This window comes from Pelophylax lessonae (genome assembly GCF_965119305.1).
Source record: "Pelophylax lessonae genome assembly, chromosome: 3".
Lineage (NCBI taxonomy): Eukaryota > Metazoa > Chordata > Amphibia > Anura > Ranidae > Pelophylax > Pelophylax lessonae.
The window spans coordinates 103,835,709-103,979,887 of NC_138770.1; the positions used below are offsets into that span (position 1 = coordinate 103,835,709).

Below are 144,179 nucleotides of genomic sequence, written 5' to 3' on the forward strand. Positions count from 1 at the left end.
TGTGGACCCATTTTACAGATGTGTGAATGGACCCTATATGTATTTGACATGTATTTACCGGCTGCTGACAGTTCTGGCTGTTTTATGAAAAAAAAAAAATTGTGCACAGCTAGTAAGTCTTTTGTGGCTGCAAATATGACCTAAAGGTTTTTAAAGTTTGCATCCCATTAAAGTCGATGGGGCCCGCCGAGAATTCGCGGTTCGCGGACTTTTGAGAACATTTGCGGCTGACGTTCGCGAACCGCCCCGGCCGATGTTCGTCCATCACTAGCTGCTGGTAATCCAGGACTGATTCATTTTGATAAATGTCAGCCGGTCCATGGAGTCTGTGGACAGATGCACTCTATTCTCAGTAACAAAACCTCTGGGAGCACTGAACGCCATTCAGAAAGCCACCTGGATGCAGGGAAGCCCAGCAGCTCAATTGCATACTGGGCACGTTCTGGCAAGTGGTCTATTCTCGTGACCCAGTGAATTGTCCACTGGAAAGCTCTCCATGTCTGTTTTGGCCCCTAGATAATCGTCCACTATATGATGCAGACTCTGCCAATGGGATGTTAAAGCTGAGAGCCCTGGGCAGTGAGGTGTCCCCTTCTCCACCGCTCTTCTCTTGACCAACAGAAGCCTCAAAACAAAGTTTTCCACCACACTGTAACCTACCAGAGTCGGGAAAAGTTTTAGATAGACTCCTCTTTAAGGTGTCTGCAAGAGATTTTTGTCAACGGGACTGTGGTAGTGAGCCCTTATAGATCCCCAGCTCAGAATTCCCCAGGGCGCGATTCTAAGCCCCAGCCTGCTTCTTCACCAGGGCCCCTGATGGTGGGGATGGACTTGCAGCAGACTGGAACCAGGTCGCGGCCCCCAGGTAGGCCCAGCTGAGAATGTGGAGACCGCAGGCGTGTGCAGGGTAAACAGGAGACTATAAGAAGATCCAAGAGACAAGCCGAGGTCAGGACAGGCAGAAGACAAACATAGACGGAGAAACATGTTGGAGATACAACAGCTTTTAGCTTATCAGGTAAACTGCAGTTCACAAATAGGACAGTAGATGTCGCTAATGCTAAATGATATGCTATGCATACTCTATGATGTGTTGTCATTTCCTGTACACTGTACTGAACTTGTTGGTTATCTCTTCCTGTCTGTGTTTTTCTCACCATGAGAAGGTAATCTGTGTTATGTTCTAATAAAGAAGCCAGTTCCTGTTTACTCCACAATGTCTGATCTGAATGGACTCTGCTGCACCCAGTGATCGCACTCTGCAACAAAACAATGCCGGGTCGGTACACAGGAGATCAGATACAATAGCCAAGGGATACACGGATGGGAGCTCAGAGAACAGCAAAGTTGCTCAAGCAAGGAACAGTGCACTGAGCATGTGTATATATAGGGAAGCAAACAGGGAGGTGACCCAGGAAGTAATTGACAGGAACAGGATATAACCCAGAGTGGAGCAGGCGACGCCCATAGGAAACAGAGAAGCCCAAACACCACATGTGAAGGGAGGCAAAATAGAAGCACTGCAGCCAGGAGGTAAGAATATACAGACAAAACTATAGGCTAACTTGTGACAGTACCCCCCTCTTAAGGGGCCTCCCCACTCGTTTGGGCCCAGCCTTGAGAGGAAACTTCTGATGAAAAAGTTTCACCAAACAAGGTGCAGAAACATCAGTGGAAGGAATCCAGCATCTCTCCTCAGGACCATATCCTTTCCAGTCCACTAGATACAAGAGCCTCCCCCAGGAGAATTTGGAATCAAGGATTTGCTTGATTTCATACTGATCCGAAGTACTGGCTATTGGAGAAGGACGATGAATAGGACGAGAAAACCTATTGATGATGTATGGTCTCAGGAGAGAAACATGGAAAACATTGGGGATTTTTAGATGTGACGGGAGACGGAGGTCATTGCTAAACCCGGAAACAGGAATACAGGCATTCGTAGCAGTGGCTGGGATGCACGCCGACCGCCGCAATACAAAGCAGGGAAAGGAGATACAGGAGGGTGCTGCAGATCCCCGGAGAATATCTTCCTAATACCCAAAACAATTTGTTCTGCCGAATTGCCCAGTGCCAGGAGGGCACAACAAATAATGTGGGGACTATATGGTCTATTTCGAGTAACATAGGAGCAGGATATTCAAGGAATCGAGGAGAGGTCTGATCCACCCAGTTAAAGGGATCACAGGCGTTGGGGGTCCTTGTGACCTGTTGGAAGCTGGTAAGAGGCCACGTGTGATACACCCCAGCACCTGGAGCACTGTGAAAAAGAAAAAACCAAAGATTTAAAAAGCACAATCTGGTTGCACGAATTGCCCGGATTTTAGAGACACTATTTTGAGCACTTATTATTATATGTGATTTAATTTATTGGTGGATACACCAGCTAGCACTTTGTTGATTTATTTATTATAATAAGCTTTTTATAAAAATCAAGGTCAGCACTTGCACTTTAAATAGATTATGCACCTGTAAGCACTTTTTTGCTTGTTGCACTAATTGGATAACAATATATGTACTAATAGAAGTCAGCACTTATAATTGTAGCACTAGTAAGCACCTTGATACATATGAATCACATTTTGCACTTTATATAAGCACGTATAATTTTATATTGTCATACTATTTTATTTTTATAATATTTATGAAATACGTGACATCTTAGTATCTACATCCAGCAAAAGATTACCAGCGCCTTTTTACCTATTATACATACCTATTTATTGTTTTAAACAATTAAAGGGGCAGCAGGTTATAATATCTTTTCTTAAAGGGCCAGGCGCCTTCGCCAATTTTCTGTTGATATCTTGGAAACATCTGCCCAGATAGAATTGAGAGACCGTTGCACCTCTGTGGCCGCCGGCACCTCAGCAGAGATCGGAACAGGAAATGGTACTGAAGGATGGCGGCCAAATACAGTGAAGAAGGGAGACTCACCAGTGCTGGCATTAGCATGGTTATTGAGGGCAAATTCTGCCCAGGGTAAAAGGCCTACCCAATCATCCTGATGGGCAGAAATGAAGGCACGATGATACCGTTCCACATTCTGGTTAACCCTTTCCGTTTGACCATTTGACTGCGGATTAAAAGCTGAATAGAAATCAAACTTGATTCCAAATTACGTGGCCAGGGCTCTCCAGAAGCGGGCCATAAACTGAACTCCTCTATCTGAGACAATGTGTGAGGGCATACCATGAAGACGAAAGATTTCCCTAATGAAGATGGAAGCCAAAGTGACAGCAGAGGGTAGGCCTGGAAGTGGAGTTAAGTGACACATTTTAGAAAACCTGTCCACCACCACCCAGATAACGGTGGAGCCCGCTGATGGGGGTAGTTCAGATATAAAGTCCATAGAGATGCAGCGCCACGGTACATCTGGAACAGGTAGAGGTAACAGGAGACCTGCTGGAGCTGAAGTAGAAGACTTAGACTGCACGCAAATGGAGCAAGCCTGGACATATTCCTCAACATCCTTCCGGAGTGAGGGCCACCAGTAGTAACGTAGCAGGAAGGCACAGGTGCCTTGCACACCAGGATGTCCAGAGAGTTTAGAGTCATGTGCCCATTTGAGAAGCTTGGGGCGAAGGGAGGGCCTCACAAAACTCTTTCCGGGAGGGATACGTGGAGACTGAAGGTGAGTGGAGGCCAGGAAACAATTGGCAGGAATAATGTGTTCAGGTTCAATATGACACTCTGAGTCAGCAACGTCAAATGATCTGGACAAGGCATCCGCACGAGCATTCTTGGAGCCGGGCCGGAAGGTGATGTCAAAATTAAACCTGGCAAAAAAGAGAGCCCATCGTGCTTGCCTGGGATTTAAACGTCGGGCGGACTGCAGATACTGGAGGTTCTTATGATCGGTATAGATCAGAATACGATGAGGAGACCCCTCCATTAGATGTCGCCATTCTTGCAGTGCCAGCTTGATAGCCAGAAGCTCCCGATCCCCGATGGTGTAATTTTTCTCTGCATCAGAAAACTTCTTAGCGAAAAAGGCACAGGGGCAGAGCTTACTGTCATGCCTTTGGAGAAGGACGGCCCCCACTCCCAAGGACGAAGCATCTACTTCCAAGAAGAAAGGCTGAAGAATGTCAGGACATTTGAGAATAGATGCCGATAGGAAGGCCGATTTGAGCTTGTGGAAAGCCTCGACAGCTTCAGGAGGCCAGGTTCTGGCATTGGCACCCTTCCGGGTCAAGGAGGTAATGGGTGCCACCAGAGGGGAGTAATCAGGGATGAACTGTCGATAGAAATTGGTGAATCCCAAGAACCGTTGCGTTGCTTTTAGACCAGAAGGCTGAGGCCAGTTGGAGATGGCCTGAAGTTTGGCAGGATCCATAAGCAGCCCTTTATCTGTGACTATTTAGCCTAGGAAAGGAACTTGGGTTTGCTCGAAGAGGCACTTCTCCAACTTCACATACAAGAGGTGGTCCCGAAGACGTTGAAGAACCGTACAAACATGCTGGCGATGAGTGTTCAAATCTGGAGAAAAGATGAGTATGTCATCCAGATACACGATGACACAAACATATAGCAGATCAGAAAAAATGTCATTAACAAAGTTCTGGAAGACAGCTGGGGCGTTACACAAGCCAAAAGGCATTACGAGATATTCATATTGCCCATCTCTGGTGTTAAAAGCAGTTTTCCATTCATCCCCCTCTCGAATCCTAATCAAATTGTATGCTCCACGGAGGTCCAACTTGGTGAAAATATGAGCATCTCGTAGCCTGTCAAAAAGTTCGGAAATCAAGGGTAATGGGTACCGATTCTTAATGGTGATGGCTAGGGATGATCGAACGGTTCGGGTCGACCATCGGTTCGACCCGAACATTGGGTGTTCGAGGTTCGGCCGAATTTAGAACTTTTTGCTGAAAAAGTTCGGAATTCGGCAACCAGAACCGACCAAAATGCAATGGTTCACGAAATGGGCTTTAAAAGCCCGTGATTGGACTAGAACCATTAGCAAAAGCCAATTGAGGGGGAAGGAGAATGCTAGGAATGTGATTGGAGTGACTAGGGGGTCCATAGTCCAATCATTAGTGAATACGCCCCCCAGTATATAAGATAGCCCCTGCCAAATTCCTAGCATTGTAATACAGAGACATGGAAGAGAGTAGAAGCAGTTCTGTTAATTTTACTTTAAAAGTGTAATTTAGCATTAATTACTGTGAGGAAAGGGATATCTAGTGTAGTTAGGGTGCTCTTTTACACTTTAGGTAGATGCAAAAATTTTGTTTCTGTAGGGAAAGTGTGAAGTGTCAGGGTGACCGTAATGTAGTGTAGGGTTAACTGACTGCTGTGGCAGGGTGACCAAACCCTTCCATATCAGGGTGACCGTAATGTAGTGTAGGGTGAACTGACAGTGACTACTATGGCAGGGTGACCAAACCCTTCCATATCAGGGTGAACGCTATAGAGAAAAGCTAGTTTCTCTGAAGTCACTTTCGGTGCAGTAATATGGCTTCTCCCCTGTCAGCTTGCTTTTTGGCTGCAGGCGTCTATAGTGATTTTTTGAGCACATGTTTGGAGTCAGGCATGACATCTGAACATGTGTATAGGGGGTATATATACACACCCATGTATGTATATATACACCTGCACATATATAGGTCTGAAAGGAGCAGAAAACACTACTTGTGCTAATGAAATAATTAACACCAATATAGTTACGCTCCTATCACACCTATATATGTCTAGGTGTATATATACATACAAGTATGTGTGTATATATACCACTATACACAATTTCAGATGTTTTGCCTGCCTCCAAAGAACCCAAGAAAATGCCCAAAAAAACGCTAGCGTCAAAAAAAAAACGCCCAGGTGTGTTGTTGCAGGCATTTTTGGGGGGTTTTTGGAGGCAGGCAAAACATCTGAACTTGTGTATAGTGGTATATATATACACACATACTTATATGTATTTTACACTTAGACATATATAGGTGTTATAGGAGCAGAGCCATATTAGTGTTAATTATTTCATTAGCGCAAGCATATATTTCTGCTACTATTACACCTATATATGTTTGGTGTATATATACATATAAGTATGTGTGTATATATACCCGTATACACAAGTTCAGATGTTTTGCCTGCCTCCAAAGAACCCAAAAAAATGCCCAAAAAAAACGCTAGCGCTAAAAAAAAACGCCCAGGTGTGTTTTTGCAGGCATTTTTTGGGGTTTTTGGAGGCAGGCAAAACATCTGAACTTGTGTATACGGGTATATATACACACATACTTATATGTATATATACACCTAGACATATATAGGTGTGATAGTAGCAGAAATATATGCTTGCGCTAATGAAATAATTTACACTAATATGGCTGCGCTCCTATAACACCTATATATGTCTAAGTGTAAAATACATTTAAGTATGTGTGTATATATACCACTATACACAAGTTCAGATATTTTGCCTACCTCCAAAAACCCCAAAAAAATGCCTGCAACAACACACCTGGGCATTTTTTTTTTTGGCGCTAGCGTTTTTATGGGCATTTTTTTGGGTTCTTTGGAGGCAGGCAAAACATCTGAACTTGTGTATAGTGGTATATATACACACATACTTATATGTATTTTACACTTAGACATATATAGGTGTGATAGGAGCGGAGCCATATTAGTGTAAATGATTTAATTAGCGCAAGCATATATTTCTGCTACTATCATACCTATATATGTCTAGGTGTATATATACATACATGGGTGTGTATATATACCCCTATACACATGTTCTGATGTTTTGCCTGCCTCAAAAGACCCCAAAAAATGCCCAAAAAAACGCTTGCTACTAAACCGGCAAGGTGTGAGAAGCCACTAACCTGTTCTATAAGTGACCTAATACAAACGATCTTTTTTTATGGTTCTGGACATGCTACAGAGCTGAAACTTCACAGGTACACTTTTTAGACCCCCCCAGATACTAAATCCTAAGAAATTTACATTTTTTTTAATTTGTTTTTTAATTTTTTCAATAATTGTCTCTCTATCAAAAATGACAATTTTTAAGAACTTTTTTTGTGTGATTAATAGTCCCTGGGGTATGACCCAGAACCCTAGGCACTTTTTAGGGGCATTTGTTGGGTTTTAGGGCTTCAAAATTGTGTTTTTTGATTACCGAAGTTTGGGTCCAATTGATTTCAATTGGGTTCTGAAATCCGGGTCGAACTTTCGGGAAGTTCGGATGTTCTGGCCAAACCAAACTTTTGAAAAGTTCGATCATCCCTAGTGATGGCATTGAGACCTCTATAATCAATGCCGGGCCGGAGTGTACCATCCTTTTTCTCCACAAAGAAGAACCCAGCCCCAGCAGGAGAATTGGATTTACGTATAAATCCTTTCTGCAGATTTTCCTGGATGTACTTGGACATGGCTTGGGTCTCCGGGATGGAGAGAGGGTAGACTCTACCTCGGGGTGGTGAAGCCTCGGGTGGAGGTCAATCGCACAGTCGTAGGGACGATGAGGAGGCAAACTGTCAGCAGCTTTTTTGCAAAAGACATCTCGGAAGGCCAGATACTGCCGAGGAAGAATTGGAGAGGTAGAGACCTCAGCCACAGGTACACGGAGAGAGGTGGAGACACCTTAGGGAGACAGGTCTGATGGCATTGCGACCCCCAAGATAACACTTGGTCAGAGTTCCAATCCAGATAAGGTGAGTGTTTCTTCAACCATGGAAGTCCAAGAATTATGGGACTAGAAGACTTGGAAAGTATCAGGAAGGAGACTTCCTCCCGAAGAAGGACACCGACATGCATGGTGATGGAGGCTGTTCTGAAGCGTAGGGGTCCGAAGGCCAAGGTCGAGCCATCCACTGCTGAAACAGCTAGGGGCATAGCCAGGGGAACTAGAGGAATGCCCAGTTCAGTGGCCAAAGACTGCTCAATTAAATTCCCGGCTGCTCCAGAGTCTACATATGCAGAAACTTGATATGAATTTAAGGCCCAATGAATAGAGACGGGTATAACAAATCGAGGGTAGGTGGCAGAGTTCAGATTCTGGTCTAGATCGCCTCCCTCTGAGCGACCTAGACCTGAGAGTTTCCCGGACAGACGGGGCAGGATTTTATCATATGACCACCAGCTCCGCAGTAAAGACACAGGCCGAGTCTCAGGCGACGGGACCTCTCTTGTGCAGCGAGGCGTGTCCGGCCTAATTGCATGGGTTTTTCAGAAGCCAATACTGTGGGAGGGATGGGTTGTTTTCCGGAATGTTCTGGACAACAGTAGCAAGGTGACCCAGTGGGGGGTGACGTTGCACAGTTCTTTCCAGATCTCGCTCCTGGAAGTGGACATCAATTTGGATGCTAAGGTAAATCAAGCCATCCAAGGTGGTGGGTATAGTTCTGCCAGCCAGTTCGTCCTTAATACGATCTGCAAGACCATGCCAAAATGTTGCAGTAAGAGCCTCGTTGTTCCATGCCAGTTCCGAAGCCAAGGTGCGAAACTGAACTGCATATTGACCAACAGTCATGTTTCCTTGATGAAGACGAAGAAGGGCTCCAGAAGCAGATGAGGCCCTGCCAGGCACATCAAAGGTATTACGGAAAGCTTGTAGGAAGGCAGAGAGACTGGAAATGGTAGGATCTTGACGCTCCCACAGCGGCGAGGCCCAAGCCAAAGCTGGTCCCGACAGGAGTGAAATCATGTACGCCACCTTGGAACGATCAGTAGGAAAGTAATGGCCTGCTAGCTCGAAGTGGATTGAGCACTGATTGATGAATCCCCGACAAGCTTTTGGGTCCCCAGAGAAGCGAGATGGCGTAGGCAGCTGGAGTTTTGCATGACTGAGCTCTGCTGGAGGGACTGCGGAAGCGGAAGCGACAGGGGCAGACACAGGAGCTGGAACGGAGGAAGCGGGAGTAGGAACATTCTGCAGCTGATCCAAACGGGAAGAAAGAGGCTGCAGACACTGCATAATCTGTTCTTGATAAGCCTGCTGAATGTTAACTCTCTGCTCCAAACTCTGAAGTTGATCCTGAAGTGGCTGCAGTGTCTCCGACGAGCTCATGGCTTGAGCAAACTGTCAACGGGTCTGTGGTAGTGAGCCCTTATAGATCCCCAGCTCAGGATTCCCCAGGGCGCGGAGTCTAAGCCCCAGCCTGCTTCTTCACCAGGGCCCCTGATGGTGGGGATGGACTTGCAGCAGACTGGAACCAGGTCGCGGCCCCCAGGTAGGCCCAGCTGAGAATGTGGAGACCGCTGGCGTGTGCAGGGTAAATAGGAGACTATAAGGAGATCCAAGAGACAAGCCGAGGTCAGGACAGGCAGCAGACAAACGTAGATGGAGAAACAAAGCCGGGTCAGTACACAGGAGATCAGATACAATAGCCAAGGGATACACGGATGGGAGCTCAGAGAACAGCGAAGTTGCTCAAGCAAGGAACAGTGCACTGAGCATGTGTATATATAGGGAAGCAAACAGGGAGGTGACCCAGGAAGTAATTGACAGGAACAGGATATAACCCAGAGTGGAGCAGGCGACGCCCATAGGAAACAGAGAAGCCCAAACACCACATGTGAAGGGAGGCAAAACAGAAGCACTGCAGCAAGGAGGTAAGAATATACAGACAAAACTATAGGCTAACTTGTGACAATTTTATCTTCTGCTCCCTCTGTAGGGACGGGATGAGTTCTGAGACTTTCACCTTGTAACAGTGGTCAAGGAGGGTTGCCAACCAATAGTGATCCTTCTCCTTGAAGCCACGTATTCTAGGGTCCTTTTGCAGGCTTTGAAGCATGAGGGGGCCCATGCACCAAAAGTTTGTGGAGGCATGAGAAGCAGACTCCTCGAGCTCACTGAGGATTACAGTGACTGTAACTGCTTCCTCCCAGCTGTGTACTACTCCCAAGGGTTCTGGGGACAAAAAAAAAAAATCTCTTAAGGTTTAAAGTATGCCTTCCTCTGATTCAAATCCTCAAAAGCTGCCAGAATACTCCTCCCTTTCCTCTTTTGTGTTCTGTGGCATGGCAAGAAAGGTGTCTGCATAAAGCGGGCCTTAAGAGGAAAGGAAGTCCTCATCTTCCTCCCACTGCTCTGCCTTGAGTGCCCTGTCCATAATGCCACGCAGAGTCTGCTCCAGCAGGAACACAACAGGGATTGTGCCATTGTCACAGCTCGCAATCCTTGTTGCCTCCTCAAATGGTGACAGTACAATACATGCATCCTTTATCACCAGCCAGGCCTGAGTGTGTAGTGGTGCCATACTCACACAGATACTCATTGACGGCCCTCTACTGCATGTGCAGCTTCTGCAGCATTGCCAAAGTCGAGTTCCACCTAGTAGGCATGTCACAAATCAGAGAGTTTACGGGCAGGTGAAATTCCAGCTGAATTTCAGCCAACCGAGCACTGGCTGTGTATGACCGCCTGAAATGGTTAAAGACTCTTCTGGCCTGCTTTAGCAGAACTTCCAACCCTGGGTACCTATTTAAGAAATTATGCACCACCAACTTAAGGAAATTTGGCAGGCATGGCACATGTGTCAACTTTCACTGTCTAAGGGTGGACAGGAGGTTTGTGCGATTATCGCGCACCACCATTCCTGACTCCAGCTGGCATGGTGTTAACCACCTCTGGGTCTGCCCCTGCAGAGCTGCAAGAATCTCTGCTCCGGTGTGGTTCCTGTCCCCTAGATACACCAGCTGAAGCACCGCATGGCACCTTTTAGCATGACTCATTGAATAGCCCCTTGAAGGCTTAGGGGGTACTTGTGGTTCATAGGACAATTCAGCAGAGGAGGGCATGGAGGAGGGGGTGGAGCTGACAATACTTGAATCATCACTACTAGCTGTATGGAGACTTGGCGGCACAACAAGCTGCAGCACTGAGCCCTGTCCTGCATCCTTCCAAGTTTCAAGCAGAGCTACCCAGTGTACTGTGAATGAAATATATCATCCCTGACCATGCTTGCTGGACCACGTGTCAGCAAAAACGTTGACTTTGTGGCTGCCTGCCTTGCTCAGCGATGCCACACATTGCCTTCCACGTGATGGTACAGAGCTGGAATGACCTTACATGAAAAGAAATAGCGACTGGGAATCTGCCATTGTGGTACAGCACATTCTGCAAATTCATGGAAGGGGGCAGAATCCACCAGAGGGAAAGGCAGGAGTTGTAAAGCCAGCAGCTTTGACAAGCTTGCATTTAGACACTGGGCATGTGCATGGCAGGGACTGTATAATTTTTTTTCACTGCAGCAGGTGGAGCAAAGAAATTTGCTGGCTATAGTCTACAGCTGGTGGTGTGCTACTGGCAGATGTGCTGCAAGGACCTGGGACATCCTGCATTATACCATCATCCCTGTCAGAGGAGGCTGCGGAGAGGTAATGAGTAGGGATGGGCTCTGTGTTCAAACTCGACTATCAGCTGTTCAAGTGTTTGCAGATGAGCCCCCCGATAATGCACTGCGCTGTTGCAGTGCATTGATTGCTGATGATTGGCCAAAGCATGCACCTGACCTGTATGCTTGGGCAAATCGCAGCACAGTAGGTATATAATAATAAAGCTGCGCTTATCCTAACATATTTAATATCTATAATCAATAAATATAAGTGAATAAACAATTAATAATGTGTTTGATCAATAATAAATGATTAATATATTCAAAGTGCTCCTAGTGCCATCCAATATGTAAAAATAAAATAAAATATATAATAGCATGAATAGTCCGTGAAGTGCAAACTGCTGTGACAAAGGTGCTAAGTGCAAGAAGATTATATATAAATCCAGGGACGTCAATACATATACACTCTTCGTCCCAGTGTGACGGCTAACTGTACCTCCAAAATATATATATTGAACAAAGTGCACAACAGCTGCGTAACAGTAGGATGATAATATGATGTATAAAACTAATAAACAATGAAATTTGTTTTATACAATGCTGCAACACTGAGGGTGCAGTTTATGCACTTGAATGTGACTGTGGTTTGCAGTATGTTGGCAGGACCAAGAGACCTCTCAGGTTAAGGATCAAAGAGCATGTGAAAAACATCATGAATGGATATGATAAGCACAGTGTTTCTAAACACTTTGCTCTGGTACATAACAAGGACCCCAAACATTTGAAATGTTTGGGGATTACACCATATCAAAAACACTGGAGAGGTAGTCACAAAGTTAGAACTCTTTTTAATAATACAGGATTTTAGAGACTCCCATCTTATTAGTATGTTCTTCCCCTCCTTCTTCTATGCGTTTTAATATTTAACTAATAGTTCTTGCATATTCATCTTGTTAGCTTCAAGTTTTGTAATGGTTCTTATAGAGATACGAATAATTATTTATGTATAAGCTGATGAGTTCAATATTTCCCATAGACACCAATGGTAAAGACGGGGAGCAGTACCTAGTCAAGCTTACCAATATTTCCCATAGACATCAATGGTAAAGATGGGGAGCAGTACCTTGTCAAGCTGACCAATATTTCCCATAGATGCCAATGAGCACAGAAAGCTGAAAATTGGTCTGGGCAGGAAGGGGGTGAAAGTATTTGCAGTATTTAAGTGGTTAAGATGAACCCTATGATAGAATTAACAAAAAAAAAAAAACAGCGTTGGGGTCCCCCCGAAATCTATACCAGGCCCTTTGGGTCTGGTATAGATTTTAAGGGGAACTCCACACCAAAATCCATACCAGGCCCTTAGGTTCTGGTACAGATAGAAAGGGGAACTCCACGACAACATTTTTAAAAATAAACAGCTTGGGGTCCCCCCCAAAATTCATAAAAGACCCTTATCCGAGCATGCAGCCTGGCAGGCCAGGGGGGATGAGCGAGCGCCCTCCCCTCCTGAACCATACCAGACCACTTGCCCTCAACATGGGGAGGGTGCTTTGTGGGTGTCGTCATGTGACATGTGACATCAGAAGGGGGCGGGTGAAGTAACTGGTTGGTACCACAAAAAAAGATAAAATCCGGGGAAAGAGGAGGATCTCAGAGTGTGTAGGAAATTGGTTTTCCTATTATGGGAAAAAAACACAATTAAATGGTAGTATGTACCAGGAACCACAGGCAACCGAAGAGAACTCTGCAAAAAGGTAGGGGGGTAGAGGGGATAAAGATCCTCTCTAGAAGGTTGCAATAACTAGGCTCACTAATTTATATAGTGCATAAATAATTTTATTAGGTGATATCAAGTAACATAGATAGACAAACAATTTCATGAAGCTGCCATTGCAGCAAATACAAGGTAAAATCGCAGGACCCTATAGACCAGGAAAGGTATACTGCTTGATAAGCAGTATCCCTACCATACCAAGTCCACCCTGTGGAAATAGTCTTAAAGTTGTAAGATTATAAAGAAGCTTGGGTGATCGATCTCTGTGGATCCTATTCACCTCTGCTGGAGTCTAATCTTAGAGTATGCAGATATGCCATTAAGAGTGCACTATACAGAATATGTTGATTCTTGCATAATTATACAGAGATAATCAAGTACATATTAACATCATGTGCATATAATCATAGGCATTGAGCTTCTTCCGACTTTGGAAAGATAAGAAATGTAACTGGTAAAGAACCCAGTATGTGGAAAAAATTATATATATATATATATATATATATAAAATTATAGAGTGGGGAATCAAAAATGTCCCTTGAAAAAGAGTGTGTGTTTGTATCTCTTGCGCGTGGGTTTAATCGTTGGAGCTCATGTAGTGGAGAAATATTTGGAATATTGTAATCCGGATTGGTTACATCCAGAGGTATGACACTATGCAGCGGCTTGGGGTACCATGGAGTACTTATGTTGTGGAAAAGTGGTATAGATCAAATATCTGTGGAGACTGAGGAGACTTCCTTTTTCTTTGCTGAGCAATGCATCAATGGCTTCTTATAGAGCTTTTTAGCTTGCTCGGCTGTACAGAGGGGCTTGTGGCACCCGGGACCAGGACACCTTTGTTTAGGGGAGTATATCCTTGTGAGTATGCATACAGAGGTCTCTGATTTGGGCTCAGGAGTGTAGTAATGTTTAGGGGATGGTGAGTGTTTGCATCCGCTCACCGTTACTCACCCATAGATGTCCGGTCAACCTGCCTCGGTGTCACTGAGCTACGTTACCTCGTTTCCTTCGGGGCACCTCTAGATCTGTGTCATCATGTGATGCAAACAGCCTTGATCGTATCTGATCTCCCGCTGCTTATCTCCAGATGCGGCTCCTTCGGTCACTGAAATGTAGGTAGTCTTCCGAGGTCCGGGGGATTAAGGTGGGAGGAGGGATTGAAGAGAGGGGTTGGAGTCGTGATCTCTTGCGTCTCTGGTACTCTTCTGGTTGCCGCGTGCATGTGCCGTACCTGTGTCTTTCATTCCATGAGCGGTCGGAGGTTCCTTGGTGGGGTGGGCGTGGCGCTGGCGTATGACGTTTACGCGTTTCGCGTGATGACGCACGCTTCTTCAGAACGTCGATGTACCGTTCAGCCGTTGTTTATATATCCATTGTCTTTCTCTGATTGGACGGTTTTGTGATAGTCTTAATTGCTTAGCTGAACTAGTGCCATCTAATGGATTTAAACAGTAATGCCCTGTTTATTTTGCTAGTTCCAGTCCGTAGTGATGTTAATGCAGGTCATCAATAAAAAATAAAATATGAAGCAAGAAGGCTGACAGTGATTATATGTGGACAGTGGTAAAAAACAACTCAGTTTTTGAACCATAATGGTAACTAGACATATAATATTGTAGCCTCATAGTGAATTTAAGAGAAATTAAGAATGATGGCATTTGTATGAGGAGACTGGGGGGAAGGGAGTCAAAAAGTTTTTTGGGTGAGTAACGGTGAGTGGATGCAAACACTCACCATCCCCTAAACATTACTACACTCCTGAGCCCAAATCAGAGACCTCTGTATGCATACTCACAAGGATATACTCCCCTAAACAAAGGTGTCCTGGTCCCGGGTGCCACAAGCCCCTCTGTACAGCTGAGCAAGCTAAAAAGCTCTATAAGAAGCCATTCATGCATTGCTCAGCAAAGAGAAAGGAAGTCTCCTCAGTCTCCACAGATATTTGATCTATACCACTTTTCCACAACATAAGTACTCCATGGTACCCCAAGCCGCTGCATAGTGTCATACCTCTGGATGTAACCAATCCGGATTACAATATTCCAAATATTTCTCCACTACATGAGCTCCAACGATTAAACCCACGCGCAAGAGATACATACACACACTCTTTTTCAAGGGACATTTTTGATTCCCCACTCTATAATTATATATATATATATATATATATATATATATATATATATAATTTTTTCCACATACTGGGTTCTTTACCAGTTACATTTCTTATCTTTCTAAGGTCGGAAGAAGCTCAATGCCTATGATTATATGCACATGATGTTAATATGTAAAGGCATATCTGCATACTCTAAGATTAGACTCCAGCAGAGGTGAATAGGATCCACAGAGATCGATCACCCAAGCTTCTTTATAATCTTACAACTTTAAGACTATTTCCAAAGGGTGGACCTGGTATGGTAGGGATACTGCTTATCAAGCAGTATACCTTTCCTGGTCTATAGGGTCCTGCGATTTTACCTTGTATTTGCTGCAATGGCAGCCTTATGAAATTGTTTGTCTATCTATGTTACTTGATATCACCTAATAAAATTATTTATGCACTATAGAAATTAGTGAGCCTAGTTATTGCAACCTTCTAGAGATGATCTTTATCCCCTCTACCACCCTAACTTTTTGCAGAGTTCTCTTCGGTTGCCTGTGGTTCCTGGTACATACTACCATTTAATTGTGTCCCATAATAGGAAAACCAATTTCCTACACACTCTGAGATCCTCCTCTTTCCCCGGATTTTATCTTTTTTTGTGATATAGACCCTTGATTCTCTATGAATCAATTGCTTTCCCGGGTTTTGAATAAGGTAGATCGGGCATAAATAGGTGAAAATACCCGACCAACAGACCCCAGTCTGGCGACAAAACTTCCAGTCTAAACAATTTTGATTTTATTGAAATATATTTCTTCTTTTTATCTGATACTGTTTAAGATAGATGGCATTTGTGTTAGGAGACACCTATGATGCTGAAATTAGAGCAACATTTGGAAGAGAAAATTCCTCTGAGGAAACTGAAGAGGAAAACCTAAAAATACAATTTAGGGAACATAAAAAACTGCTAGTAAAATCCCTAAACCGGAGATGGGATATCCTATCTCTGGAATCATACATCGAACAAGGGATCATCCCAAGAGGGTTGAGGGAAAGAGTAATCCCAGCATTACATCTACATACCACAAGATTCCTGGAAAAATGGAAGGCTACATGCATTGAACATGGTATAAATGTAATGAGATTGATAGTGGAAGAGGAGAAAATTCAACTGAATGAGCTCCAAGAACAAATCAAAATAACAGCTAATAAACTTGAACCCCTTAAGGATCTTGAAGAATTTGAACTTCAGAATGATTTACTAAAAAAAGAAATAGAGAGAGTCCAAAAATCACTCCGCCTGACCAAACAGTCTAAATTCCAGCGAGACCAAGGAGATTGGGCGACAGGAGAGATATTTGACCTTAACCCTCAAAATAGAAGAAATAGATCCAGAGGACGTGGAAGATCCTCAAGAAGTAGATCACAGAACCACTCTGATCTATCAGATAGTGAGGAAGAAATAAGATCTGTATCTTTTTCGGGGGAAGATCAGCTGGAGGACAATGTACCTCCAGCAACACCCAAAAGTATACTGAAAAAGGCCCCCAGAGGAAGAGGAAACAGACAAGGAAGAGGATGGGCAAGAGAAGGAGGAAGAATAGAAACGAGACAGCAGAAAACAAGGGCAAAAACTCAGAGATAAATCCAATGGATAATCTGGACCCCATAACCCCCTTAAACATACTACCTCAAAATTCTATCAATTTACATACCTCTCCATATGATATAACAAGAAGAGAAATCGAAGAAAATGACCAGAAAGTAATTAATTTATCAGACTTCCAACTAGAACCAAGACATGTCGAATTACTACAGAGAGGCCTATCCTTCTCTCCAACCGAAGGAATGGACCATTTCGAGGTATACAAAGATATTTGCCTTTACCTCAGAAAACTTTACCTAAAATTACTATATTCCACAGACAACACTAGGACGACAGAATCTGAAACTATCAACCCTGAAGATCAAGAGGCACTGGATATATTAAACTCACTCCTAGAAGAATCTGAATATGAACATGATCAAACTCAAGAAACAAACATGACACGTAGAAAAGCCAACATCACTATCAGATCTACCACGATGCCGAAATTCAACAGCAATAAATGGTTGAATATGTTTCTAACACTAATTGAAGAAGACCTAAAAAAAGTTAAATGGGACTGGTCACCTCCAGACAATTTATCAGGCCCTGAAAGAAAGGCACTCACAGAGCTTAAAAAGGCACCAAACTTAGTCATCAAAAGAAGCGACAAAGGCGGCAACGTTGTACTGATGTCAGAAAAAATCTATGAAAAAGAAACTATGAGACTTCTCTCAGATACTGAAACATATAAGAGAATTCAACAAAACCCCTTCCCGACTTTAATTAATAAACTGAATGAAAAATTAAACTTCGCAAGAGAGGCTAACCTTATTACAGAAAAAGAAAAACAATATCTTAAAATATTTGACTACAATACTCCTACATTCTATATCCTACCTAAAATACATAAAAACCCACTTTCACCACCTGGAAGGCCGATAGTCTCAGCAGTGGGAGGACCCCTGGAAAAAATAGGGAAATACCTAGACTCTCTCATAAAGGAATTAGTAATAGAATTACCTTCATACGTCCGAGACACAGGAGACGTACTAAACAAAATCTCCAATCTGCACTTTGAGGGAGAACTATTTCTGGTGGGTATAGATGTAGAATCCTTATATACATCTATACCCAACCAATGGGGTATACTAGCAGTACACCATTTCCTTGAAAAAAAGTTTCCACTACTCGGAGCACAAAATGAGTTCTTGGTGGAGATTCTGGACTTTGCATTATGCAATAATTTTTTTCAATTCACAGGCCATTACTTCCAACAGATAAGGGGAACAGCAATGGGAGCCCCTTGGGCACCCTCCTATGCCTGTCTGCACCTTGGGTTCTGGGAAGAGGAAAACGTGGTCACCTCGTCTATGTACCACAGCCATGCACTCACTTGGCTGAGGTACATAGACGATGTGCTCATGGTCTGGAATGGGACACTACAGGAACTAGAAAATTTCATGCTGGAACTAAATACGAATACCCAAAATATTCATCTAACATACACAGCCAGCAAGACTCAAATTGCGTTCCTGGATCTAAAAATTTGGCTTGAAGATGGAAAACTCAGAACTACTACCTTCAGAAAAAGTACAGCGGCAAACACCCTACTAAGGGCAGATAGTGCACACCCAGACCATCTAAAGAAGAACATACCTGTGGGACAATTTATAAGACTGAAGAGAAACTGTTCCAACTACAGCGATTATCTAATAGAGGCACAAGCACTATACAAAAGATTTAGAGAAAGAGGTTACTCCCACAGAACCCTACGAAAGGCAAAATGGAAAGCAGGCCTAAGAACTAGAAATCAACTACTTAGTCCGAATCTAAAACCTAAGGACGACAAAAACACCATATCCCCACCACGACTAATTGCCAAGTTTGGAAACCAATGGAAGGAAATAAAAGAAGTTCTAGACAGACATTGGCATATCCTGCAGATGACAGACAGGCTGAAAAATATAGTAGGCCCAAAGCCACTAATGGTGGCAAAAAGATCTAAGAACCTTGGAGATCACCTAATACACTCTGAATATACTAGGTCAAATTCACAGAGAAACTGGCTCACGGATTTACCAAAATTAAAAGGAATGTACCCATGTGGACACTGCCACATCTGTGAATTCACAAACTCCTCAGGCACTAAAAATTACAATATACAGTCATTCATTAACTGCAGCACTTCGCGCCTTCTTTATCAAATTACTTGCCCATGCAATAAAATATATGTGGGTAAAACCAAAAGAACACTACGGATCAGAATAGGAGAACATTTAAAAAGCATAAGACTAAAGGAAGAAACACCAATTGCACAACACTTTGTTGAAAAGCATGAAGGTAAGCCCACAGGACTAAAGGTTAAAGGATTTTGGGCACTAAATATCCCAGCACGACGTGGAGATTTTGACCAGGTCCTGCTACGCCACGAAAAAGCATGGATCTTTAGACTGGAGACTTTAGCGCCCAAGGGCCTCAACAATGAACTAAGTTTGAAAGTCTTCCTGGATCCCTGAAACAAACTCATATATTCAATCTCTCAAAACAATGCATTTATACTATTAATGACAATAAACATCAAATAAGCCATACCCCTTTCATATCCAGTATAAAAATTCAAAAAATTCAAATTATAGACTACCAAGAGATATAAACCAATCTCAGTATATATAAACCATATATAAACCTTACATTATGTTGATGTATGGTAATGTGTTTTTTTTTTACTCCGTTCCCCCCAGTCTCCTCATACAAATGCCATCATTCTTAATTTCTCTTAAATTCACTATGAGGCTACAATATTAAATGTCTAGTTACCATTATGGTTCAAAAACTGTGTTGTTTTTTACCACTGTCCACATATAATCACTGTCAGCCTTCTTGCTTTATATTTTATTTTTTATTGATGACCTGCATTAACATCAATACGGACTGGAACTAGCAAAATAAACAGGGCATTACTGTTTAAATCCATTAGATGGCACTAGTTCAGCTAAGCAATTAAGACTATCACAAAACCGTCCAATCAGAGAAAGACAATGGATATATAAACAACGGCTGAACGGTACATCGACGTTCTGAAGAAGCGTGCGTCATCACGCGAAAACGCGTAAACGTCATACGCCAGCGCCACGCCCACCCCACCAAGGAACCTCCGACCGCTCATGGAATGAAAGACACAGGTACGGCACATGCACGCGGCAACCAGAAGAGTACCAGAGACGCAAGAGATCATGACTCCAACCCCTCTCTTCAATCCCTCCTCCCACCTTAATCCCCCAGACCTCGGAAGACTACCTACATTTCAGTGACCGAAGGAGCCGCATCCGGAGATAAGCAGCGGGAGATCAGATACGATCAAGGCTGTTTGCATCACATGATGACACAGATCTAGAGGTGCCCCGAAGGAAATGAGGTAACGTAGCTCAGTGACACCGAGGCAGGTTGACCGGACATCTATGGGTGAGTAACGGTGAGCGGATGCAAACACTCACCATCCCCTAAACATTACTACACTCCTGAGCCCAAATCAGAGACCTCTGTATGCATACTCACAAGGATATACTCCCCTAAACAAAGGTGTCCTGGTCCCGGGTGCCACAAGCCCCTCTGTACAGCCGAGCAAGCTAAAAAGCTCTATAAGAAGCCATTCATGCATTGCTCAGCAAAGAGAAAGGAAGTCTCCTCAGTCTCCACAGATATTTGATCTATACCACTTTTCCACAACATAAGTACTCCATGGTACCCCAAGCCGCTGCATAGTGTCATACCTCTGGATGTAACCAATCCGGATTACAATATTCCAAATATTTCTCCACTACATGAGCTCCAACGATTAAACCCACGCGCAAGAGATACAAACACACACTCTTTTTCAAGGGACATTTTTGATTCCCCACTCTATAATTTTATATATATATATATAATTTTTTCCACATACTGGGTTCTTTACCAGTTACATTTCTTATCTTTCCAAGGTCGGAAGAAGCTCAATGCCTATGATTATATGCACATGATGTTAATATGTACTTGATTATCTCTGTATAATTATGCAAGAATCAACATATTCTGTATAGTGCACTCTTATAGGCATATCTGCATACTCTAAGATTAGACTCCAGCAGAGGTGAATAGGATCCACAGAGATCGATCACCCAAGCTTCTTTATAATCTTACAACTTTAAGACTATTTCCACAGGGTGGACTTGGTATGGTAGGGATACTGCTTATCAAGCAGTGTACTTTTCCTGGTCTATAGGGTCCTGCGATTTTACCTTGTATTTGCTGCAATGGCAGCTTCATGAAATTGTTTGTCTATCTATGTTACTTGATATCACCTAATAAAATTATTTATGCACTATATAAATTAGTGAGCCTAGTTATTGCAACCTTCTAGAGAGGATCTTTATCCCCTCTACCCCCCTACCTAACTGGTTGGTACCACCCCTTGCCTATAAAAGAACTGTCAAAGCTGAGCATCGGGCAGACAGTGGGTAGCCTTTTCGGAGACGGAAGAGTTTTTGAATTTTTTTCTATTTTTCAAGTCCGGCGGGCGTCGTGATTGATGATGGATTTACATCGAGGGACACTATTTTTTTTTCTTTTTAATAAAGGACTTGTCAAAAGCTGTGTTCTGTGGTTTTTAAATTTTTACACTTTTTTGGTGAGTGGGTAGATGTAAGATTTACCCGTTTCCCATTCACATGGGGGGGCGGGATCTGGGGGCCCCTTGTTAAAGGGGGCTTCTAGATTCTGATAAGCCCCCCACCAGCAGACCCCCACAACCACAGCCCAGGGTTGTCGGGAAGAGGCCCTTGTCAACATCAACAAGGGGACAAGGTGCTTGGGGGTGGGGGGGCAGATCTCCCCTGCCCCAAGGCACCCACCCCCACATGTTGAGGACATGTAGCCTGGTATGGTTCAGGTGGGGGGCGCTCACTCAATCCCCCCCCTTTCCTGAGCTGCCAGGCTGCATGCTTGGATAAGGGTCTGTTATAGATTTTGGGGGGGGGGGGACCCCACGCGTTTTTTATTTTGATGTGGAGTTCCCCTTAAAATCTGTACCAGACTGAAAGGGCTTGCTTAAAGGGGACTTCCAGATTCTGATAAGCCCCCCGACCGCAGACCCCGACAATCACAGCCCAGGGTTGTCGGGAAGAGGCCCTCGTCCACATCAACATTGGGACAAGGAGCTTTGGGGTGGGGGGGCAGGGACCACCTGCCCCAAAGCACCCCCCCATTTTGAGGGCATGTACCCTGGTAAGGTTTTCTGACCTGCCAGGCTGCATGCTGGGATAAGGGTCTGTTATGGATTTTGGGGGGGAGCAACCTACAAGTGCAACACATTTGTAGGAATTTCTGCAACAGTGTTGGGAAGAACTTTCCAAACAATATTTGATTTCCATTGTAGATAGATTGCCACATGTGTGTTCAGCTGTTATATCTGAAAATGGTGGCCACTTTGTCAAACATTTTGATTATATTAGTATACATTGGTAACCACTTGCCGACCGGTCACGTTGACCGTACTGCGGCAAAGTGGCTCGATTCCGTCCAGCGACATAGGCCTACATCGCTGGACTCCTCACCTTGTGGGCGGCGCTCGCGTGCCGCCGGAGGCTCGCTCCCGCTGTTTTCAGTCACAGCGGGAGTCAGGCAAGGGGAGGAGCAGCGGCGATCGCCGCTGCTCTTCCCCGATTGTCAGGGAATTGAGTTTGGAGATCCGCCCGCTTGTGTAAACAAAGCGGGCGGATCTCCTAAGTGACAAACAGTGACAGATTGCAGGGTTCAGCATAGCTGAACATGCGATCTGTCCCTGTGTCACTCAGTCACCTCCCCCCACACACGTTAGTAAGCACCAGGCATACATTAACCCCTCCCTCTCCAATAAAATTTAAAAAAAACACCAAAAATTACAGAAATCTTTCCCTTAGTTAGTAAACGCAATAACTTTTGCGCAAACCAATAAAAATACGCTTATTATGATTTTTTTTACCAAACATAGGTAGCAGAAAACAAATTGGCCAAAAATTAAAAAAAAATTCGATTTTTAAATTTTTTGGGGGGGGGGGGAATTTCATATAAAAAAATGTGAAAAATATTGATATTTTTTCAAAATTTACGCTCTTTTTTTTGTTTATAGCGCAAAAAGTAAAAATCGCACAGGTGATAAAATACCACCAAAAAAAAGCTCTATTTGTGGGAAAAAAAGGACGTAAATTGTGTTTGGATACAGCGTCGCACGACCGCGCAATTGTCAGTTAAAGTCGTACAGTGCCGAATCGCAAAAAGTGGCCTGGACGTAAGACAGCTAAATCCTCCGGTGGTAAAGTGGTTAAAGAAATTGATTCCATGATTTCTTTTTTATGTCCAATTGTTTATTTTTTCTATGCTTTATTTCTGGAGCACATTAAGACATAAACTGCAAAACTTTCAATGAAAACTAGTAAAATAGATATGTTCTAAAATTTATAACCGGCGGTGTATATAAATATATATAATTAAAAAAAAATATATATATTTATATATATATATATATATATATATATATATATATATATATATATATTGTGACAGGAAGTCAGGTAAATCTGTGGGTGTTGTCACAGATGGGAGATACATTTCTGCCTTGTTTATACAATTCACCAATTACTTTCAGGTGACGGCTGCGGAGGTAGCCAGGAAGGTTTAAGGACGTTGGAAAGCTTCAGCTATTCAGAATGAGGCAATTAAGGCCTCTATAAGTTATCCAGAGGATGACTACTGATTGCTCCATCCTGAGGCTTTGTGCGTTAAGGAGAGCAGTGAGCTGAGAGACTTCTGAAGGTGAGGTGGTGTGGACTTTTTCTGTGTGAAAAGAAAAACAACTAGACTATTGGTTTACTGCTGTATGACCAGCAGTATCTGCCCAGCAGTAGGTTGTGACAGACTCCATAGGTAGGTTCCTGTGTTGTGAAGGTAGACGCCCCAAGTGGCCAGGGTTTATTTTATGTTTTGTATGATTTATGCTGTTTGGATGCTTGCACTTGTTCCAGCAAATTGGAAGAATAAACCATAGATCGTTGTCTTCAACCACTCCTCGGCTGTCTCTCTGTGTAGCGAACGCACCCAGGGGGTCACCCACACCCGCTACCGAGCCAACCCCTTACACATGGTGGAGGATGCGGGCAGTTAAAGTAAACCCAAAATGGAGGAGATACTGAAACAACTGGCTATAGCAAATGCAAATCAACAGCAGGCAAATGCAAATCGACAGCAGACAAATGTGGGTTTTCAGCGGAGCCTTGCAGCTCAACAACAGGCTCACCAAGAGAGCATTGCAGGCCTTGAACAGAGACACCAGCAGCAAATGGAGGCCATCGTGAAACAGCTTCAGAGACAGCAGACCGAGGCTGGGAGTCAGGCCAGTAACATACCGACTTTTTGGGTAAGCCATTTATTGCCAAAGATGACTGCAGATGATGACCCTGAGATGTTTCTGACCACGTTTGAAAGAACAGCGGAGAAAGAGAGTTGGCCTAAAGAACAGTGGGCTGGACTAGTGGCTCCCCTATTATCTGGAGAAGCCCAAAAGGCATATTTTGATTTGGAGCTTGCAGATGCAAAAAACTATGATCGATTAAAAGAGGAAATATTGGCACGTTTTGGGGTAACCTTGGATGTCCGTGCTCAGCGGGTACACAATTGGAGTTATCAGCTGAGGAAGCCACCTCGGTCGCAGATGTATGACCTCATCCATTTGGCTAGGAAATGGCTGCAGCCAGAAATTCTGTCCGGACCAAAAATTTTGGAACGAGTAGTCATGGACAAATTTCTTAGGTCTCTTTCTAACACCCTGCAGAAATGGGTGAGCCATGGTGGTCCGGAAACCGCAGACAAACTAGTAGACCTGGTCGAAAGGTACCTAACAACAGAGAATTTGACCTCTTTCCCCAGAGACGCACAGACTTTTCACCCCAAGACCAGACCCTCCCCACCTATAGGTAAGACTGCATCAAGGGATGGGGGTGGAGAGATGTACCAAAGAGCAACTAGAGGTATTATCGGGACTACTGCTAATGTTTGGCGAGAACGGCCTGGAAGACCCATCCCACAGGAGAGGACCAGAAGGTTGATTTGTTACCGTTGCCGGGAAGAGGGACATGTAGCAGCTGTTTGCCCAGTGGGTGATGAACCCATGCAGTGTGACTTTCTGACAAAGAGACGACAGTCCCTTTTTGCAACCACATGCACTGCAGTAAAGGGGAATTAGAACCCTTTATATAGAATGTGCTTAGATGGTAAAGATGGTGGTATTGTTGGCTTCAGGTAGCCTGGTCACCTTAGTGAAAAGTGATCTAGTGGTGGGAAAAACCTTACATCCTAGGAAAATGGCTGTAGTTTGTGTACATGGGGACACTCGAGAATATCCGGTGACTACGGTTTCCTTTGAAACCTCCCTCGGTAACTTGTGTCACCAAGTGGGTTTAGTTCCCAAACTGCCACATGACGCCATTATGGGAAGGGATTTCCCAAAGTTCTGGGAACTCTGGGATTGCCCAGATTCCCCAGTAGGTGGTTCTTCTGAGCCTGAAACATCTACTCCAGAATCCTCTAACTGGGAGGATTTTCCTGAGTTTCCATTCTCAGTCTTAGCAGGGGAAACACCAGTCCCTAGTGAGGAGCCTGCTACCTCAGAAGAGGAAAAGCGGCCGATAGGGTTGGATGACCGGGTGCACCGAGAAAATTTTATCACTGAGCAATTGAGGGACCCCACATTGCTAAGAGCCCGGGAGAATGTAGTAAAGATAGATGGGGAGTTAGTTAACCCTGACGAGAGGATTGCCCTCCCTTACTTCATTATTGAAAGGGACGTGTTATATCGAGTGTCACAGAGGATAGAGGACACCCTTGAGCAACCGGTAGTGCCTAAACCGAACCGCAAGATGGTTTTGAAACTGGCCCATGGGCACATTCTTGGGGGACATTTGGGAGCAGAAAAAACCCAGGAGAGAATCACCCAGAGGTTTTATTGGCCTGGGATCACTAAGGAAGTGGAATTGTACTGCTCTTCCTGTCCAGTGTGTCAGATTACTGCACCCACGCCACATTTCCCCAGTCCGTTGGTACCCCTGCCCATTGTCGAGGTCCCTTTTGAGAGGATCGCCATGGACTTGGTTGGCCCCTTACTGAAGTCCACTAGAGGGCACCAGCACATCTTGGTAATAATGGACTATGCCACCCGTTACCCAGAAGCGATTCCTCTCCGAAATACCTCTGCTAAAACCACTGCCAAAGAGTTATTTCAGGTTTTCAGCCGTGTGGGTCTTCCTAAGGAAATCCTAACTGACCAGGGCACCCCGTTTATGTCTAGGGTGACCAGAGAACTTTGTAAACTCCTTAAAGTGACCCAATTACATACATCAGTATATCACCCTCAAACAGACAGGTAAGTGGAGAGGTTTAATAAAACTTTAAAACAAATGTTGAGGAAGGTGGTGGATAAAGACAGAAAGAATTTGGATTATCTGCTCCCTTATCTGATGTTTGCCATAAGAGAGGTTCCCCAATCATCCACAGGGTTCTCTCCGTTTGAGCTACTGTATGGGAGGCACCCCCGGGGCCTACTGAACATTGTCAGGGAAACATGGGAGATTGAGAGTTCCCCTCATCGAAGTGTGATTGAACATGTGGCACAAATGCAAGATAGAATTGCCCAAGTGATGCCGATTGTGAAGGTACATTTAGCCCAAGCCCAGTTGGCTCAACAAAGGATTTACAATCGTGGGGCCCAGGTCCGTTCTTTTGCACCTGGTGATAGGGTGTTGGTGCTGGTCCCCACGGTCAAAAGTAAATTCCTAGCCAAATGGCAGGGTCCCTATGAAGTGTTGGAGAGAATGGGGGTGGTGAATTATAAAATTAGCCAACCGGGAAGACGAAAACCTGAGCAGCTCTATCACGTGAACTTGTTAAAACCATGGAAGGATAGAGAGTCCTTGGTCGCTAAGACTACCCGATTTTCTGCTCCTTTTAACCTGGCTGTCCCTGAAGTAGGGATAGCGGAGACTCTGTCCAAAACTCAGCAACAGGAGGTTAAAGAATTTGTGCTCCGTAATAGGGAGACGTTTTCAGACCTGCCAGGTTGGGTCTCCGGAGTTAAACATGACATTATCACCGCACCAGGGAATAAGGTCAAGTTAAAGCCTTATAGAATTCCAGAAGCCCGGCGAGAGGCAATTCGCCAGGAAGTAAAAAAAATGCTTGAGTTGGGGGTGATAAAAGAGTCAAATAGTGATTGGTCCAGTCCCATTGTCTTAGTGCCCAAACCAGATGGAAGTTGGCGGTTTTGTAATGACTTTCGCCGCCTGAATAAAATCACTAAGTTTGACACCTATCCTATGCCCCGCATAGATGAACTGATTGATCGCCTAGGCACTGCCCGGTACATGACGACGTTAGACCTGACCAAGGGTTATTGGCAAATTCCTCTCTCGGGGTCGGCCAGGGAAAAAACAGCATTTGTAACTCCAGACAGATCTTTCCAATATCGGAGGATGCCTTTTGGGTTACAGAATGCTCCTGCCACATTTCAACGCACCATGGATAAGACCCTTCGGCCTCATCGAGCCTATGCTGCTGCATACCTCAGTGACGTGGTCATCCACAGTGAGGATTGGGACTCACACTTACCAAAAGTTCAGGCTGTGTTGGATTCCATCTGGAAAGCCGGTTTTACAGCCAATCCAAAAAAATGTACCCTTGGGCTAGAAGAGGCGAAGTATCTGGGTTATACCATTGGAAGAGGTCTAATCAAGCCCCAAATAAACAAAGTTGAGGCTATTCAGGATTGGCCACGTCCTACCAACAAGAAACAGATTTGTGCATTTTTGGGGATCGCAGGTTATTATCGCCGTTTTATTCCCCATTTTGCCTCACAGGCTGCTTCCCTGACCAATTTGACCAAAGGGAAGGAGTCTGTCATGATCAAATGGACTCCCGAAGCAGAAACAGCTTTTCAGGCTTTAAAACAGGCCTTATGTAGTCAGCCAGTTTTAAATTCGCCTGATTTTTCACGGGACTTTGTGGTTCAGACAGATGCCTCAAATGTGGGTTTAGGAGCTGTACTGTCTCAGATTATCAAGGGGGAAGAACACCCTGTTATGTACCTCAGCCGAAAGTTGAAGGCCCATGAGGAGAATTATGCCACCATTGAGAAAGAGTGTTTGGCGGTGAAATGGGCTTTGGATTCTCTCCGGTACTACCTCCTGGGTAGACAGTTTGAACTGGTGACGGATCATGCCCCATTGAAGTGGATGGCACAGAAAAAGGAGACCAATAGGAGAATAAATAGGTGGTTCCTGGCCCTTCAGGAATTTAGTTTTGTGGTAACGCATCGCCCGGTGTTAAAATGGGGAATGCAGATGGTTTGTCCCGAGTGCATGTGTGCCTGGCAACCTGTGTCCCAACCCTAGGGTTGAAACAAGAGGGGGGGTATGTGACAGGATTCAGGTAAATCTGTGGGTGTTGTCACAGACGGGAGATACATTTCTGCCTTGTTTAGACAATTCACCAATTACTTTCAGGTGTCGGCTGCAGAGGTAGCCAGAAAGGCTTAAGGACGTTGGAAAGCTTCAGCTATTCAGAATGAGGCAATTAAGGCCTCTATAAGTTATCCAGAAGATGACTACAGATTGCTGCATCCTGAGGCTTTGTGCGTTAAGGAGAGCAGTGAGCTGAGAGACTTCTGAAGGTGAGGTGGTGTGGACTTTTTCTGTGTGAAAAGAAAAACAAATAGACTATTGGTTTACTGCTGTATGACCAGCAGTGTCTGTCCAGCAGTAGGTTGTGACAGACTCTATAGGTAGGTTCCTGTTTTGTGAAGGTAGACGCCCCAAGTGGCCAGGGTTTATTTTATAAATCATAAATAATAGTAGCGCAAAATGGAAAAATGTATACCACTCGGATGTAGAAAGGTCATCAGTCAGTCCATCCTGTGGTGCCACATGCCACCGGAAACCCCTGCTGATGATCCCCTCAGAAATATATGCTTCCAAGGTGGCAATGTCCCACCAGGCCCTTACTTGTTTTTCTAAAGTGAGGGCTAAGGTTTTTAGTGTGATGTTAATATCCTCATCTACTAAGGGAACATTACTTGGTGCAAAAATATTTTTAATATCAAGTTGTCTGGTGCTCAGAAACTTAATGGCCTCCATAGCAGCAGAGTGAAAAATAGATAAATATAAATGGAGATCTGAGTCACACCCTGACTGTAGAAATACCTCTGCGCTTAGAAGGAGTCAGCTGATAGCTGTAATACAAATTGCCAATAGATGCAGCTACTTAGCCAAATAACGGAGATATTTGATACAAAGCATAAATCATAAATAATAGTAGCACAAGATCCGACATCTAATTGGATAATAAAGTGACCAGTGAGCAATATAAATATAAACATAAATCACTTAAAATAGTTCAGAACATCCCAAAAAGTCCTTAAAGGTGAATAACAGAAAGTCCCATAAGCAGCCAATGAAATCGTGCAATCTATCAGGGTCACCTCCTTATCTACCACCAAGTGCCAGGGTTAAAATCAGAAGAAGTGGTAACTCACCAGACCTCAATGCTCATTTGTTCTCACAAGTGAGCAAAAACGCATGGATAAAAAAATGGACCAGCAGGAAAACATAAACGATATGTATAGTCCAATCTGCTTCTGGTTCGTTATCCCCTCTTTCCAATAAAATCCTCATAAGCCGTACCACATGTAAAAATAAAATGCCTCCAATAGTGTAATAAGTCTCAACACCTTTATTAAATATGTACACCAAGTTGCACTTACATTTTGTAGCAAAAAGCTAGGCACATCATCATAATATGGCGATAAGGAAACAGCCGATGTTCGCTGTGAATTGGCTCCACGCCACCCCAGCTAGTTCCGGGATGCTCCTCCGCCACGTAACGTATTGCCGGATGCGTCGTCTGGTCAACCCTGATCAACTCCATCTTTATATCCTAAATCAACCAATGTTTTTAAATTCTCCACAAAAATCGCAGATGGATCACCCGATAATTTGGTATACGTAAGGTCATCACTTAACATGTCATGAATCTGATCATGATAAAATGATTTATTCATGATAACCACCCCGCCTCCCTTATCCGCAGGCCGAATGATAATATCTGTCCGTGATTCCAGGGAGTCCAAACCCACTTGTATGTGTCTATATTTTTTATTGACTTTATAACCTGGTTGGAGTGCCTGGAGATCCCGTATTACCAGACTCTTAAACACCTCAACACACTGGTTATTGCCAACTGGTGGGTTGAAAACAGATTTATTTCGCAAACCACTGTTTATCATACCTGCGTTGCCTCTATTACTTATTGATGAAATAGGGTTGTTTATGAAATATTTTTTCAAATTCAATTCCCGAATGTATTTGTGTGTGTCAATATACACATTGAATTTGTTCATAGGCCTCTTAGGTGCGCATTTGAGACCTTGGTCCAGGATGTGCAATTCACTTTTAGTGAGATTTACATCACTGGTGTTGAAAATTCCTTCATTTACCAGTCTCTCCTTCGTTTTTTTACGCTGTATCCTTCTCCCGACCCGTACTCCTCTTCGGGGAGCATGTTCTCTCTGTACTGTTGCCTGTCCGGTTGAGGATTCTTGTTGTAAGGGCGATGACGACCCCTCCCCCTGCCTCTGCCTCTCCCTAAAAAAGGCTGCCTTAAAGAGTTTTGGGGGGTTTTTGGTCCAGGGCCCTCAGTCTCACCATTGGACCTTTTAGCTAAAACCTGATATTGGTTCTGAGTAGGTATTCCTATCAACTGTGGGTTCCCTCGAGCAGTACCTCTCTTTGTTATATTACCCCTATTAGACCCTTTAATGGGTGGACCCGTCCATTCTGTGACAGATTTCACCATCACATGTGATACCCCTACTTTTGGGCAGACCACAGGGGTCAGCGGTTGAGTTACTGGCTGTGAGCCTCCAGTGCCTCCACTGCTCGTGGCCTCCATAGGCGCCTCTATTTCCAGGGCCTCTGTAGGAGGCATGGATGGTAAATTGGCTTGCCAGCAAAATACCTGTCCGTTTTTAAAGTCCTGTACATCCCTAGTGTATTTTTTTACTTTTTTAAGGTGAGTCTCTTTATTCACCTTGTCTAGTTTATTTTTAGTGTTAATATTAAATTCTCTGATCTCAGGAGAATCACCTTTTGTTTCAATCTTGGTCTGAAGGTCATGGATTTTTTTATTCAAAATATCCATTTTACGTTTTTTTCCTTTTCAGTACCAAAGACTGGAGGTCTAAACCTACTTGGTGGAAAAATTTATACCACTCGGATGTAGAAAGGTCATCAGTCAGTCCATCCTGTGGTGCCACATGCCACCGGAAACCCCTGCTGATGATCCCCTTAGAAATATATGCTTCCAAGGTGGCAATGTCCCACCAGGCCCTTACTTGTTTTTCTAAAGTGAGGGCTAAGGTTTTTAGTGTGATGTTAATATCCTCATCTACTAAGGGAACATTACTTGGTGCAAAAATATTTTTAATATCAAGTTGTCTGGTGCTCAGAAACGTAATGGCCTCCATAGCAGCAGAGTGAAAAATAGATTAATATAAATGGAGATCTGAGTCACACCCTGACTGTAGAAATACCTCTGCGCTTAGAAGGAGTCACTTGATAGCTGTAATACAAATTGCCAATAGATGCAGCTACTTAGCCAAATAACGGAGATATTTGATACAAAGCATAAATCATAAATAATAGTAGCACAAGATCCGACATCTAATTGGATAATAAAGTGACCAGTGAGCAATATAAATATAAACATAAATCACTTAAAATCACTTAAAATAGTTCAGAACGTCCCAAAAAGTCCTTAAAGGTTAATAACAGAAAGTCCCATAAGCAGCCGATGAAATTGTGCAATCTATCAGGGTCACCTCCTTATCCACCACCAAGTGCCAGGGGTAAAATCAGAAGAAGTGGTAACTCACCAGACCTCAATGCTCATTTGTTCTCACAAGTGAGCAAAAACGCATGAATAAAAAAATGGACCAGCAGGAAAACATAAACGATATGTATAGTCCAATCTGCTTCTGGTTCGTTATCCCCACTTTCCAATAAAATCCTCATAAGCCGTTGCTCCGTGAGAATTACCTACCCCGTGAGAATTACCTACCCCTCGTCACTTCCGGCCAGGAACAGCTGAGCAGCGCAGCAGTGCGCATGCTCACAGGGCCGGATACCTAAAGGGACAACAGAGGAGCAGACTAGTGCGCATGCGCACTAGTATGGAAATAGCACAGTGTACCCTTGAAAAAACCTACCCACGCGGCGGTTAAATAAAACAGCGGGGCTGCAATACGAATCATCTCCGCTCGTGTGCCTGTCACTTCCCTGATCTCGGCAAGTAAATATAAAAGCGGCTGGCGTCTCCGTGATTTATGTTTACATACACCCGCCGCCGCTTTTATATTTAGTTGCCGAGATCAGGGAAGTGACAGGCACACGAGCGGAGATGATTCGTATTGCAGCCCCGCTGTTTTAATGTAAGCGCTGCATTCCATACAGTGCCGTGAACCGGAAGTGACGAGGGGTAGGTTTTTCTCACGGGTAGGTAATTCTCACGGAACACCGTACCACATGTAAAAATAAAATGACTCCAATAGTGTAATATGTCCCAACACCTTTATTAAATATGTACACCAAGTTGAACTTACATTTTGTAGCAAAAAGCTAGGCACATCATCATAATAGGGCGATAAGGAAACAGCCGATGTTCGCTGTGAACTGGCTCCACGCCAGCCCAGCTAGTTCCGGGATGCTCCTCCGCCACGTAACGTATTGCCGGATGCGTCGTCTGGTCATGTTCCAACGCGTTTCATCATATCCGACATATCCGAAACAGGTTTATGCATTTTTGGGGATCGCAGGTTATTATCGCCGTTTTATTCCCCATTTTGCCTCACAGGCTGCTTCCCTGACCAATTTGACCAAAGGGAAGGAGTCTGTCATGATCAAATGGACTCCCGAAGCAGAAACAGCTTTTCAGGCTTTAAAACAGGCCTTATGTGGTCAGCCAGTTTTAAATTCGCCTGATTTTTCACGGGACTTTGTGGTTCAGACAGATGCGTCAAATGTGGGTTTAGGAGCTGTACTGTCCCAGATTATGAAGGGGGAAGAACACCCTGTTATGTACCTCAGCCGAAAGTTGAAGGCCCATGAGGAGAATTATGCCACCATTGAGAAAGAGTGTTTGGCGGTGAAATGGGCTTTGGATTCTCTCCGGTACTACCTCCTGGGTAAACAGTTTGAACTGGTGACGGATCATGCCCCATTGAAGTGGATGGCACAGAACAAGAGACCAATAGGAGAATAAATAGGTGGTTCCTGGCCCTTCAGGAATTTAGTTTTGTGGTAATGCATCGTCCCGGTGTTAAAATGGGGAATGTAGATGGTTTGTCCCGAGTGCATGCGTGCCTGGCAACCTGTGTCCCAACCCTAGGGTTGAAACAAGAGGGGGGGTATGTGACAGGATTCAGGTAAATCTGTGGGTGTTGTCACAGACGGGAGATACATTTCTGCCTTGTTTAGACAATTAACCAATTACTTTCAGGTGTCTGCTGCAGAGGTAGCCAGAAAGGTTTAAGGACGTTGGAAAGCTTCAGCTATTCAGAATGAGGCAATTAAGGCCTCTATAAGTTATCCAGAGGATGACTACTGATTGCTGCATCCTGAGGCTTTGTGCGTTAAGGAGAGCAGTGAGCTGAGAGACTTCTGAAGGTGAGGTGGTGTGGACTTTTTTTTTGTGTGAAAAGAAAAACAAATAGACTATTGGTTTACTGCTGTATGACCAGCAGTGTCTGCCCAGCAGTAGGTTGTGACAGACTCTATAGGTAGGTTCCTGTTTTGTGAAGGTAGACGCCCCAAGTGGCCAGGGTTTATTTTATGTTTTGTTTGATTTATGCTTTTTGGATGCTTGCACTTGTTCCAGCAAATTGGAAGAATAAACCATAGACCGTTGTTTTCAATGTGTAGCAAACCCACCCAGGGGGTCACCCACACCCGCTACCGAGTCAACCCCTCACAATATATATAGAAAACATTACAAAAAATATAAAAGGAATCAGTGTAATTTTTTTCACTCAAAAGTACCCCATTACTCTTCGTTAAACAAATTAAAAATAATTAATTTCTTTGATCACTATAATTTATACATAATTATACTGTACAAATAAGTGAAATCATTAATCAGTGTGTTTAAATGCATGAAATGTCCAGTACATTTAAACTATGATGTGTCACTCCAAACAATCTTCAAAGCAATCTTTATTTGTAATATTGTGCCAAACTTCCCTCCACAGTGCTTCATATCATTCTGTTTTGTGTTTCCTCTGCCAATACTCCCACCTACTCACCTGAAGACCAGACTCCCTAATATTGTGGGTCATATGTGCTTTTATAAACACTTTCCTTCTTTCTCTCCCGAATCCTCTATCAATATAAGCCACATTTAAAAGACAAAGCCAAGCTCTTGATTGCACAACACCTTTATTAAAATCTACTAAATTATGTTGTAAAAATAGTTTCATTACATGCACAGTATTTAGTCCCTATAATAGAACACTAAAATCCATATCTAGAAAACCCATTATACTCAGCTGCCTGTGAGTAGGTCTTGCCGTGTAAGAATACCCACAGTCTCCTGGGCCTCTCTGGGTGGATTGATTCTCTCTACTGCCTGGGAGCCACGGGGAAACATTATGTGTTGACAGTATGAAATACATTATGAAGTTTGAACCTGCCAGCAGGCTGGGGCCCTCTGTTAAAGGGATGTGGCCCGGGCCCACTACAGGAGGCATGGTTGCGTGGGCAACTGATGTCTATGTGAACTTTTAATTTTATATTTAAAAAAAGTGAGCAGCCATGCCATGATGCCACTAATCTCCCGAAATACAACAAAGTGTGTAGGTGTGTAGGCAGGTGCAGTCTACTTTCTCCACTGTAGGTGGTGCTCAACCTTAGTGGCATAGCAGGGGGACTGGAAGTCAAGAGGAACATGCTTCCTCTATGGTTTCCAGGGTCACTGGTGAAGCTATCCAATTGGATGCTGCCATCCCATGTGACACTAGCAGCCATCTTGGGTTAGGCAAGCCTATGTAAGGCCCTATCTCTCAGGTTTAGGGCACATTTATGTGTGGATAGTGTTGGGACAGGTTACCCCTCTTTCAGAGACAGTATTAGTGGTAGGGAAAGGTTCCAGATGAGAAGGGAAAGCATAGGACTCTCAATCTCCTTGGACATCTTATTTGGGTACAAGGCGGCCAGGCCACATTCTACCCCTTCAGACACACACTGTCAGCTCGGCTGATACCCGCTCCGCTACACGCTGTTGGCATTCGTGAGTGTTCTCGTTTGGGCCCTCTCCCACCAGGTTTGTTGTGAACTGCTTTTGCCTTTACTACAATACAAGTTCTACCAATTGCACTTGGACTGTGAGTGAGTTATTGCTGTCACACTGTGTTGCACCCACCCACAAGTGTACACTGCAAAATGTGTCTTCCTGATACATACTAAATGTTTTCAATTACAGTGATTGATTCAGCTGCAGTGAATATTTAGTGAATGTCACCTTCTTTGTTTTACAAATATGTCCCTAAAAATAGTTAAGGTGTAAAATGACTAACATACAAGTTAGTAGTATCAAATTTATTAAGAAAATTTAAAAAAGATCAAGTAACTCTTTTAAAGCAAATGTTTTAGCTAAGTATATACAATCTGGGAATATTTTGATCAGAATTTGGTATATCTCTTTTTAGGGTCAGGAAGGATTTTTTTTTTACTCAATAAGTGAACACTGGCTCCAGTGCCCAAGGAGATTTCCCCTGGAAAAAACAAAGTTTAAGAACAAATAAACTTGATAGACATACACTAACCTAAATCAATAATGTAATACGTTTGGTATTTATGTTTTGCAATTATAAAATCATTTAGTATCTTGGACACTCCCTTACGGAAAAATTCCAGAGCTGTCCTTTTAAATGCAAGCAGACTGGCAACATGGCCTCATTCTTCAAAGTACAGAGAGTATGATCTAAGAACATGCGGCAAACATGTTTTGCTATATATTTCCCATAATCACCCTTTCTACTTTCTTTGGATTTGCACTTTCATGTCATTCCCATGAACACGCTGTGGCTCGAAAACCCGGAGACATTATGCTTGGAGGGATTTTTCCCATTCACAATGGAGTTTACAATTTATTAGAACGTCCTTATGCAGATGAGTTCACCTGCACAGGGTAAGTGCTAAAGAAATTGAAAATGAAATGCAAGGAATTCAATTTTTCTTTTCTTTTTAATACAGAAAATTGTTTACTTGCCCTTTTTTTTTACTTGCCATTAACATGGGTAAAACATAATTATTTACGCTGATGTTATTCAGAAATTGGTTTTAATCCATGATTATTAACAGCTGTAGGAACTGTGACTTGCATACAGGTTTGGATGAGAGTTGTTTGCAAATTTACGATGATGATAAATTTGAAAAGGCTTAATGGATACAGATGGCTAAATGCCAGTCCAAATTTATATGTTAAGTTTTGCAGTTCAGGTTCCAAAAAGACCCCTGAGAGCAAGGGAGCAAAGGATGCTGCAAGGGCTGTTTCTGCCTTATATTTGCTTCTGTAATTCATTAAGCAACCATAAGCTAGCCATAGATGGGCAATTTTTTTAATGTAGCCTGGGCGCAAGGCTAGTGTTGTTCAGACTGTTTGTCTGTCATTAAAGTTTTGCAGAAGTGTGGACTTGTGAGGTATGGGAGATATAGTTCCGGGAGGAATAAGGACCATAGACTGCCTTGTAATAAGACTCTTCTCCCAGGGAGCAATGGCACTCACAGGGCCTGCTGAGAGTGTCTTTATAAAGGGGGGCGGGATCAACGCTCTCTCTCTTGCCTCGAGGACAGTGTGCTGTAAGGAAGGGGAAGAGCTGCTGCGGAGCGCAGACGAGTAGGCTGGAGGCCTGGCAGAGGACACCTGAGTCAGAGCGAGCGGTGTGTGGAAGGATCTTGGTAGTGTGACGGAGCAGAAGGATGCCCTGGGAGCCCATGAGAGTTGCCAGAGAGAGCGGGACCTTGCTAAAGGAAACCAGAGAATGGAGTTCGGGACGGTGGGTGTGAGAAATCCAGTCAAAGTTCTGATATTACGAATAGACTGAGCCAGGGCGGGACTGAAGAGCTGTTTAGCAGAGGGCCCTATTAAACATAACGGTTGCCACAGGACACTGTAGTTCCGCATAGTGCGTGGCAGGCAGAAAAGGCCTTAAGCCCTTCTCACAGTGTTAGGCTTACTGCCTATTGTGAAGTACCGGAATCTATTCTCCTCTTTCATCTGTTTGGATTACAATTGCTAGTTATTACCCGGGGGATTACAATTGATTAATAACCTTTACTGTGGATTACAAATACTTTTTTGGATTGGCTAAGGATCCCTTGCCGGTGAAGACTAGTGAGGCCTCACTCATCCTGGAGACTCTTGCAATTCAGTGTAAAGGGGCCCCCATTAGTATACAGAGTGCACTCTGATAGTTATTTAGTGTAGATATAATATTCTTACTAAACAGTTATTAATGGTAAAGTTATTCTTTAAGTATTGTCAACCTTGAATTGTGGTCACTCTCTTTCTTACATTAAAACACAGTGTATTTACAGCCTTAAAAGGTATCAATCCTCTCATATATATATATATATATATATATATATATATATATATATATATATATATATAAGGATTGTATATTTGATGCTGAGTGCTGAACCCTACTCAATTTATAGGTTAGGGATTCAGGATCTATAGCTTTCTTTTGGTGGTATTTGATCACCTCTGCAGTTTTTTTTTTGTGCTATAAGCAAAAAAAAGACCGACCCTTTTAAAAACAAACAATGTATCTTACTTTCTGCTATAAGTTATATCCAATAAAAAAAAGAAAAAAATCAAATTTCTTCATCAATTTAGGTCAATATGTATTCTGCTACATAATTTTGGTAAAAAAAAAATCCCAATAAGCTTATATTGATGGGTTTGCACAAAAATTATAGCGTCTACAAAACTATAGGATAGTTTTACGGATTTTTTTTTTTACTATTAATGGCAAAGATCAGCAACTTATAGCAGGACCGCAACATTGCGGCGAACAAATTGGACACTAAGTGGCACTTTTTTGGGGACCAGTGACACCAATACAGTGATCAGTGCTACAACTATGCACTGTCACTGTACTAATGACACTGGCAGGGAAGGGGTTAACATCAGGGGCAATCAAAGGGTTAAATGTTTCCCGCCCCAGACTCCGAAGTACAAAATCATGTACCTGTAGGTGATTCTGGCAGAGGAGCCACTGCCCCGCAGTAAATGTACATGGGGCGGTGGGCAAGAGGTTAAAGTGCCTCTAACAATTAAAGGAGAAGTCCAGTCTAACACTAAAATCGCTACATCTATAGACATCCATGATCTAACACTAACCTATCTAACCTTGTAAAGAAGAAATTGCTATACATACCTTTTTTGAAGTTGCCACGGTCCAGTTTTCAGAGGCGGAAGCTCTGCAGAGGACATGGCCGACAATGGCTGTGAAATGAATAGGAAGTGACATCACCCATAGAGTTACTATGGGGCTTCCGTTGTCGGCTGCCACCTCTGCACCTGCCTCCACAGAGAAGCCGGGGCTGACAGCTCAGCGTGGGATTGGACCAGATCGGCTTCAGAAAAGGTATGTATACTGATTTCTTCTTTATAGGGTTAGATACTGTAGGTTAGTGATAGATCGTGGATGTTTATAGATGTAGCGATTTTAGTGTTAGGCTGGACGTCTCCTTTAATGATATAGGGGGGTTAAAATGCACATAAATGTTTCACTGTGACATGCCTACTTTCCAAAAAATGAGTAATTTTGAAGGAGTTCATACTGTCGTGGCATTTTAATTTGATATGTTTTATTCTTAAAAGAAAGAAAAACAATTATTTTTTAAATGTTGAACTTTTTCCATTTATAGAGTAAAAATAAAGCCCTGGTGGATTTAAATATAACCCAAAGAAAGTTCTATATGTCTTGCAAATTGTTTAATAAAATTCATTTGGGTACAGTATTACATGACCAAGTAGTTGTCAAACTATTACAACACAAAAACAAAAAAATGGCCTGGACAAGAATGAGGTGTAATATACTGGTTCTGAAATGGTTAAAGGATGTGGCTCATTTCCAGATTTCAGCCTCTACTACATAGCCTGTCATCTGACCAGGATAGTGGAGTGGCACATTCAATAAGCAGTCAAAGAGTTTCGCTTGAACAAAGCTACACCAAAGGCACATTGAACATAGCCCCTTGGCTCATGCAGAATGACAACACACAATGATTAAACACGCATCCATTAATAGGACCGACTTTACACTGTTTCCATACAGTATGCAAAGCACCTGTCATATCCTCTGAAAAGGATAGGGGCCATCACTCCCATTCTAGCCAACCCAGACTTCCCACCAACCAGGTTTTTAAATCATACTGTAACTTTGTTGCTATGCCACAAGCTAACCATTTATTTTAAAGTGGATCTTTCTGTTTTAGATCATAACTTTCTCACCCAAACACAATTCCCCATGTGGTCTTATTTTCAAATACGGCATTTCATAAATCATCCCAAGGTCAGATTGGCATACAGCAGACCACTCTCACCTTTTAGGCTACTCTGTACTTCTAAGTTGTCACTTAGACGCTTCATTTCAAATATGTATTCTTTTATTCTTGATACTTCGCTGAAAACTCCCTTACAATATGCAGACAAATGGAAAACTGTCTTAGCAATTTCCTTGACAGAACAAGATTGGTAAACAATCTGCACTACTATACATAAAGGCTTTTTGAACGGAACAACACAAATTACATAGTATAATCTCAATGGTATAGGAAATCATCACTCCTTCATAGAATATCTCCACAAATTTCAGACCAATGTTGGGATTGCAATTAAACAGAAAAGAAAGAGATGTACACCGCTCAGGCAGTTGGAACTTCACAGCCAGCCATGGGTGCAGGACCTCGGATCACCACAGCAAACAGGATACAAGAGAAATGTCTGCACACCAAGCGATGGCTCAGGAGGAAAGGCTTTATTGAACAAGGATGCAAGGTACATTTGGCTGTACCTTGCATCCTTGTTCAATAAAGCCTTTCATCGTGAGCCATTGCTTGGTGTGCGGCCATTTCTCTTGAATCAAACAGAAGGGTTGATGCGCCATATTTGTTGGCAGTGTAGCACCTTGCAGCCTTATTGGAATAAAGTACACAACATAACTTCAGAGTAAAGCCCTGTACACACGCACAGATTTTTGGCCGTAAATTGTCGGCCAAAGTCCTATCGGCCGATTGTAGGCTTGTTAGTATGATGTTTTTCCGACAACCAACTGCGACTTTTCGGCCGAAAAAATTCTGGTGTGCATGCTATAAAATTTTTGTTGGCCAACAACAGAACGGCCGATTGTTCCTCAGTCAGTACAGATTTCGGCAGACAAAAATCAGATGAGCAAGACTGGGCATGCTCAGAGAGGAAAAAACACAGGGAAAGTCAACCATCACATGACATCACTTCTGTTGGCCAACAAAAGTCCAGTGCAAGTCTAGAGCACATTTCAACCAACAAACAACACTGGACAAAAGACGGCCGATCGGTCGGCCAACAATCTGTGCGTGTGTACAGGGCTTTACTACCTATATTAATTTCTCCCCATTTCAATATTTTCTTCAATGTTCTACAGAGGGTAGAGGATGCTCCACACAGGAATTCCACACCCTGTAGATTAAAAGGTAACAGGGAGCCAGACCAGAGAATTCAATTTTTATTACTACATCACCCATTGAGTAGGATTTATTTTTCTATTATTAAAAAAACGATGTATGGGAGAGCCATGTCCATAGATTCTTCTGTATGTTGCAAGTGACACCTCCACAAGCATTTCAGACTAATTGTTGTCTAATAGATTGCCTTTTGGGATGCCAAACATACCTTTGTGAGTTCTAAATGCATGAGATCATACTCTTGCCTGACATGTATACAGTGCCCCTAAATGGTTAAAGAAAGGAAATGTGTGCAATTGCAGAAGATGTCATTATATTTGCTATTCCTCTGTTGTGATTTATGCACTTATTTGCCCCCGCAAGTTGGTTTACAAAGGGGAAAGATTTAGAAAAATAAAAGATTGGATTTCACAGCACCACAATTCAATTGGTAAATGACAAATACTGTATATTTTACCTGTTTCTAGACATTTTGCAAAGAAAGCTCATACTAAGACTAATTTACAGTTCATGGAGTTTTTTCATCCTGGCACCCCGCACTTACTCCCAGCATCTAACAAATAATGGGATTGTACTCTCAGATACTGTGTTAATTGATTTGTATGTTTTAGGTAAATTTGAAGTAAAGCAATTAAGCATAAACCTTTGTAGTATAGTAATGTGCTTTACTAAACAATAATTCTGTACATACAAACTGTTTACAATTGTTGGAAAACAATACAAGACTTAGAAGACTTAGTATGTCAGATATAAATACAACACATACACACGCTACTTAACCTTCCTAGTGAATGACACATTAAACGTCACCTAGCTTGGTCTATAGCAGCTTTACTATCTACATAGGCAACCAGGGCTCTTCATTATAAACAATTGCAGAACATTGGGTGTTAGTGTCATCCCCAGATGAAGTTCCTTATTTGGTCCTGTAAAGTCCCCTCTGGCCTTCTTAGTTCTTGTGAGCACTCTGCCTCAGACCTTCCTTGTTGTTAAAGAGCCCTCTAGCACAGATCTTTCTTGGTGTTATGGAGCTTTCCTCCCACTCATGACCAGTGGCGTCACTAGGGTTGGTGTCACCCGGTGTGTAAAAAACATGGTGTCACCCCCCCCTTCACCAACTATAGTCCCCCCTCAGAACAGACCCCCCATCACTAAGTACAGAACCCCTCCCACAGTATAGAACCCCCTACATCAGTATAGACCCCCCCTCAGTACAGACCCCACTCCATCAGTGCAGACCCCCCCTCAGTATAGTACCACCCTTTCATCAGTATAGACTCCCCCTTCCATCAGTAAACACCCTCCTCCATCAGTACAGACCCCCCTCCCTCAGTACAGACCCCTCTCCATTAGTATAGACCCCCCCCCTTACATCAGTAAACACCCTCCTCCATCAGTACAGACCCCCTCCCTCAGTACAGACCCCTCTCCATCAGTATAGACCCCCCTTCCATCAGTAAACACCCTCCTCCATCAGTACAGACCCCTCTCCATCAGTATAGACCCCGCCCTCAGTATATACCCCACTTCGATAAGTATAGACCCTCCTCCATCAGTACAGACCCCCCTCCCTCAGTACAGACCCCTCTCCATCAGTATAGACCCCCCTTCCACCAGTAAACACCTCCTCCATCAGTATAGACCCCTCTCCATCAGTACAGACCCCCCTCCCCTCAGTGCAGACCCCCTTTCATCAATATGGACCCTTCTCCATCAGTACAGACCCCCCTCCCCTCAGTGCAGACCCCATTTCATCAGCATAGACCCCCCCCTCCAGTGCAGACCCACCTCTCCACTTGTGCTAGTAGGGAGATGAGGGCCTGGATATGTGCTTGGGAAGGGGGGCGCTATGAGAGGGTAGAGGGCTTGTGCCCTTTTGGAGGCTTGGATTTCATTCAAATCCATCCCCCATTTCTAGTATAGGACTTTCCTCTCCCCTCTCATAGTGCCCCCCAGTATATGTCATCTTAAACCTTCCCCAATCCCTCCCCCATCTTTTTTTTTAACTTGCCCCCCTTCCTGGTCACTGTCTCCCTGCTCTGTCCATCTACATTACAATTTATATACCTCAGATTATTGCGGAACATTCACAGTGGTGTCCCTCCTCCTGTGTAGATGTAAGCCGCTAGGAGGGGGAGGCGGCTTCAGTCCGTCCTGCTGTGTGAGTCAGAGACAACCCGTTGGTTTCCCCAAGATTTCCAGTTTCCCCAGGCACTCGGCTCTGATTGGATCTCCGCCTCTCGCCTCCCCAGCACACATGGATTCCGCCCTTCCAGCTTCCTCCAGCCTTCTGCACTCCAGCTCCGCCTCCCCAGCACATATGAATTCCCCCCCGGGGAGAGACGCAAATCAGTATAGAGGTGCGGTGCCGCTGCCCACAGAGGCTGTCACCCCTCTGGCGGGTGTCACCCGTGTGCAGTCCGCCCCCCCCCCGCACCCCCCTAGTGACGCCACTGCTCATGACCTCTTTTAAAGTTCTCAGAGCCCTCAAAAATTAGTGTGTTCTTTGTGTTCAGTACATGGCTGTGTTCAAATCCTCCCCCCCCCATTCCCGGCCAATATCACTTTCTGTTTTACTAGTATCCATAAACCAGTCAAGCAAGTTAACTAGCATTTGAACTGAGGAAGCCCATGTTCTGCTATTTAGTAGGTAAAATGTATTATTACATATATTTATGCTATACAAAAAATTACTAAAACAGCCATAGCAACTTGTAAAAAAGTGATAGCAGATGGGGGAAATATTTTATGGTAGAAGTGATATATAGTGATATAAAGGGATCCATACTAGACCCACCTGAAACATTCAGCTGTGAACCAAGGATTCCCAAACGACAGGTGTAACTTTTAAGAGGAACCCCACATAAAGAAAACAAAACAGTGTAGAGACTCCCCCAAATTCCAAACTAGACCTAATTGAGTCTGGTATATATTTGAAAGAGGAACCCTATGCAAAATGCAAGAAAAGAATGGTGCAGGTTCCTCCAAAACCCATGCCAGATTTTTATCCAAGCATGAAGCCTTAATGGCCATGTAGGCAGGTGCAGTCTACATTCTCCATTACAGGTGGCACTCAACCATAGTGGCAATGCAGCTGGGGGAGGAAGTTAAGAGAAACTGGGTTTCTCTATGGTTTCCTAATTCACCTGGAGCAGTGATCCAGCTGGTAGCTTTCTTGGGTCAAGCAAAGTCTTTTTAAGTCCCTAGTCCTGGGTTTTGGCGTGCTTTTTGCAAATGACTAGTGTAGGCACAGGTCACCAATCTGTTATGGGGACATCAGACGAAAGACTAAACCTGGTAGTGCAGCCGGCGGACTGTGCAGGCCACACAGAAGCTGGAATATATCATCGCTGTTCACTATCTACCTAAATGTAAGGTACTACATTGTTTTTCTACAATAAATGATATAAATTACTACACTATACGGCGTTCCTTGCTTTGTCTTATCCATGACTGGAGCTGCAAGGACATTGATCCACCTGGAATTTACCCCAAGATTGCCAGAAACCTTCACTTTATGCTGTTGCCTTACAGCAGTAAGGTAAGGGTGTAGTACACCCAGAAGGGTGATCTAACCCTCTGCTTTTATCACTTGGTATTGGAGTTCACCTATTATTTGGCACATTATCCACAAAGTGTTTATCATCACTCACGCTTGTGACACATTTTATATTGCTGGACTTTATTCAAGATTGATTTCACTATATATATTTATTTATTTATCTTATATGTATTTACTATCATGCACTGGTAACTCATATCACTTTAATGCACTACGGTCTTATGCTCATTAGTTACCATTGTTTGGAGTCACATATATTTATCCAGGATTTGTTCAACTGTTGAATATTGTTTATTTAGGTCAAATTGCATTTTTTCTTTACTAGCAATATTTTGGAAGTCACATTCACAGTCATGAACCACTACCCTGAAGTGAGGAAGTTTTGGCCCCCATCTCCTCTATTGGATATGCAGACTGCCCTCAAATAACTAGATATCCATGAAGCAAGATATTTCCATATTCCAGCAAGAGTTGGCTCACTTCTCTAAAGACAAGAATCCACTATGGATGACCCAAATAAAGGCTGGAAGTGCTGGTGGTGTGGCGGCTTAGGGAATGTAGAAAAAGTCCAAAAATTTAGCCCGCACTCAAGGTAGTAAGATGAAAGCAAATGAACTCCTTTATTCCTCATAAATTAAGCAAACAGACAGTGCACAAACAGACGTGTCGGGTTGACGCGTTTCACGATGCTGTAGATCGCTTACTCATAACCACACACAATGAGATTGTGGGAGCTGGCAAACATTTGTAGATAAACAAGCAGGTGGTAACAAGGAAGTGTGATCACACACATCTTGAATTATATCATGTTGGCCAAGCAATGGACAAGCAAGAAAGATTTATATAATATGTGTGAAATAGTATTCTAAATGTGTGAAAAATTATATGTATAAATACGAAAAAATATAATAATAATAATAGGTGTAAATATGAAAATGTACATACGAACATTGTATGTTCTAAAGAATGTATATATGTATGTGTACATAAATATAACATATATAGCATATGTGCGTGAAAAAGCTTTGTGGATATGCTATTGAAAGATATGTGACAAAAATCAATTTGTAAATAAATATGCAATCCCAAAATTGATTGATATTACTACACAACAAGGATAGATGCGAACATCAATATAATTTGTTGTATATATTTAACATTGATGTGTATATGAAAAACCACCAAAGATGGGAAACCAGAGGACAGGAAGTTTAATCATAGAGCCTGTAAAACCATTTTGTAAAAAAGTTCGTCTAAAATCAAGCTAATCTCATATATATAAAAATGATGCTGATGCCGACAATGAATATAGTTCAAATCACCAATCATAGATAAAAAAATATTTATAGTTATATATAAGGTGACATGAATATTGTCATGATGGATAAAAAATAACCAAGTAAATATATGTGGATATATATAGTAAATAAATAAACATATATTGATTTAGAGAAACCAACATAATATATAATTACCATAAACATCAAAAATAGCATCATTGAGAGACTAGTACCAAAAAGAGGAAGAAAGCCCCCCCCCCCCATATATCAAAAAATTGACACTCAGACCAGCATAATAACCCTAATATATACCAATTGATAGATAATCATCAGTAACTGATGATAAAGTGACTTAGTGTAAAGATACATAAAAATATATATATATATATATATATATATATATATATATATATATAAAAAACAGTTGATGTCTGTGATAGACACAACCAATATACAAATATTTGTTTGGATATCGCACCGATGTATATCTGTCCGGAAATGCGAAAAATCACAGAACCATTGACTGAAGGGAAGAAAAACACACCAGAAAGGGAAACAGAGAGATCCAATTAGAGCAAAAGGAAGAAAACAAAGAAAACGAAACCTGACCATGTAGAGAAAAGTGGAAAAATGGACTTGGCCCCATGAGGAGTGCTCGGATCTCCCAAAATGTATATAGATACAATGTGGAATACAAGAATATATAAATTAGTGGAAGGCATCACCAGGGTGAAGATACAAATAGAAGACCAGATGGTAGAATGGATGCAGGGAGCAACAATGATAGAAATAAAATGCTTTTCTCTGTCCAGGTCCCTGTTACAAATGTTTCCCTCACTTACGGTGTGGTAGAACTCATTAAAGAGAATCTGTCACTTGCATAGTGCTTTCACATAGTGGGCTTCTCAGTTCCCCTATGTAATAGCAATGAAATTGAGTAAAAAAAATATATATCTATATTAGTGATCGACCTATATCGTTTTTTTTAATGCCGATACTGATATTTTGGTCATCAGATATCGGCCGATATTTTCGGACTTGTAAAAAAAAATTTTCTTTAATTTTTTACAGGTACTCCTGGTGGAGAGATCTGGCGGTCTAAAAGACCCCAAACTCCTCCTCTGCACTGAAAAGCATTCAAAATGCCAAGTTTGGCTGTTTTGAATGCTGTCAGTTTTTTTAATTTGGCGCCGAGTACCCGGAAGTGATGTCATGGTCCGGGTTTTTTACATGGAGACCCGATCAGAGCCAAATGCGGCTTTGATCGGGTCTTCGGTGGCCGTGGAAGTAGGATTCACGGGTCTCCCGGTGGGACGGGATACCCGGGCGAGCCGCGGAAGGCGGCGGGAAGGGGGGTGTCCCCTCCTGCTCCCTGTAATGACAGCCCAGCAGCTTCTTAGCCGCATCGTCGGCTATGGACGCCGGTACCGGGGTAATGTCTCTAGCTGCAGGCATCACCCTGGTACATGCACTTTCGCTAAATATGGGCAATATCGGTAACCTCAGGGGTAGAGATGGCCTTGTGGTTCGCCCAGCGGTCGGTTCACGGCGAACTTTGCTCGTTCGCCGTCCGCCAATCATGCGAACATATGGCGATGTTCGCGGCCGCCATATTCTTTTACATTGTGAAGAACTTTGACCCATGACACATCCATCAGGTGGTACAGGACAGCCAATTGAGAGTGTTATATAACAATATACTTTCATAATAGTGTATTTGGGTACTGCAGAAATTTTGCCTCTTTCGCTGCGTTAACTCTGCTACACACAGTGACAAAAGTTACTAGAAAATATTTTTCATAACAGGTGCGATAAAACAGTAGCCCCCCAAAATGACAGATTAAAGCGGGTGTTATATAACAATATACTTTCATAATAGTGTATTTGGGTACTGCAGAAATGTTGCCTCTTTTGCTGCGATAACTCTGCTACACACAGTGACAAAAGTTACTAGAAAATATTTTTCATAACTGGCGCGATAAACCAGTGGCCCCCCAAAATGACAGATTGAAGCGGGGTGTTATATAACAATATACTTTCATAATAGTGTATTTGGGTACTGCAGAAATTTTGCCTTTTTCGCTGCATTAACTCTGCTACACACAATGACAAAAGTTACTAGAAAATATTTTTCATAACTGGTGTGATAAACCAGTGGCCCCCCAAAACGACAGATTGAAGCGGGTGTTATACAACAATATACTTTCATAATAGTGTATTTGGGTACTGCAGAAATTTTGCCTCTTTCGCTGCGTTAAAGTGGAGTTCCACCCTTTTTTACAAGTTATGTATGTAATCCCCTTTAAATATGCTTTTGGCAATGTAAACTATTTTTTTTAAGGAAATACCTTTTATCTTCTGTATTCATCTGTACTTCCAGGTCCTGCTGCTTTCGGCGATTACGTCACTCGGCGATTCGCAAGGGCTCCTGGGACATGTATCCCAGCAGCACTTGCAATTCGCCTAGTGACAAAATCTCGTGTTATTTCCAGTTCACAGGGATGTATTTCATTCAGTCCGCGCTCCCCCCCCCCGCCTCCTCTCAGTGACTGAAAGCATTACATCCCATAGAGCTCACTGAGAGGAGGCTGGGCGGAGGCGGGGCAGTTTGTTGGATGCATTATCCGACGATAGACAGAGGGGACAGAATCTAATTTCAGATTCTGCCTCGCTCTCAGCACTATCTTTACTATCGCTGTACGGCTTATTCTTATGTGTGATTCATAGTGAGAAATGGCGGGAATATTATCTGATTACAGAACAGTCACACAGCTCTTATTGGGCACATTAAAGCAGTAAAGGGGCACTCTTACCGCACGAGGACACGGATGTAAAAGAGAACTCTTATGGGGACACGGATGTAAAAGAGAACTCTCATGGGGACACGGATGTAATATATAAATAATAAAGGGGAACTCTGACTGGAACATTAAAGGGGAACTCTGACTGGAATATTAAAGGGTAACTCTGGCCGGAATAAATAAAAGGGAACTCTGACTGGAATATTAAAGGGGAACTCTGTCTGGAACATTAAGAGCCGACTCACATTTGTGCGGCTTGCGAGATCGATGTAATTCGGAGTGCACTGCTCCTTCATTACATGCGATCTCCTGTGCGGACACGAGTTCAGCCATACACTTTGTATGGCTGAATTCGCAGTGCATCCGCAGCAAACTCGCACATGAGGCATTTTTTGAGCCGCCTCAGAATCGGATCGCACAGTGGTTCACACTTGTGCGATCCGATTCTGTGCGAACTGTCAGATCGCACTGCGATATGCGATCAAGCTGGGGGTGTCGTTAACATTTAAATGACACCCCCTGCGTATCGCATATGGCAGTGTGAACTGCCAGATGTGCGGATGCGATGCGGGATCACGCTGCATATTCGCAGCGTTCCCGCATCGCACAAATGTGAACCGAGCCTAAAGGGGAACTCTGACTGGAACATTAAAGGGGAACTCTGACTGGAATAATAAAGGGAAACTCTGACTGGAATATTGAAGGGGAACTCTGACTGGAACATTAAAGGGGAACACTGACTGGAATAATAAAGGGGAACACTGACTGGAATAATAACGGGGAACTCTGACTGGAATATTAAAGGGGAACTCTGACTGGAACATTAAAGGGGAACTCTGACTGGAATATTAAAGGGGAACTCTGGCCGGAAAAAAGGGGAACTCTGACTGGAATATTAAAGGGGAACTCTGGCCAGAAAAAATAAAGGGGAACTCTGACTGGAATAATAAAGGGGAACTGTGAGCTGGACACTGATGTAAAGGGGTACTCTGACGGGGACACTGATGTAAAGGGGCACTCTGACAGGGCACTGATGTATAGGAGCACTCTGACGGGGACATTGATGTAAAGGGGCACTCTGACAGGGACACTGATGTATAGGGGCACTCTGACGGGGACACTGATGTAAAGGGGCACTCTGACAGGGACACTGATGTAAAGGAGGACTCTGACGGGGACACATCTGTGTCCCCATCAGAGTGCTCCTCTAGTGTGTTCCTGTCAGAGTCCTCCTTTACATCCACGTCCCCATCAGAGTCCTCCTTTACATCTAGTGTGTCCCTATCAGAGTGCTCCTTTACATCTAGTGTGTCCCTATCAGAGTCCTATTTTACATCCAGTGTCCCCATCAGAGTGCCCCTTTACATCCAGTGTCCCCGCCAGAGTCCTCCTTTACATCCATGTCCCCATCAGAGTGCTCCTTTACATCTAGTGTGTCCCTATCAGAGTCCTCTTTTACATCTGTGTCCCCGTCAGAGTTTCCCTTTACATCCAGTGTCCCCGCCAGAGTCCTCCTTTACATCCAGTGTCCCAGTCAGAGTGCCCCATCATGTGTCCCGGTCAGAGTTCCCCTTTATTATTCCAGTCAGAGTTCCCCTTTAATATTCCGGTCAGAGTTCCCCCTTAATGTTCCAGTCAGAGTTCCCCTTTATTATTCTGGTTAGACTTCCCCTTTAATATCCCAGTCAGAGTTCCCCTTTAATTTTCCAGTCAGAGTTCCCCTTTAATATTCCGGTCAGAGTTCCCCTTTAATGTTCCAGTCAGAGTTCACCTTTATTATTTATATATTACATCCATATCCTCATGAGAGTCCTCCTTTACATCCTTGTCTCCATCAGAGTGCTCCTTTATATCCAGTGTGACCCCATCAGAGTCTTCCTTTACATCAGTGTCCCTGTCAGAGTGCCCCTTTACATCCAGTGTGCCCCTGTCAGAGTGCCCCTTTACATCCAGTGTGTCCCCGTCAGAGTGCCCCTTTACATCAGTGTCCCTGTCAGAGTGCCCCTTTACATACAGTGTGTCCCCATCAGAGTGCCCCTTTACATCAGTGTCCCTGTCAGAGTGCCCTTTAACATCCAGTGTGTCCCCGTCAGAGTGCCCCTTTACATCCAGTGTGTCCCCATCAGAGTCCTCCTTTACATCAGTGTCCCTGTCAGAGTGCCCCTTTACATCCAGTGTGTCCCCGTCAGAGTCCTCCTTTACATCCAGTGTGTCCCCGTCAGAGTGCCCCTTTACATCCAGTGTGTCCCCGTCAAAATCCTCCTTTACATCTATGTCCCCATCAGAGTGCTTCTTTACATGCAGTGTGCCCTATCAGAGTGCCCCTTTACATCCAGTGTCCCCATCAGAGTGCCCCTTTACATCCAGTATCCCCACCAGAGTGCTCCTTTACATCCATATGCCCATCAGAGTGCTCCTTTACATCTAGTGTGTCCCTATCAGAGTCCTCCTTTGCATCTTTGTCCACGTCAGAGTCCTCCTTTACATCCAGTGTCCCAGTCAGAGTGCCCCTTTATGTGTCCCGGTCAGAGTTCCCCTTTATTATTCCAGTCAGAGTTCCCCTTTATTTTTTCCGGTCAGAGTTCCCCTTTAATATTCTGGTCAGAGTTCCCCTTTAATATTCCAGCCAGAGTTTAACCACCTCCCTACCGGCCCATAGTACATATACGTCCTGAGTTTAAAGCTAAATACCGGTGTTATGGCAGCAGATAGCTGCCATAACCCTGGTATTTTTTTAAACTGCAGGCGATTGGCTTTCCGATAAGGGTGGTCCCAGCGGCGGATTCGCCACGAGATCACCCTCCGGGATGGCGGAAGGGGTGACCCCCCCTCCCGCCGCGTCCCGGTTCTTTTCCCCGCTTACCGGACCCGCCGGCAGCGGGGAAAACGATCGGGTCCCAGATCCTCACAAACAGGATGTCGAGTGAGGGCAAGCTTGCCCTCACTCGACTCTATTGTCTTGGAGGACCGGAGCGACGGCAAACGTCGTTGCCGAGCAACCGACTTAAAGGTCCCTTTTTTTTTTTTTTTTTTTGTCATTTTTTTTTTTTTTTTCCTTTCTAACTTTATTAGTGTACTTGTGAGATCTGAGGACTTTTTGACCCCAGATCTCACAAAAAAGAGGTCCTGTCGTGCCTATTTCTATTACAAGGAATGTTTACATTCCTTGTATTAGAAATAAAAATGATCAATTTTTTTTTTTTTTGAAAAAATGGTGTAAAAACTAAAAAATAATAAATAAAATAAATAGTAAAAAAAAAAAAAAAAAATTAAAGCGTCCTGTCCCCGTTAGCTCGCGCGCAGAAGCAAACGCACATGGAAACCCCGCCCACATATGTAAACGGTTTTCAAACCACACATGTGAGGTATCGCCGTGATCGTTAGAGCGAGAGCAATAATTTGAGCCCTAGACCTCCTCTGTAACTCTAAGATGGCAACCTGTAGAAATTTTTAAAATGTCGCCTATGGGGATTTTTAAGTACCAAAGTTCGTCGCCATTCCGTGAGCGTGCGCAATTTTGAAGCATGACATGTTGGGTATCTATTTACTCGGCATAACATTATCTTTCACATTATGGAAAAAAATTGGGCTAACTTTACTGGATTCTTATTTTTTAATTCAAAAAAGTGTTTTTTTTCCAAAAAAAATTGCGTTTGGAAGACCGCTGCGCAAATACGGTGTGATAAAAAATATTACAATAATCTCCATTTTATTCTCTAGGGTCTCTGTTAAAAAAAATATATAATGTTTGGGGGTTCTAAGTAGTTTTCTAACAAAAACAACTGATTTTAGCTTATAAACACCAAATGTCAAAAATAGGCCTAGTAGGCAAGTGGTTAATGTTCCAGTCAGAGTTCCCCTTTATTATTTATATATTACATCCCTGTCCCCATGAGAGTTCTCTTTTAGCCCCGGTTCACACTTGTGCGTGTGCGGGGTTTGCATGTAATATCGGAGCGCACTGCTCCGACATTACATGCGATCGGCTGTGCGGTGCGAGTTTAGCCATACAGTTTGTATGGCTAAATTTGCACCGCAGCCGCACCAAACACGCACAGGACCCTTTTTTCTAGCCGCATCAGGATCGGATCTCACAGCGGTTCACACTTGTGCGATCCGATCCTGTGCGAGCTGCACGATCGCGCTGCGATATTCGATCAAACTGGGGGTGTCGTTAAGATTACATTGACACCCCCAGCGTATCGCATATGGCAGTGTGAACTGCCGGGGGTGCGTGTGCGATGCGGGAACAGGCTGCGAATTCGCAGCCTTCCCGCATCGCATATATGTGAACCGAGCCTTACATCCGTGTCCCCGTGCGGTGAGAGTGCCCCTTTAATGTGACTGCTCTGTAATCAGATAATATTCCCGCTATTTCTCATTATGAATCTCACATAAGAATAATCCGTTCCGTCCCGCACATGCATTATTCGACAGGACACCAGTCTGGAAATAATGCAAAATTTCGTCATTAGGCAATTCGCAGACGCCGCTATCCCAGGAGCCCTTGAGAATTGCCGAGTGACGTAATCACCTATAGGCGGCCGGACCTGGAAGTGCGGATGAATAAAGAAGAAAAACGGTATTTCCTTACAAAAAAATAGTTTACATTGTGTGTCTATGTCTGACTCTCTCTCTCTCTCTCTCTCTCTCTCTCTCTGTCTCCTGCACTTGTGTCTTCCGGGAGGCGGGGAAGGGATATAGAGGGCGGAAACTTCCTCCTCAGCTGACGTCTTTATAGCAACCTGTGCTATTCCTAAAGCATAGTACTGCCCATGTGCGGGATTGCCTGCTGCATTCTGGGTATCCGGAATGAACAGCAATCAGGAAGAAGGACACTAAGTTTTACACTGCAGCTTCAGATGCCCTTAGTAAAGATGGCCACGCACAGGCAGTGATTTTAAAAGAAAGATTTGCACTAAACAAATACACTGTTCAACTCATAAATATGCAAATAGCGGTTTTGTCAAGCGAGATGTATTAATATTAATGGGCTATTTTTGTTTAAAAAATGATTCTGAGGGAGGAACTTCGCTTTAACTCTGCTACACACAGTGACAAAAGTTACTGGGAAATTTCTTTAATAACTGGTGTGATATACCAGTGGCCCCCCAAAATATCAGATTGAAGCGGGGTGTAAAATACCTTCTTTCACATATACTGCGCTTCTCTAGAGACTTCTGTCACAGGGTCGTTTTAAAAATGACAGGCAGAGGAAGAGGCAGGCCCTTCCGCAGGGGTAGTAGAGCTAGGGCAGAAGCACCAGGCCAGAGCCAAAGTGGGAAGCTGCAGAAGGTGCGTTTGATTACATCAAAGGATGCACCAGACTTGTTTGAGTGGCTCACTCAGCCTTCCTCTTCTGCACCCTCCTCATCCTCCCTATCTGCACCCTCTTCACTATCTGCTGTGTGCACCCCCAAAGACACCACCACCATATACCCTCCGCTTGAGTCACAGGAATTTTTTTACGATCCATCACAAGACATTTATGATGCGCAGCCATTCTTGGCATCGGATCAGGAAGAGGAGGTAGCAACATCCGCCACTCAGCACTCCGACGACAGTTCCCAGATCAGCTGAAGGAGGTTGGTCCCAGCTGTTGCTGCCTACTCCGAGATCTCTAATGTTAGTGGTGGGGAAGGTGATGTCGATGATGCAGAGGCAAGATTTCTGCAGTACCCAAATACACTATTATGAAAGTATATTGTTATATAACACCCCCGCTTCAATCTGTCGTTTTGGAGGGCCACTGGTCTATCACACCAGTTATAATACTTTTTTCTAATTGCGTTTGTCATTCTTTGTAGTTGTAGTATCGCTGCAGAACCGCTCACCAGTCACAATGCTGCACAATACAAATCCACTATAATATGCTATAAAAACCCAAGCTCCCCAGAACCTGTCCTGCCGCAGAGTTCGCACAGGTAGTCGTTAATAGAGATGTATAGAACTGTTCGCCGGCGAACAGTTCCCGGCGAACTTCGCATGTTCGCGTTCGCCGCTGCGGGCGAACATATGCAATGTTCGGTCCGCCCCCATAATACATCATTGAGGCAAACTTTGACCCTGAACCTCACAGTCAGCAGACACATTTCCAGCCAATCAGCATACCTCCCTCCCACACCCTCCCACCTCCTATAAATAAGCAAGGGCAGCATCCATCTTAGATCATTCTGAAGCAGTGTGTGTAGTGAGAGTAGGGAGAGAGCTGCTGCTGCTGCTGCTGCTGCTGTTAAGCTAGGGACAGTTAGTCAGTGTTCCTGGTCTTGCAGTGTTCTTGGTCCACTACTGCTGTAAGGACAGCACCCCAAAAAGCCCTTCTAAGGGCTGGTATTTGTGTAATTTTTTTTATATATATATATATATATATATATATATATATATCTAGCGTCCCCAAAAGCCCTTTAAAGGGCTGGTAATTGAGTTGTTTCTTCTTATATATATATATATATATATATATCTATCTATCTAGTGTCCCCAAAAGCCCTTTTAAGGGCTGGTAATTGAGGTTTTTTTTTTTTTATTTATATATATACATATATATATATATTTAGCGTCCCCAAAAGCCCTTTTAAGGGCTGGTAACTGGTAATAGAGTTTTTCCTATATATATATATATATATATATATATATATATATATATATATATATATATATCTATTGTACACTGCAGTTGCCTGCCCGCTGTGTGTGAGAGGCCACAGACCTACCACAGACTGTACTGTGTGCACACCACACTCATTTCGGGTGGCACAGGCACAGTACCTGGCATTTTAAAAAATATTTTTTTTTTCCTCTGTCATAATTGCAGTGAGTGCTGTGTCAGGTCCACAGAGTGCACTGTACCCACTGCAGTGCACTGCCCACCACTGATATATATACGGTGGCACAGCATCTTGTTGCAATAAATTGAAAAAAAAAAATATTTTTTATTATTGCAGTTGCCTGGGCTGCCAGTGACTGTCAGGTCCACAGAGTGTACTGTGCCCACTGCAGTGCCACTGTGTGCCCACCCACCACTAATATATAAGGTGGCACAGCAGCTTGCAAAGTAAAAAAAATATATATTTTTTTTAAATTGCAGTTGCCTGGGTGCCAGTGACTGCTGTCAGGTCCACAGAGAGTGTACTGTGCCACTGCCCACCCACCACTGATATATAAGGTGGCACAGCAGCTTGCAAAGTAAAAAAAAATATATATTTTTTTAAATTGCAGTTGCCTGGGTGCCAGTGACTGCTGTCAGGTCCACAGAGAGTGTACTGTGCCACTGCCCACCCACCACTGATATATAAGGTGGCACAGCAGCTTGCAAAGTAAAAAAATATATATATATTTTTAAATTGCAGTTGCCTGGGTGCCAGTGACTGCTGTCAGGTCCACAGAGAGTGTACTGTGCCACTGCCCACCCACCACTGATATATAAGGTGGCACAGCAGCTTGCAAAGTAAAAAAATATATATATATTTTTTAAATTGCAGTTGCCTGGGTGCCAGTGACTGCTGTCAGGTCCACAGAGAGTGTACTGTGCCACTGCCCACCCACAACTGATATATATGCCTGCAAGAGAAAAAGCCAGCCGCAGAGAAGCCGTATTCCTGAAAATATAAGAAAAATGCTGTTTTTTAGGGGTTCTGGACATGCTACAGAGCTGAAACTTGACAGGTACACTTTTTAGACCCCCCAGACACTAAATACAAAACATGACATGCCTGCCTAAAAAAATGCCCGCTAAATGCCTGCAAGAGAAAAAGCAAGCCGCAGAGAAGCCGTATTCCTGAAAATATAAGAAAAATGCTGTTTTTTAGGGGTTCTGGACATGCTACAGAGCTGAAACTTGACAGGTACACTTTTTAGACGCCCCAGACACTAAATACAAAAAATGACATGCCTGCCTAAAAAAATGCCCGCTAAATGCCTGCAAGAGAAAAAGCCAGCCGCAGAGAAGCCGTATTCCTGAAAATATAAGAAAAATGCTGTTTTTTAGGGGTTATGGACATGCTACAGAGCTGAAACTTGACAGGTACACTTTTTAGACCCCCCAGACACTAAATACAAAAAATGACATGCCTGCCTAGAAAAATGCCCGCTAAATGCCTGCAAGAGTAAAAGCCAGCCGCAGAGAAGCCGTATTCCTGAAAATATAAGAAAAATGCTGTTTTTTAGGGGTTCTGGACATGCTACAGAGCTGAAACTTGACAGGTACACTTTTTAGACCCCCCAGACACTGAATACAAAAAATGACATGCCTGCCTAAAAAAATGCCCGCTAAATGCCTGCAAGAAAAAAAGCCAGCCGCAGAGAAGCCATATTCCTGAAAATATAAGAAAAATGCTGTTTTTAGGGGTTCTGAACATGCTACAGAGCTGAAACTTGACAGGTACACTTTTTAGACCCCCCAGACACTAAATACAAAAAATGACATGCCTGCCTAAAAAAATGCCCGCTAAATGCCTGCAAGAGAAAAAGCCAGCCGCAGAGAAGCCGTATTCCTGAAAATATAAGAAAAATGCTGTTTTTTAGGGGTTTTGGACATGCTACAGAGCTGAAACTTGACAGGTACACTTTTTAGACCCCCCAGACACTAAATACAAAAAATGACATGCCTGCCTAAAAAAATGCCCGCTAAATGCCTGCAAGAGAAAAAGCCAGCCGCAGAGAAGCCGTATTCCTGAAAATATAAGAAAAATGCTGTTTTTTAGGGGTTCTGGACATGCTACAGAGCTGAAACTTGACAGGTACACTTTTTAGACCCCCCAGACACTGAATACAAAAAATGACATGCCTGCCTAAAAAAATGCCCGCTAAATGCCTGCAAGAATAAAAGCCAGCCGCAGAGAAGCAGTATTCCTGAAAATATAAGAAAAATGCTGTTTTTTAGGGGTTCTGGACATGCTACAGAGCTAAAACTTGACAGGTACACTTTTTAGACCCCCCAGACACTAAATACAAAAAATGACATGCCTGCCTAAAAAAATGCCCGCTAAATGCCTGCAAGAGGAAAAGCAAGCCGCAGAGAAGCCGTATTCCTGAAAATATAAGAAAAATGCTGTTTTTTAGGGGTTCTGGACATGCTACAGAGCTGAAACTTGACAGGTACACTTTTTAGACCCCCCAGACACTAAATACAAAAAATGACATGCCTGCCTAAAAAAAATGCCCGCTAAATGCCTGCAAGAGAAAAAGCCAGCCGCAGAGAAGCCGTATTCCTGAAAATATAAGAAAAATGCTGTTTTTTAGGGGTTCTGGACATGCTACAGAGCTGAAACTTGACAGGTACACTTTTTAGACCCCCCAGACACTAAATACAAAAAATGACATGCCTGCCTAAAAAAATGCCCGCTAAATGCCTGCAAGAGAAAAAGCCAGCCGCAGAGAAGCCGTATTCCTGAAAATATAAGAAAAATGCTGTTTTTTAGGGGTTCTGGACATGCTACAGAGCTGAAACTTGACAGGTACACTTTTTAGACCCCCCAGACACTAAATACAAAAAATGACATGCCTGCCTAAAAAAATGCCCGCTAAATGCCTGCAAGAGTAAAAGCCAACCGCAGAGAAGCCGTATTCCTGAAAATATAAGAAAAATGCTGTTTTTTAGGGGTTCTGGACATGCTACAGAGCTGAAACTTGACAGGTACACTTTTTAGACCCCCCAGATGCTAAATCCAAAGAAATTTTTTATTTTTATTTTTTTTAAATTTTTCCAATAATTGGCTCTCTATCAAAAAATTATAATTTTTAAGAACTTTTTTTGCGTGATCCCTCTCCGGCATGCCACAGTCCAGGTGTTAGTCCCCTTGAAACAACTTTTCCATCACTATTGTGGCCAGAAAGAGTCCCTGTGTGTTTTAAAATTCGCCTGCCTATTGAAGTCTATGGCGGTTCGCCCGGTTCGCCGGTTCGCGAACATTTGCCGATGTTCGCGTTCGCCGTTCGCGAACGGCGAATTTTAGGTTCGCGACATCACTAGTCGTTAACTGCACATTTCTGCTGGAGCAGCCTATCAAGCATATACAAGGTTGAGTTCCATCGCATCGGGCAGTCACAAATAAGACGTCTGATGGGCAGGTTGTGTCGCCGCTGAATGTCAGCAAGGCGAGCCATGGTTGTGTAAGATCTTCTGAAATGGGCCAAGATTTTCCTGGCCTGCCGTAAGACGTCCTGGACCCCAGGGTATTTGACAACGAATCGCTGCACGACCAAGTTCAGGACGTGTGCCATGCATGGCATTTGTGTAATTTTTCCCTGTTTTAGCGCGCTCAGCAGATTGGCACCATTGTCGCACACCACTTTACCATACCAACTGTCAAATTGAGTGGTGTTAGCCACTGATCTGCCTGTGAATGCAAAGCTGAAAGGAGTGCGGATGAATAAAGAAGAAAAACGGTATTTCCTTACAAAAAAATAGTTTACATTGTGTGTCTATGTCTGACTCTTTCTCTCTCTCTCTCTCTCTCTCTCTCTCTCTCTGTCTCCTGCACTTGTGTCTTCCGGGAGGCGGGGAAGGGATATAGAGGGCGGCAACTTCCTCCTTAGCTGACGTCTTTATAGCAACCTGTGCTATTCCTAAAGCATAGTACTGCCCATGTGCGGGATTGCCTGCTGCATTCTGGGTATCCGGAATGAACAGCAATCAGGAAGAAGGACACTAAGTTTTACACTGCAGCTTCAGATGCCCTTAGTAAAGATGGCCACGCACAGGCAGTGATTTTAAAAGAAAGATTTGCACTAAACAAATACACTGTTCAACTCATAAATATGCAAATAGCGGTTTTGTCAAGCGAGATGTATTAATATTAATGGGCTATTTTTGTTTAAAAAATGATTCTGAGGGTGGAACTTCGCTTTAACTCTGCTACACACAGTGACAAAAGTTACTGGGAAATTTCTTTAATAACTGGTGTGATATACCAGTGGCCCCCCAAAATATCAGATTGAAGCGGGGTGTAAAATACCTTCTTTCACATATACTGCGCTTCTCTAGAGACTTTTGTCACAGGGTCGTTTTAAAAATGACAGGCAGAGGAAGAGGCAGGCCCTTCCGCAGGGGTAGTAGGGCTAGGGCAGGAGCACCAGGCCGGAGCCAAAGTGGGAAGCTGCAGAAGGTGCGTTTGATTACATCAAAGGATGCACCAGACTTGTTTGAGTGGCTCACTCAGCCTTCCTCTTCTGCACCCTCCTCATCCTCCCTATCTGCACCCTCTTCACTATCTGCTGTGTGCACCCCCAAAGACACCACCACCATATACCCTCCGCTTGAGTCACAGGAATTTTTTTACGATCCATCACAAGACATTTATGATGCGCAGCCATTCTTGGCATCGGATCAGGAAGAGGAGGTAGCAACATCCGCCACTCAGCACTCCGACGACAGTTCCCAGATCAGCTGAAGGAGGTTGGTCCCAGCTGTTGCTGCCTACTCCGAGATCTCTAATGTTAGTGGTGGGGAAGGTGATGTCGATGATGCAGAGGCAAGATTTCTGCAGTACCCAAATACACTATTATGAAAGTATATTGTTATATAACACCCCCGCTTCAATCTGTCGTTTTGGAGGGCCACTGGTCTATCACACCAGTTATAATACTTTTTTCTAATTGCGTTTGTCATTCTTTGTAGTTGTAGTATCGCTGCAGAACCGCTCACCAGTCACAATGCTGCACAATACAAATCCACTATAATATGCTATAAAAACCCAAGCTCCCCAGAACCTGTCCTGCCGCAGAGTTCGCACAGGTAGTCGTTAACTGCACATTTCTGCTGGAGCAGCCTATCAAGCATATACAAGGTTGAGTTCCATCGCATCGGGCAGTCACAAATAAGACGTCTGATGGGCAGGTTGTGTCGCCGCTGAATGTCAGCAAGGCGAGCCATGGTTGTGTAAGATCTTCTGAAATGGGCCTAGATTTTCCTGGCCTGCCGCAAGACGTCCTGGACCCCAGGGTATTTGACAACGAATCGCTGCACGACCAAGTTCAGGACGTGTGCCATGCATGGCATGTGTGTAATTTTTCCCTGTTTCAGCACGCTCAGCAGATTGGCACCATTGTCGCACACCACTTTACCATACCAACTGTCAAATTGAGTGGTGTTAGCCACTGATCTGCCTGTGAATGCAACGCTGAAAGGAGTGCAGGACCAGTGTGGCTCTTGGCTTCCAGGCACAACAGATGCAGCACAGCATGGCAACGTCTCACCTAGCATGCCGAATAGGTTCTGGGGCTCTTGGATGGCGCAGCGGAAGAGACGGTAGCAGCGGAAAAGGAGGAGTCATCTGAGGAGGAGAGGGAGGATGGAGTATGAGGAGGAGAAAAAGAGGCAGGTCTGCATGCAATCTGTGGCGATAAAACCAAATCCACACGGGTGCCACGGGTTACATGCTTGATGGCCTTCAGAAGGTTCACCCAGTGGGCAGTAAAAGTTATATACCTTCCCTGCCCGTATTTGCTAGACCATGTGCCTTTGGTCAGATGTATTTTGGCACTGTGTGCCAGAGATATATTCACTTGCCGCTGAACATGGCCATATAGCTCTGGGATGCTCTTTTGCGAGAAAAACATTCCACAGTGGTGTTCCAATGGCCAAAAATTTTCCAAAGGCCTCCTAGTCTACCAGTTTATATGGCAGTAGTTGGCAGGCTATCAATTCCAACAAGCCAACGGTCAATCGTTGGGCAAGAGGGTTATCCGGCGTCATCATTTTTTTTTACGCTTGAATATTTGGGCCACAGAAGCGTGCCTTTTTCTAGGAAAATGTGAGGATGGCATGATGGAAGGTGGAGTGGAGGACAATTGTGAGGAGAGAGGGGAAGGAGAAGAGGCTGGACGGTGAGAGCCTGGAGTGTGGCTTTGTGGGTTCTGTCGGTGTTGCTCCCACTGGGCTCAGTGATGGGAGTCCAGATGCCTTCTTAGGCCCCCTTTCACACACTGTCCGTTTTTTTTGGCGGATCTGAATGGTCCCCCCATGCATGTCTATGGGGCATCGGATGTCAGCGGAGACATGTCCGCTGACATCCGATCCATCAAATCTGGACGGATGGAAACCCAATTTTCCATCCATCCAGCGGATCGTCCCTAGGTGAATGTTGGGCTTACCGCGACTTATGCGTTGACTGCAAAGGCTCCAGCATCAGGGAACGCATAGACCGACAGGTGTCCAACTACATCGGGCTTATGTGGACTCTCTGAGAAGTGATGAACTCTTGGACTACTAGGTGGGCAGGCTTGACCTCTGGCCAGAGCTTGCACAATTTGCAATGGAACTGTTGGCATGCCCCTCGTCCTGTGTCCTGTCTGAAAGGACATGCAGCGCAGCAGGGGGGATCATGACCGATAAGCTCACTCGCCTAGCTCACGACAGTGTTGACTACCTCACATTTCTAAAAATGAATGAGGCATGGATCTCGGAGGAATCCAACACATGTGACCAGTAGACCATGTTTGATTCAAATTCCTCATTACAGGCCACAAATATCTGCCACCACCCGTAACAATTCATGGTCCCTGTCTTAGGTAAATACAGCGGCATAAAAGGCCTTTTATGTCTGCTGAATGCCTAATTGCTACAGTCTGTCCCGGCTCCACACACCAACCTCTCCATACACTGACAAAAGACTTTTGTGGACCTATTAGCTAGCGACTTGTGTCACTATACAGTCTGTCCCTGCTACACACAGCAACCTCCAGCCACAGAATGCAACGCCTGTGGGCAAATTTTTGGTTCCTGTACTGGCCGACACTTACTTCTGTATCCTGTGAATGCCTAATGTACCCCCAGCCACAGAATACAAAGTTCTTTGCTGTCAGGTGAACGCCTGTTGGTTAATTTATGGGGCCTGTACTGGCCGACACTTACTTCTTTATCCTGTGAATGCCTAATTTTTCAGACTGGCATTGAAAATCAATGGGTCCGTAAACGTTCCGCTAAATTGTGGAACGGAGGCGGACCCATTTTACAGATGTGTGAATGGACCCTATATGTATTTGACATGTATTTACCGGCTGCTGTCAGTTCTGGCTGATTTAGAAAAAAAATAAAAAAATTTGGGCTGAAAAAGAAAAAGAAAATTTTTTTATGGCAACTTTTCCAATAGCAATACTTCTGGTATGTCAGTGTCCATGTTGTGGGACTATGTGTGCACAGCTAGTAAGTATTTTGTGGCTGCAAATATGACCTGGAGGTTTTTAATGTTCGCCTGCCATTAAAGTGAATGGGGTCCGTCACGAACTTGCGGTTCGCGAACATTTAAGAAAACACTGAGAAAGTCCATCACTACTCAGGGGCGGATTCCGATATATCGGGGAAAGTGCATATCGGCCCCTGATATATCGGTAGTGCCGATAATCGGTCGATCACTTTTATATATATATATATATATTTAAATAGAGTACCCATAATCAAAAAATACATGGAAACTAAATTTTAAAGTCCCTCCCTCCACATATACATACATACTGTATGTACAGTACATAAACATTAGTGCCAGGTGCATCTAGGTATGAAAAGGACACTTTCTTTACACATAAAGTATTGGGTATTATCATGAGTGAGGGGTGAGGGGGATGCTTCTAGGACCATTGTTTACTGTTAACTCTAAACTATTCAGCCGTAAAGACTTTAAAAGTGTCTCCTTTGGACAATTTTGTGTCTCAAAATTTGTTGTCATTTCATGAGTGAGCACAGTTTTATGCCTCGTACACACGTTCAGATAATCGTACGTTTTCTACTTGATCGCACGATAATCTGATCATTAGTACACAGCTTTCGACAGCCAATCACGACAGTTTATCCAACAAAATCCAAAGGGACAAACGTGAAAACTTATGTCGTACGATAGCCTAGCGAATGTTTAATCAGTACAGTATGCGTCCACTAAAAATCGATAGACAAAGACCATGCATGATCAGAAACACAAAAATAAAAAAGAAAGAAGAAAAAGCCTAGCTGCCATTCCAGAATCGTTCAAGAAAAATAATACACTAAGTACGCATTGTTGAATTCGATATTAGTATCATGCAACAAAATGCGAACAATAAGTCGTACGATTATCTGAACGTGTGTGTGAGGCATTAGGGATTGACATAAATGCTATCTATTTACTTGATGCAACCCCATCTTTTATATTTCACCAACGAATTTTGTAGTATATTGTGCTTGTTTACAGAAAAATTAACTTTAGTGAAAATAAGGGTTTGATAAACAGTTCAGCTAATATTGTGAAACATAAAAAATGCAACTGCCCCCATTTTATTCTCCACGATCTTTGCTTTCAGGAAATATACAAATATATGATGTTTTGGGGATTTAAACTAATCTTCATCCTAAAATGTGTTTTTCTGTGTGCAAAAGAAAAAAAAATGCAAATACAGCTCTGGCAGCAGAAAGTAAAAGGCTAATGCATTGAGCTCCTTGGTTCCGACCAGGTTCCTTTTGAATGATGTTAATATGTTTTTCACATGTTAATAACTGTAGCCCTACTATTGCTGTATAGTTTAGTTGTCAGTGTTGTAGTCCCAATACCAACATCCAGGACTAAGTAACTTACCCTTTTGTTCCCTTCCCCTGTTTCTTTGCTCTGCTTCAGGTTACAGTTACGAATAGTAGTTGATGCCTTGTCAATGATCTATACAATTGAGAAGATTAACAATTCCACTCTTTTGCAAGGAATCAAACTGGGCTATGAGATCTATGACTCATGTTCTGATCCTCTTAAAGCTGTTCAGGCAACGTTGAAGTTACTGCCAGAAATCTTTGCAATAAACAACTCAGGACAGTGTAACAGCACAGAGGTCATACCTGCCATTAAAGCTGTTATAGGAGAAGTATCCTCTGAAAACTCCATCGCCATAGCAAGGATATTGAGCAGTTACTTCATACCTCAGGTAACGTTGCAGTTCCCTCTATTTGGTGCACATAATTGGTACCCAGAAGACATAATGGCATGAATGCTGATGATGAAGTAAATAGTTTTGATAATGAATATGGTGGAAATGATGACAATGAAAAAAATATTGATAATAAAGGTGGTGATATTGAGGAGATAAAGCTGAATGTCATGATTGTCATAAAGGTGGGTAGAGATGATTATTATTATTATTATTAATATTATTATTATTATTATTATTATTATTATTATTATTATAATACAGGATTTATATAGCACCAACAGATTCAATTTGTTTGTTCAGTCTGGTGTTTAGCCCAGATCAAGTAGATTGTGCTCACAGCAGATCCTCAATCCACCAGATGAGCTGTTCTTCTCCCTTAACTAAGCTAAACAAATAGTCCAGAGACCCATTACCAGACCCTTTCTTAGAAGATTTCTTTTGTACCACATGTATGATTTCCTCCCCAGTTGTAGACAAGGCTCCTCCCAAGTTCTAATACCTTCCTGTGCTTCCTGTGGAATGGGGAGGCACTGGTCTGGCAGAAGGCTGTATGTGCCCCTGGGGTGGCAGTCCGGAGGTGCCATACACTTGCTGTGTATTGGGTTCACTTTGAGTTTATTGGCACCAAGACCACTGCACCATGAAACACTTTTTTTTTGCACCTGCCTCTGGGGCCGGAGCTTTTGGCTAGGACCAGAGGAATTTCTAATTCCTAGCCGGAGGGCCTGCCGTGGTATTGCACCATGGCAATATTCCACTTCCCCACTTCCCTTCCACTTCTATTTTTATTTCTGTGTTTGTCATGTTTGTTTTTTCTTTGTTGGCACAGTACACTTTACTCACAGTTTGATTAGTAGCATGTAGGTCCTCGGGCCTGCCCTGAAAGGGTAGGGTGGGGTGGGTGGATATAGGGGTGGGGTGGGTGGATATGGCCCTCTTGCTCAGTTCGCCCTCTCTCATGAGGTCTCCCTTCAGGGGAGCCTCACATATTACTTGGGGTTGGTCTGTTTCGACAGACCTCCCAGAGAATGGGGTCTGCCTGGTTTCGGCTAGGTGGACCAGTGAGTACCTCATTTCCTGTCAGGAGTAAGGATGATCGAACTTTTGAAAAGTTCGGTTCGGCCAGAACATCCGAACTTCCCGAAAGTTCGGCCCAGATTTCAGAACCCCATTGAAATCAATGGGACCCGAACTTCGGTAATCAAAAAACACAATTTTTAAGCCCTAAAACCCAATAAATGCCCCTAAAAAGTACCTAGGGTTCTGGGTCATGCCCCATTAACTATTAATCACACAAAAAAAAGTTCTTAAAACTTGTCATTTTTGATAAAAAAGACAATTATTGAAAAAAAAAAAAAGAGAGAGATTTTTTTATTTTGACTTTGGATTTAGTATCTGGGGGGGTCTAAAAGGTGTACATGTGAAGTTTCAGCTCTGTAGCATGTCCAGAACCATGAAAAAAAAAAAGATAATTTTTCAGTAGAACAGGGATGTGGGACCCTCCTTTAACACCTATATGATCTTTTTTTCTGGTTCTGGACATGCTACAGAGCTGAAACTTCACAGGTACACCTTTTAGACCCCCCAGACACAAAATCACACAAAAAAAGTTCTTAAAAATTGTCATTTTTGATAAAAAAGCCAATTATTGAAAAATTAAAAAAAAAAAAAAAAAGAGATTTTTTGACTTTGGATTTAGTATCTGGGGGGTCTAAAAGGTCTACAAGTTTCAGCTCTGTAGCATGTCCAGAACCATAAAAAAAAGATCGTTTGTATTAGAAAACTTTCAGATCTTCACTAATATGGCTTCTCGGTTTTCACACCTTGCCGGTTTAATAGAAGGCATTTTTTTGGGTTCTTTGCAGTCAGGAAAAACATCTGAACTTGTGTACAGTACCACTATACACAATTAAACTATTAAACCGGCAAGGTGTGAAAACCGAGAAGCCATATTGGTGAAGATCTGAAAGTTTTCTAATGCAAACAATCTTTTTTTTATGGTTCTGGACATGCTACAGAGCTGAAACTTCACATGTACACTTTTTAGACCCCCCAGATCTGAAATTTAAAGTAAAAATCAAAAAATCTCTTTTTTTTTTTTTTTTTTTTAATTTTTTCAATAATTGGCTTTTTTATCAAAAATGACAATTTTTAAGAACTTTTTTTGTGTGATTTTGTGTCTGGGGGGTCTAAAAGGTGTACCTGTGAAGTCAGCTCTGTAGCATGTCCAGAACCAGAAAAAAAAAGGATTGTATGTATTAGAAAACTTTCAGCTCAGGGGGTTAGCTTCTCTCCTCAGTTTTCACACCTTGCCGGTTTCAAAGCAGGCATTTTTTTGGGTTCTTTGCAGTCAGGAAAAACATCTGAACTTGTGTATAGTGGTACTGTGCACAAGTTCAGATGTTTTGCCTGCCTCCAAAAACCCCCAAAAAATGCCAGCAAAAACACACCTGGGCATTTTTATTTTTTGACGCTAGCGTTTTTTTTGGCATTTTTTTGGGTTCTTTTGAGGCAGGCAAAACATCTGAACTTGTGTATAGTGGTATATATACACACATACATATATTTATATACACACCTAGACATATATAGGTGTGATAGTAGCAGAAATATATTACTGTAAATGATTTCATTAGCGCAAGCATATATTTCTGCTACTATCACACCTATTTTTTTTTTTTGACGCTAGCGTTTTTTTGGCATTTTTTTGGGTTCTTTTGAGGCAGACAAAACATCTGAACATGTGTATAGGGGGTATATATACACATATATGTCTGAATATATACCCCTAGACATATATAGGTGTGATAGTAGCAGAAATATATTACTGTAAATGATTTCATTAGCACAAGCATTTATTTCTGCTACTATCACACCTATATATGTCTAGGGGTATATATTCAGACATATATGTGTATATATACCCCCTATACACATGTTCAGATGTCATGTCTGACATCAAACATGTCCTCAAAAAAGCACTGGCAGTGGCAGCCCCTGCAGCATAAAAAATGCTTGGCTGGTGAGAAGCCATATGGGTGTGTCGAAGCAATTCAGAGAAATGATAATTTCTCTATAGCGGTCACCCTGCTATGGAAGGGTTTTGTCACCCTGCCATAGCAGTCACTGCCAGTTAACCCTACACTACGCTACGGTCCCCTTACACTTAACACTTTCCCTACAGAAACTAAATTTTTGAAGCTAACTTAAGTGTAAAGGAGCACTCTAACTACACTAGATATCCCTTTCCTCACACTAATAAATAGCTAAATGACACTTTTAAAGTAAAATTAACAGAACTGCTTCCACTCTCTTCAATGTCCAGTATAACAATGCTAGGAATATGGCGGGGACAATCTTATATACTGGGGGGCGTATTCACTAATGATTGGTCTAGGGACCCCCTAGTCACTCCAATCACATTCCTAGCATTCTCCTGCCCCCTCAATTGGCTTTTGCTAATGGTTCTGGTCCAATCACGGGCTTTTAAAGCCCATTTCCTGAAGCATTGCATTTTGGGCGGTTCTGGTTGCCGAATTCCAAACTTTTTGGGCAAAAAGTTCTAAATTCGGCCGAACCTCGAACACCCAATGTTCGCGCCGAACCGATGGTCGACCCGAACCGTTCGATCATCCCTAGTCAGGAGCCTTGCACCCCGGGGGAATAGGTTAAGGGCCCTCCCTTCTTCCGAGGAAGTCCAAATGTACGCCCTGTGCACTTTTTTTGTGTCCTCACATTTTGCGTGTGCAGTCTTTTTTCTTTAATTCAAGAAAAGTTCATTTAATCATTGACATAGAAAATCAGGGTATAAACAGGTAGTGAACATCTTATACATATAGTGTTGATCTCGGTGCCACTGTTAACATTTATAACAAGTGTTAGTTATAATAGTACAAGTACATAAACATTTTAAACAAACATAATAAAAATATTGTGAGATTTATGTTAACTGTGTTGGTCACCCCTTCCGAACACCCCTTTTGGGTGCAAACTGTGTCCGGAGCAGGGGGGCAACATGTTTCTCTTCTTTCTTTATCAAGTAAGAAGATATCAGCGTACAGAGGAAGTGGTCATTTGTTTATTGAATGCAGTTAGTATTCATTATTGTAATGGTTGGCTTAAGGTGAAAAACATATATTTTTACTGTTGTTATTAATGACCTAAGCCAGCGTCCACGTGATTAGTTTTACTGGCTTTCTAGTGATATAATGTATTCAATGGGCATTAGCTGGTCGTAGACCTGGGCTTATGTCTATGTTTCAGAATTTTGTGCTGTCTATTGGGTGAGTGTGTCTGAATGGGTTACCCTAGTACATCTTGAGAATACTTTCAGTGTTTCATTGTGGCATACCGGTTTTGAAGAGCATGTATTGGACTGTTCATAAGATTGGCATTCAATATGTTCACTTCGTGGGTTGGAGTATTTGAAATAGAGGGAAGCTAAGAAAGTGGAGGTGGAGAAAGTATGGTGAGGTGAGGGGGTAAGAGGGGGAAAGGAGAAAGAGAGAGAGATAGAGAGAGGAAAAAAAAAGAGGGGGGAGAGGGGGGAAGCGGGAAGGGGAGTAGCCATCTCTTTCTTCCCCCATCCGCAGGTTGTCATGTCATTCCGAGTGTAAGGGGTTATCTCAGTACATCTATAATAAGCAGTTCCCTTGTTATAAGTGTCATAAGTGTTGAGATTTGTGGGCGGATGTAGCGTCTGATGGGAGATATTTTACGAAGTTTAACTAGAGCATTTTCAAGGAGGGGTATATAAATTGTATAAAGGGTTGTATTCCGTTGTGGATCTAAAATGCGTCCAACAGGCCCATTTGGCTTCAAATTGAATAGGGGTGTCTCTTGCAATGTGTATTAACTCTTCCATTTCTGCTATCTTGTTTATTCTGGTGAGCCACTCTTTGGTGGAGGGGGTTTTGTAGAGTTCCAGTGTCTCGTGATACATTGCTTCGCTGCATTGATCATGTGCATAGCTAAAGACTTGTGGTTTGTGTTATGGGGCGTTGAGGAGTGATGTAGGAGAAATAGGGCATGGGGTCATTTCTAGGTTTTTGGTAGTCACCTGGGACGTTAGTCTATGTACGTCTTTCCAAAAAGTTTGAATTTGTGGGCAGGACCACCATATGTGAAGTAACGTGCCCCAGTCAGTTTGACATCTGTCTGGAATTGTGGGTTTGAATTTGTACAAAAGAGATGGAGTGCGATACCAGTGGGAATGTAGTTTATATCCATTTTCTTGAGTGGAAACATTGGTCGAGCCTTTGTGTATGTTCGCTTATATTTGCTCCCAATCTTCCTGTGATAGGGAAAGGGAGAGATCTTTTTCCCACTTTTTGCAAGCTGTATTGTTATTTTGGAATGTTCAACAAAAATAAGGGAGTGATTGTAGGAAATGAGGTGTGCTTGGGGCGTTCTTTGGGTACATAGCTACTCAAAAGGGGTGAGTTTTCTGGAACAGGGTGTATCTTTGTCTAGCGATTTGAGATAGTGTGTAAGCAATAAGTATGTCCAGGGGGATGGGCGGTTTATTCATCCATGTAGCTAGATGAGAAGCTGATAAGTATTTACCTTTCTCAAAGAAGTGATGAGCCAGTATTCGATCGTCTGACCAGTATTTTTCCAAAAAGCAATGGTGCGTGCCTGGGGGAAAGTCTAGGTTCAGTTTTATTGGGGTGAGTGGGCCTTGAGTTGATGAGATAGAAGTGTGCATGTTAATTTTACTAAAGCAATGTATGGTTGGCAGGGCTGCCGCTAGAAATCCTGGGGCCCCATACAGCCTACCTGACAGGCCCCCCCCCCCCCTTCCACTGAAAATATCAAAATTATATTATCACCCCCTCCCCCAATCCCTCTTCCTAGCAGAATCCCTCCACAAATTCACAACCCCATCCCTGTAGACCCGTACGGAGTGCAGGGGTCAGGAATGCATTACGTACAGAGTGCAGGGGTCAGGAATACGTTCAGGAGAATGCTAGATACAGAATGCAGGGTTCTGGAGTGCAGTATGCACAGGGTTCAGGAGAGTGCCTGATAGGGAGTAGTGCCTTACTAAGCTGACCAAGATTTCACATAGATGCAAATGTTAGACATTCTAACATTAGCATCTATGTGCCATACCAAGTTGACCAAGATTCTCCATTGAGGCCAATGTTAAAAATCGGGAGTAGTGCTATACCAAGGTGACCAAGATTCTCCATTGAGGACAATGTTAAAAATCGGGAGTAGTGCTATACCAAGGTGACCAAGATTTCCCATTGAGGTCAATGTTAAAAATCGGGAGTAGTGCCATACCAAGCTGTACATAGTAGCGAATGTTTGTAAATGCCTCTGTACTGCACCTCTTCCCAGCTGCTACAACCTCTGCAACACACACACCTCTCCTCTGCCCTTATCTTCCCCAAAGGTCCCCCATCTTCCACATGATTACCTTTCTAAAATACCTTTCTGTTGCTGGCTGCCATATCTTCTTTCTCCTTCTTCCCTATGCACATGTTGCTTGACACAGGGGGCGGGTCTGAATAGCAGTCCCGCCCATTACCGACATCACAGCATGAATTTGACAGGTGCAGTCTCTCATTGTGGCTGCATAGTTCACACCCAGCTGGTTTGTTAGCCAATCCCTGGCTGTTCTAAATGTTCCCACTGCTGCAGGTCCTTCTGAGCTAGAAGGTAACATTTATCACCAGAATTATGCTGGACAAAGCCTCTGTACAGAGGGACAGCGGGACAGTCCTGCACAGGTTGGGAGGTATGCTGTCATCCTACCGATCTTCCTGCTGTCTGGGCCCCCCTATGTGCCAGGGCCCTATACAGGAGTACTGGCTGTACCCCCCTGATGACGTCCCTGATGGTTGGTCTAATTAGTGGATAGGAGTGTATTGCTACTGGGATATTTGTTCCTAGAAGCCATGGTGATTAATGGAGGGGGAGGGTCATGCAGGATGCTTCTAATGATATCCAATCTTTATATGGGTAATGTACGTTCCAGTACACTATTCTGGTAAGATGAATGGCTTTGTAGTAATTTAGTGGGTCTGGTAGTCCGATCCCTCCTAAATGTTTTGGTAATGTAAGTTGTTTGTAATTTATCCTTGGTGTGCAACTACTCCAAAGAAATTTGGTGCAAATGGATTTGTATGTTTTAAAAAAAAAGTGTGTGGGAGCTGAATTGATATTGTCTGCATGATGTACAGCAATCTTGGTAAGACAGTAATTTTTAAGATTGCCGCTCTCCCGAACCAGGAGAAAATGGGCTTGTCCCAGCTTTTGAGATCGGACGTTAGTTTGTGTAGGGTGTTGTAGTTTATCTCATAGAGCTCTGATAGATTGGTGGGGAGTTGAATGCCTAGATATGTGATTGAGTCTGTTTTCCATTGAAAAGGGAAGTTTTCTTTGCATTGGTTTACCCAGTGATGTGGGAGTGAAATATTAACAGCAAAAGATTTAGAAAAATTGATTTTGAGGTTGGATAATCTGTGGAAGAGTTTAAATTCAGTTAGAAAATTTGGTAACGTGGTGTGTGGGTTAGATAAGAATAATAATACATCATCCGCAAAGGCGGCTAGTTTGAGTTCTCTGTTAGCAGCTTGGATTCCTTGTATATTTGGGTTAAGTCTAATACTGCATATAAATGGTTCTAGTGTCAGTACAAAGAGTATAGGAGAGAGAAGGCAACCCTGTCTAGTCCCGTTACTGATGGGGAAGGCATTTGATAGGGTGTCAGTAACCCGCACCCCTGCTGATGGGTTTGCGTATAGGGACATTATGAGACCGAGCATGTAAGGGCCAATGCCCAAGGTTTGAAGTACTGCTTTCATGTAGTCCCATAACACCCTATTGAATGCCTTCTCTGCATCCGAAGACAAAAAGAAGCCTTTTTTGGGTTGTCGGGGTCATTATGTGGTGTAAATTGATAGCCTTTATAGTATTGTCTCTGGCCTCTCTTCCTGGTATGAAACCTACTTGGTCATTGGAGACAATGTAGGTGAGAAGTGGTACAAATCTGTTAGCTAAAATTTTTGAGAATATTTTGACGTCGACATTGAGTGTGCACACACCACTGTAAAAAAAAAAACTATAAAAGGGAAAAGTGGAACAGTTTATAGTGCAAAGAAACTGAGTGATGAGGGGTGGGGGGGGGGGTGAAAAGGGGGAATCCTCTGAGTGTCCAGTAAAATAGCCCACTGGATAAGTCTAATTATAAAAGTACAATATTATACAATCACTCCTGAAATGGCTGTAGCTCCTCTGAATCAGAGTATTGGATAAATCCTATGTGCTTATGTACCAAAAAAAAAAGGACAGAGGGCGCCACCATCTAAGTGTAAATATTTATAAGATCATAAAATTAAAACCAGTAATAGGTAGAAAGCAAGCACATCATCCTGGAAAGTATGCATAACACCTCCAAGGGGTCCTGCGGGCACATGCAGAGTTTGCCAAGGAAGTGGCCGAATTTAGCAGAGTAGCACCTGAAAGCGGTTATGTACCATATGCAGAGTTCACTAGGGAAGCGTTGCCAGGCAATACTGAGTGTGTTGCAGGAAGTGGCTGAGTGTGTGAGTGCTGAGGGGAACCAGCATGGAACACGCCGCTGAGCTAGAAGCCGGAAGCAGGGTGACATCAGATGTTAAGGAGTGGCTACGCATTCTCTTTCTTAAGCCTGGAGATATGGGAGAATCTCAGGAATATATAGGGGAGGGACGTGGGCAGGTCTCTCAATTAATATTTATGAGAAACACATTGTGTTCAATACGGGAGGTCTGTGGGCTGGACATGTATACAAACAAAGTACAAAACTGTCAGTTGGCAGGAAAAATAATAAATAAATGTATAAAGTAAACAACAAATGTTATTATTACTCATATATGGCATTTGAGTGCATATTGGTTTTAATTTTATGAGCTAATAAATACAGTATATACACTTAGATGGTGGCGCTCTCTGTCTTTTTATTCTTTTTACATTATGAAAGGAATCTGTCTTAATCAGATGATAAAGATGAGATCATGGTTGTAAGGATGATTGATGAGATTGGGCTACTGAGCTAATGCAGCTATATTTGTATTAAATTCGCCCCCCCCCCCTCCCCATGATGTCCCAGAGAGAACAAGGGTTACTGAATGTGGCTGTATGCTGGATGAAAGTAATTTGGACTTTGTATAACTTGGACAGTATTTTAGACCCAGTGCCCAGTCAGCCTGATTGAGTGCACAAACGAAAGTCTTTGTAATTAGGATTAATTCAGTGGTTACCTGGTAGGAGTGTGTGAAAGAATATGTATGTAAAATTTACTCTATTATACTATAGCAGCAAATTCACTGCAGTTTTATCCTTTTGCATTTGGATATAACAGTCTTCATTATATAAAATAAAAAGTGTTATTTCACTTTTATCTTCAAGCCTAAAAATGACATCTTTCCTATGCTGTTTCATGTTTAATGTTGTTTAATGTGGAATAAAATAAAGTGCATTATTTCCTTTTGTCATTACAGATAAGCAGAGCATCATCTGCTGATATTCTAAGTGATGAAATGAGATTTCCATCTTTTCTTCGTACCATTCCTAGAGACTATTACCAAACCAAAGCAATCATGGATCTGATCAAAGCATTTGAGTGGAACTGGATAGGAATCATTGCCAGTGATGATGAATATGGACGCTCCAATCTTGATTTATTGAGCTCCCTCTTTGTGGACAATGGAATATGTACAGCCTTTGTGAAGACTGTACCATCCTATGCAAAACATCAATCCCTGCAGAGTAGCTTAAATAATGTTATTAATGATCTCAAAACTAGTACAGCCAAGGTAGTAATCACCTTTGCACCGGATTCAATCATGGCTGAGCTATTTAGAATGGCCATCCATGAGAATATATCCAGAACTTGGATTGCAAGTGACAGTTGGATCAACTCCAACTTTGTAGCTAGGATAAAAGATATAGCAAAGGTGGGCACAATATTTGGATTCACGTTTGCAAGTCGGTTACTTCATGGAATAGAAGATTATCTTAAAAACCTTACTCCCTCTAATGACATAGCCACAAATGAAATTCTTGATGAATATAAAATGTGGAGATTTGGATGCTCAGAAGACTATAGAGAATATATAAAATGTTTGAACTCAACTTCTGACAATTGTCCTGTTCCTGCTTCAGCGATGCACAAATCCCCATTAGCCTGCATTGTGGACGATGTCTCTCGACAAAACGATGATTATTTGGTACAGTATATAGAAGTAGCATATTCTACAGCCCTGACTGTTACAGCCATTGCTCAAGCACTGAAAAATGCAGTGTGCAAAAATGGAACTTGTGACAAGGATCTCCAAGTCTCACCGCGCAAGGTTAGTAAATCAAAAAGGACATGGACTAAACACAGAAGTTCAAGTCTGTTGGTCTTCGAAAGAAGCAGGGCTGGGATTGCATTGTGTCTGTGCCCTTTATTCATCAGTCACCAATTAGTAAGCAGTCTGGATCCAACTGCAATTCCACTGGGATTCCACTCCTGTAATGTAACTTTTCTGATAAATAAGTTATTTATTTTTAGGCCTGACCTAATAAAAAGATAATTCCATCTGGGCACTTATTCACTTGCTGGCCAAACTCTGACGTAACAAGATTAATTAATCAATGGATTAATTTGCCATTTATCTGCCACAACAGGCGTTGGCTTGGATGCATGCACTGGCTTACAGTGTCATCAGTTCTGCCAGAGTTTCTGATTATCAGAAAGCAGAACAGTACAATGTCACCATAGTGTCATTGTGACTGTAGTAAGCAAAAAAAAAAAAAAAGAAAGAAAAGTTGTATACAGTATATAGTTATATATAAGTTGTATACAGTTTTTTATAGAAACTGTCACCAGAGCAAGTGCAGTGTCACTCTTGTGACATTGTACTACTGTGGCAGTGATCATGTACAATGGGTGGCTGCTCTGATGATACTGTATGCCAGTGCGATTAGCCATTGATCACCGCCACAGTGGTACAATTTTACCAGACCAGTGCCGCCAGTCAGTGTCTCCAGTCACCCCCACACCAGTCCTAGTGTCACTATAAGGCCTTGTTCACATGTGTGCTACACTCTGAAGAGTTATCTGTGTTCAAATCACTCTTCAGAGAGTATTTGGCAGGTGGTGAGGAGGCATTATACTGTATCACCTCCTCCACCCAACCCCACACTATAACCCCCCCTCCATCAAATGATTTGGACCAGTGCACAAACAAGGTCCATAAAGACATGGATGAGCGAGTTTGGGGTGGAGGAACTTGACAGGCCTGACCTCAACCCAACAGAACACCTTTGGGATGAATTAGAGCACAGACTGCAAGGCAGCCCTTCTTGTCCAACATCAGTGCCTGACCTCACTAATGTGCTTCTGGAAGAATGGTCAAACATTCCCAGAAACACACTCCTAAACCTTGTGGACAGCCTTCCCAGAAGAGTTGAAGCTGTTATAGCTGCAAAGGGTAGTCCAACTCACTATTGAACCCTACGAGCTAAGACTGGGATGCCATTCAATTTCATGTGTGTATAATGGCAGGTGTCCCAATACTGGTAATATGTATATATAATATATATATATATATATATATATATATATATATATATATATATAGTTTTTGTTTCACTGGGTGGTATTTTGGCATTTATTTAGTTTTGTGGTATAATGCATATTATTTTATGTTGATGAGGTCTTATTTTTGGTAAAATTCCTTTTTTTTTTTTTTTTAGCAGCAAGGCTGCAAAAAAACATATTTTTCTGTTTATAAACTCTTTTTTAAGTTTGGGGGAGGGAGGGTGCTAAAAGAGCAGAATTCACTTGTTACTAGTAGATTTAATGTATAGCCAGATTATCAGTTACATTTTAAGGACAAGCTTCTGGGCTACCTTCTTCTAAGGTCCAAGCAGTATTGATATACAAAAGTTTCAGCAAGAAGATAAATCTGCAAGACAACAATCTCAGAGAAAGGACAGGAAAGACACAAACAGTCAAAGGAATAATAGGAGAGTTGGTCAGATAAAGATGGAGCTATGGAATGAGAAGGAGGGGGAGAAAGGCAGAGAGGTACAAAAGTTCCTAAAACTGTTTTGATAATGATTGCGAAAACTGAGACCCACCTTCGGTCCATGACCTGGTGTGTCACATATACAGTAAGTATCATACATAGTTCAAACGTTTTCCTTTAATGAGAATTTTTAAATATCCCCTTTAAGATCCAAACATTCATGTCTTCCATAGAATGGGCTTATATTCTTTATGGTGTGTCTGTGAATATTTATTATTTTCTGCAAATTCTGTCCTTTCTCACCAATGTAACAATCTTGTTTTCATTTATTGCATTCAATGAATTACAACACATTACTCAGGAAAGGAAAACCTTTGAACTCCATAAGTTTATTTGCTTTGACACACAGATAAGTGACTGAATAAGGACCTCAGTATTCTAAATCACTATCAAACATTAATTACCATTCTCACCTCTGTGACCCGGCCCATTTCAAAACCCTTATCTTTAGTAGTACTTATCTGACCAACACTTTTAATTTTATCACTTTTGACTCTTTATACCTCAGAGAAAGTTGTCTTGCAGATTTGTTCTCTTAAAGAGGTGTTCCAGCCTCCCTTCTCCCCCTTCAAAAATTAAAAGTCAGCAGCTACACATACTGTAGCTGTTGACATTTCATATTAGGACACTTACCTGTCCTAGAGTCCAGCGATGTTGGCACCGCAGCTGGAACCTGGCAGTGAAGCCTTGCCTAATGCCCATGCGCGGAGCGCACTGCACATTCGGATTGGCTCGGCGGCGGGAGGAGGAGCAGGGTGCCAAACTTCCGAGGGTCAGCGCTGCGGTGCTATCTCCCGTAAGTGGGGAAGGGTACCTGTCAAAAACAGGTACCCGCTCCCCCCTCCCCCTGAAAGGTGCCAAATGTGGCATCGGAGGGGGGGGGAGGAAGCAAATGAGCGGAAGTTCCACTTTTGGGTGAAACTCCCCTTTAATATTTTCAATGATGCTTGGACCTTAGAAGAAGAGGGCCAAGAGCCTGTCCTAAAAATGTAACTAAGTCCAAAAAAAAAAAAAAAAAAAAAACATCAATGACAGAACTCAACTGTGTTGTATCAAGTGCTACAATATAGCTACAATTACCTTAAGCATCTTTAAATCAAGCAGGCATTGGTTTTACGTGTGGTACTTTGGGTTTTTTTTATTTCTTTTGGAAATTTTTGATTTTTATTTTATGTTGATAGGATATTTTTTAGGTTTGAGATATTTCAAGTAAAGCATTAGCTTATTACTTACCATCTGTTTGTGGAATTGCCTTTGATTGCACCCGTGCATTGTTTCAAAGAAATAAAAACTGCAAGATCAGCGTGTGCTTAAACCATCTCATAATATCACTCACATTCACTGCAACCCTCCATCCCTATATAACAAATAAAAGTTAGGCACACAACAGTTAGGCCTATTATCTCTGATCATTTATCCTGCTGCTGGCCAATTTTACACTTCTGTCTTCTCTGCAGTATCGTAGTTCTGTTCTTTACCACCACATACAGCTTTAAGACATCCATCAAGCATGTTATTTAAAAGATTTTGTAATTCCATTGCTGTCTTTGAATCCACATGAAAAATCCATCTGCTGGTATTTAAATAACATATTTGTAGTTTTAAATGTCCCCCATGACAATGCCTAACTGCTCATACATTTTTTACAATACTTTGCTTATTATCCTTAAAAATACCAGAATTTAAAGTATAACTAAAGGCCAGTGTTAATTTTGTTGACTAAAATATTTCCATCATCTAAATTAACACTATTTTTATCGACTATAATACAACAAACTAAAACAATTCAGATGACTAAATTATGACTAAAACTAAGATGGCATACAAATATTTTTGTTGACTAAAATATTTCCATCAACTAAATTAACACTATTTTAATCGACTATAATATGACTAAAACTAAACGAAAACAATTCAAATGACTAAAATATAACTAAAACTAAAATGGCATTTTATTCAAAAGATTATGATTAAAACAAAATCTAAATTAGTACATTTCAGTTGACTAAAATAATTTTAGTTGACTAAAATCTAATGGGTTTTGTTAAACTGTAATGCATTATTTAAGCATTTCTCTAGAATTTCCAAACTCCTTATATACTCCTGGAGTAAATTTTTTTATAACATGTTATTATTTATGATATTACAGCTTAAGCTTGCATTACAGACACAGATTTAGCCATTGTGATTATACAGTATAACTTATATATCAATGTTAAATATGTGTCTGTAGTGCATGCTCAAACCTTAATACCATAAATAATAACCTGTTATTAGATTTTTTACTCCTGTAATATATAATGAATTTGAAAATTCTAGAGAAATGCATAATTGGTGCATTCCAATTTAACTAAACCCATTGGGTTTTAGTCAACTAAAATGATTTTAGTCAACTAAAATTTCCTGGAGCTTTTAGTTGACAAAAATGTGGGAGATTTTAGTTGACAAAAATGTGGGAGATTTTAGTTGACTAAAATGTACTGGAGCTTTTAGTTGATTAAAATCCTAAATACGACTAAAACTAAAAACATAGCAAATTACTAAAATAGGACTAAAACTAAAATGGCATTTTAGTCAAAAGACTATGACTAAAACTAAATTGAAATTTGACATCAAAATGTTAAAGACAAAACTTTTTTAGGTTTGAGTAGAGTAGAGAAGGATTAGAACACATTAGGTTTCTATTGCTGTCTGTGGCCTAATTAGCGAGAGTCACACTCTCTGTATCTCCTTTTTACAATTATCACTGAGACTAAAAGTAAAAGAAAATCCTAAATGTTGGATTGTCACCAGAACAGAAACAGGGGGGAAATCTTTCAATGGGGAGCCGATTCTGGTGACCCCTGTTAACAACAAGGAATTCCTTTACTTTCATGGAATTTCCTCTTACTTTCTGTTGTGGCTATGGGCAGGGGCGTACCGTGGGGTTGGCGAGAACGGCGCCCACCAGGGGCGCAGGATGAAAGGGGGGAGCGCAAAAACATTGGCAGTGTAGCAGTAAATCACCGCTCCTCCGTGTAGCCTGCGCCCCCGGCAGCCGACGCCCCCCTCCTTTTCTTTACCTCGCCTTCCGGCCATCATATTTCCAGCTGTGATCCAGCCCCGCCCCCTGCTCTGTGTTTCTATTCTAAGGTGGCTGGCCCCGCCCACCCAGCTGCTCGCGGCCAAGTGCTGCCCTTGGCTGCTGTGCTGATTGGAGGTGAGGGGGATTGCGCCCGGTGACAGGTTCAGGGGGGGAGGGGGTTGGTTGAGAGATTGTGTGTCTGCAGGGAGCCGGGCCAGGATGCGGTGAGGTAGAATGGAGAGTGTGCCACTGCGGACCGGTATGTGTGATCTCCGGGGAGGAGGTCCTCTGCCCATTGTGTGTCTGGGAGGACTCCATCCGGTGCACTGCACACAATGTCACCCCCCCCCCTCACTCCCTGTCACCTCACCTGCCTTTTTCTCTCTCTCTCTCCCTGTCACCTGCCCTCTCTCTCTCTCTCCCTGTCACCTGCCCTCTCTCTCTCTCTCTCCCTGTCACCTGCCCTCTCTCTCTCCCTGTCCCCTGCCCCTCTCTCTCCCTGTCCCCTGCCCCTCTCTCTCCCTGTCACCTGCCCTCTCTCTCTCTCTCTCCCTGTCACCTGCCCTCTCTCTCTCTCCCTGTCACTTGCCCTCTCTCTCTCTCTCCCTGTAACCTGCCCTCTCTCTCCCTGTCATCTGCCCTCTCTCTCTCCCTGTCACCTGCCCTCTCTCTCTCTCCCTGTCACCTGCCCTCTCTCTCTCTCTCTTTCTCTCTCTCCCTGTCACCTGCCCTCTCACTCTCTCTCTCCCGGTCACCTGCCCTCTCTCTCTCTCTTTCTCTCTCTCCATGTCACCTGCCTTCTCTCTCTCTCTCTCCCTGTCACCTGCCCTCTCTCTCCCTGTCACCTGCCCTCTCTCTCGCTCTCTCTGTCACCCGTCCTCTCCCTCTGTCACCCGCCTTCTCTCTCATCCCCCTCTCTCTCTCTCTCTCTGTAACCCCCTCTCTCTGTAAAACCCCCGTCTCTCTCAAACTCTCTCTCCCTGGGGGGGGGGGGGGGGGGCGCCGATACAGTTCCTCGCCAAGGGCCCTGGAGACCCTAGGTACACCTAGGTACAGAAGGAAATCTCCCCAACACAGATTGCAAAATAAACTGACAGGAGTTATAACCCTCCCCTACTCTATCCAAAATGGAAAAATATATTTAGCCATTAGTTTTACTTTAATGACAGGTTTGCCAATAAGTTTAGGTTCACTGAATTTCAAACAGGATTTACTAAACCCTTGGTAAATCAAACACAGGCCGATTCTCCCATTCCTATTTGTAGTAAAAATCAGGTGTACCTAATGTAGTAGACAATAATTGTCAATGTTATTGAAAAAAAGGTTTGTAATTGTGTTTTTTTTTTTTTTTTCTTTTTTTTTACAGCTCCTCGCAGAATTTAAGAAAAACAACTTTACCTACAATGGTGAATTATTCCACTTTAATTCATTTGGGGAAGTGTTGCGCAGCTATAATTTGTTTAACTGGCAACTCACTAATGAATCTGTTAACATGATGATTGTCGGGAAGTACGACACAGTCAATCAAAATCTAAGCATAAACCAAAGTCTTCTTGTCTGGAACAATGTCAACAGCTCGGTATGTAACACAAGCTAAAAACAAATGACAAATAATACATATATTTTTCATGTAATCCTAGGTCAGTAGTGTTGTACTATACATTGATTTTGCTCAATGAAGAGATAAAAGATTCAAGGTAGAACTCAGCTTTGGGCAAATTTTAAAAAAATATTTAAAATTCCCCTGAAGGTGACAAATAAAAGAAAAGCATCTCTGGCTGCAATACCCACCTCTTTTCCAGTGCTGCCCTGCTTGTTTCCTTTCAAACACTAAACATCCTCAGTTTTCTAGTTTGAATGAAACCCCAGCACCTTTAACTCTAATGAATGATTACATCAAGTGGGTTTAGGGCATTGTGGACCTGCCCCTTAAGGAGATGTCATCACAGTTCTCTTAGTTGGGCCTAAACTTTATTCTGAAGCTAAACTCCAACCAAAAACTTGTATTTTCATTTATGAAAGAAGGGATGGAAATCAGAATCTCTTTCAAATTTTTATTGCTGTTGATGTCTTCACTGGGGGGATTTTTTTCAATCTCGGTGTCACCAGTACAGGAAAGAATTCAGGTGTCACAGGCACAAGAAGACAAAGCAAACAATAAAAAACGAACCCCTCCCAATGATAATAAATCAGTTTGCTTTTATTGCTTGCATTATCAGAGAGATAACACATGACTTGCCCTATGACTATGGTCACCTTGTAATTCTACGCAAAAGGGGCAGCTGACCCAAGCCAATTACTCTAGTGGGTCCTCCAGTCTCTGTGAAACATTCCAGAACTTAAGATGGCCATAGACGTTTTGAATCTTGCTGCTGAACCAGTCAAGATTCAGCCCATGTATGGGCAAGCTATCTGTACCCGAGTTGAGCAATCGAACAACTTGGGTACAAACAAGCCTGTCAAATTTTACATGCGATCACTGTGTTCTCCCAGCGCGTACGGCTCCTCCCACCCCCCAACCTCCCTGCCTGGGAAAACACAATAGCTCTACAGGAGGGATTCCCCCATCAACATTGACTGTGTTGATGGGGGAATCAAGCAATTTTCTTTCCTGCAACCACACGAAAAGAAAATCACTCCACCTATGGCCGACTTTAGCCCATCTGTCTTACAGTGTGAAATCACAGCACATCCCACACACTGTTCAACATGGGGGCTGGGTATCATTGAGATAGCTGGCTTTTATGATTATACAATGTGCTGCTTCCTCCTGCTGTCTCAATAGAGCCAAGATCTACTGAGTGCCATCCAATCCAAACATGAGTGAGCATGGAGAGGGTTGAGCAGACTGAAGATGGGGTGAGCATGGGGAGAAGTGAGGAGACTGAAAGTGTAATGAGCATAGAGAGAGGTGAGCGGGCTGAGGGTAGGGTGAACATAGAGACTGAGAAAATAGCAAAGGAAGGGTGTACCAGGGGAATTTAAATGGACAGAGCTGATTAAGTGAGTATGGTGAGTAGAAAGAATAAGAATAGGTAAGATAAAAGATGACGTTTATTAAATCACATTTTTTAAAATGTATTCATAGGTACAAAAATGGCAACAAACATGTAAAAAAATGACATAATCATAGAGACTAAAGGCGACTATTAGCATGGAGAGCACGAAGATTGGATGAGCATGGAGAGAGGTGTGGGGTCTGAAGGTGGGGGTGAGCATGGAGAGAGGTGTGGGGCCTGAAGGTAGGTTGAGCAAGGAAAAAGGTGTGGGGCCTGAAGTTGGGGTGAGCATGGAGAGAGGTATTTTTTTTATTTAATACATTTTTATATAATGAAGAGAAAAAAAAAGTTTTTATAAATAAAAATAAAGTGCTGGCCATAGGTGATGGGTCCAATACAGCCCATATTTCCAAACTCGAATAAGATTCATTAGTTCTTAAGAACCCCTCAGTCCACAAAAGATAGGTTATACTCATAAAAGTACTGGATTCAAATTTTACCAGCATCTGCAACATTAATCCGTAATTCCTATGTAATCACAATTGCCCTATAGGTTAAAGTAGTTTTAAATTAATACCATCTGTTCCATATCGCTTTACGTCTATCCAAATTTCTTCTAGATATATACAAGAGTTCCTCCAACAAACATAAGTCATCTACTCTCTTCATCCATTGATCAGTGAAGGGGTTTCTGTTTCACCCCACATAGCTGGGATTAAGGTCTTTGCTGCATTTAAAAGATGTGGAACAATTTATCTCCTATAAACGTAAGGTGAATCCCTGGTAGAAAAAGTATTGTCCAAGGGTCCATCTGTATTGTACAATTAGTTATTTTTTCTATATATTCGGCCACTTGTAACCAAAATTGACAAATTTTCGGACAGTCCCACCAAATGGGGGCATGAGAAGCAGATTTCCCACATTCCCTCCTGCACAACGATGACCTGGAGGGAAACATTTTTTGCAATTTGACTGACGTATAATACCATCTAGCTAGAAAATTATAATTTGTTTCTGTCATTTTTGATAAAATTGAAGTTGTGCATGCTAGAAGCAAAATTTTATCTTTCTGCATATCCGTCAGTGGATGTTGTAAGTCTACTTGCCATCTATCAAGATAATCTGGGTATGAAGGTGAGCGAATGCCTATCAAGGCTTTATAAAATTTAGATATCCCATGGAAAGGGGTAATTTATTTTGAAGTATTACCTCAAATGGATTTAAATCTTCCATATCTCTTAAGGGTTGGGGTAAGGCTCGTATAAACCCAGCAAGCTGATTGTGTCTCCATTTGTCTAAATACTTAATTGGTTGGTTTCTCAAAATCTCCGTAAGAGGTTTGAGAGAACCTGCCACGAGTACCTGATGAAGTAACAAAGGTCCCTCCAAGGACCATCGGTTAAATGCCTGATCAATCATACCTGGGGGGAAAAAATTATGTTTAAGTAGAGGCATCAATGGGAAATTGTATGGCCAATTAAATATTTTATGTAGCATATCCCATATAGCTAATGTAGAAGTAGTTAGTAGTGAAACACCAGATGAGATACCTCTAGAAGCTCTCGGAAGCCAAGGAATAACTGCTAAGTCCACCTTTCCCATCTTTGACTCCACTTGAACCCACAATTTTGTGTTTTCTGCATATTTCCAATCCTTAATCTGATTCAAAACGATAGCATGGTAATAAGTTTCTATATCAGGATAAGCAAGACCTCCATTATGAGGAAATCGGGACAAGAGCATTTTAGAAATTCTTGGATGTTTCCTTCCCCAAACATATCGAGAGATTAATGTTTCTATCTTTGGAAAGAAACCAATTGGAACTCCTAACGGTATCATTTGGAATAAAAACAAAATTTGTGGCAGAATATTCATTTTTATTATATCAATTCTTCCTACCCAGGAATGGGCAAGCGATGACCATTTATTGAGATTGGCTTTGATTTCATTTAGTAACAGAATATAATTGGATTGGAACAAAGATGATAGACGAGATGTTAAATAAATTCCCAAATATTTAAGTTTATGGGGCTGCCATGTCAATGGAAATAAAGGTTTCAAAAGATCTGCTTCTTTTATTGGAATATTAATATTTAATATTTCTGATTTTGTTAAGTTTATTTTAAAGTTAGAGAGATTTTGAAAAATTCAAAAGGATTCTAAAAGATTCGGAAGCGATATACGTGGGCTCTGAATAAAAAACAATATGCGTATGCAGCATATTTATGAACTACTGTACCCATCATTACTCCTTTAATATTACAGTCATTCCTAACCATGGACAGCAAAGGTACCAAAGCAATTGCAAATAATAGAGGTGATAATGGACAGCCTTGTCTTGTCCCATTGAACAAGGGAAAAGAATCACTCAAGAGGCCATTGACTCTTACCCTAGCTGTAGGGCATGAATACAGGGCCGAGATCCGATCATACATTTTGTGCCCTATTCCAAAATGTCGCAATGTCATCATAAGATAGTCCCAGTCCATCCTATCGAACACTTTTTCAGCGTCTGTTGACAAAAATAGGGTGGGCTGGGACATCCTGCGAACATAATGCATAATGGATATAGCTCGCAGGGAATTATCTCTGGCTTCTCTACCGGGGACGAATCCCGTTTGATCCAATGAGACCTATTTAGGAAGTAAGTCCATCAGTCTGGTAGCTAGGACTTTTGCGTATAATTTAACACCAACATTTAATAATGAAATTGGACGGTAACTTCCACAGCATGTAGGGTCCTTACCTGGCTTAGGAATAACTGTAATATTAGCACCTAAAGTCTCTGATTGAATACTTCTAGGGCCTCCAATTGAGTTGGCATAGTTAGTCAGATTAGGAAGCAAGATTTCACGAAATGTCCTGTAATATGCAACAGTAAACCCATCTGGGCCTGGTGCCTTTCCCAAAGGGACAGATGCCAATGCGTGTTTAAATTCGTCAATGGTGAAGTCTGCCTCCAACTCCTCCAATTCTGTCCCAGGCAATCTTGGGAGATTATAAAAAGAAAAAAGGAAGTGATTGGCGCTGCCAATATATGGAAGGAATGGTAGGTGTGTGTATATTTATAGAAAAAGTGTTGGTTGATAAAATTCTTATAAAATCTTATAAAGATGCCCTCTAAAATATATATATATATAAAACTTAATAAAACCAGCACGTCTGTAATAAATAACCCCTTAATTAATATCAGCACAGGATGAATAAATAGTGATCTCTAATATCTCTAAATGTGGACTTTCCTAATTAAAACCTTTCTGGGGACTCTTTTTGCACTTGAGTTGCACATTTTTTGCACATTCATTTATATACGTTTTTATGTATGAACTATATATCCATTGATTTTTTCACCTACTTAAGGATTTTTTTCATGTGTTCTATCACTTGTGTTTAAGATACTTATTAATGATCTTTTAATTAATTTTCACCTTAACCAACTTAACCGTTCTTGATTGGATATTTCCATCAATATTTATATTTTCACTTTATTGGGCTTTATTTAATTTGAATAGAGCAAGTTACCAAACTATGAGCACCCAGCACTTTTTCACCATATGCACTTCTATTCACCATATGCGATAAATTTTTAGTTGATTTTTTATCTGTTATTTACTTACCTTGCACTTCACGGCAACTATTGTATTTCATTTTTTAATATATAGTCTACTGCACTTCACATTGCTTTAATTTACTTACCGTGCACCTTTAGGCACTTATTATACTATAATATTTATTGCACTTTATATTGCCTTACTAATTTTATCCATAGGGACTTTTTGATTGGCACAAGTCACATATTTATTTAGTGTCATATGCTGACTACCTGTGGTTATTGTTCTATTTATTTATCTTTTAGTGTTACCGTATAAGATATTAGAGATCACTATTTATTCATCCTGTGCTGATATTAATTAAGGGGTTATTTAGTACAGACGTGCTGGTTTTATTAAGTTTTATATATATATTTTAGAGGGCATCTTTATAAGATTTTATAAGAATTTTATCAACCAACACTTTTTCTATTAATATACACACACCTACCATTCCTTCCATATATTGGCAGCGCCAATCACTTCCTTTTTTCTTTTTATACCTACCATATAGCCCCTTCCAGGGCTATATTTTGAAGTGGGCTTCAGCCAATTTTTCCATTATATACATACCTCCCTAGTTCTGTTTTATCTATCCTAAGCGCGGATTTTCTAGGTTTTATCTTGGGAGTTTAGCTTGTTCAAGGAAGTTCTGGATTATTTTAGGTTTATTTTTAGGGTTGTTGCATAATGAATTATCTTTAATGTTATAAAGAGCTGCATAAAATTCCTTAAAGGCATTAGCTATATGGGGTGAAGAATGGACTAATTCTCCCAAAGGGAATTTAATTTTTGCGATGAAACCTGCTGATTTTTTATCTTTTAATGATCTAGCTAATTGTTTTCCCGGTATTACCCCACTCATATATTTTTTAGGTTATTGAATAGGACTGTCACAAGTTAGCCTGTAGTTTGTTTGTATCTCTTACCTCCTTGCTGCTATCTTCACATGTGGTGTTTGGCTGCTCTGTTCTCCTATGGGCGTCGCCTGCTCCACTGTGGGTTATATCCTTTTCCTGTCTATTACTTCCTGGGTCACCTCCCTGTGTGCTTCCCTATATATACACATGCTCAGTGCTCTGCTCCTTGCTTGAGCAACATCACTGTTCTCTGAGCTCCCATCCATATATCCCTTGGCTATTGTATCTGATTTCCTGTGTACCGACCCGGCTTAGTTTCTCCGTCTATGTTCGTCTGCTGCCTATCCTGACCTCCGCTTGTCTCTTGGATATCCTTATAGTCTCCTGTTTACTCTGCACATGCCAATGGTCTCCACATCCTCAGCTGGGCCTACCTGGGGGCCGCGACCTGGTTCCAGTCTGCTGCAAGTCCATCCTCACCATCAGGGGCCCTGGGGATGAAGTAGGCTGGGGCTTAGACTGCGTGCCCTGGGGAATTCTGAGCTGGGGATCTATAAGGGCTCACTACCACAGACTCGCTGACAGTTTGCTCAAGCCATGAGCTCCTCGGAGACACCGCAGCCACTTCTGGATCAACTTCAGAGTTTGGCGCAGAGAGTTGATGTTCAGCAGGCTTATCAAGAACAGATTATGCAGTGTCTGCAAGCAATTTCCTCCCGTCTGGATAAGCTGCAGATTGTGCCTACTCCCTCTCCCTCCGTTCCAGCTCCTGTGTCTGCCCCTGTCGCTTCTGCTTCCGCAGTCCCTCCAGCAGAGGTCAGTCATGCAAAACTCCAGCTGCCTACGCCACCTCACTTCTCTGGGGACCCCAAAGCTTGTCGGGGCTTCATAAATCAGTGCTCAATCCACTTTGAGCTAGCGGGCCATTACTTTCCTACTGATCGTTCCAAGGTGGCGTACATGATTTCACTCCTGTTGGGACCAGCTTTGGCTTGGGCCTCGCCGCTGTGGGAGTGTCAAGATCCTACCGTTTCCAGTCCCTCTGCCTTCCTACAAGCCTTCCGTAACACCTTTGATGTGCCTGGCAGGGCCTCATCTGCTTCTGGAGCTCTGCTTCGTCTTCGTCAAGGTAACATGACTGTTGGTCAATATGCAGTTCATTTTCGCACCTTGGCCTCGGAACTGGCATGGAACAATGAGGCTCTTACTGCAACCTTTTGGCAAGGTCTTGCGGATCGTATTAAGGATGAACTAGCTGGCAGAACTATACCCACCACCTTGGATTGATTGCCCTTAGCATCCAAATCGATGTTCCCTTCCAGGAGCGAGATCTGGAAAGGACTGCGTCACGTCACCCCACGGTGGGTCACTTCACTCCTGTTGTCCAGAACATTCTTAAACAACCCATCTCTCCCTCAGTATTGGCTTCTGAAGAACCCATGCAATTAGGCCAGACATGCCTCACTCCACAAGAGAGGTCACGTCGCCTGAGACTCGGCCTGTGTCTTTACTGCGGAGTTGGTGGTCATATGATAAAATCCTGTCCTTCCGGGAAACTCTCGGGTCTAGGTCGCTTAGAGGGAGGCGATCTAGACTAGAATTTGAACTCTGCCACTTACCCTCGATTTGTTATACCTGTCTCTATTCATTGGGCCCTAAATTCGTACCAAGTTTCGGCATATGTGGACTCTGGAGCAGCTGGGAATTTCATTGAGCAGTCCTTGGCCACTGAACTGGGCATTCCTCTAGTTCCCCTGGCTATGCTCCTATCTGTATCAGCAGTAGATGGCTCGACCTTGGCCTTCGGACCCCTACGCTTTAGAACAACCTCCATCACCATGCATGTCGGTGTCCTTCATCGGGAGGAAGTCTCCTTTCTGATACTTCCCAAGTCTTCTAGTCCAAGAATTTGGACTTCCATGGTTGAAGAAACACTCACCCTATCTGGATTGGAACTCTGGCCAAGTGTTATCTTGGGGGTCCCAATACCATCAGACCTGTCTCCCTAAGGTATCTCCACCTCTCCATGTACCGCTGGCTGAGGTCACTACCTCTCCAATACTCCCTCGGCATTATCTGGCCTTCCAAGTTGTCTTTTGCAAAAAAGCTGCTGACAGTTTGCCTCCTCATTGTCCCTACGACTGTGCGATTGACCTCCAAAGGGAGACTTCACCACCCCGAGGTCGAGTCTACCCTCTCTCCATCCCTGAGACCCAAGCCATGTCTAAGTACGTCCAGGAAAATCTGGAGAAAGGATTTATACGTAAATCCAATTCTCCTGCTGCTGCTGGTTTCTTCTTCGTGGAGAAAAAGGATGGTACACTCTGACCCTGCATTGATTATAGAGGTCTCAATGCTTTCACCATTAAGAACCGGTACCCATTACCCTTGATTTCCAAACTTTTTGACAGGTTACAAGATGCTCGTATCTTCACCAAGTTAGACCTCCGTGGAGCCTACAATTTGATTAGGATTCGAGAGGGAGATGAGTGGAAAACCGCTTTTAATACCAGAGACGGGCACTATGAATATCTCGTAATGCCTTTTGGCTTGTGTAACGCCCCAGCTGTCTTCCAGAACTTAGTTAATGACATTTTTTCTGATCTCCTATACGTTTGTGTCATTGTGTATCTGGATGACATACTCATCTTTTCTCCAGATTTGAACACTCATCGCCAGCATATTTGTATGGTTCTTCAACGTCTTCGGGACCACCGCTTGTATGCGAAGTTGGAGAAGTGTCTCTTCGAGCAAAACCAAGTTCCTTTCCTAGGCTACATATTCACAGATAAAAGCTTGCTTATGGATTCTGCCAAACTTCAGGCCATCTCCAACTGGCCTCAGCCTTCTGGTCTAAAAGCTACGCAACGGTCCTTGGGGTTCACCAATTTCTATCGCCAGTTCATTCCTGATTACTCCTCTCTGGTGGCACCCATTACCTCTCTGACCAGGAAGGGCACCAATGCCAGAACCTGGCCTCCTGAAGCTGTCGAGGCTTTCCACAAGCTCAAAACGGCCTTCCTAACTGCATCTATTCTCAAACGTCCTGACATTCTTCAGCCTTTCTTCTTGGAAGTAGATGCTTCATCCTTGGGAGTGGGGGCCGTCCTTCTCCAAATGCATGACAGTAGGCTCCGCCCCTGTGCATTCTTCTCTAAGAAGTTTTCTGATGCGGAAAAAAATTACACTATCGAGGATCGGGAGCTTCTGGCTATCAAGCTGGTACTGCAAGAATGGCGACATCTACTCGAGGGGTCTCCTCATCGTATTCTGATCTATACCGATCATAAGAACCTCCAGTATCTGCAGTCCGTCCGACGTTTGAATCCCAGGCAAGCACGATGGGCTCTCTTCTTTGCCAGGTTTAATTTTGACATAACCTTTCCGGCCCAGCTCCAAGAATGCTCATGCTGATGCCTTGTCCAGATCATTTGACGTGGCTGACTCCGAGTGTCATATCGAACCTGAACCTATTATTCCTGCCAATTGCTTCCTTGCCTCCACTCACCTTCAGTCTCCATGTATCCCTCCCAGAAAGACCTTTGTGGTGCCCTCCCTTCGCCCCAAGCTTCTCAAATGGGCACATGACTCTAAACTCTCTGGACATCCTGGTGTGCAACGCACCTGTGCCTTCCTGCAGCGTTACTACTGGTGGCCATCACTCCGGAAGGATGTTGAGGAATATGTCCAGGCTTGCTCCATTTGTGTGCAGTCTAAGTCCTCTACATCAGCTTCAGCAGGTCTCCTTTTACCTCTACCTGTTCCAGATGTACCATGGATCTCTATGGATTTTATATCGGAACTACCCCCCTCAGCGGGCTCCACCGTTATCTGGGTGGTGGTGGACAGGTTTTCTAAAATGTGTCACTTAACTCCACTTCCAGGCCTACCCTCTTCTGTCACTTTGGCTTCCATCTTCATTAGGGAAATCTTTCGTCTCCATGGTATGCCCTCACACATTGTCTCAGATAGAGGAGTTCAGTTTACGGCCCGCTTCTGGAGAGCCCTGGCCACATCATTTGGAATCAAGTTGGACTTCTCCTCAGCTTTTCATCCACAGTCAAATGGTCAAATGGAAAGGGTTAACCAGAATGTGGAACGGTATCTTTGCGCCTTCATTTCTGCCCATCAGGATGATTGGGTAGACCTTTTACCCTGGGCAGAATTTGCCCTCAATAACCACACGAATGCCAGCACTGGTGAGTATCCCTTTTTCACGGTATTTGGCCACCATCCTTCAGTACCATTTCCTGTTCCGATCTCTACTGAGGTGCCGGCGGCCGCAGAGATGCAACGGTCTCTCAATTGTATCTGGGCAGATGTTTCCAAGAATTTACATCTGGCAGCTTCCAGGTAAAAAGTAGCGGCAGATCGTCATCGCCGTGTGGGCCCCAAAATTCTCCCTGGTGATAAGGTTTGGCTCTCTACCAAGAATATCCGTCTCCGAGTACCCTCTATGAAATTTGCTCCCCGTTTTATTGGTCCCTTTACAATCCTTTGGCAGGTTAACCCTGTCGCTTTTAAGCTCCGTCTCCCATCACATCTAAAAATCCCCAAGGTTTTCTATGTTTCTCTCCTTAGACCATACATTATTAATAGGTTTTCTCGTCCTATTCGTCATCCTTCTCCAACAGCCAGTACTTCAGGTCAGTATGAAATCAAGCAACTCTTGGATTCCAAATTCTCCAGGGGGAGGCTCTTGTATCCAAACGAGTGGGGAGGCCCCGTAAAAGGGGGGGTACTGTCACAAGTTAGCCTGTAGTTTGTTTGTATCTCTTACCTCCTTGCTGCTATCTTCACATGTGGTGTTTGCTCCTCTGTGGGTTATATCCTTTTCCTGTCTATTACTTCCTGGGTCACCTCCCTGTGTGCTTCCCTATATATTCACATGCTCAGTGCTCTGCTCCTTGCTTGAGCAAAATCACTGTTCTCTGAGCTCCCATCCGTGTATCCCTTGGCTATTATATCTGATTTCCGGTGTACCGACCCGGCTTCGTTTCTCCGTCTATGTTCGTCTGCTGCCTGTCCTGACCTCGGCTTGTCTCTTGGATATCCTTATATTCTCCTGTTTACTCTGCACACGCCAGCGGTCTCCACATCCTCAGCTGGGCCTACCTGGGGGCCGCGACCTGGTTCCAGTCTGCTGCAAGTCCATCCCCACCATCAGGGGCCCTGGTGAAGAAGTAGGCTGGGGCTTAGACTCTTCACCCTGGGGAATCCTGAGCTGGGGATCTATAAGGGCTCACTACCACAGACTCACTGACAAGGACTTCCTTTTTACTTCCAAATCTAAAATCTCCTTAAGTTCCTCTCTTTTCTTCGCTAGAGCCTATGCATAGATATTTTATGCACTTTCTCCAATTCTGCCACTTGTCTCAATGTGTCTTTGAGTAGTTGTCCCTGCTCTTTCTTTCTCCGCGCCCCAAGCTCCATCACTCTGCCCCTCATAGTGGCTTTATGGGCCTCCCATAGTAAGGATGGTGAAACTTTTGCAGAACTATTGTCTTGAAAATATTCCCGCATCCTTTCAGATAGTATGTTAATATCCATAGGATTAGCAAGAAGATACTCATTAAGTTTCCAATTATTGGAGTGCGGAGAAAGAGAGGGCAGGGCCAAACCAGCAGACACCAAAGCGTGGTCAGAGATGGAGGCGACACCTATAGAGGCTGAACGGAGAGATGGGAGGCTGAAATGGTCAGTATATATATGATCCAAACGGGAATATGCGTCATGTACCTTAGAATAATAAGAATAATCCCTTCTTTTAGGATGGAGTAAACGCCATGTATCCATCAACTGTAATTAATTTAATTTTTTCTTTATCATTGAAATTCGTTTAAAGGAGATATGAGATTGAGACTGGGATTTATCCATTAAAGGATCTAATGTCATATTAAAATCTCCTGCTAAAATAATCATGCCCTCTGCATACTCAGATATTTTGGATAGTATTTGTAACAGAAATGCAGGCTGGTCATAATTTGGTCCATAAACGTTAATCAAAGTACATTGTACGTTATCAACATATCCTTTCAAAACCAAAAAACGGCCACAGTCATCTGCTAACATTATGGTGAGACAAAATGATACATTTCTGTTAAACCCAATGGCCACCCCTTTAGCTCTATGAATGTCTGATAGACTATAAAGCCATTGTGGATACTGAGGTGAGAAAAATGTTACTGTGGTTATATGGGTAAAGTAGATCTCTTGTAAAAACACAATAGAACTTGCAATTTTCTTTAGTTCTCTCATAACTTTATGCCGTTTAATTGCAAGATTCAAGCCTCTATATTATAGGAGGTTATTATTAAATTGGCCATTTGATCCAATGGAGAGAGGTATGAGGACTGAAGGTGGGATGTGCACGGAGAGAGGTGAGTGGATTGAAGGTGGGGGGAGCATGCAGAGAGTGGAGGGGAATGAAGCTGGGGGGACATGAAGTGAGATGAGGAAACTGTCCCCTACCTGGCTTGGCAGGCTGTATGCTCAGATTAATGGTCTGGTATGTACTTGGATGGCAGGGCCCATGCAATTTTTTTTTCTTTGCACAGCATTCCCTCATAAAATCTGTAACAAATCCGAAAGGTCCTCCTTGATGAGAGTCTGGTTTTTATTTTGGGGTACTAATAACTCTTTGTGCATGTGATGTGTTTCATGTGCATATTGCATACATAATATTAGCTTGCTTGCTCTAAAGAAAATACACATGCCACCTGTTACCATACTGTATAATTTGTAAAAAAGAAACCCCATACTTTATAACACCCAAACTCTATGTTGAACTGTATATTACATCCAGTACTTAAGGTCACCCCAATCTGGTACATTATATGCTACTGAACACACCAAGCTTTATGATTTGTTGCATGTTATATACTCCAGAATACTTAGCTCTAAACATTGTACAGTATGTTCTATGCTCCTGAGCACCCACTGAGCAAACACTTTTATGTGAACGCTAAATTCCTGACTGCCCCACTCTGTATGTTATGCCGTATGGTATATACTTTTGATTACCCTACTCTGTACATTGTGCTGCATGTTATATATTCTTGAATTGCCCTCTTTATACATTGTATTTTGCATTATATATTCCCCACTACCCCAAACTGTACACTGTGCTGTATATTAAATACTCCTGGGTGCTGTGGCCACTCTGGAGACAGCTCACTTGATTGGCACCTTCCCCTAAATAGTAAAAAGAAACTTGGCTTGGCATTCAAGCAATTCTTTGCTCTGCGTTAGCTGCCAAAAGCACCAAAACACATGTGCATGTACTATCTTTTTCAACACAGCACACCACAACACATGGTAGTGTGTTACCATGTGTTGTAGTGTGCTGTCGTGCAGGTTGGGATTTCATTAAGAAAAAATAGCACTGCCAGAACACATAGGATCAAATCTAGCCTAAAACTGGTTTAAGTTTTGTATTGTTACTTAAAATTAATTATTTTTTGCATCCCTAAATTATGATGCCATGTATTTAAAGAGGAAAACAATGGAGCGGGTGGCTCGCCTATGAAAGGTTCACCCTGTGCATACAAATGTTTTAGGGTGGCACTGTTACCAAGACTGCAAGTGAAGGAAAATCACACATGAGACAGTAAAAACGTGAAACAAGGTGTAACCTTTACCTACTACTATGCACAAACGTAAAATTTATGTTTTGGTAGCCTTTAAAAGGTCAGTCCAACCAAAATAGACTTTTGAGTGTTTTTGCTGAGTTCCTGAGTGTGTCAGCACCCAAAATGATAACTTTATTTTTCTGGCCCAATGTGTATAAATGAGGAAATTAATTTTTATTTTTACACCCTGCCTGGCAGTGGGAGGTGAGCTCCCTGGTGTTGCAATCTGATCAGTTAAATAATTCCAGTTAAAGACACCATTCGCTTCTATAGTTTCTGCCTCAGGCCATTGGCAAAAACACTTCATTACTCTGCCAAGTTTTCTCATTAATGTCACAGTAAGCCAAACTGGTATTGTATATTTTTTTAAAACCTTCTGCAATTTCACTGCAGGTTTTATAATTGTTTGATTTTTAATGATGGAAATTTTATCCTGCAGGCCCCTTTTTCTAACTGTACAGCAACATGCAAGCCTGGGTATTTCAAGAAGCATTCATTTATCAGCTGCTGCTATGAATGTATTGCATGTGCTGAAAACACCTACTCCCCCATGCCTGGTAGGTATACTGGAATCTCACTGGTTTACTGAACTTACATATTTCCCATCCTGTGGGCAGATAGTTGATACATTTCTCAAGGTATGAAGTGCTGCTACTACCTTCTGCACAGACTACCATGCTGGTATGAGTTAAAGAAATGTATTATGTTCAGTACAAAAAAGGTTTAAAAATGCATTTCTATTCCTTTTGACATTTTGTAATCAGAGGACAGGTAAGCCTTAAAGCACAGTTCCGGTTTTGCAGCATCAGTTATAACAGGGGTGGGGAACCTACGGCTGGGGGGCCGTATGCGGTCCTCGAAGACATTTGGTCTGGCCCCCCATGCAGCTGATTTTATGTCTCTTAGCTGATCTGTCAGAATGGAGCCGATGCTTCCTGTATAGTTTCGGCTCTGTTCTGACAGTCTGAGTGAGCCACAGGCGGAGTGATATCAAATGCACTCCGCCTGTGACCAATACAGGAAACATCGCCTCTTCCTCCAGTACGGTGACGCTGCTAGCCAGCATTTCCCACCAGCAACACACACAGATGTACAAGCCAGAGCCAGCAGCAAACACAGCTGTACCAGCCAGAGCCAGCAGTACCAGCCAGAGCCAGAAGCACACACAGCTGTACCAGCCAGAGCCAGCAGTACCAGCCAGAACCAGCAGTACTCACAGCAGTATCAGCCAGAGCCAGCAGTACCAGCTAGAGCCAGCAGTACTCACAGCAGTACCAGCCAGAGCCAGCAGTACCAGCTAGAGCCATCAGTACTCACAGCAGTACCAGCCAGAGCCAGCAGTACCAGCTAGAGCCAGCAGTACTCACAGCAGTACCAGCCAGAGCCAGCAGTACCAGCTAGAGCCAGCAGCACACACAGCTGTACCAGCCAGAGCCAGCAGTACCAGATAGAGCCAGCAGTACTCACAGCAGTACCAGCCAGAGCCAGCAGTACCAGCTAGAGCCAGCAGCACACACAGCAGTACCAGCCAGAGCCAGCAGTACCAGCCAGAGCCAGCAGTACTCACAGCAGTACCAGCCAGCTGTACCCACCAGCAGTACCAGCCAGCTATACCCACCAGCAGTACCCGCCAGCAGTTCTTTTCAAAACTTTCCACCACAAAGAGTCAACTGCTCTCCAGACTAACCAACGCAAACCTGGAAAACCAGTTGCGAGTAGCAACATCATCAATACCAGCTAACATCACACAACTCACCAAAGAGAAGCAGTTGCAGCCATCACATTAGGGGCGAGTTAATTAAATGTTTGACCAAATATAACAGGCATATTTTTAATTTGATAATTTTGTACGGCCCCCGAATGATTTTATAAATACCCAAATGGCCCTTGGCAGAAAAAAGGTTCCCCACCCCTGAGTTATAACCACTAGATAAAAATGTATGTATGACAAGTTTGCATTTCGTAGTTATTATTATGAATACTTAAGGCTTTTATTTGGTATTAATAACAGCATGCTCTATTTATTTTGAAGCAGGAAATGCACACAAATGTAAAAAACATATTATTGTTTTCTAAATGTCTTGATACTGTAATTGTATCTGACAATTGCAGTTGTAAGCAGAGACACTTTGCCACCCACAGGCTGTAGTGGCATCTGTTGGTTGAAAAGTTATTTTATTTATGAAGCTTTGAGCCTGCATGCAACTTCTAATATTATTCAGGATTTATATATAGCACCAACAGTTTCTGCAGCACTTTACAAAAAGGAAGGAGATAAAACAGTTGCAATACAATTCAATACAAGAGGAATCAGAGGGCTCATATAATTACAGCTTACATCATTATTTCATAGTTAAGGTTAATTAGGAATATGAATAGCTGTATATGAATAATTGCTGCAGTGTTCCTCATTAAACTGTGGTATTTGGCCTTGCTTATGTGCTTGATTTTCTATATTTTTATTATATTAAATATAGAGGCTTGTAGAATACCCACTTAAGGTAGTTTTGTATTGATTCAATTCTATTTAACCTCCCTGCCTTTTTCAGCAAGTTAAACAGACTTTACCAGAAAGAGCTCTAAAGCTGCTTTCATACAAATTTTTGAAGTGCTTTTGCATTAAATAGGGCCTAAAAAAGCTCAAGAAAATGCTTCGCAATAAATGTTTATATACAGGGGCATTGCGCTTCCTTGCACTGTAAAAAAATCATGCTTGCAGCATTATTGGAGCATGTTTGTTCAGTTAAAAAAACTGTACCAAAAGCACTCCTCCTTATTGAAATGAATGGGAAGTGCACATACTGCAAACACTGCAAAAGAAAAGCAAAAACGCTTCATTAACGCATAGGCTTTTTACTGGCAGTTTTGATGTAAACCATTGTGAAAGTACCCTAAAGCACATACAATGTGTAGAATAAGCCGTTTGTATTGGATTTTTAAAGCTGACCCAATAAATATATATATAAATATATACTGAAGAGCAGAGCTCTTGAAACAATTATATATTTTGATTAATGTTGTTTTTCTCATTTAAAAAAAAAAAAAAAAACATTTCTAAAGAATTTACATCCCCTGAAAGTATAAGGGACCAGTTGTCAAAGGGACTATTGAAGTCTGCTGATTACACTGGGACTGCTGCTGTCCCAGCATAATCAAAAGCGCCCGAGCCCGAGGACTCACACCCTTCATCTTAGTAAAAAAAAAACACACACACACATAAATGAAGGTGACAAATGCGGGAGAAAATAAATAAATAAACGGCCTTGCATGGTGCACTGACTGGGCCCTGAGGCCTGGTAACAAAAAATGCCCTGGACTTTAGCCAAAAGGCAAAGCCCTAAAAGGCGCAGTGCTTAAAACGTTTTTGGAGCTGTGACAATGTGTCGGTTCACACATTGGGGTCACACACCCAAGTGTTACTAAGAGCACCTCTGGGGTCACCACTCCCAGAGGGCACAGACACCATGGACTCTCTGACATCCCAGCCCATGGCCAGACAAGGTAGACCACTCAAATCAGCATTTAATGGGCTCTTCAAGCTTTCCCAGGGGGAATTACTCCCATGCCCCAACTGCCTGTGAGCGCCCCGGTTTCTGATCCAACCGGTGCTAACCTTCTAAGCCCCCATCACTCCAGCAGGTTTGCTTAGCCACCACCCAACCTTGGTCAGGTCATATGATAGCACAGCACCCCCACTGGATCACTGATAAGAACAGATACTTCCCTTGCTCTTAGCCAAAAGGCTGAGAAGCGATAACCCAATTACTGTCTTTTCCGAGAGGCGTCCGTCTCTTGACAGACATTTTAATATTACACAAAGATGACCCAACCCAAGTAAACACAAAATGCAGTTTTTAAATGATGATTTCATTCATTAAGGGGAAAAAACAGCCCAAACCTGCCTAGCCATGTGAAAAAGTAATTTAACCCCCCCCCTCCCCTTTCTAAATCCTGAATGAACTGTGATTAAGCACATTATTTGGAAAGCTAAATTGAGGAGTTAAATTTCACTTGCCACAATCAGGCCTGATTACTGCCAGACCTGTTGAATGAAGAAATCACTTAAATAGAAGCGGTCTGACAAAGCGAAGCATGCTAAAAGATCTCAAAAAACATCACATCATGCTGCAATCTAAAGAAGTTTAAGAACAGAAGAGAAACAAATTGACATGTATCAGTCTGAAGAGGGTTATAAAGCCAATTCTTAGGCTTTGGGACTCCAGCGAGCTATGGTTATAGCCTCTATCCACAAATGGGGAAAACCTGCAACAGTGGTGAACCTTCCAAAGAGTGGCCGGCCTACCAAACTTACTCCAAGAGTACGACGACGACTCATCCAGAACCCAGAATAACATTTAAAGAACTGGCCTCACTTGCCTCAGTTAAGGTCAATGTTCATGATTTAACAATAAGGAGACTGGGCAAAATGGCATCACTTGGAAGAGTTTTAAGGCCAAAGCCACTGCTGACCGAAAAGCTGACCAAAAAACATCTTGATTATCCCTAAGACTTGCAGGCAAATATTTTGTGGAATGATGAAACAAAAGTTGAACTTTTTGGAAGGTGTGCATCCTGTTACATCTGGGTTAAAACTAACACAGCATTTCATAAAAAACATCATAGCAACAGTCAAACATGGTGATGGTAGTGTGATTGTCTGGGGCTGCTTTGCAGCTTCAGAACCTGGACAGCTTGCCATAATTGGAATCATGAATTCTGCACTCTACCAGGAGAATGTCCGGCCATCAGTTCATGACTTCAAGCTCAAGTGCCAAGCAGACGTATTTTATCACTCTTATTAACAACTTTTCATCCCGTTCCCGTCAACTCTTCTCTACCTTCAACTCTCTACTTCATCCTCCACTGCCTCCACCCACTAACTCACTCACTGCCCAGGAGATCGCCAATCACTTCAAACTAAAGATTGATACAATTCGTGAGGAGATCTCTGCTGTTCAGATACCCTCTACACTTCACACTTCATGTCCACAGGTACTGCTTTATAACTTCCCTCCTTCAACCCCACCACTATAAATGAAGTTGCTAAGCTACTTGCTAACATCCAGCCAACCAGCTGCCCTCTGGATCCTATTCCCTCGCTAATGCTACGGTCACCCTCTGCCTCTATTCTACACTCACTAACCCACATTTTCAATCTTTGCCTCATCTTCCCCAACTCTCTAAAACATGCACTAGTCTGCCCCATACTTAAAAAGTGCTCACAGGACCCAACCAATCTTAACAACCTATGTCCCATTTCCTTGCTCTCCTTTCTATCAAACTCCTCGAACCTCTGATCTACAACTAACTAAGCGACCACCTTGCTGAGAATAGCCTTCTTGATCCCCTTCAGTCTGGATTTGGTCCTCAACACGACACAGAAACTGCTCTCCTAAAACTAACAAATGATCTACTAATGGCCAAATCCAACAGACATTATTCTGTACTCCTACTCCTGGACCTTTCTGCTGCCTTTGATACGGTTGACCACCCCCTCCCCCTCAAAAAACTCCACGCCTTTGGTCTCCGTGACTGAACTCTTTGCTGGTTCTCTTCCTACTTATCCAACCGCACCTTTAGCATTACTTACAATTCTACTTCCTCCTCTCCCTTCTCTTTCTTCTTCCTTTCTCTGTTGGGGTCCCCTAAGGTTCTGTTCTTGGACCTCTCCTATTTTCAATCTACACCTCCTCTCTGGGTCAGCTGATAGCCTCCCATGGTTTCCAATATCATCTCTACATTGACGACACCCAAATCTATTTCTCTACCCCACTCACTAATTTACTAGCAGATATATCAGTCTGGATGTCACACCTCATCCTCAAACTAAATCTATCCAGAACCAAACTTATAATTTTTCCTCCATACATGCTCCCTCCCCTAATCTCTCTGTCAAAATCGATGGCACAACTATCACCCCATCCCCACATGCCAAGGTCCTAGGTGTAGTCCTGGACTCTGAACTCTCCTTTAAGCCCCACATCCAATCACTGTCCAAATCTGGCCACCTCAACCTCCGCAACATCTCCAAAATTCCCCCCCTTTCTAACCAATGACACAACAAAGCTCTTAACTCACTCCCTGGTCATCTCTCGACTCTATTACTGCAACTCCCTTCTCATTGGCTTACCTTTACATAGGCTATCCCCCTTCAATCCATCATGAATGCTGTGGCAAGACTCATCCACCTTACCAATCACTCAGTGTCTGCTACTCCTCTGTCAGTCCCTCCACTGACTTCCACTCACCCAATGAATTCAATTCAAAATACTAACAACAACTTACAAAGCTATCCACAACTTAGGCCCCAGCTACATCACTAGCCCAGTCTTAAAATACCAACCTAATCGTTCTTTTTGTTACTCTCAAGACCTCCTGCTCTGTAGCTCCCTCGTCACCTCCTCCCATGCTCGCCTCCAGGAATTTTCCAGAGCCTCTCCATTTCTTTGGAACTCCTTCCCCCAACCTGTCCAACTATCTCCTACTCTATTAGCTTTTAGACGTTCCCTGAAAACCCTCCTCTTCAGAGAAGCCTATCCTACCAGCACCTAACGGCTGTATTTTCATTTTCTCCATAAGCTCATTCCCCACAGTTATTCCCATTTGTTTCACTTGACCTTCCCTTCAAGATTGTAAGCTCTAACGAGCAGGGACCTCTAATTCCTCCTGTATTGAAATAGGTAATAGTATGAGTCTCGCGCTGTCTTGAGGATTCCTTATACCCCTTAAAGCTGCGTATACCCGTTCTGTGAACCAGACAGTGTATGAACAAATTAATGAAGGGGGGGGGGGTATCGCGCTTCAGGGAAAGATGATATTCACTCAATAGTGATAATTAACTCAATATGTAAAAAATGTTATAGTATCCAAAAATCATTCCACAATTATTATGTACTTAAAATAAGTAAATTACATAACAGTAATGGTGACAGTACTACCGAAATACATGTATATATAAATAAAGTGTTCTGGTGCTGAGTAGACAATAAAATAATACTTTAAAATTGCATTAATGGTGAATAAAGTGACAAGTGCTCGTAAATTACAAACAAATCCAGGTAAGTATCTATAAAGTGCTTATAAGTGAAAAGAAGGTGCTTATAGTGTCCAAATAATATCCAAATCATGTGACTCGCACATGCAGTGTTTCTTCTTATTATCTTCGTTATTCCACCTTACACCAAATATTTGTGGGGGTGCTTCTTACTCCTTAACCCCCTCGGGGGTGCTAGCCTCTCACCTCAAACTGAACAGAGATACGCCTTAAGATAGTGTGGCTCTCCTTTTCCTCCTGTATTGAATTGAATTTCTGCCCTCACGTTGTAAAGCGCTGCGCAAACTGTTGGCGCTATATTAATCACGTATAAAATTAATAATAAAATAGTGCACTTGCGTTATGCAGCTGGACAGACACCTTTGGACTTGCTAAAACACAGTGGACCAACACCAGCAGATGACATGACTCCCCAAATCATCACTGACTGTGGAAACTTCACACTGGACCTCATACAACTTGGATTCTGTGCCTCCCCACTCTTCCTCCAGACTCTGGGACCTTGATTTCTAAATGAAATATAACATTTTCCACAGCTGATTTGGGGAGCCATGTCATCTGCTGGTGATGGTCCACTGTGTTTTATCAAGTCCAAAGTCAGCACAGCCCTCTATCAGGAAATTCTAGAGCACTTCATGCTTCCCTCTGCTGACCAGCTTTATCTAAATGCTGATTTCATTTTCTAGCAGTACTTGGCACCTGTCCACACTGCCAAAAGTACCAATACATGAATTAATCATCATGGTATCACTGTGCTTGATTGGCCAGCAAACTTGCCTGACCTAAACCCCATAGAGAATCTGTGGGGTATTGTCAAGGGGAAGATGAGAAACACTAGACCCAACAATGCAGATGAGCTAAAGGCTGCTATCAAAGCAACATGGGCTTCCATAACACATCAGCAGTGCCACAGGCTGATCACCTCCATGCCACACCGCATTGATGCAGTAATTCATGCAAAAAGAGCCCAGACCAAGTATTGAGTGTATACTATACTGTATATGAACATACTTTTAAGTAAGCCAAGATTTCTGTATTTAAACTTCTTTTTTTTTATTGGTCATATGTAATAATCTAATTTTCTGAGATACTGCATTTTGGGTTTTCACTAACTGTAGGCCCTAATCATCAAAATTAAAAGAAAGAAATGCTTGAAATATATTAATATAAATTTACTTTTTGATGATACAGTATTCTAATTTTTTGAGATGCACCTGTATATACATACATACATACATACATACATACATACACAGTATGTGTATACTCTTATTAATATTAAAGTTTGGTCATCAATGCACATTGCAGGGATTTTAAGTGTAGTAGAATGCTACCTTTTGTTTCTGTGAAGAAATAGCTCTTTGTTTCATCAGACTTTAGTGTTGGGTGAGCAGTTCGGACCGAGCATCGGCCTGAACATCGCCCGTTTGGCGAACACCCAAATTTATGGGTCACCAGACAGGATGTTCACCCGCTGAGGGCCCCACAATGCACTACGTGCTGCACAGTGCATCCTAAGCCCTGAATGGGCAAAGCATAGTGAATAGTTGGTTGTTAAGAAGCGGGTCGGGAAGCTGGCTGCTGTGTCCTGAAAACAATGAATGAGTCATTCATTTTGTTCTGGTATGGATTTTAAGTAAAAAAAAAAAAAAGGGGGGGGGGAAATAAGCCATTGCCCTTCCCCCTCCTGAACCATACCAGGCCACATGACCTCAACAGGGTTGTCGGTAAGAGGCTCTTGCCCCCATCAACATGGACACAATGTGCTTTGTAGTGGGGAGGCAGAGTCTTCCAGATTCCCAAAAGCCCCCTGTCAACAGACCCCCCACAAACACAGCTCAGGATTGTTGGGAAGTGGCCCTTGTCTCTATCAATATGGGAACAAGGTTCTTTGGGGTGGGGGACAGAGCCCCCCATCCCAAAGCACCCCCCATGTTAAGGTCATGGGGCCTGGGATGGATCAGGAGATGGGAGTGCTTGCTCGTCCCCCTATTTCCTGACCTGCCGGCTGTATGCTTGGATAAGAGTCTTGTAGAGATTTTGAGGGAGACCCCACGCAATTTCTTTTTTAATCTTGGCATTGGGTTTTTTATTGCTGACAATGGTATTGTATTTCTGGCAATTTAAATGTCCTTTTTCCCTTATAAATGGCAGTTTTTCTGCAACAGGTTCTATACATGGTACCGATGTGCCACTTTCCAGGCAGACTAAGGGACCCCCCCTAGTTACTATATTTAAAGGAATTTTTTATTTTTATTGTTTCACTTTAGGCATGATTAAAATCACTGCTCCTGTAAAATTATTTTTAGCAAAAAAAATATTGCATTGAAACTTGTCCCCCAAGGTAGTACCAGGCCCCCATTCCCTTTTTTGGCCATTAACTTGCATATAAGCCTTCATAAATTTTTCATGTTCGGGTCCCATAGACTTTATTAGAGTTCACAGCTCAGGTCTGAACGTTTTACATGTTCTGGTGCTAACCAAACCGGGGGAGGGGTGTTCGGCCCAACTCTATCAAACTGATCGCATACTTATTTTGACTGTTTCATTAATAAGCAGCCGATGCACTTTCTTGGTATTAATGAGGAAAGCTGCAGTATCTGCATTCCTGCAGATGTGATTAACCTTTTGGGGAGTATCTCATCAAAATTTTAATTTATATTGCAGAGATGCCTAAAACATGACTTGCATCTTAGTGCAGACTTCTGGAAAATAAACGATCCAATCACACAAACAGGAAATTACAGTTTGTGTACAAAGTGCCTCAAGGTTACCATATTAAATTAGGTTATACAACACGCTTGTGTAACAATTGTATGTATTACTTAATTCTTTTTTTCTATTTGCTATATTTTTTTGAAAGTATAGTTACCATACGTTGGTAAACCTAAGGGCTGGTGAACAATAGTTGTAATGTTTGCTACTTACAATGTCCTGGCCATTGTACATTCCAACACACCAGCACCACCTATCTCAGCTTCAACAGGAATGGACACAGTATGGTCATCTTTGCTTTAGGTTCCAATGGTTGCACTTGGCAGTGAATTTCCATTTGCAAACTGCATGCAAATAATAACAAAAATGTATTTTTTTTATCATTTCTTTTTCCAGACATGGCTGAATGCTTTGCGTGTCCCTCCCATCAGTGGTCACCAACTGGAAGCTCATGGTGTGAAAATAAAACAGTTCAATATCTGGAGTGGAAGGACCCATTTGCTGTAACTTTGTTGACTTTTGCATCATTTGGAATTGCAGTCCTACTATTTATAGGAATTCTCTTTGTGAAAAATGCTAACAATTCCTCTGTTAAGGCAGCAGGTGGTCATTACGCCTACCTCCTGATAGTGTCGTTAATATTTAGCTCAGCAAGCATTTGGTTCTTCATTGGAGAGCCAAATCCCCTAGTCTGCCTGATTAGACAGCCGTTGTATGGCATTAGCTTCACGATTGCTGTCAACTGCATCCTAATTAAATCTATCTTGATCCTCATAGCTTTTGAGTCAGCAAAAAAGGGCAAGCGGATAGGTAACTTCACTCGCCAGCGCTCAATCATTGTCGTGGCTGTATTAACTGGTGGTCAGGTTTTTATTTGTTTAGTGTGGCTCATTTTGAAAAGCCCCTCTTCCATGACCGATAACACCATACCTCAGCTCCTCATCAAGTATTGTGATGAAGGATCTTATGCAGCCTTTGGTATCATGTTAGGGTACATTGGGTTGCTTGCCTTAACTTGCTTCCTTCTTGCTTATAAGGGAAGGAAACTGCCAGAGAAATACAACGAGGCCCGAAGTATCACATTCAGCATGCTTGTCTACATGTTTGTGTGGATTCTTTTTATCCCTGTCTATAAGAACACCAGGGGCATGTACCTTTCAGCGGTACAAATAGTCGCTATTCTTTCTTCTATCTTTGGTGTCACAGGATGCCACCTTTTACCAGTGTGTTTTATTATATTATTCAAACAAACTGACAGTGTCAGTGAAAACAGCAGCACGGTTGGATTTTTCAAGGCTAAAGCCAGAATTTTTTCCGTGTGCATAAATAATGTGTCTGAACCAAATCCACCAGCTAATGAAATCCAAAGAACTACATGAGCACAATTTACATTTTTCTTTTTTTTTTTTTTTTTTTGAGTGGTCCTTAGTGGTGACCGGAATTTAAAACTTGAATCAATGTATCACTGAGTTATTAATTGTATACACTTTTTTTTTATAGAAGCATTTTAGGGCTACATTAATTGATAACTGTGTTTATTTTATTCATGATTTAATTTGAATTGTATAGGTGCCTTTGCTTTCCAAAGAAAAAGTAAAAAATAAAAGTGCTACAACTGTCTATTGTCACTTTTATTTGACTATTTAATATGTTGGAGATAGATAGATAGATAGATAGATAGATAGATAGATAGATAGATAGATAGATAGATAGATAGATAGATAGATACACAGTTTGGGGATTGTTTCAGCCCTTCTTTGGGAAAATAAAAACATCTAGTAATAAGGAAAGAAGGATAGGTAGATACACAGTTTGGGGCCTGTATCAGCCGTTCTTTGGGAAAATAAATATATCTAGTAATAAGTAGAGAAGAAAATGTATCTATACAGACAAAAAACAGAAAATAACTATATTGTATGCTTGCCTAAAGTTATAGTAAAGTCCAAAAAAAAAAAAATTAGCCGGCCTACTGGCTCATTTTCGAAAAAACAAATACCTATCACAAGCTTCTTTTCAGGTCAAAATCAAGCATATCTGGTCACGCCTCTCAGTGCCCATCAGAGGGGTAACTAGAACCTTCAGGTCCCCGCTGCAAGAAACCATCAAGGGCCTCCCTGAACCCTGGTCATTGCCCTTCCCACTGATACCTGGGCCTGAGGGCAGTAGGACCTAGATAGGAGAAGCGGCGAGGAAAACATATAGAGGAACAAATCCCCCTCATTTTTCTCCAGCAGCCTCTGAATGCCTATGGGAGGGAGAGGAGGAGAAGCTGTCTTTTAGTGGCTGCAGGAGGAAAATTGATGGGATTTGTTCCTCTGTATGCTGCCCCCCCCTATCCAGGTGTACAGGGAAACACATGGGCCATTGCAATTGCAACCCCTGTAGTTACGCCCTTGGGATGAGTGGCAGTGGTGGGGGTGGGGGATGGAATCAGTGGCAGCAGTGGTGGTTGGGTGGGGATAGGATCAGTGGCAGCAGTGGTGGTTGGGTTGGTTTGGGATGGGATCAGTGGCAATGGTGGTGGGAGGATGGGATGATTGGCAGCTGTGGTGGAGGGGGGATGGAATGGGATGATTGGAAGTGGTTACAAAGTTACATAGTTAGTCAGGTTGAAAAAAGACACAAGTCCATCTTGCTAAACCAATAAAAAACAAAAGAAATAAAAAAAAAAAAGTAATGAAAACCCAACCATACAATCCCATATACACAATCCTATACACACACTTGATCCAAAGGAAGGCGAAAAAACCCCAGCAAAGCATGATCCAATTTGCTATAGCAGGGGAAAAAAAATCCCTTCCTGATTCCCTAAGAGGCAATCTGATATTCCCTGGATCAACTTTACCTATAAATATTAGTACCCACTTATAATAGGTACACCCAGGAAAGAATCCAGGCCTTTTTTAAAGCAATCTAGTGAGCTAGCCAGAACCCCCTCTGAAGGGAGTCTATTCCACATTTTCACAACTCTTACGTTGAAGAAAACTTTCCGTATTTGGAGACGAAATCATTTTTCCTCTAGACATAAAGAGTGCCCTCTTGTCCTCTGTGTTGACCTTAAAGTGAACAACTCAACACCAAGTTCACTATATGGACCCCTTATGTATTTATACATTTTGATCATATCCCCCCTTAAACTCCTCTTCTCAAGAGAGAATACATTCAGTTCCTCTAATCTTTTCTAAATGCTGAGCTCCTCCATGCCTCTTATCAGTTTGGTTGCCCTTTTCTGCACTTTCTCCAGTTCCCCGATATCCTTTTTAAGAACTGGTGGCCAAAACTGAACTGCATATTACAGATGAGGTCTTACTAATGATTTGTACAGGGACAACATGATATCTCTCTCTCTGGAGTCCATGCCTCTGTTAATACAAGAAAGGACTTTGCTTGCTTTGGAAACCGCAGCTTGGCATTGCATGCTATTATTAAGCTTATGATCTACCAGAACACCCAGATCCTTCTCCGCTATGGATGCCCCCAGTTCTACTCCGCCTAGAATGTATGATGCATGCATATTCTTAGCCCCCAAGTGCAAAACTTTACATTTATCAATAGTGATGGACGAACATCGGCCGGGGCGGTTCGCGAACGCCAGCCGCGCAAATTTTCTCAAAAGTCCGCGAACCGCGAGTTCCCGGCGGGCCCCATTGACTTTAATGGGAGGCGAGCTTTAAAAACCTTTAGGTCATATTTGCAGCCACATAAGACGTACTAGCATTGCACAAATAGTCCCAGCACATGGACGATGTCATAACAGAAGTATTGCAATTGAAAAAGTTGCCCTAAATTTTTTTTTTTTTTTTTTTTACAGCAAAAAATATTTTTTTTTTCATAAATCAGCCAGAACTGACAGCAGCCGGTAAATACATTGTCTAATACATATAGGGTCCATTCACACATCTGTAAAATGGGTCCGCATCCATTCCACAATTTGGGGGAACCTTTACAGACCTATTGTTTTTCATTTCCAGTCTGAAAAATTAGGCATTCTCAGGATAAAGAAGTAAGTGTCGGCCATTCCAGGCCCCAAAAATTAGCCCACATGCATTTACCTGACAGCTAAGAACGTAGTATTCTGTGGCTGAAGGTACATTAGGCATTCACAGGTAACAGAAGTAAGTGTCGGCCATAAAAGGCACCAAAAAATAGCCCACATGGGTTTACCTGACAGCTAAGAATGTAGTATTCTGTGGCTGAAGGTACATTAGGCATTCACAGGATACAGAAGTAAGTGTTGGCCTGTATAGGCCCCAAAAATTAGCCCACATGGGTTTACCTGACAGCTAAGTACGTAGTATTCTGTGGCTGAAGGTACATTAGGCATTCAAACAGTATACAGAAGTAAGTGTCGGCCTGTATAGGCTGAAAAAATTAGCTCAAATGGTTTGAACTGACAGCAAAAAACGTAGTTTTTGATGGCTAGAGGTATGGTAGGTGTTCACAGTATACAGAAACGTAAGTGTCGGCCTGTATAGGCTCCAAAAATTAGTTTACATGGTTTGAACTGACAGCAAAAAGTGTAGTTTTTGATGGCTAGAGGTATGGTAGGCGTTCACAGTACACAGACCCGTAAGTGTCGGCCTGTATAGGCTCCAAAAATCAGCTCACATGGTTTGAACTGACAGCAAAAAACTTAGTTTTTGATGGCTAGAGGTATGGTAGGCGTTCACAGTACACAGAACCGTAAGTGTCGGCCTGTATAGGCTCCAAAAATTAGCTCACATGGTTTGAACTGACAGCAAAAACTTAGTTTTTGATGGCTAGAGGTATGGTAGGCATTCACAGTATACAGAACCGTAAGTGTCAACCTGTATAGGCTCCAAAAATTAGCTCACATGGTTTGAACTGACAGCAAAAAATGTAGTTTTTGATGGCTAGAGGTATGGTAGGCGTTCACAGTACACAGAACCGTAAGTGTCGGCCTGTATAGGCTCCAAAAATTAGCTCACATGGTTTGAACTGACAGCAAAAAACTTAGTTTTTGAGGACTAGAGGTATGGTAGGCGTTCACAGTATACAGAAACGTAAGTGTCGGCCTGTATAGGCTCCAAAAATTAGCTTACATGGTTTGAACTGACAGCACAAAATGTAGTTTTTGATGGCTAGAGGTATGCTAGGCGTTCACAGTACACTGAACCGTAAGTGTCGGCCTGTATAGGCTCCAAAAATTAGCTCACATGGTTTGAACATGACAGCAAAAAACTTAGTTTTTGATGGCTAGAGGTATGGTAGGCATTCACAGTACACAGAGCCGTAAGTGTCGGCCTGTATAGGCTTCAAAAAATTAGCTCACATGGTTTGAACTGACAGCAAAAAACTTAGTTTTTGATGGCTAGAGGTATGGTAGGCATTCACAGTACACAGAACTGTAAGTGTCGGCCTGTATAGGCTCCAAAAATTAGCTCACATGGTTTGAACTGACAGCAAAAAATGTAGTTTTTGATGGCTAGAGGTATGGTAGGCGTTCACAGTACACTGAACCGTAAGTGTCGGCCTGTATAGGCTCCAAAAATTAGCTCACATGGTTTGAACTGACAGCAAAAAACTTAGTTTTTGAGGGCTAGAGGTATGGTAGGCGTTCACAGTATACAGAAACGTAAGTGTCGGCCTGTATAGGCTCCAAAAATTAGCTTACATGGTTTGAACTGACAGCAAAAAATGTAGTTTTTGATGGCTAGAGGTATGGTAGGCGTTCACAGTACACAGAACCGTAAGTGTCGGCCTGTATAGGCTCCAAAAATTAGCTCACATGGTTTGAACTGACAGCAAAAAACTTAGTTTTTGATGGCTAGAGGTATGGTAGGCGTTCACAGTACACAGAACCGTAAGTGTCGACCTGTATAGGCTCCAAAAATTAGCTCACATGGTTTGAACTGACAGCAAAGAACTTAGTATTTGGTGGCTGGAGGTACATTAGGCATTCACAGAAAAAACAATTGTCGGCCCTCAAAGGCCCCAAAAATTTGCCATTCAATGGACATGAAATGCCTTTTATGCCGCTGTATGTAGCGAAGCCAAGGACCAGGAATTGTGGGTGGAGGAATTTCGATGAAACCTGGTCTACTGGTCACATGTGTTGTATTCCTCAGAGATCCATGCCTCATTCATTTTTATAAATGTGAGGTTTTCTACACTGTCATGAGCTAGGCGAGTGCGCTTATCAGTCACGATCCCCCCTGCTGCGCTGAACGTCCTTTCGGACAGGACACTGGATGGGGGGCAAGCCAACATTTCCATTGCAAATTGTGCAAGCTCTGGCCATAGGTCAAGCCTGCCCACCCAGTAGTCCAGGGGTTCATCACTCCTCAGAGCGTCCACATCGGCCGTTAACCCGATGTAGTCGGACACCTGTCGGTCTAGGCGTTCCCTCATGCTGGATCGGGAGTACAGCTGTCGATGGTTCAGCTGAAAGAAGGATCTCATATCTGAAGTGACCAAGACATCTTCCAACCGCCCTCTTCTTGCAGGCGCTGTTGGATTGCCGTCCGCAACTGTCTCTCTGTGACTGGAAATTCCTCTGCCAGCGCACGGAAAATGCAGCATTTCCCGCAACAAGGCCTGGAAGTGCTGCATTCTGACCGCAATCTGTGATTGTGGTAACATTTCCGCCATTTTGTGTTTGTACTGGGGGTCTAAGTACGTTGCCACCCACTACTAATCCTTGGCCTTTATGCGTTTTATACGGGGGGCCCCCTTAAAACACTGCAGCATGTAGGCCCCCATTCCCACTAAACTGGAAGCGGTATAAAGGCCTGCTTCCAGCTCATCATCCAGGATAATGTCGTCCTCGTTCTCCTCCCCCCATCCACGGATAACACAAGGGATCCCAGAAAGGTTTAAAGCATGCTCTTCTTGCTCCTCCTCTGACTCCTCTTCAGACTCCTGCTGTTAATTTTTCTCAGATGGAGTAGCACCCCCTGGGAATTCATTCAACATTGCGACTTCCTGATCTTCCTGCTCCTGCTCCTCGACGGGTTGATAAATGACACGATGCATTGCACGCTCCAGAAAGAAGGCGTAAGGTATGATGTCACTTATGGTGCACTGGCCGTGACTGACCAGTTTGGTGATCTCATCGAATGGCTGCAGAAGTCTGCATGCGTCCCGCATGAGCAGCCACTGGCGAGGTGAAAAAAAACCGAAGCTCCCTAGAACCTGTCCTGCCTCCGAGTTTGAACAGGTAGTCATTAACTGCACGTTTCTGCTGGAGCAGCCTATCGAGCATATGCAACGTTGAGTTCCATCGCATCGGGCAGTCACAAATAAGACACCTGAGGGGCAGGTTGTGTCGCAGCTGAATCTCAGCAAGGCGAGCCATGGCTGTGTAAGATCTTCGGAAATGGCCCGAGATTTTCCTGGCCTGCCGCAAGACGTCCTGGACCCCAGGGTATTTGGCAAACAATCGCTGCACCACCAAGTTCAGGATGTGTGCCATGCATGGCATGTGTGTTATTTTGCCCTGTTTCAGCAAGCTCAGCAGATTGGCACCATTGTCACACACCACTTTACCAACTGACAAATTCAGCGGTGTTAGCCACTGATCTGCCTGTGAACGCAGGACCAGTGTAGCTCTTGGCTTCCAGGCACAACAGACACAGCACAGCATGGCAAGCAACTTCTCACCTGGCATGTGGAATACGTTCTGGGGATCTTGGGCGGCGCAGGAGAAGAGACGGTAGCAGTGGAAGAGAAGGAGTCAGCCGAGGAGGAGAGGGAGGATGGAGGAGGAGGAGAAATAGAGGCAGGCATGCTTGCAATCCATGGCGGTACAACTAAATCTACACGGGTGCCACAGGTTGCATGCTTAACGGCAGTCAGAAGGTTCACCCAGTCGGCAGTAAAAGTGATATACCTTCCCTGCCCGTGTTTGCTAGATCATGTGTCTGTGTAGATAACACCCCGCTTCAATCTGTGGTATTGGGGGGCCACAGGTTTATCACACCAGTTCTACAAATAATTGGCTAGTATCTGTTGTCAATGTGTGTAGCACAGTTAACACAGCAAAAGAGGCCAAATTTTTGCAGGACTAAAATACAATCTTAGAAAAGTATACTGTTCAATAACACCTGCTTCAATATGTGCTATTGGGGGGCCACTGGTCTATCACACCAGTTGTTCAAAAAATTGGCCAGTGAGTTTGGCACTGTGTGTACCAGACTTAACTCAACAGAAGAGGCAATATTGTTGCAGGACACAAATACACTTATGAAAGTATACTCAGATTACACCCCACGTCAATATGTGGTATTGGGGGGCCACTGGTTTATCACACCAGTTGTTCAAAAAATTGGCCAGTAAGTTTGGCACTGTGTGTATAAGACTTCACTCAGCAAAAGAGGCAATATTGTTGCAGTACACAAATACACTTGTAAAAGTATACTCAGATAGGCTCCAAAAATTAGCTCACATGGTTTGAACTGACAGCAAAAAACTTAGTTTTTGATGGCTATAGGTACAATAGGCGTTCATAGTATGCACAAGTTGGTGGCGGGCTGTTTAGGCCGCAAACATGAGCTCACATGGGTTGAACTGACAGTAAAGAACGTAGTATATGAAGGCTAGAGGTACAGTAGGCGTTCACAGTATACACAAGTTGGTGGCGGGCTGTTTAGGCCGCAAAAAGGAGCTCACATGGGTTGAACTGACAGTAAAGAACGTAGTATATGATGGCTAGAGGTACAGTAGGCGTTCACAGTATACACAAGTTGGTGGCGGGCTGTTTAGGCCGCAAACATGAGCTCACATGGGTTGAATTGACAGTAAAGAACGTAGTATATGATTGCTAGAGGTACAGTAGGCGTTCACAGTATACACAAGTTGGTGGCGGGCTGTTTAGGCCGCAAAAATTAGCTCACATGGGTTGAACTGACTGCAAAGAACGTAGTATATGATGGCTAGAGGTACAGTAGGCGTTCACAGTATACACAAGTTGGTGGCGGGCTGTTTAGGCCGCAAACATGAGCTCACGTGGGTTGAACTGACAGTGAAGAACGTAGTATATGATTGCTAGAGGTACAGTAGGCGTTCACAGTATACACAAGTTGGTGGCGGGCTGTTTAGGCCACAAACATGAGCTCACATTGGTTGAACTGACAGTGAAGAACATAGTATATGATTGCTAGAGGTACAATAGGCGTTCACAGTATACACAAGCTGGTGGCGGGCTGCTTAGGCCGCAAACATGAGCTCACATGGGTTGAACTGACTGCAAAGAACGTAGTATATGATGGCTAGAGGTACAATAGGCATTCACAGTATACACAAGTTGGTGGCGGGCTGTTTAGGCCGCAAACATGAGCTCACATGGGTTGAACTGACAGTAAAAAACGTAGTATATGATGGCTAGAGGTACAGTAGGCGTTCACAGTATACACAAGTTGGTGGCGGGCTGTTTAGGCTGCAAACATGAGCTCACATGGGTTGAACTGACAGTGAAGAACGTAGTATACGATTGCTAGAGGTACAGTAGGCGTTCACAGTATACACAAGTTGGTGGCGGGCTGTTTAGGCCGCAAAAATGAGCTCACATGGGTTAAACTGACAGTAAAGAACATAGTATATGATGGCTAGAGGTACAGTAGGCGTTCACAGTATACACAAGTTGGTGGCAGCCTCTTTAGGCCGCAAACATGAGCTCACATGGGTTGAACTGACACCATTTTTTATGCTCCAACATTTGAGCCACAGAAGCCTGCCTTTTTCCAGAAAAACGTGACAGCATCATGGAAGGTGGAGTGTTGGACAACTGTGAGGAGACAGGAGAAAGAGAAGGGGGAGAAGAAGGAGAAGAGGCTGGACGGTGAGAGCATGGAGTGTGGTTTTGTGGGTTCTGACAGTTTTGCTCCCACTGGGCTTGGTGATGGGATTTCAGGTGCCTTCTTAAGGCGGTTGCCCCTAGGTGAGTGTTGGGCTTACTGCGACTGATGAGTTGACAAAGGCTGCAGATGGCAACACTGGTGTAAGCAAAGGACACATTAATAAAAGCCCACACTGCAGAGCTATGTGCCGGCATCCTGGGAGCGCCAGATGTGACTGTACATGGTTGATGGCTCACTCCTGATACGTTTGCAGTCTGCTTTCTACCTCTTCTGCAATGCAAGTTCTGCCTGCCTCTCCTCCCTATCTGCCAGTCCATCAGTCCGTCAGTCCGTCAGCCCGCCAGTTCTACAAATAATTGGCCAGTAACTGTTGTCACTGTGTGTAGCAGAGTTAACACAGCAAAAGAGGCCAAATGTTTGCAGGACTAAAATACACTCTTAGAAATTTATACTGTTAAATAACATCCCACTTCAATATGTGGCATTGGGGGGGGGGGAGCATTGGTGTAGCACACCAGTTCATAAAATTGGCCAGTGAGTCTGGCGCAGTGTGTACCAGACTTCACTCAGCAAACTAGGCAATATTGTTGCATGACACAAATACACTTGAAAAAGAGAACACCCCACTTCAATATGTGGCATGGGGGGGGGAGCAATTGGTCTATCACACCAGTTATAATACATTATAAGTGCTTTTGTCACTGTGTGTAGTGTTGCTGCAGAAACGCTCAGTCTAACCACCACACCTGTCACAATGCTGCGCAGTGCACAATAATAGTACTAATCCGCTATAATATGCTTTCTACAAAGTACATTATACTGTGGATTAACCCCCCCCCCTTTTTAGTGCACTGCACTGCACAGCAATACCGAAAAATTTGCAGCCCTTTACATGACTTTTGTAGACATTGACAAAGCGATTTCTGTGCGACTCCAGCCGATATCTAACTGCCCCTAAAGCAACCACAGGATACCTGGCCCTCATGTTAAAGAGACTGTAATAGACCCTAAAACGACATTGGAGCATTTTAAATGACTTTTGTGGTTATTGACAAAGCGATTTCTGTGCGACTGCAGCCGATATCTAACTGTCCCTAAAGGAACCACAGGATACCTGGCCCTCATGTTAAAGAGACTGTAATAGACCTTAAAACTACAATGAAGCATTTTAAATGACTTTTGTGGACATTGACCAAGTGATTTCTGTGCGACTCCAGCCAATATCTAACTGCCCCTAAAGCAACCACAGGATACCTGGCCCTCATGTTAAAGAGACTGTAATATACCCTAAAACGACATTGGAGCATTTTAAATGACTTTTGTGGTTATTGACAAAGCGATTTCTGTGCGACTGCAGCCGATATCTAACTGTCCCTAAAGCAACAACAGGATACCTGGCCCTCATGTTAAAGAGACTGTAATAGACCCTAAAACGACATTGGAGCATTTTAAATGACTTTTGTGGACATTGACAAAGCGATTTCTGTGTGACTTCAGCCGATATCTAACTGTCCCTAAAGCAACCACAGGATACCTGGCCCTCATGTTAAAGAGACTGAAATAGACCCTAAAACGACATTGGAGCATTTTAAATGACTTTTGTGGACATTGACAAAGCGATTTCTGTGCGACTGCAGCCAATATCTAGCTGTCCCTAAAGGAACCACAGGATACCTGGCCCTCATGTTAAAGAGACAGTATTTTAAAGTTAAAGAGTCTGTATTTTGTATTAGTGTGATTGTGACCTGAATTAGCTCTAGCAAGTTAGTTGCTGTCCCAAGGAGGTTTAGGGACCCACCACCCCCCTACATCCTCTGTCACAACACACACTGTATACAGCATATAGCATTTTTCTATATACCCGTATAAGTGTGATTTGTGACCAGGTGTAGCGCTTGCGGCCCTTCCTTTTTCACTTAAAATACCCGCCACCCCTCCAATAAAGATTTAACCCCTTGATCCCCCCCTGATCACCCCTACACCCCCTGTCACAACACACACTGTATACAGTATATAGCATTTTCTATATACCCGTATAAATGTGACTTGTGACCAGGTTTAGCGCTTGCCACCATTCCTTTTATCCTCAGGATACCTGCCACCCCCTCCCAATAAAGATTTAACCCCCTGATCCCCCCCTGATCACATCCAGTTAACCCCTTCCCCCTGCCACATTGCACACTAATACACACGTAATATCGTGTTTTACTGTATTTTGTATTAGTGGGATTGTGACTTGAGTTTGCGCTAGCGAGTTAGTTTCTATCCCAAAGGAGGTTTAGGGTCCCCGCCACCCCCCAATAAAGATTAAGATCACCCCAGTTAACCCCTTCATTGCCCTGTCACAGTGTCACTTTTATAGTGTACAGTTTTTTTTCTGATCACTATTATTAGTGACACAGGTGACATTAGTTAGTGTTAGTGTCAGTCTAAAATAGCGCAGATCCCCGGCGCATAGTTAGAAATAACCCCTTGATTACCACACACACACACACACGCGCGCACATACAGTGCCTTGCGAAAGTATTCGGCCACCTTGAACTTTTCGACCTTTTGCCACAATTCAGGCTTCAAACATAAAGATATAAAACTGTAATTTTTAGTGAAGAATCAACAACAAGTGGGACACAATTTATGAAGTGGAACGAAATTTATTGGATATTTCAAACTTTTTTAACAAATAAAAAACTGAAAAATTGGGCGTGCAAAATGATTCAGCCCCCTTAAAATAATACTTTGTAGCGCCACCTTTTGCTGCGATTACAGCTGTAAGTCGCTTGGGGTATGTCTCTATCAGTTTTGCACATCGAGAGACTGAAATTTTTGCCCATTCCTCCTTGCAAAACAGCTCGAGCTCAGTGAGGTTGGATGGAGAGCGTTTGTGAACAGCAGTTTTCAGTTCTTTCCACAGATTCTCGATTGGATTCAGGTCTGAACTTTGACTTGGCCATTCTAACACCTGGATATGTTTATTTGTGAACCATTCCATTGTAGATTTTGCTTTATGTTTTGGATCATTGTCTTGTTGGAAGACAAATCTCTGTCCCAGTCTCAGGTCTTTTGCAGACTCCATCAGGTTTTCTTCCAGAATGGTCCTGTATTTGGCTCCATTCATCTTCCCATCAATTTTAACCACCTTCCCTGTCCCTGCTGAAGAAAAGCAGGCCCAAACCATGATGCTGCCACCACCATGTCTGACAGTGGGGATGGTGTGTTCAGGGTGATGAGCTGTGTTGCTTTTACGCCAAACATAACCTTTTGCATTGTTGCCAAAAAGTTTGATTTTGGTTTCATCTGACCAGAGCACCTTCTTCCACATGTTTGGTGTGTCTCCCAGGTGGCTTGTAGCAAACTTTAAAGGACCTTTTTTATGGATATCTTTAAGAAATGGCTTTCTTTTTGCCACTCTTCCATAAAGGCCAGATTTGTGCAGTATACGACTGATTGTTGTCCTGTGGACAGAGTCTCCCCCCTCAGCTGTAGATCTCTGCAGTTCATCCAGAGTGATCATGGGCCTCTTGGCTGCATCTCTGATCAGTCTTCTCCTTGTATGAGCTGAAAGTTTAGAGGGACGGCCAGGTCTTCCTAGATTTGCAGTGGTCTGATACTCCTTCCATTTCAATATTATCGCTAGCACAGTGCTCCTTGGGATGTTTAAAGCTTGGGAAATCTTTTTGTATCCAAATCTGGCTTTAAACTTCTCAACAACAGTATCTCAGACCTGCCTGGTGTGTTCCTTGTTCTTCATGATGCTCTCTGCGCTTTAAACGGACCTCTGAGACTATCACAGTGCAGGTGCATTTATACGGAGACTTGATTATACACAGGTGGATTCTATTTATCATCATTAGTCATTTAGGTCAACATTGGATCATTCAAAGATCCTCATTGAACTTCTGGAGAGAGTTTGCTGCACTGAAAGTAAAGGGGCTGAATCATTTTGCACGCCCAACCCTTCCACCCAGGCAAGTGTAGTAATCAATAGATTAATGTCACTTACAAAAAAACACAACACACAAAACCGCTGTGTTAGCAGAGTCAGGTCTGATCCCTGGTAGCATTAGCAGTTTTTTTTGGTAGCGCTTGAAATAGTCCTTGACAACCAGGTGCTTTTATTACCTGTGAGTCAACACTACTGTACAGGTAAATTTAGTTACCAAAATGACCTAACGTTTGTACAGTAGTGCAGAGGCTTATAGTATGCTGGCCATGTCAGATTAGAGCGATGGGGAAGCCTCACTGGCAGAATCAGGGTCAGTATACGAACCTCATGACGGCAGTGGCTCCCTGACAGATAGCCCCGACGACAGATGGGTCCCTGTTAGACCCAGGCGTACCCGACCCCATTCTGGAGTTGTTGAGATGCAGGAATCGCAGGGTTCTCGTATGGAGCAGAGTGTCGGTACTACGGCCGCTCATCCTTCTGGGGACCTGGCAAGCACCAGCGGCCTAGTACACCCTGGACCTAGAACAACCAGCACTGCAGTAACACTTGGTGACGTGGCGAGTCCAATAAGCACAGTTCAAGCTGGTGTGGTTGAAAGATTGTATTAACATGCCTTATTACATTTCATATATATTTCAACTTATGCCCATTCTATGATGAAATATGGGCCCTTGCATTTACATAGTAACGAGCTAGACTGACACCCATTCATCCACCTTGGACAGCAGCCAGCTGTATTTTGCATTTAGACGACATGTTAAACCACCTCTCCATTCATTCATTTGAACACTTGACAGTTGGATATTTAGCATTTAGATTACAAGACATTTTGCATAGAGATTACTGACACCACCCATAAACAATTGACAATGGCTTACATTAACACATGACAACTGAATGCAGACGGGGCGACTCTGCCACAGGACACAGATTCAGATACGGGAACACCTCATATTGACACAGATGCATGGCGAAAGCAAAGGCCCTTTCATGTACTGTTCTGTCTGATATGTGCTATTGTTAATTTGACTGATGAATTGTAAACCAGTTTGGATCAGTTTTTCCCGCTCAAAACATGCCTTAAATATGAGCGAAACATGCAATAAAATCAGTTGTGACTGCGCTAAGTTTGAGTGCTATGTGTCGTCATAACTCCCGGCCGGACGAGAGGGAATTCACTATCTAGGGGGGTTAGCAACTGAAGGGCTGTATATCATCGTGATTGCCTCCTGACGAGATTTGAGCTAACAGTTTTGGTGTCAGAAAGTTGGATCTGCCAAAACACAGTATGGGGTAAGTAATTATATTTTTTATTATTATTATTACTACCCTATACTGTCAGAGCAGATAAACGGTACCCAGTTAACCGCTAATTTTAGCACCTCCCGGGAATCTGATATTCCCAAAGATGGGGTCTGATACTCCAGGGCCTGAAGCCCCAAAGATAAGATAGGGTCTGATATCCCAGGGTTTGGAACCCTTTTACAAAGCAGTACTGTGTGTGATAGTGAATTCTCCCTCCAAAACTTGTATATATTGCTGTATAGACATTTAACTGTATTTTTAGTCGATATAAGATTGCATGCCATTGTATAGATGTATGTGGAGATTGTATGTGATATTAAGCTGAGCCTGAAGGTATACACTTGCCCACCAAGGATAGTTAGAAAACCATGAGTCGGGTGTATATAAATCTGATTAGAAAGTAGCAGTAAACCACATAAGTTGGGAAACTAGGTTTTCCAATAGAGTCTAAATACTGACCTCATCACCCCTATATATATATATATATATAAACCTTCAAACTCAGCTGATCTCACTTTGTATTCTGAGCTTAGATAATGGGCAATTCTCAAGGTAAGGGGAATCTCAAAAAAAAAAAAAAAATGATGAAATTTACGTTTGGGAAATTGTATGAAAATTGTATCGTGTATGGGCAACCTTAGATCCATGAATCGTTATGTTGTGTTCGTTTTAACACTGTTCCTAAAGGTGCTCTATCAGCAAAGCATTTCATAACACTGAATGAATATTGGTTGCATAATAATTTGTTTTGTGTTTATTACTTATGTTTTAAAGTGATGTGATTTTGCCACGAAAAAAGTAACAAATCCGTACTATACTGGTCATGGCAGCTTTTAGAAGCAAGGAAATATATATTTGGTGTGTAAAGTGTGACCTTAAGGACTAAAATTGTATTTCTATCCTTAAAAATCGTAAGCAATTTTGAACTTTTATCATTAAGGTTTTGTGTCACCGACTTTTCTTTCTTTATCACTGACCCTTTAAAAAAAATATATATATATATTTGCTGGTGCCTTTTTAGCAAACAAACCCCCCCTCCCCCCTCTTTCTGTCTGTGACACAGGTAATAGCAAGAAGGACTGTAAATAGTTGTATTGTCATACAAATTAACTATCAGTTTTGCTTTTGTAGAGAAAAACAGTTTTTGAGGAATGTTCCGAATGGGTGAAGAATGGTGACGTATGGGTTCTTGTATTCAAATGAGAAATTACTAATGTTTATTTTTGAGCTGCTCATTTTTTAACCATGGTGAACAATAATAATTTTTTTTTCTTTAAGTTTATGGTATACCATAATATAAAAAAAAAATATATAGAAATCCATGTGGTAATAATTAATTTGACGTCAACAATTTTTGGTATTAGAGAAGTGCACTGTTAGGAAGGAAAATGTTTGACATGCTTACTGTATGCTAAATTCCTCTAACCGTTGGTTTATTTTTAGGAGGAAAAGTAAAATGTTTTATTACTAAACCTTTCTTGATGCTTATTCCTCAGATAAGTGTAATTTGAGACTTTCAGAACGAACAATCACAGCCTTCAACGACAACTCAACCTTATGGGAGTATTGCTTACAAATTGTTTTTTTCTGATTGATTAGACTGTTTTTATCGATGTTAGAAAGTTTTTATTTATTGGGTGTCAGATATTTGATGTGTTCTAATTTTACATATATGAGCTGTGGCATTAATGAGGTGCTATGCTTTAGATAATTAAGCATCTCTGGTCTTTTTAAAGTTTTCTTTTAGTATATTGGTCTTAGAAAAAAAATAAAAAATAGGATGGAATTGGGTGACTTGTTGATAGTGTGCTAAGAATTATAATGAATTTATGCCAGCGTTACTACTTTGATATGTTACTACTTTGATATTGTTAAAAATTTAAAATTTTAAAGGTAACCTCCTGCGGTGAATTCAATTAGTTGATCTCTTTTCATTCTAAGGTGACTCATTGCCCAGGTTTTGCATATAAATGGTCCTTGAAGTCAGATCCTGTGTCTCCAAGGCTATTTGGTTTCAATTTCCTGTTCGGTGTCACCAAGCAATTGTGCAAACCCGTATAAATTTATGTTTGCATGAGTACTGACTTCTAGCTGTTTTGTGTGTCTATGTGTCCATGTACACAAGACAGCTTGAATTTCACTCCCTGCTGTTCAGTGATCACAGCATCTTAGCCATGCAAGGGATTCTCAGTTCTAGGTAGCTGCCTGCTTGGGTGAGTCAGAGGACTGCAAGCCAACCCATCTCCACCTTTGGTGGACTACAAGGCAGTTCAACCCCTCCAGGGGCCCTCACCATTGTTGCATGCGTAGACATGCTGTGTTCTCCCAAAATAGTGCCATTAGGTATCCTTCCTGTTTTAAAATTACCTGCCTTCCTGTAGGCCCTAAACCCCAGTGCTGCGAGTAGTTTCACTAGCATTTATTTTTGCTGCCTGCCTGTAGGCCAGAAGCCCAGTGGCGCAAAATACTCCTGCCATTCTTGTAAAACTTGTATTCTTGTCTCTGTACTTACCTGCTATTCTTGCTAAAGTCAGAATGACTCCAGACCCGTCTCAACCCCATGAGTCCATTTATTCTCATAGCTAGAGATTTTGCAAGAGGAATATGTGGCAGAATTAAGTAAAAAAATTAAACACTGATTATGGTGATATCTTGCTCTCGTTTCCTTTGCCAACAGGTGCACCAACCCACCCATTCAAGCCTGGAGACAGAGTCCTGGTGAAGGCCCCCCTCCATAAGCTGACGTTGCTAGACCCACCCTACGGACCTCCTGCGACAGTTCAAGCAGTGACCAGAGCAGCGGTATTGACAGACGACTCCCCGGTTTGGATCCACGCATCGCGACTGAAGGAAGCCCCACCCCTGGACCCCACGACTACGGACCGGAGATTGTGACAAGCACCAGAGGAATTCCAGTTGGATCCAGACAGACGGAAGCCCCACCCCTGGACCCCACGACTACGGACCGGAGATTGTGACAAGCACCAGAGGAATTCCAGTTGGATCCAGACAGACGCATTGGTACAATGCCAACGGACACCCCTACTCCTGGAAACTTCCCATTTTTGCAGCAGTGGTACTGTTTACAGTAAGCTGAGCACTAGTAGCCACTGTTTGGTTACTTGCAACATGTGCTCACCACCCCGAGAACCTCTCCTCATTTTGCCCTTTCTCGCCCCAGGAAAAGAGAGAGACACGAGACATTCATGTCTCCACTTTACAGTCGAAGTCAAGCCGATTGGACACAAAGGACAGTGTTTTACGTTGTAACCGCCAGGGACTTAGTCTGACCGCTCTGATGACGAGGGTTGAAAGGGAATTTTTTTCCTCCCTTTGAATGTGGGTGGGGTTTATTTTTTTTGCCCTTTCCTGGCAAAGGCTTTAGGACATGTTGAAAAATTACATGCCATAGTCAACAGGTGGTATGTGCTGCCATGGTCTATTTGTAGTGACTTTATTGCAATAATATGGAGTTTGGATTTTTCAGGCCATGGATTCTTGCAAGCTATGGCCCTCCCCATTGAACATGTCTGTTTTGATTTGATAAAATTCTAAGAAGTTATATCCCTATGTGCACACAACCAAGTCACCAGCCTACATACACCTTGGAATATAATGTCACCTGTTTTGTGCTAATCAGTTACCAATAATATGACATGCACTCATACAAACCCACAACCCAGGTATGTCAAGAATGTCCAGCTGATTCATAGTTGGACATATATCCCAGGAGGGCACATAGTGCTATTCAGAGACTCTAAGTGATCCCACTGTTATGAATAAAGTTGGGATCAAAGGTTGGGTTGAAAGATTGTATTAACATGCCTTATTACATTTCATATATATTTCAACTTATGCCCATTCTATGATGAAATATGGGCCCTTGCATTTACATAGTAACGAGCTAGACTGACACCCATTCATCCACCTTGGACAGCAGCCAGCTGTATTTTGCATTTAGACGACATGTTAAACCACCTCTCCATTCATTCATTTGAACATTTGACAGTTGGATATTTAGAATTTAGATTACAAGACATTTTGCATAGAGATTACTGACACCGCCTATAAACAATTGACAATGGCTTACATTAACACATGACAACTGAATGCAGACGGGGCTACTCTGCCACAGGACACAGATTCAGATACGGGAACACCTCATATTGACACAGATGCATGGCGAAAGCAAAGGCCCTTTCATGTACTGTTCTGTCTGATATGTGCTATTGTTAATTTGACTGATGAATTGTAAACCAGTTTGGATCAGTTTTTCCCGCTCAAAACATGCCTTAAATATGAGCGAAACTTGCAATAAAATCAGTTGACACTGTGCTAAGTTTGAGTGCTATGTGTCGTCATAACTCCCGGCCGGACGAGAGGGAATTCACTATCTAGGGGGGATAGCAACTGAAGGGCTGTATATCATCGTGATTGCCTCCTGACGAGATTTGAGCTAACAGTGGTGGCTAGCACGAGTAGTGGCTTGCAGCCACCGCGTATTCGAAGACAGGCCCGTAGAGCCCATGGTGCCCTCCCTGATGTGCTGGCATATCCCAATTGGCAACCCACTGATTCTATAGTGCCAGTACTTCCCCCATTCACTGCCCAACCTGGAATCCACGTGGAGACAGCTGGTTTTACGTCCCTGAACTCTTTTTTGAGCTGTTCTTCATGGAAGATCTTTACGGATCTATTGTGGATCAATCAAATTTATACGCACAACAATTTATCGCTGCCAACCCAAATTCATCCCTTGCCAGACCATTCGCCTGGAAACCTATAATGGTTCCCGATTTTAAAATCTTTCTGGGCCTTTCCCTCAACATGGGCATAACCAAACAGAGTGAATTGCGGCTATATTGGTCCACTAGCCCAGCTCGCCATATGCGCATATACTCTGCCTCCATGTCCAGGGCAAGATATGAGCAAATTCTGCGATTTTTGCATTTCAGTGAGAATGAAATCTGTCTTCCTCGGGGAGACCCTGCATATGATCGGCTCCACAAAATTTGGCCCCTCATAGACCACTTCAATCAGCGGTTTGCAGTCTTGTTTACCCCCGAACAAGTTGTCTGCGTTGACGAGTCCCTGATTAAATTTTCTGGCCGCCTTGCTATGAAACAGTACCTCCCCAGCAAGTGTGCCAAGTACGGGGTCAAGCTGTATAAACTGTGTTACAGGGCCACAGGTTATACAGTTAGTTTCCGGGTCTTTGAGGGAAAAGATAGCTGTGTGTAGCCCCCCAACTGCCCAGACTACATAGGGAGCAGCGGCAAGATAGTTTGGGACTTGGTGTCACCCTCATCCGGAAAGGAGTACCATTTGTACGTGGACAACTTCTACACAAGCGTGCCACTATTTAGTCATCTTTCTGAATTACAAATTGGCGCTGGGGCTTCCCCCAATGGCTTGTAAATTCCCATCTTAGTCGGGGGGCGAGAGCCTGCTTGAAAATGGACATATTGCTTGCAGTGAAGTGGAGGGATACACGGGATGTTTACGTTCTGTCCTCCCTTCACGCAGACACGACGATCAAAATTCCTACGGCAACTGGCGTTATGTAGAAACCCCTCTGTGTCCACGACAACAACCTTAATATGGGAGGGGTGGACCTTAACGACCAGCTTTTGGGCGCCGTATTTAGTTGCCTGTAAAGCCAGATGCTGGTGCAAAAAAGTGTCTGTTTATTTATTCCAATTGGCTATGCAGAACGCCTTTGTCCTATACAGGGCATCAGGAGAAACTGGATCCTTCCGGTAATTTCAGGAAGTGATCATCCTTGCCTACCTGTACCAAGGAGGCATGCCTGCCCAACTTCCCCTTCCAGATGCAGTGAGCCGGCTGCACGAGAGACATTTTCCATATGTCCTCCAGAGTACCCCTACCCAAAGACGACCCTAAAGAAGATGTCGTGTCTGTAGCAGGCGCAGATGTAGGCTTGACACCCGCTATTATTGTCCTAGATGTCCTGACCAACCTGGTCTCTGCATCGGGGAATGTTTCGAGCGCTACCGTTCACTAGTGGAGTTTTAGTGTAGGGTACAGCACGACACAGTGTAGGGCACACAAACACAGGGTCTCAAAAGAGTTTCGATGGCTATCGACATTTTGAGAGACCCAAGCTGGAAAATCGCAGTTAACAGAAAAAACAGTTACAAAAAAAAATAAAAAAATCCAAAAACAGTTGTTGTGTCAGTCATTTTATATGTTCTTCTACTCTTCCTACTGTACTTTTACTGTACTTTGTTTGTTTTTCATTCTTTTGTTAACCTGTTTCTCTTGCAGGTACTCGTCGGCTGCCACATTGATTTTATATATTCTGACACAAACAGTGTTTGCGAACAGCATATATGTATACCTTTGCTGGCAGCAGCTGTGGTGATTTTCTGATTTCAGCACTGCAGTTAAAATACTATTTAGGTATACGTGGAATATTGTCATGTATACCCATCATTAAATTCAGTGGGTGGTTGTTTGGGCGGTTAATGATGAGTAATACTACACAATATTCCTGTGCTGATTTCTGTTAGATTCTCTTTTTTTTCGTTCAGCCCACAGGCTGCATGAAAAAAAAAAAAAACTTACACTATATGCCAAACAAGGACCAGCAATGTACTGGTACGTTGCTGGACTTTGAGTAGTTATACCAGGATGATGCCTGCAGATTTAGGGCTCTTTCACACGGGCGTTCAGTTTTTTATGCCCGATCAGTTCCTTTTTTTTTTTAAACGGACACGGATGACACTTGTGTCATCCGGTCCGTATGTCCGTTTTTCATCCCATCCGTTTACGGATGAAAAACGGACATAATGTATCTCTATGTAAATACGGATGTCAGCGGATGACACCACTGACATCCGTTTTTGCGTCCGTTCCGTTTTTTGAACGGAAGAAAAAATAGGGTTCTCTTCCGTTCAAAAAAACTGAACTGAACTGAACGGACGAAAAACGGATGTCAGCGGATGGTCATCCTCTGACATCCGTATTTACATAGAGATACATTATGTCCGTTTTTCATCCGCAAACAGATGGGATGAAAAATGGACATACCGAACGCCCGTGTGAAAGAGCCCTTAGGCATCATCTAGTATCGTTTTTTACAGCCAGCGGTCGCTTACATGTAAAAGCAAATAGTGGATAACTGGCCGCTAGACTGCTTTTACATGCAGTGGGAGGGGACTCTCCCCCCACCGCCACCTTCCGTGGTTTTTCTCGGACTCTCCTATCCCACCGGTTAACCCGAGAGTGCAGCTGGTTCAATTATCTAACCATAGAGCTAATTGGAGATGAGAATGGCTCCAATCATCTCTATGGCGTAAGATACCGGAAGCTACGAGCATTTCATGACTTCTGTTTCACCAGAAATAAACAGGGCCATTGGGAAATTGGGAAAGTATTTTATCACACCAATTTTGGTGTGATCAGATGCGTTAAGGTCAGAGGAGAGATCTAGAGTCTAAAAGACCCCAATTTTTTAAAAAAAAGAGTACCCGTCACTACAGATTGCTATCATAGGGGATATTTAAATTCACTGTGATAATAATAAAAATGATTAAAAAAAATAAAAAGAAAGGAAAGATGTCAAAATAACATAAAAAAGCAAAATAAAAAAATAAAAAAAATCAAGCCCCCCCTGTCCCCCCGTGCTTACGCGCAATGGGGCACGCAAGCGTTGGTCTACTGTCATATGTAAACCGCAATTGCAGCATGCATGTGAGGTATCGCCCCGAAAGCCAGGTCGAGTGCAGTAATTCTTGCAGTAGACCTCCTCTGTAAGTCTAAAGTGGTAACCTGTAAATACTTTTAAAGGCTTTTAAAAATGTACGTAGATGGTTGCCGCTGCACAGGCGTGCGCAATTTTTAAAGGATGTCATGTTTGGTATCTATGTACTCGGCATAAGATCATCTTTTAAATTTTACCAAACAATTTGGAATTATATAGTGTATTTGTGCAATAAATTTAAAAAAAATGTATTTTTTTTTGCAGGAATTGCGTTTGGAAAATCTGTGCGCAAATACCGTGTGACAAAAAAAATTGCAACATCCACCATTTTGTTCTATAGGGCCTCTGCTTTAAATAAATATATAATGTTTGGGGGTTCAAAGTAATTTTCTAGTAAAAAAAAAATATTTTTTTCATGTAAACAAAAAGTAACAGAAAAGGCTTGGTTTTCAAGTGGTTAGAAGAGTGGGTGATGTGTGGCTAAGATTGAGCATAAAATGCCGGGACAGTTCAAACACCCCCCAAATGACCCCTTTTTGAAAAGTAGACACCCAAAGCTATTTGCTGAGAGGCATATTGAGTCAATGGAGTATTTTATATTTTGCCCTAAGTTTCGGGAAGATGACAATTTTTTTTTTTTTTTTTTTACAGAAAGTTGTCACTAAAGGATATATTGCTCACACATGCCATGGGAATATGTGAAATGACACCCCAAAATACATTCTGTTGCTTCTCCTGAGTACAGGGATACCACATGTGTGAGACTTTTTGGGAGCCTAGCTGTGTACGGGACCCTGAAAACCAATCCCCATCTTCAGGTTTTTTAATGGCGTAAATTGCTGATTTTACCACTGCACTACCTGTCACAGTTTCAGAGGCCCTGAAATTTCAAGATAGCACAAAACCCCCCCAAATGACCCCATTTTGCAAAGTAGACACTCCAAGCTGATAGCTGAGAGGCATGATGAGTCCATGGAATAGATTATATTTTGCCACAAGTTTCGGGAAAATTATTATTTTTTTGTTTTTTTTACACAAAGTTGTCAGTAAATTATATAATGCTCACACATGCCATGGGTATATGTGAAATGACACCCCAAAATACATTCTGCTGTTTCTCCTGAGTACAGGGATACCCCATGTGTGAGACTTTTAGTCAGTCTAGCCGAGTACAGGACCCGGAAAACCAATCTGCACCTTCTGGCTTTCTAAGGGCGTAAATTGTTGATCTCACTCCTTACTACCTATCACACTTTTGAAGTCCATGAAATGCCAAGATGGCACAAATGCTGGCTCATTCTCATGATGGCTCATTCTCACAGTTTAATCCCAAACCCACAGAGATACTAAGAGCACCCCCTTGACACCATGAACTCTCTTCCTTCCCAGCCCATGACCAGACCAAGTAGCACCTCTCAAATTAAGAGGCACTGGGCCCACTGTACGCCTTCCTGCCAGAGAAGTTCTCCTCATCCACACCTTACATGAGGCATGCTCTATTGGGTTTCTTTGCCCATCAGGAATTTCCCTCAGGACCCCCATCATACCAGCAGGGGCACAATACAAACAGCCATCCTATCCATGAGGACTGAATTGTTGTTGTATCAGCAAAAAACACATTTTGTAAAACAAACCAAGTTATATCAAAAATTATGATCTTAGCCCTGGTTCACACTTATGCGATGCGAGAAGGCTGCGAATTCGCAGCCTGTTCCCGCATCGCAAACGCACCCCTGGCAGTTCACACTGCCATATGCGATATGCTGGGGGTGTCAATGTAATCTTAACGACACCCCCAGTTTGATCGCATATCGCAGTGCGATCTTGCAGTTCGCACAGGATCGGATCGCACAAGTGTGAACCACTGCGCGATCCTATCCTGATGCGGCTGCAAAAAAGGGTCCTGTGCGTCTTTGCTGCGGGTGCGGTGCGGATTTAGCCATACAAAGTGTATGGCTAAACTCATACCACACAGCCGATCACATGTAATGAAGGAGCAGTGCGCTCCGACATTACATGCGATCGCCACAGCCGCACTAGTGTGAACCGGCACTTAGTGTTCAGAACATAGGCAAAGAATAAACAAAAAAAACTGAAACTCAGAATATAAGACTTTCCACAAGAAAACATATAAAGTCCAACTCTTCCAGGACTTAAAAAGCCAGCTCTTATTAGCCTCTTCCACACACATTTTTAAACAATCATGGTACCCATAGCCGTACAACTGCCCACAGGTCAGGGCCACTCTCTCACAGTCAAACATTCCTTTTTGAAAACAAAAATATTCCTTGCATCCCAGACACTTCTTCACACTGTTCACCAACATCCAAAAGACTCTCGACCCTCCTTGTTTCCCAACTTCCACAACCCATACACTACCATCTCATACCTCAAATGTTTCAGTCTCTCTAAGATACCGCTCAGTATCACACATTCTAAGCGTATTCTAACTGGCAAACATCTATGTACTCCTAACCATGCAATGTCCTTTTCCCCGTTATCCAATTCTTTCATGCTCACATTCCCTCATACTTTCTCACATTCAGACACATTAAAACCCCCGATCCCTTCTGTAATGATATCCAGTACTGGACAATCAAAAAGCTGTAGCAAGTGTCCATGTTGTTCAGTCATTGCATGACAGACTTGCAGAACAGGTATACACACTGTGATATAATCCCCCCCCCCCTCCTTTAATTCATGGAATCCATGAATTAAGGATAAACAGGATAAATATCCTATTTATATTTCAAAAAACCGTTATCTCAACTCAAAAACCAGCACTTAGGCCTGTGCAGAACTGTAAACCGTTAATTGAGTCCTGGCAGTGTAATGGATCGGAACCTTAATCAGGCTCAAGATGGATGTCTGCCGCTGTTTCTAATTATTAAGTATTTTTGGTGCATGCACAAGAAGACGCACGCTAACACATGTTCAGGTAAGTGATGCTTCTGCTTTATTGCTACTGCGTAAGTGGGTTATAATTGGGAGTAGTTCGTGTTGTGAGCTAGTACGTCATAAGCATAATGTTATCTGCTTGCTTGTAGCTTTTTGATTGCTCAAGTCCATATAAAGTAAAATTCCACCAGACTTTGAATGTTATCTTCGGGGGAGTGTCTGTACGTAGGTGCCATCTTTGTCACAGAAATTCACTCGGTGGGAGGGAGTATCTGCTAATGGCCATTTTGAGTAAGTAATAAAAAAGCATATTTACATGTACAAAAATAGACATAGGAAAATAGACATTTTGCCTAATCTATCATAGTGTTCATTACATTCTTTCACAATCCCCCCTTAAATGACTATTTTTCTTCTTTCCCTCATACTAAAGGGCCTACTCACCTGGCCCATACTCCTCCGCAACTTTTTTAGGCTGTATATAGAGAAGAGCAGTAACTAGCTCACTAACCCCCTCGATACAGCTTGAAGAGGGTAGTCAGGTGCTACCTATCCCTATAACCCTATAGAACCGGGAAATTATGGACAGGGAGTGACTGTAGAGGGGTGAAGGGTTTGTCCTCTTCCATCATAAGGCGGTCCTCTTCTTCGTGGTGGAGAAATGTAGGTGTGCTATTGTCTACAGCCTTGCTCATTAACTTCTTTGCAAATGGTAGAATACAGCATACAATCACGCTAAAAGAACTAGGATTATTTATACTGTTACCCCTATCTGGGCGAGCATCTTTTGCCACCCACTCAACCAGCTAAAATATTGATCCCACGGATCTGTAATACCTGAGTTCTTCTTCAACTCAAACAGCAGATCTTCCAATTTCTTTATAGCTAGAGTAACCTTACCATTTGGACCAGAGTTGTCAGGAATGTAGGTGCAACAGGTTCCTGTTTTTTCTATCATTTTATAGACACCTCCTTTCTCAGCTAACACCATGTCTAAGGCTTTCCAGTTCTGGAATGTCATATAGGAAGTGGGGGCTAACTGGACAGCAATTCCCTGGAGGGCATCTCTGGTATAATTCACAAATCTCTGTTGGTTATAGTATATGTAGTTAATCCAATCTACATTCTTGTTGACAGTTATTATGGGGAACAAAGACTCAAAATCAGCTTTTACCTGATCCCTGGCTTTGAAATTATCAGGAACTCCCCTTGGGACCCCTATGGCATCTATGTACACATGAGTGTTTGGTATGTGCGCTCCTAGGTCGCAGGATGTCCAGGCGCACAGAAGGGGGGGGAGTAGAGTTAAGGGTGCCACATCCTATATAGTAGTAGAAAGAATGGAAAGGGAGGGATTGGACTTTATAGGCACCAGTATTAAAATTGTATACTTTATTAAAGGATTCACAAGAACATATAAGACAAAATACACAAAAGAAAAGGTAAAAAGGCCAACATACAATGTACATATAGTACTTAAACGTTTTTGAAACGATTGGAATTCCATGACATTTAGCCCTTGTTAGGTCTTGTACCCATGTCATATGAATTACTTTGTCTCATGCTTACCCCAGTAACTGTGTTAGGCAGTCTGCTCCTACTACAGCGTACCGACCCCCCCTCGTTATCATTTTAACTTACCAGGCTTGGTTTATTACAAGGTCTGCTGACCTGAAAATTCTTCTCAGATGTCCTTTCTCACCACATGCCCCAGAAGAAGCTTATTAGACTAAGCGAAACATGTAGGGCAGCTGGGATTCAATCTAATATTTGTGTATCTACTCTGTACAGACGACCGTTAGAGACGGTTATTATTCCTCTCTTTGGCCGCCTCATGAACATAGGTTATTTTGTAACATATGTGATTGATATATGACTGTTGTTACGTACATTAATATTTGATAGGCTATGCGATTTGTATACTGTTTTTAGGCTTTGTCGCCTTATTGCACTATATGTACATTGTATGTTGGCCTTTTTACCTTTTCTTTTGTGTATTTTGTCTTATATGTTCTTGTGAATCCTTTAATAAAGTATACAATTTTAATACTGGTGCCTATAAAGTCCAATCCCTCCCTTTCCATTCTTTCTACTATGTACACATGAGGGTCAAAGCTTCCAGAGGGAGCTGCTCGCATCCTCCTGTGGCTGGGTGCTGGGTCTGTGTATTTTTTTAGGGGTATCCTCTGTTAGGATATGGAGAGGCATAATGACCTTTGCAAGGGCACATTCACCAGTCCAAGTTCCCTCTAATCTGGTCCTAATTTTTTGGTCCCCGCAGATCCAGTATATGTCACCAAGGGACTGGATCTGGTTTTGTGTTAACTTCCCTGAGACGCTACTGTAGGTAGAGCAGTATCTTTTTTTTTTTGGGTTCTTTGGAGGCAGGCAAAACATCTGAACTTGTGCACAGTACCACTATACACAAGTTCAGATGTTTTTCCTGACTCCAAAGAACCCAAAAAAATGCCTGCAAGGTGTGAAAAACGAGAAGCCAACCTCCTGTGCTGAAAGTGTTCTAATACAAACGATCTTTTTTTTATGGTTCTGGACATGCTACAGAGCTGAAACTTTACAGGTACACCTTTTAGACCAGATACTAAATCCAAAGTCAAAATCAAAAAATCTCTCTCTCTCTTTTTTTTTTTCAATAATTGGCTTTTTTTTTATCAAAAATGACCATTTTTAAGAACTTTTTTTTTGTGTGATTAATAGTTAATGGGGCATGACCCAGAACCCTAGGCACTTTTTAGGGGCATTTATTGGGTTTTAGGGCTTAAAAATGGTGTTTTTTGATTACTGAAGTTCGGGTCCCATTGATTTCAATGGGGTTCTGAAATCCGGGCCGAACTTTCGGGAAGTTCGGATGTTCTGGCCGAACCGAACTTTTCAAAAGTTCGATCATCCCTAGTGGTGACATCACCCATAGCCTTACTATGGCACATTCATTGGCTGCGCTGTCTCCTCCCCCTGTAGCTGGCACTTGCCAATGCAGGGGACCAAAACATGTGACTATACCTGCCAATCATTCAGAGGAGAGGCAGAACGGTGGTCTTCCAGAAAGGGTTCCAGAAACAGCTGCTTAGGCTGGGAATTCACTGTCATGCAACAGTTTTGCTTCATCAGCAATTCATTTGTCATTGTGTTGGATTTGTCTGACAGTAATGTAAAAGTATTTCCTGGGCTGGGGATTAACATGCAGCTATCTAAGGTAGCATTTACACCTGAGTGTTCTGAAAACATGCTTAAAATGCGTAACATGCTTAAAACGCATAATGCGCTTGTGGTGCCACCCCAAATGCTGGTAGCAGTTTTGTGTTTTGTCAAAAACATGGCAAAGCACAGAATTTAAAATACACTTGGCTCAGTAGCAAAAACAGGTACTTGGGCTACTTTGAACCTTTTAAGCGCAGGGAAGCCCATTCAAGTGAATGAACTTCCTTAGGCTGCTATGCAACAAACGCTTGTTAATAAAAGCCAGTTATGAATGGGGCTAAGAGGAAAGAGATTTGTTTTTTATCCACTTCTGGACCGGAAGTTTTTACCCCTCTTAATGACCAGGCCATTTTTTTGTGATTCAGCACTGCATTACTTTAACTGACCATTACGCGGTCGTGCGATGCTGTACCAGAGTAAAAATGTTTTCCTTTTTTTTCCTACAAATAGAGCTTTCTTTTGGTGGTATTTCGTCACCTCTGCAGTTTTTATTTTTTGCGCTATAAACAAAAAAAGAGTGACAATTCTGAAAAAAAAAAACAATATTTTTCACTTTCTGCTATATAACGTTCCCCCAATAAAAAAAAAAAAAATTAAAAATCTATTTTTTTATCTTTTTAGGACAATTTCTATTTTGCTACATATTTTTGGTTTAAAAAAATCCCAATAAGCGTATTTTGATAGGTTTGCGCTAATATTATAGTTTCTACAAAGTAGGGGAGGGGAGGGGAAGGCAAGGGAATGTAATTTTTATGTATTTTACTAGTAATGGCGGCCATCAGCAATTTTTAGCAGGACTGCAACATTGCAGCAGACAGATCGGACCCCTAACTGACTTTTTTGACATTTTTGGGGGGGACCAGTGACATTACTACAGTAATCAGTGCCAAAAAATATGCACTGTTACTGTAATAATGACACTGGCAGGTGAGGGGTTAACTCAGGGTTGATCAAAGAGTTAAGTGTATGCCTAGGAGGTGTTTTCTAACTGTGAGGGGGATGTGCTTGTGGAATCAACACAGAGACCTGTGATCCTAAATAGGAGGATCACAGGCACTCTTTACTGATTCCTAAGAGAACAACGGTCTGCTGTGTTTTCAACAGCAGACCCCGCTGTTCTCTCTCTCCATGTTCTCTTTCCACTGGCCCCATGAATCAACTTCCCCGCTGGCTAGTGGGGGCACCCGCGTGCCCCCAGGATCGATCCCGCGTATCGTTAAACAGATACGGCGATTTGCGCAGCTGAGCCAGCCTGCCACAGTATATGCAGCGGGTGTTCGGCAAGCGGTTAAACAACATTAAAAAAAAAAAGTATCCATATATAAAATAGTTTTTTATTGCTGTTTATTGCTTCTCAGATTAGCTTTCCCACATTGTTACTATTTAGATGTATCATTTCAGTTCTCTTTTTTTATTTTTTTCTCAGTGTTTGTTTTTTTTTTCTTAAGTAATTTGTGTTTAGGAGACAAATTTTTGTTTTTAGGGCTCATTCGCCTGGCTGTTCAAAACTTTACTATTTACCGAACCATCTGCCTAATGGTTGCAATGCAGCCAGAGGAGGCTGTTCACATGCTGCAATGCTTTATATTGCAGCAAATATGTAGCATGTGGAGATGTAAAGTGAGAGGCTGCATGGTGTTAAGCTGGCCATAGACAGGTCGAATCTTGGCCGGTTCAGCAGGGACCTCCCGAGATTCAAACTATGCATGGGCAGGCTGAATGTGCCCAAGTTGATCAATGGATTAACTTTGGTACAACCAGCCTGTTGGATTTTACATGCGATTATTGCTAGCAGCAATCACTGTGTTCTCCTGGCGGGAATGGCTCCGTGGGAGGGAACCAGCGGTTGCAGGAAAGAAAATCTCTCCATCTATGGCCAGCTTTAGTTGATCTTTTCTGAACAGGTGAACTTACATTTCAATCAATGACTGGCATAAGCTAGCCTTAAACTGATATTTTCTTTCCTTTCAGCTTGTGAAATAAATCAAATTAAATCAACTATGCTATACAGTGCTGATGGGTGAATCTCCTGCTATACTATTGTATTTTTACAGCCAACCCTGCCAGCTTTCAGATTATCTGTATGACTGCTACATTTTATTGGATGCAGCCACTGAGCAAATTCCTAAGGAAACAGTCGCACTTCACAGCTAGGAGGGTAGCTTTGGAGGCTCTGCAGCTGTTCACATCAAAGAAAAATGGAGCAATAACATGCAGTTAAAGGGTTCAGGACAGGTGGACACCCCTGAATATACTGTATGCAGAGTAGGGATTGACCGATTATCGGCAACTCCGATATATCGGGGGCTGATATGTACTTTCCCTGATATATCGGAATTGGCCCTTGAGGTTACCGATATTGCCGATGTTTAGGGAAAATGCTTGTACCTGGGTGATGCCTGCAGCTAGAGGCATCACCCCGGTACCGGTGTCCATAGCCGACGGTCGGCTGACTTGTAATGACATCCGATGCGGCTCCGCTAGGCTGTCAGTACAAGGAGCTGGAGGGGACCCCCCCCCCCCTTCGCTGCCTTCCGCGGCTCGCCCACATCTCCTGTCCCACTGGGAGACCTGGGCGTCCTACCTCCACCGCCGTCGCCGCTGAAGAGAAGACCCGGGTCTCCATGTAAAAAACCCGGAAGTGATGTCATGACATCACTTCTGTGTACTCGCCGCCGAATTCAAATAATTGACAGCATTCAAAACAGCCAAACTTGGCGTTTTAAATGCTTTTCTGTGCCGATATCACAACCCACCTGGGGTCTTGCAGTGGAGAGGGAACCCAGTTGCAGTGGAACAGCACTCCCTTACAATCACAACCCTCAGGAGTCCCTGGAAGTGGCAACAGGGCCCCGTAGGGTCTGTGGTGGCATGGAGGCCTTTAATGAAGAGGAGGAGGTAAGGTCGACAACTCTGGAGTCAGGTCTGGCAGGCAATCAAGGAGTATCCACCTGAGGGAGAAAGGATCAGGAACCAGGAACACAGACAATGCAATTAGCAGACACACAGGAGCAAGGAAAATAACCAAGCACTGACTGGAAGGTGTGCTTGGTTTATATAGGGAGCCAGGATCACATGACCCGCCACCTCCCACCAGTAGGTGGGGCTGCCAGGGGCTATAAAGGGAGGTCAGAGACCCAGCGCCATCTTGGTTTGCTTCATAGAACCTGATCTTACCAGATCTTCAACTCTCCTCTCTCCCTCTGTGTAAAACACTGTAACCGGATGGCGGCCGCCATCTTGCCATGACAGTGTTCCGCTGCAGTCCTCAGAGGTGAAGGGAGGAGAAGGAGCAACCGCAGACCCGGAGGGGGTGTCTATGCGACTTGCAAGCACCGAGACTCTGTTGCGAGAACGCCGCAGGCGCCCAGACGCAGGTGAGTTCGCAGCAGTGCCGTGACAGAGACACCTTCCTAAACGCGACCTCAGGGCGCGAAATAGGGTTGGTCGGCCAGGGTGTCTTCTGTGGAAAGCTCTAATTTTGGCAGGTGCATGAACATTGTTAGCTGGCTCCCAGGATCTTTCCTCTGGGCCATACCCTTTCCAGTGGATGAGATACTCCAGATTTCCCCTACGACGTCTGGAATCGAGAATCTCTTGGACTTCAAACTCTTCAGAGCCATCCACAACCACTGGAGAGGGTGGAGCAACAAAACGGGAAGGAAATCTGTTGTGTTTCCAAGGTTTTAGGAGGGATACATGAAAAACCGGATGTAACCTGTAGGTGGAAGGGAGATCCAGGCGGACGGCCACAGGAGATAGGATCTCGGTTTTAGTGAAAGGCCCTATGTAACGTGGTCCCAACTTCCGTGAGGGGCAAGACAAACGCATATGTTGTGTGGACAGCCAGACTTTGTCTCCTGGAACATAGGTGGGTGCTGGGGACCTTTTCTTGTCAGCATATCCTTTGTAGCATTGTTGTGCTATTTTCAGGGTCTGGTACAACATAGGCTTAAGATTTCTAAGTTTGTTCAGTTGTGAGGCTACATCGGGCACTGTGTTTGGACAAGGTAGCTCTGGAAGGGCATGTGGATGGAAACCATAGTTGGCATAAGAAGGTGTCATCTTGCTGGAGTGGTGCATGTGGTTGTTGTAGTAGAACTCTGCTGTGGGAAGCAGAGATAACCAGTCGTCTTGCAGATGTGTAGTGAAACAACAAAGATATTGTTCTAGAATCTGGTTGGTACGTTCTGTTTGGCTGTTGGTCTGAGGATGGTAAGCCGAGGATAAACATCGTTGGATCCTTAGATGACGACAAAAATGGGACCAGAAATGGGAGTTGAACTGGGACCCACGGTCAGTGATGATGGTTTGGTGTAATCCATGTATCCAAAAGATGTTTTGCAGGAACAAGGAGGCAGTCTTTGAAGCAGATGGAAGTCCTACAGAAGGAATGAAATGTGCCATTTTTGTGAATCTATCTACTACCACCATGATGGTGTTGTGTGATAAGGGTAGATCCACAATAAAGTCCATGGCTGTCGGTCCATGATCCTCGAGGAACTGCAGGAGGTTGGAGAAGACCCACAGGTTTTATTTTTGGGGTCTTTGATCGAGCACAGACATCACAAGAAAGGACATCAAAATCCCTGACGTCCGATTTAATAGAAGGCCACCAATAATAACGGCTAATGTTTTCAAATGTCTGGGTAATTCCTCCATGGCCTGCTGAAAGGGTATCATGGAACTGGCCAATGTATATACAGTTGTTCACCATGGTACCATAGGCCTTGTTTCTGGATCAGAGGAGGTATCATCACCGGTGGTTGGACCGATGAATTGCGTAAACGGTCTAAGAGTGATACCTGTATTGCTAGGAATTGGTTTGGAGGTAGGATGGTGTCTTGGGTTTGATCTGTTGGGTTTGTCTTTTCATACATGCGTGATAGAGCATCTGCCTTTTGATTTTTTGACCCAGGGCGGTAGGTGATCTGCAAATTAAATCTGGAAAAGAATAAAGCCCAGCGGGCTTGACGGGGACGCAGTCTCTTAGCAGTACGTAGGTACTCTAGATTACGGTGGTCTGTATATACAGTTACAGGTAAGGGTGCTCCTTCAAGGAGGTGGCGCCATTCCTCTAGAGTGTTTTTGACAGCAAGAAGTTCCCTTTCGCCCACATCGTAGTTTATTTCAGCGGGCAGGAGTTTTCGTGAGTAGAATGCCATGGGGTGAAGTCGATCATCCCTCTCACCTCTTTGGCTGGATGATAATAGGAGCCTGGGTAAACAGTTCTTTTAGTTTCTCAAAGGCCTCTTGAGCTTGGTCGGTCTATGTGAACAGGTTGTGGCTTTTTGTCAGGGCTGTAATGGGGGAGCATACCTGGGAAAAACCTCTGATAAAACGTCTATAGAAATTGGCAAACCCAATGAAGCACTGTACAGATTTCTTGTCCTTAGGGGTAGGCCATTCCAGGATAGCTGTGATCTTACGAGGGTCCATTTGTATTTGCCCTGGAGAGATCAAGTACCCCAAGAATTCCACGGATTCTGTATCAAAAACACATTTCTCCAATTTGGCATAGAGTCTGTGCTCACGGAGACAGAGAGGTACCCTTCTCATGTGCTCGTTATGTTCATCAGAAGAAGAGGAGAAGATCAGGATGTTGTCTAGATATATTACCACAAAAGAATCCAGTATATCACGGAAGACATTGAGGAAGTGCTGGAATGTGGCCGGAGCATTGCAGAGCCCGAAGGGCATGACGAGATATTCAAAATGTCAGTAGCGTGTCCTGAATGCTGTCTTCCACTCATCCCCCTTCCGTATGCGGACCAGGTTATATGCCCCTCGTAGGTCTAGTTTCGAGAAAATCTTTGCTTTCCTTAATCGATCTAGGAGCTTGGGTACCAGAGGTAAGGGATATCGATTCTTAATAGTGATGTTATTCAAGGCACGGTAGTCAATACATGGGCGAAGACCTCCATCTTTCTTACCAACAAAAAATATACATGCTCCTGCTGGTGACGTGGAAGGTCTGATGAAACCTTTGGCGAGGCTGTCAGAAATGTACCCTTTGAGGTGCACAAGTTCAGTTTCCGACAGAGGGAATACACGTCCATAGGGAATAGGGGCACCTGGGAGCAAATTTATTGGACAATCATATGGACGTCTTGGGGGCAACTGATCTGCATTCTGTTTGTTGAAGACATCCTGGAATTCCTTGTATTTGTCTGGCAAGATAACTGGAGGGTCAAGGTTTATCGTGAGTAGATGCGTGGGTGTCTCTTTTAAGCAAGTGGTGGTGCAAAAGGTGGAAGAGAAGGTGAGAGTACCCTTGATCCAGTCCATTGCTGGATTGTGGTCGCGAAGCCAGGGAAGGCCGAGGATGAGTGGGAATATTGGTGAGGGTACAATATCCAAATTATAATAATAAAAAAGTTGCGCTAAAAATGATCGGACAATGTTCAGATTAACAGATTTAAATGTCCATAGAGTCCATAAACCAATATTGATAGGTGACTTGCAGGATATCCAAATGAATGGATGCAAGTCACCTGCAAGTCACCTATCAATATTGGTTTATGGACTCTATGGACATTTAAATCTGGTAATCTGAACATTGTCCGATCATTTTTAGCGCAACTTTTTTATTATTATTTGACCTTTGGGGTGCTAGTCACACTTGAAGTTGCTGCTTACACTTTATTGGGATTAGCGCAGTTGTCTCTTTTTAATTTACAATATCCAAATTGATAGTCTCTTTATGGTGACCAAGGAGGAGACGGATGGGACCGGTTTCATGTAGTATGGTTCCAGTTTTGATAGGAGTCCCATCTACCACGAATAGGGATAACAGCCGTGACTTAAATTGCATAGGCAGATGATGTGATCGGACTAAGGTCTAATCTATGAAGCACACGCTGGCTCCGGAGTTGATGATGGCTGTAATCTGGAGATCTCTACTTCCCCACTGGAGAGAAAGAGAAACAGATAAGTAAGAAGCAGTGGATGGAACAGTAGAAGTCCAGGAAGAAGGGGCTAAGGAACCCTTACCAGGTGAGGTTGTGGGTCGGACTGGGCATGACCGGAGTTGGTGATCGGCTTTCCCACAATAGAGACAGAGTCGTTGAGAACAGCGTCTCTTGCGTTCTTCTTCTGTTAGTGGACAACGAACCATGCCTATTTGCATAGGTTCTTCGGATGAGGAAGAGGACAGAGAAGCAGAAGGCATAGGGCCTGGGCAATCCAAGGACCGGAGATTAGCTGGAGCCTGTCTCTCACTTCTTCGTTCACGGAAGCGTCGGTCTAATTGGGTGACTAGGAGGATCAGACCCTCCAAGGAAGGGGGTACCCCAACTCTGGCTAATTCATCTTTTAAGGCCTCGGATAGTCCTAGTCGGTACTGTTCTATCAGGCCAATTTCATTATAACCAGTGTCAGGCGCCAACTCCCGGAAATCCGTGGTGTAGTCCTCCACAGGTCTTCTTTCTTGCCGGGGGGAACGGAGGGCTGAGCGAGCAGCGGAGGGTCTCAAAGGGTCATCATATAATGTACGTATAGCTGCTTCAAAAGAGTCCCAGGTCTCCAATATTGGACTTTTTGAGTGCAGGAGTTGGTGTGCCCAGGTTTGTGGTTGACCTGACAGCAAGGCAATGGTTGTGCAGACCTTCACATCTCATTGGGGTAGGTACGTGGTTTTAGGACGAAGAGCAGTTCACAAGCTGTGATGAATGATCGCAATTCAGACTTCTTTCCAGTAAACTTGTCAGGCATAGGAATGGCTGGTTCTGGGAATGCAGTTAGTACCTGACCAGTGGCTGGGGGTGAGTCTGGAAGGGGTACAGACTGAGCCCTTCTTTGTTCACGTTGAAGAAGCATAGTGTTACTGGCTTGTAGATCTTGGACGGCTTGAGCCAAGGCTGTCATCTGTTGGGTGAGAGCAGTAATAGCTTCGGCTGTTCTTGCAGATTCTATTTTTGGCGACTTGGTTATTATGTCACAACCCACCTGGGGTCTTGCAGTGGAGAGGGAACCCAGTTGCAGTGGAACAGCACTCCCTTACAATCACGACCCTCAGGAGTCCCTGGAAGTGGGAACAGGGCCCCGTATGGTCTGTGGTGGCACGGAGGCCTTTAATGAAGAGTAGGAGGTAAGGTAAGGTTGACAACTCTGGAGTCAGGTCTGGCAGGCAATCAAGGAGTATCCACCTGAGGGAGAAAGGATCAGGGACCAGGAACACAGACAATGCAATTAGCAGACACAAAGGAGCAAGGAAAATAACCAAGCACTGACTGGAAGGTGTGCTTGGTTTATATAGGGAGCCAGGATCACATGACCCGCCACCTCCCACCAGTAGGTGGGGCTGCCAGGGGCTATAAAGGGAGGTCAGAGACCCAGCGCCATCTTGGTTTGCTTCATAGAACCTGATCTTACCAGATCTTCAACTCTCCTCTCTCCCTCTGTGTAAAACACTGTAACCGGATGTCGTCCGCCATCTTGCCATGACAGTGTTCCGCTGCAGTCCTCAGAGGTGAAGGGAGGAGAAGGAGCCACCGCAGACCTGGAGGGGGTGTCTATGCGACCGGCAAGCACCGAGACTCTGTTGCGAGAACGCCACAGGCGCCCAGACGTAGGTGAGTACGCGGCAGTGCCGTGACAGCCGAGGATGGGTTTGGGGTCTATTTGACCCCCAGACCCTCCACAAGGAGTACCTTTAGAAAAAATAAAAAAAATGTTTTTACATGTTCGGAAATATCGCCAGATATCGGCCGATACCGATATTTGATGACCAAAGTATTGGTATCGGCATAAAAAAAAACGATATCGGTCGATCACTAATACATAGTTACATAGTTACATAGTAGGTGAGGTTGAATAAAGACCATAGTCCATCCAGTTCAACCTGTGTAGGTGTATGTGTGGCTGTAATCATCTCACATACCCCTGAATGTTCTGATCCTTGAGATGTAAGTCTAAGAGTCTTTTGAAAGCCACCATACTACCCGCAGAAACCACCTCTTGTGGTAGAGAATTCCACAATCTTGTAGCCCTAACAGTAAAGAACCCCCCACATTGCCTGAGGTTAAAACGCTTCTCCTCTAATTGCATTGTATGCCCTCGAGTCCTCATGCAATCCCTTCGAATGAACAGCTTTTTTTCTAAGCTGGGATCCCCATTAAGATATTTATAAATTGCTATCATGTCCCCCCTCAGACGTCTCTTCTCCAGGGAGAATAAATCGAGCGATTGTAGACGCTCTTCATAGTCAAGGTCCTCCAATCCCCTAATTAGTTTACTTGCCCTTCTCTGGACTCTCTCCAGCTCCAACACATCCCTCCTGAGGGAGGACTGGCGACCAGAACTGGACAGAATACTCCAGATGCGGTCGGACCAGAGTTTTATAAAGTGGAAGGATTATAGTCTTATCTCTGGAATACATCCCTTTCTTTATGCATGCTAATATTCTGCTGGCTTTGGCAGCTGCCGCTTGACATTGCATGCTGTTGCCTAATCTATCATCAACCAAGACTCCCAGATCCTTCTCCATTTTTGATTCCCCCAAGGTTTCCCCTCCTAACGTGTATTGTTTTTTTATGTTTTTAGTCCCCAAGTGCAAAACCTTACACTTCTCCACGTTAAACCTCATTTGCCATGTCGTTGCCCACTCTGTAATTTTGTCCAAGTCATTCTGTAGGATATCTGCTTCATGCTGTGCAGTTATTGCTCTGGCCAATTTTGTGTCATCTGCAAAAACTGATATCGAACTACTGATCCCGACCTCAATGTTGTTTATGAATAAATTGAACAAGGTTGGTCCCAGGAGTGAGCCCTGGGGCACCCCGCTTACTACCTCAGACCAGTCTGAGTATGCGCTGTTTATTACCACTCTTTGGACACGCCCTTTAAGCCAATTCACACAAGGCTGCAGTCACACAAATTGCTCTGTCAATGTCCACAAAAGTCCTTTTGAGGGGGGGGGGGGGGGGGGGGGGTCAGCCTGTCAGTGCTTAGACCATACTCTGCACACTGCATCAAATTAAGAAAGCCTGAAAACAGTTTGCTGAAGACAAGCAGACTAAGGATATGGATTACTGGAACTATGTCCTGTGGTCTGATGGGACCAAGATAAACTTATTTGGTTCAGATGGCGTCAAGCATGTGTGGTGGCAACTAGGTAAGGAGTACAAAGACAAGTGTGTCTTGCCTACAGTCTAGCATGGTGGTGGGAGTGTCATGGTTTGGGGCTGCATTAATGCTGCCAGCACTTGGGAGCTACAGGTTTTTTTTTTTTTTTAAATCAACATATAAACATTACAGAAAAAACTGTGTAATGGGGGGGGGGGGGGGGGGGGGGTGTTGGACCGTAGACCGTCACTCCCGATAACAATTCAGGAGCAATATCAAGATCAAGGTAGCGAAATATAGGTAACAGATGGCTGAGAGATAACAATATCAATAAAAAACATAACAACATTGCCAGTATTACCATGCAACCCTGTCTACATGGTGAGTTGAGGGGGAGGTCGGCTTTTGCTGTGCAGTAGGGTCAGAAACAATGTTAACCATATTGGGTGGTGCAGAAGAAGCATTTCCACCTTTTGAGGACCAGAAACCCCAGTGGTGGTCAAATTTGGCAAGTGACAGTTCATTAATCGCCATGGAGCGTTCAAATTTGTGGTTAGTTTGTACCAATGTCATTATTTCCTGCATAGAGAGGGGGGGGGGGGGGGGGGGGGGGGGGGGGGTAGTGGTTTTCCATTTACGCAATATTGACAAACGTGTTGCAATAAGGATATGGGTAATCCAGGCATGGAAGCGATTAGGGTGGTCATCAATACCTAGGTGGAGAAGGGCCAACGCTGGAGTCGGTGGAATAATGCAGCTGGTATGGGTCGCTATATATTTGAATACAGCGTTCCACAAACTCTTGAGGGAAGGACACTCCCAAAGCACATGGAGAAGGGTTCCCACACACCCATTACTAGTATAGCGTTTGAATAGATCAATATCTGATCTGAACTATACTAGTGTCTCCATAGTTTAGGATTCTCAAAACGCGGTGTTTGCACGATCAGCACTGATTCCGGCCAGCACCTGCGTTTAACCCCTTTGCCCAGCCCACCCAGGTAAGTGTAGTAATCAATAGATTACTGTCACTTCCAAAAAAACAACACACAAAACCGCTGTGTTAGCAGAGTCAGGCCTGATCCCTGGTAGCATTAGC

General features: G+C 43.1%; 1 protein-coding gene across 1 annotated transcript; it reads left to right on the forward strand.

The window, feature by feature from the left end:
* The first annotated feature begins 35,845 nt into the window (after nt 1-35,845).
* LOC309551875 (G-protein coupled receptor family C group 6 member A-like) lies at nt 35,846-105,504 on the forward strand. The gene is made up of 6 exons (XM_082252589.1): nt 35,846-36,053; nt 63,822-64,119; nt 73,617-74,468; nt 80,624-80,836; nt 94,777-94,894; nt 104,503-105,504. Exons 1-6 carry the CDS (start codon nt 35,866-35,868, stop codon nt 105,483-105,485), a joined length of 2,652 nt encoding a protein of 883 aa, XP_082108715.1. The 5' UTR covers nt 35,846-35,865; the 3' UTR covers nt 105,486-105,504.
* Nucleotides 105,505-144,179: the final 38,675 nt, after the last annotated feature.

Coding starts and splice junctions, on each gene's coding strand:
- LOC309551875 (XM_082252589.1), top strand. CDS start 35,866: ATGTTTTGCTATATATTTCCCATAATCACCCTTTCTACTTTCTTTGGA. Junction 64,120..73,616: donor GCAGTTACTTCATACCTCAG/GTAACGTTGCAG, acceptor TTGTCATTACAG/ATAAGCAGAGCATCATCTGC. Junction 74,469..80,623: donor TCCAAGTCTCACCGCGCAAG/GTTAGTAAATCA, acceptor TTTTTTTTACAG/CTCCTCGCAGAATTTAAGAA.